The 144,179-nt window shown below is 44.0% G+C and overlaps 3 protein-coding genes, 1 long non-coding RNA gene and 4 other non-coding genes across 15 annotated transcripts in view; 2 read left to right on the forward strand and 6 right to left on the reverse strand.

Annotated features, from left to right (window-relative positions):
- Positions 1-14,717: 14,717 nt before the first annotated feature.
- Positions 14,718-21,896, reverse strand: ADIG (adipogenin). Its single transcript, XM_044262315.1, has 3 exons — positions 21,734-21,896; positions 17,932-18,067; positions 14,718-16,300 (listed from the first exon to the last, which is right to left on the reverse strand). Exons 1-2 carry the CDS (start codon positions 21,858-21,860, stop codon positions 17,973-17,975), a joined length of 222 nt encoding a protein of 73 aa, XP_044118250.1. The 5' UTR covers positions 21,861-21,896; the 3' UTR covers positions 14,718-16,300; positions 17,932-17,972.
- A 2,443-nt stretch (positions 21,897-24,339) lies between these two features.
- On the reverse strand, positions 24,340-105,326 carry RALGAPB (Ral GTPase activating protein non-catalytic subunit beta). 7 transcript variants are annotated; one of them, XM_044263044.1, is made up of 32 exons: positions 105,128-105,326; positions 90,782-90,997; positions 87,640-87,842; positions 82,363-82,526; positions 80,555-80,741; positions 77,509-77,640; positions 76,659-76,837; positions 75,009-75,157; positions 74,665-74,881; positions 72,370-72,405; positions 70,957-71,158; positions 68,027-68,194; positions 67,395-67,509; positions 66,874-67,021; positions 64,265-64,329; positions 62,943-63,072; positions 61,818-61,826; positions 61,033-61,154; positions 59,169-59,351; positions 57,955-58,106; positions 51,281-51,468; positions 49,016-49,122; positions 47,303-47,455; positions 45,045-45,254; positions 42,632-42,790; positions 39,081-39,246; positions 36,346-36,468; positions 34,416-34,552; positions 31,305-31,413; positions 30,435-30,513; positions 29,120-29,268; positions 24,340-28,422 (listed from the first exon to the last, which is right to left on the reverse strand). In XM_044263044.1, exons 2-32 carry the CDS (start codon positions 90,965-90,967, stop codon positions 28,229-28,231), a joined length of 4,521 nt encoding a protein of 1,506 aa, XP_044118979.1. In that variant the 5' UTR covers positions 90,968-90,997; positions 105,128-105,326; the 3' UTR covers positions 24,340-28,228. The 7 variants fall into 7 exon arrangements, with proteins under 7 accessions (XP_044118979.1, XP_044118977.1, XP_044118980.1 ...); XM_044263042.1 differs by having other exon boundaries at positions 61,033-61,166; XM_044263045.1 differs by lacking the exon at positions 61,818-61,826.
- A 13,466-nt stretch (positions 105,327-118,792) lies between these two features.
- On the reverse strand, positions 118,793-122,812 carry LOC122916084. 2 transcript variants are annotated; one of them, XR_006386136.1, is made up of 5 exons: positions 122,685-122,812; positions 122,012-122,166; positions 120,709-120,778; positions 119,256-119,440; positions 118,793-119,169 (listed from the first exon to the last, which is right to left on the reverse strand). It is a non-coding gene; the product is annotated as an uncharacterized LOC122916084 (long non-coding RNA). The 2 variants fall into 2 exon arrangements; XR_006386135.1 differs by having other exon boundaries at positions 119,256-119,443.
- LOC122916661 lies at positions 119,921-120,054 on the reverse strand. Its single transcript, XR_006386282.1, has one exon. It is a non-coding gene; the product is annotated as a small nucleolar RNA SNORA71 (small nucleolar RNA).
- LOC122916662 lies at positions 121,380-121,522 on the reverse strand. Its single transcript, XR_006386283.1, has one exon. It is a non-coding gene; the product is annotated as a small nucleolar RNA SNORA71 (small nucleolar RNA).
- Positions 122,813-131,878: 9,066 nt separating the features above from the next.
- LOC122916659 lies at positions 131,879-132,012 on the forward strand. Its single transcript, XR_006386280.1, has one exon. It is a non-coding gene; the product is annotated as a small nucleolar RNA SNORA71 (small nucleolar RNA).
- Positions 132,013-133,107: 1,095 nt separating this feature from the next.
- LOC122916660 lies at positions 133,108-133,240 on the forward strand. Its single transcript, XR_006386281.1, has one exon. It is a non-coding gene; the product is annotated as a small nucleolar RNA SNORA71 (small nucleolar RNA).
- An 8,757-nt stretch (positions 133,241-141,997) lies between these two features.
- LOC122915567 (lipopolysaccharide-binding protein-like) overlaps positions 141,998-144,179 on the reverse strand; it is a 22,408-nt gene continuing 20,226 nt past the window's right edge. Inside the window, exons 14-15 of the mRNA XM_044262316.1 lie at positions 143,260-143,336; positions 141,998-142,392 (exon numbers count right to left, since the gene is read on the reverse strand). Of these exons, the coding sequence (XP_044118251.1) occupies positions 142,360-142,392; positions 143,260-143,336 (110 nt within the window). The 3' untranslated portion in view covers positions 141,998-142,359. The remainder of the gene's footprint in view (positions 142,393-143,259; positions 143,337-144,179) is intronic.

Genomic DNA, 144,179 nt, shown 5'->3' on the forward strand with positions numbered 1-144,179 from the left:
CCAGTAGACGCAAGGGGCATCCACATATCCAACCATGGGTCCCCCCAACACCAACCACACCTTTCAATGGGGAGATCTAGTAACACATCTGAGAATTTGGGGGATACTGATGGGATTACCCACTAGCTAGATGTCAACCCTTAACACTGCCACCCATGGGAAACAGAGCAGGCTGAGGAGGCCCCCTGTTTGTACTGATTCTGAAATGTAGCAATGAACTCACTCCCTCTCCTAGATCCGGCGGAGACCACCACAGAATCACATGGACCCTGCTTTTGTAGAGTGTGGGCAAGCCGTTGGTGTCCCCTTGGAAAGTCCCTTTCTACTCAAGACCTTATTTACGATAGAAGACACCCTCCACTGTGTTTCCCCCTATGCTTCCCACTGCAAAACTGTTCATCCAGATCAGTCCTGAGACCCACCTGCAGAGACCACCCAGGAGCTCAGGCCCCAGGCCCAGGAAACTGCACTTGGAACATCCTCCCCAGGTTCCTGGAGCATCTGGGAAACACTGGCCTGCTGTGTTCCTTCCTTCTTTTGGCGAACAGATGAGCGCTCAAGAAGGAAGTTACACACACATGTGAGCCGACTGGGGGCACAATATAGGATTGTGCCCAGTGTGACCAACTTAGTGGACCAGATGCCAGTGGTTTAAAAACCCCAAATTGCCTTTTCGGCAGCCTGGATTGCACACATAAGACAGACACCATAGTTTTTGAACATTTCCCCTGTACTTGGGTGCCAAGGAAATGCTTCCAGAGCAGACACAGCTCTGTGGGTCCTCCCCTCTGGCAGGTGGAGGTACCGATGTCACTGTAATGCTGGGAGACTTTTCCCTCCTGCTAACCACAGGTCATTTGTACAGATCTTTTCAATGAATCAGTGTTTCATGAAATTGAGACATTTACCTACCACCTTTATCATTTTTATCTGTATCTAATTAGTCCCGTACAATTGTTTCCTTACTATTTTTCCCTAATCAAGGGCCACATTTTAACTTACATCTGTTCTTGGAAAAGAAACCCAATATCCTAACCACTAAAGGGAGTATCTATCACCGCAGGTAGTAAGTAGAAGTTAATGAGATACAGTGACTATATTAACGTTCTTGGCCCCGTGCCACCCAGAGGATCCCGCTGTCCTGTGAGTCTAAAAAATCTCCTGTGTCTATTTAGTCATCCACATGGGTTTCTCCTTTACCCACCCTGGCCCCAGTCCCTTTGATTGTGTGAAATTAGTTTGCTGTCCAGGGCACAATGGCCGGTATCTCCCCAAACCACTTCTTCCGTGCCCAGAGATGTGCATTCTGCACTGGAGCCGTGGTGACAGAACATCAGGCCCTTGGGGGAGTCCCGTTGCCCATACAACCACATGTTTTGGAAACCATGAGCTAGTGTAGCTGAACTGTATTCTAAACCAAGGAGGTTTCCGTGTGGATGCTCTCTCCATTCCCTCCTTCACTGAACCAATAAGGATGGAGTATGAGAATGTGCTTGGCTTGGGTCTAGGCACTGAGGAGGCAGTGGTAAAGAAGATGGGCAATGTCCCCAGCCTTGTGGAGCGTCCCTTCAAGTCCCTGAGTGAGAAGATCCCGGCCGAGCCCTGTCAAGCCCCGGATGATGCCGTCACCATCGTCCTTGTCGTCTTCGTCATCATTATCATCACAGTGAATGCTGCTTTACACTACTGAGTTTTGGGTACCCGTGCAGTCATCGGTAACAGGGACACAGGGTTGTCTGTCTCTCAGAGAGATGGGAGACATCTATCTTGTGAGCAGAGCACTTTGAATTCCACTAGAATGTTAGCTCCACGAGGGGACAGATTTTGCTTTGAACAGTGAACAGTGTTCACTGTTGTATCCCCAGTGTCCAAAACAGTACTTGGCATGTGATAGGCCCTCATCAATATTTGCTAAATGAATTAATCTAAGGAGGGCACGATCTAATTTACATTATAAAAAGATCATATGACTGTTGCATGGAAAAGGGAGAGACCGGATGGCTGGGCGCAAGGGGAGGGCAGGGAAACCAGTGAAGAGGATACTGCATCAGTCCACATGCGAGGGAAAGCCCCTTCCTGCTCTGGTTCCCGTCTGGCTCCTGTCATGTTTTTCTTCCCCTTGCCCCAGCACCCAACAGGCCCCAGCCAGGGCTCCTCACCCTCTGGAAGCTGGCTTTCACCCCCACTGCACCCTCTTCCTTCAAGTCACCCCTCTGTTGGATCCACTCAACCTCCATCAGAAAGCCATCCATGGACGAGCTCTCTGCCAAGCTATTATTTAAAAAACAAACAATAAACCAGAAAAGAAAAGAAACATTAGGTGCATTCCTCCAGCCACAATAGTTGATTCAAGGAAGGGAACATGCAGGACTTTGGCTGGGAGTTCTAGGCTGGAGACAATCAGCTCTAGCCCAGGACGCAGAGCGGGTAGCCCCACGGAGGTGGCGAGCACACAGTGGTGATCCAGGCTCACAAAGGGGATCCCACACTCAACACGAATAGAAAACTGAAAAACTTGGTCCTAGATGATGTCACTGAGTAGCTGAGTCACAAGAGGGTCACCTACATGGCGCATATTCAGGAAAGATCCTCGTGGGGAGGCAGTAACCCTCCCCTTTGACAGGGGTTGGATTATTTCTGTCAGTCACAAGTAACAGGACAATAAGCGTCCTCATGTTCATTATCACATTTCCTTGTGTAGAGGTAATAGTAGAAAAGAGTGTGAGAGGCGGATTTGTAAACACAAAGGATTTGTGTGATTGTGACACTTCTTGCCCAAATTGCCTTCCAGAAAGGATTGTTCTATTGGATTTGTTTGTTGAGGTCCATGTTGAGGTCCATGTTGCAGCCTGGGGCGGGGTGCTGATTTCGTTCCCGCTGCCTCCCTGGCTTCCCTCTTGTGGGTCCTGTGCCCTGGAGTCTCTGAGGCTGTATTTTGCCCATAACCTGAGATCCCACGTCCTGAAGTCCCCCCAGCTTCTGGAGGTGTGATCCAGTACTCAGGAACAGGGTCATGGATGTGGGATCTGAGCAGTCACACGGTCCCTCGGTTAGAAGGGCCTCCCACTAGGTTTAATCATTATCAGGGAATTCTTGATAACAGTTGAACAAGAGCCTCCGTGTTCATTTGACGCATGGCTTGTGCCTTTCTCCCAAGTGTCCTGCCCACACACTGAGCTCGACTCCAAGCCATAAACACTCACATCCCGAAACACACTCAAACGGGGTAAAGCTGAGAACTCTCAGGTCCTCCGGGGCCCAAGGGAAGAGGCAGGGCACCAGCTCTCCCCCCCGGGGGAACGGCTTGGCCATTCTCACCGAGCAGAAGCTTAACCGGGGACCAATTCCCAGTTAATTATAAAATTGGCTGTTCCGCTCTATTTATGCTTTTCGAGAAAGCTGCTAGCCGGCGCCCCTCCTGCGAATCCGTTTGGTCCCGCATGCTGGCGCTCAGTTTGGTTTCTTTAGCTGTTTTGCGATTTTGCTTGAAAATTGCCAGCATCTGTGTGTTTTCCTGACAATTTGAAAACCTCAGTGACTAAACCCAAACAGGAGACCGTAACGGTGTCTCGATTTGACAGTTCAGCGTGAGACAGGAGCCATCGCCGTTTCTCTGGGCGAGCTTTCTAAGGAGGTCAGACAGGGGCCCAGGAGAAAACAGACACAAAATAAAACCCCAGTAGTTCTAAAAGGATTGTTGGGCTGAGATCACGGCGTGCGGTGCGGTGACAGAGCTTCAGTTTAGCACAACTGGGGCACTCGGCGCGTCCGCAAAATTCATTTCGAGCTTCACAAACACAACCCATTTTTTGCTTTTGTTGTCCACATTTTTTTTGAGGTATCGTGTACGCAGAAAAGCGCACAGATCCTAAGCGTACAGCACGGTGGTCTCTCGTTGTAACTTTGTTTTTAGGCATTTACTGAGCACTTACCACACGCCCACTAAGCGATAGATAACGGGATCCGTAAGTTTAGAAGGTTAAGAACTTCGGCTCAAGTGTCAGGTGTGACTTTGAATCCTAGAGCTGTTATATTAGTGAAGTAACCTTGGGGAGCCTATGAACCTGGAAAGCCTCCGCTTCCTCCTCGTGCCACAGAAACCCCTAGTGTGGTTTAAGAGCTGCTTGGGGCAGTCAGCAAATGTGGATTGAGCTCCCGCATAGTTTCTAGAGAGCTGGGGCACATACAGTGCTGGACTGAGAGGTCCTCCACAAATGTCAGTTCAATAAATACTTGTTGCTTCGGGACACTTTCCACCTGACATTCAGATGAGACGAGGCTGCCCAGCCGATGAGTGGGTTCTAGCTCTTGCTCTGCAGCAAGGGGCCAGAGGCTGACAAGCCCAGCCTGGGGACGAAACACACCATCAGGTCAGATGGTCCGGGTGGCAATCCCGTTGCTCGGGTCTCTCCCCAGTACAAAGTCTCTCCCCATGCGCCAGCTGGTTGTCTCTCCAGGTGACCCGTGGGAGGATGCAGATCTTGCAAATTCTCAGCTGCAGTCTGTGCCCCCTAATACTTCCTCTCTGTTTGACCGTGGATGTTTCCCTTTCTCCCTCCAGGCCTTAGTTTCCATAACCGTGCAGTGGGAAAAAGGTGGTAGGGACAGGAACCTTGCAAGACAGACTTGGGAAGACTCTTGCCCGTGGGGTCACGGCAGGCGCCCAAGGTTCAGGTGATGGGGGGAGGCAGTGGCTGGAGAATGGGCTGAGGAGCCCGCACAGACAGGATGACCAAGGGACGAGGATGCCTCACTAGGGGAGTGCCAGGGGAGGGGTGGCCAGGCTTCCTCTCCAGCTCGGCAGGCCAGCTGGTGGCAGTCAGGCTCTTGGGCCCCCCTTCATTCTCTTCAAAGAGCCTGCCATTGCTGTCACCTCTCTGACTCCGACGAAGTAGTGACAGGTGGCAGGACCAGGCATCCAGGTTAGACAGAGGCTGAGCTCCACACGCTCACCTTGCATCTCAGCAGAGACGTTTCACTTCCCTGAGCCTCCGTGTCCTCTGCAGGGGGTGCTAATCCGAGCTACTGTCGCAGTGAGCATCACAAGAGGGGTCACCAAGGAGCCAGGCAAAGTAGCTGACCTGCCCTGAGTGCTCGGGAAATAGGAACCGTTGCCACAGTTGTCATTAGTGTGACAGCATCACTGCTCCCCTCATCGGGAACGATAGAGGCAACCATAAGTTTGAGAGAAAGATCTGGAGACCAGCACAGGCGATGTGGCCACAGTGACATGTTGTCTCATGTCTCCTGGGGGGCAAAATTACGCACGTTAAAAACCAATGTCATTCATGTAATCTTCACAACAGTTTCTTATTCTTATAATCCCATTTTACAGAGGAGAAAACAGAGGCACGCAGAAATGAACCTGTCCAAGTTTACCTGTCTAGTAAATGGGCAGGACTCCGACCTCAGGCATCAGGCTCCATAGCTCACGTTCTTCAACCACTATGCAATAAGGCCTTTGTGCTACTTTTTTTCTTAATTGTGACTTTTCCTTCCCTCTCTCTTTTTTTCTAGCCCATTGGCCAGATGCAGCAGGAGGCTGGGGAGGGAATACCGCCAGCCTAGACTCAGTCCAAGCTCTGCTTCTTACCAGCTGCTCTGACACTTTTGAAGATTCCCTCCGGCTCATCATTAGGAATAGACAGAGGGGCCTGGAGACTCAGCTGGTTAAGCAGCTGCCTTCGGCTCAGGTCATGAGCCCAGAGTCCTGGGATTGAGACCTACATCAGGCTCCCTGATCAGTGGGGAGTCTGCTCTCCCTCTAACCCTCCCCCTGCTTGTGCTTTTTCTCTCCTAATAAATACATAAAATCTTTTTTAAAAATTAGCAGTGGGTAGTGATATGTCATAGCAAAATGGACTGAGATAAATCCCCATGGGGCAGGCTGGAGGAGCAACTGGAGGTCACTGTCAGGGAAATGCCAAAGTCTCCTTGGCCAAGTAGATGACCCAGGGGCTGGTAAGAAGAAGGGGTGAGGATGAAGGAGGGACAGAGGATGAGTGGATCGCCAAGAACGGCCACCATGGGAGGAATGGCCATAGGGCATGTGATGGGACCCTATCTTTTATATCCTCTACAAACATTCAGGAAATCAAACAGACCAGCCAGTGCTTTCGGAATTGGGTTGTTTCAGAGCTAGTTGCTAAAATGCTGACATCAGCCTCTGGTTCAGGATAGAATGAGGACACATGCTGGATACTCAGAGGTGTTAGTTACATATACCCAGTCATAACGACCCCAATTCCCAAGAGGGCACAAGCAAAAGTACAAGAAGGGAAAAGCCACAGATATTTGGCATTTGCACAGTTTGATCCCTGGCTACCAGAGGAGGTTTTTGGTCGGAACTTAGTTTTTTGATCCCAGCACTGTAGTTCACAGTGTTTGAAAATGTCTTCCTGACAAAGAGTTCTAAGTATGCAGCTTCTGTTGTCCCTATGTCATTTGAGTTTGCCCCTCACGCATCTATTGACGTGGGCTTTGGGCACATGCCATGCTCTGGCCTATGGAATGTTTGCAGACGTGAAATGTGCCTGTGTGATGGGGCTGGTCCTCCAGCGGCTCCCATCACCGTGGGAGGAGCTGTCCAAGGATGGCTGCAGCCTGAGTCCCTGAATGAACACGTATGGGACAGACCAGAGCCCAGCCAGCAGGAGCAGCAAGTTCAGCCAGACCCACAGCTTGAAATGGGGCCACCCAGCAGAGCCTGGGTCAGATCAGTGAACTCTCCGCCAGCCAGCAGACACTTGGCTTGAGTAATGAGCATTGTTGAGTGCATGATTGCCATTGAGTTCGAGATCATTTGTTACACAGTGATAGCTGACAGAGGCAGTGTATTATTGAACAACCTAAACCACTTGGCCAGAGGACTAGTGGGCCCACCGGAGGAAGCTGGGTGATGGCCACCCCTTCCAGCGAGCTTTCCAGCCAGCAGTGCATCCCTTCCCTGCTTGCCAGAGAGGGTCTGAAAGTTCCCATGGGGTTGAGGCTTGCCTCTGTCCTTCCTTTAAGGAAAGTCATGGATACTACCTTGTCCCCACCTTAACAACTTAATCAGATTATTTTATATGTTGGGCAACATATGGAATTGTGTTGGTCACCTGTGCCTACCCGAACACTTGAAATGTGATTAGTCTAACTCCAGGCCCTGGAGTCAGACTATCTGGGTCTGGGTCTGTCCTCTTGATGTGTGACCGTGGGAAATATCTTAGTCTCTCAACTCCCCCTGCAAAATGGGCATGATGAGGATGATACTAGTAGACACAGGTTGTGAGGAGGAAGTAAAGCCATGCATACAAATCATTTGGCCCCTAGTAAGTGCTCCACCAAATGTCTAAAAGCAAAACTGTGTTTCAACACAGCCTACAAACTGCCTAAGATGAGGCAAACAGCCCCGAGGGACAGAACAGGAACAAGAGTGGGAGGGGGCTGAAGAGAGAAGGCTCCCTGGAGGAGGCAATCTTGGGACTCAGTTTTTAAAGGGTCAGTGAAGACCAGGGAGGGAATGAGATATGCAGAGCTCGCGGGAAGGGGAGCAGGTTTTCATGCTGGATGGGAGTCTACATTAGGGTTTGATGAGAATGAAGTCGGAAAGAAATAAAGGGTTATGGAGATCTCCCCATGCAAAATAAAATCTAGAAGCCATTAACCAGCAATATGAAAGGTTTGATCACACCAAAATTCAAAATTCCTGTATAACAAAGACACCATACACAAATTTAGCGATCAGCGGACAGGACGTTTGCAACAAATATAAAGGTTACTACCTAATCTATATAAAGAGTTCCTGGAAATCGATAAAGAAAAAATACCTTTAAAAAACATCTCATAGAAAAGTACACAACAGATATGAATTAACAGCCACTGGGGATAAAATGTAAATGCTTCATGTGAAAAGATGTGATTAGAGAAACACAAATTAGAACAATGAAACATTTTCACCCGCCAGATTAGCAAACACCAAAAAGATCGCTAATACCCAGGGGTGGCAAGTGTCAAGAAGACATTTTCACAACCTATGAGCATCAGCTGGCCAAACTGGGCAGAGTTGGTAATGCTTGACAGGAGGGGAGTTAGGGGTGGGGAATCCCAGAGCTGTGAAGGGCCCTAACCTAACCCCTCAGCATAATGGGAAGCTTCTCTCTTTGGTTCATTGTAGGGTAAGAGAGGAAATATGGAGCCCATCAGAAGGGACTTGCCTTTCACTGGTTTGTAAGCAAGTTGGCCCAGGTGAGCCCCGGAAAGAAGCTGCCTGCCAGCCCATCTGTTGCAAAAGTGGTTGGAATGCAGGCCCCGATGGCCAATCCGTGGTGGACATCCAGGAAGGCGTGTGTGAGCAACAACTAGCAGAACAATATTTGTTGCAAATGAAGGCGCAGGCTCAGAAGGGTGACGTAAGCGGAGGACTTAGGGCTCAAATGCAGATCTTTCTTCCACTGCAAGGAGTCAGGAGGCCTGACTTTACTTGTTGTATGAAAACAAGTCTGTGCTATTTGTGTCCTTCTCAGAGCACTAATGTCTGGGGCATCCAGTGTGCTCCCCACGTCCCCGCTCTGTGCCAGACCCTGCCCGTGCATTCATCTCCTTGGGTCCTCATAGCAGAGAAGGCAGAGAAGGCTGCCCCCATCTTACAGAAAAGGAATCTGAGGCTCAGAGAGCTTAAGTGACTTCCCTAGAGCCCCACACAGCTGGGAAGGGTGGAAGCTGGACTTTGAGCTTCAGGCTGACCTTCAACCACTGATGCATTTAAATTGCAGGCAGTGTTCTCTTGGTGCTTGGGTTTGCATACAGGGGTGTGTGCCTGAGGGGTTAAAGCAGCAGGATATCTGGAAAGACTGGTGACATTACCCGTGGCAGAGACCTCAGAGCTACACATGAACAGAGCATGAGGTTGGCAGGCTTTGTAAAAATGACTTACGCCATGAGTTATCTGTGTGCAGCTGGGCAAGTCGCTTATCAGAACCTAGACCGTCGCACTAGACTCAAAATGGTCTTCCTGCTTTTGTGATCTACCAGACACTCAGCATGTGAAAAGTTGCTCAATGGCACTTATATAAGAATTAGGGTGCCTGGATGGCTCTGTGGGTTAAAGCCTCTGCCTTGGACTCAGGTCACGATCTCAGGGTCCTGGGATCAATCCCCGCATCAGACTCTCTTCTCAGCAGGGAGCCTGCTTCCCCACCTCTCTCTGCCTGCCTCTCTGCCTACTTGTGATCTCTATCAAATAAATAAATAAACTCTTTAGGAAAAAAAAAAAAAAGAAAGAAAGCAGAGTTAAGAACAAGATACAATTAGCATAGGCTAAAAAGAGCAGTATTGTCCAGTCAAGAATGTCAACATAAAAAACCAAACCAGCACCCACACTGTGAATCTGTAATTGGACACAGACTTCTGGGAAACCACTGGGCGATATGATTCAATTTTAAAGGTACAGACCTTTGGATTCAGTGATTCCTGTTCTGGGAATTTATCATAAGGTAAGTGCACAAAGATATGTATGCCTAAGACAATGCATATAGTAAAAACAGCAACAAGAAAAGAAGGAGGGAAGGCAGAAGGAAAGAAAGAAAGGAAGGAGGGAGGGAGGAGAAAAAGAAAGGAAACAGCCTAAATTTTCATCATAGGGTGTTTGTCAACAAAAGTAGAGTTTGGTCATAAAAGAGCTACATGGACCCAGCTGAGACCCCATTAGCTTAAGGTCCTGAATCCTGACCCCAAATAAACTCTTGCGTCTCTAATACAGCACACGTGGTGGGGGGATCCCTCATATCCCTTAGAATCTGAAAATCAGTGACCCCTGAGGAAGACATGAGTCAGAGTCCAGAGCGATGTGTGTCCCAGAAGGGTTTCATTTGGAGTTCACCAACCAAGGTTTGAAATACACTCTCAACACTTGGCAGCTTGTAACCTTGGGTCATTTACTTGACCTCTCTGAGTTTCTGTCTCCTCATCTGTAGGATAGGAGGAGAATTCTTCCCTCATGGGGGTGTAGCAGGGACTGACAGAACATATACCCCTCTAAGGTCCTCATCTTATTCCTTTTACCCCTCAGGCCTGGCCCTGAGACACCAGTGGTCCAAACCTCCCCGCTTTCTTTCCTTGACGACTGTACCTTCAGCCCAGGTCTGCACAGTGCCCGGGCTGCCCGGCGGTGTGGGCTCAGAGGATCCAGGGACATGGTGAGGCAAGGGACACCGGGTCCAGCCTCTCCATCAGGAGTGCAGGGAAAAGGGCTGACACCCCCATGGCTCCTAGTTCAGTGGCTGGGCTCCCATCACCATGGGGCTGACTCAACCAACCATGCACGCAGGAGGAAGGCTGCAGGGTTCTGTGACACACTCAATTCCCAGACGCCCCCAAATGTCCAACCTCCTCTCCTGTGAGCTTGTCTCAGCTGGGGCCACCTACAGGCAGACACACACAGACAGACCGCCCCCCCACCCGCCCACCAGCACACAGTGAAGTAAAAAATGTCACCTTTTAAAAAGTCATGAAATATTATTTGCATTGCATTATTACCTGGAGCCAACTTTAAATTAAACTGAATTGACAAAGTACCCGACTAACATAGCCAGAAAAGGTAGCGATGACTCAGGGATCTTCACCCCAGCCTGGCTACTCTTTGAGCAGGTCGTCCACCTGCTCTATGTCTTGATTTCCTCCTCCTTGAAATGGGGCTGGTAACATTTGCCAGGAAGCAGGAAAGCAAGCCAGCAGGATTGTGTTGAAGTGGTGAGAAGGGCAGGGTCTGGGTAGGAGAGGAGGCTAAGGGGCAGGGAAGGAGAGTGGCTGAATGTGGGGATCCTGGGAATTGACATTTTGCCTGGAGTGTGAAAGAGCAGGAACTCGGCACATGCAAAGGCATGGAAGTGAGGGACTTCCCTGCCAGTTTCCGTGGCTTGTGTCCCCATATCTGTAGGGACCAGGAGGGCCTCCTCTTGCACTCTGGCCAGGACAGAACACTGTGGTCTTCCCAGGTTGCTCTGGGCTCCCACCCTGTCCTCCTCAAAGTCTCTGAGTGTTAATGACCCTCCCAGGGGGGGCATAGTTGACTTTATACTAAGAGTGGCCCCAGGGAGCAGCTCAAGGATGGGGCCCAAGTCCACAGGTCACCATAGCCTGCTCTGTCCAGGGAGAAGGAAGAAATAGAGCCCAATAACTGGAAGTAATACCCCAGGGGAGCTGCAGTGCCCAGGACTATGCATGACTCTCACATCCAAAAATGGTAAGGGCCTCACAGGACAAAGGCTCTGTTGGGAGCTTCAAGTCTCAGGTAAATGGCACTGGCTCTCACATGGAGACTAAGACTATGCAGATGACTAACTGTCCAGTCTTCCCAAGGTCCTTCTGAGGACAAGACTCTGGAACCATGCCACCAGAAGGTCAAGTATTTGGAGGTCCCATTGGTGCAGAGGCCCTCCTTCCCAACAGGTATGTTGAAATAGCCATGAAAATGGGTGAAAAGTACTTTGGGAGCCATAAGTAGTTTTGTGTGTAAAACATACAGATGCTTAGTAAGTGTTAGATGGGTGGATGAATGGATGGATGGTGGGATAATGGATGGATGGATGGATCATGGATGGACGGATAATGGATGGATCATGGATGGATGGATGGATGGATGGATGATAGATGGATGAAGGGATGGATGGATGGATGATGGGTGGATATATGGGTGGCTGGATCATGGATGGATGAATGGATGGATGGATGGATGTGTGGGTGGATGGATGAATGGATGGATGATGGATGGATGGATAGATGATGGATGGATGGATGATGGGTGGATGGATGGATGGATGGATGATGGGTGGATAGATGGATGGATCATGGATGGATGGATGGATAGATGGATAATGGATGGGTAGATGGATGGATGATGGATGTATGGAGGGATGGATGGATAGATGACGGGTGGATAGATGGATGGATGGACAGATAGATAATGCTTGGATGGATGGATGGATGGATAATGGATGGATGGATGGATAGATGGATAATGGATGGATGAATAGATGGATAGATGGATGGATGATGGGTGGATAGATAGATGAATGGATGGATCATGGATAGATGGATGAATGGATGGATAATGGATGGATGAATGGATGGATGGATGGATGGATGGATGATGGGTGGATGGAGGGATGGATGGATGGATGATGGATGGATGGATGGATGATGGGTGGATGGAGGGATGGATGGATGGATGGATGATGGATGGATGGATGGATGGATGGATGGATAATGGATGGACGGATGATGGATGGATGGATGGATGATGGCTGTTTATATAAATGTGTTAGAACATGAATGAGTGCATGAAGAATTCAGTGAGCCATTAGGCAAATGAATAGAAAAGCTAATGAGTGAAGGAATAAATAAATGCTTGTATGAGTAAACAAGTTAGTACCCGAGTAAATGAACTTATGGTCCAGAACAGAAAACCTAACTTGTTATCACCTTGCTTAGGTGTAGGGAACCCCTGGAAAGCAAGGAGGAAGAGAGAGTATCCTGAGTCTTGAGTAAGCTTCTTTAAGGAAGCACTACTTCCCAGCTTCCTGGAGAACCACACTTAACTCAGAAGAGGATGAAGTGTGCCCACACTCTGGGCAACATCCCTCTGCCCCTGTTGGGCCTGGTCCCAGCCCTGGAGTATCAGTCAAGTGGATCAGGTCACAGTGGAATGACTCAGATCCTGGCAACTTGCCAGCACCTCCCCAGGGAGCCTGTGATCCAGCCCACCTCCTGACTATTGTAGAGCCGTGTTCCGTGCCCCTCAGACCCAGAAAGCTTCCCAGGGTTGTGTGCTCCGTGCACAGCATTTCCACCCTGCCTTTCTCCCCATCTGAGCATCTCCTGCTCCCCAGGATACATCCCCACGGATGGAGCCACACAGCCCTGTGGTTGAGCCTCAGCTCTGCCACTTGGGCTGTTTGGCTTCAGGCAAGTGCCTTAACTTCTCGGAGTCACAGCTTCTGTGTCATTTCGACGAAAATCTTGCCTATCTCAAGGGGTGGCCATGAGGATTCAGTGGGATAACACATGTCAAGGGTCCAAACTGTGCCTGGCACAGGATGTACACCCAGCACCTTATTTCCGGGTGCTCAACTTTGCTCTCTTGGTGGCAGTTTACAGAGCATTTACAAAGCGTGAGCCCAGCCTGTGCTCAGAGCTTTCCATGCACGACCACACGGAGTCCTCAAAGAAGAGGAAGGTAGGGATTATTGTGTCCTGCTAAAAATACACGTGCAAGTCCTAATAACCTCCAGGACCTCAGAATAGGACCTTCTTCTGGAAATAGGGTCTCAAAACAGAGGTAATCAAGTTAAAATGCAGTCGTTAGGGTGGGCCCTCACCAATGAGGTGTCCCTATAGAAAGGGGCAATTTGGACATAGAGACAGACACACACAGAGGGAGACAGGGCAAAGGCCCACAGGGAGAAGGCCGTGTAAAGAGGGAGTCAGGGGCTGGAGGGATACAGCCAGAGGCCAAGCAACATCTGGAGCTTTTAGAAGCTGGATCCTTCCCACAGGTTCAGAGGGAGCACGTCCTGCCAGCGCCTTCTGGACTCCTGGCCTCCAGCCTGTGGAACAATCCACTTCTGTTGTTCTAGGCCACCCAGTTTGTGCTGCTCTGTGGTGGTCACCTCATGAAGGCAGTACAGAGAGGATTGGCCTCAAGTTGCCAAGGACAACACTGAGGGTCCTGGAGAGGGGGAGAGGGAGAGTCCCAGAGCTTCTGGTTGGAGGTGTAAAATATGGGCATGCCTGGGAAATGTGTCATGACAAGAGGTCCAAAGAGAGAGCCACGTCCACTTACTGTCCTGAGTTTACTCGTGTGTCTTACAAACATCAATGGCACAACCTTCAGTTGCATCGTCCGGGCTAGGAAGAGCCAAGGATATCCCTGGGGATCTTCAGATATACCTCTCAGTTACAGACAGGAAAGCAGGCCGTTTCCAGGCTGTGCGACTTAGGGGGAGTCACTTAACCTCTCTGGCCCTCAGTTTCCTCATTGGAAAATGAAATTAAGACCCACCTCATAGGATTGTTGGGAGGGTCAAAGAAGACAACTCACGGGGAGTGGATAGCCCTGGGGTCGGCACAGAGCACCAGGCACTCAGCCACGGCTGCTGTAATGGGGATGATGTCTCTTGGAGAGCCTATCACTAGAGGCTCACAGGCTGTGTTTCTCTCTCTCTCTCTCTCTCTCTCTCTCTCTCACACACACACACACACACACACACATCTGCCTTATAGAACAAAATGTTGAAAAGGAAACCTCAATCCATACCCCTCAGAGACCCGGGATCTCAGCCTTCCACCCAGAGCTGGGAGGGCATCTTCCCACAGCCCTCACCAACTACCGTCCAGAGCTGTTTACCTGCCAGGAGTCCCAAGGAGCTGTGTCCCCTGCCTTCTGCCGCAGGTGCTCCCAGAGGTCCTCCCTGCAGAGCCAGGCAGTGCCCACTCTCCCTTAAGGTCTGAGCCCCCACCCCAGGAGGCTTCTCTGGCTCCTCCAGAGTGACAGGGGACAGGAGGGTGGGGCTTGATGGCTCATCTGGCTTTTCTAGGTCAGCACAGAAGCTGACCTGCAGCACGTTCCCTTGCAGCAAAGGGGACAGAGGCGACCAAGCAGTGCATGGGACTCTATGGAGCAAGGGAGCTGGAGAAAATGCCAGACAAAGCCTGAGAAAAACTCCAGCCACAGGGGATGTATGTTACCAAAAGTGTTTATTTCAGTGCCAGGAAAGCTCCCAGGAAAACACATGTTGCCAAAATCTCATCAGCTAGAACAAGGCATGTGTGGAGGGAGAGGTGGGGTGGGGTGAGAGGATGGGGGAGAATATGTGTGTGTTAGGAGTACCTGTACAGTAGGGCAAAGGCCGGGGGGAAAGGTACGTAATGTACACCCTCGGAGTTACCATATAGTGGGGCAATTTAGCAACATCTGCAAAATGTAAACACATAGGTCTCAAACTCAACAACTTCTCCCAGAATTTATCCTCTCGATAGAAGCGCACTTGTATACCAAGATAAAAGTTCAAGGATGTTCCCATTGTCGTTAGGAACAGAAACCTTGTCCTACAAATTTAGTGGGGCTCAGCTCCCAAAGGGCAGCCCTCTGTACCACACAAGGAACTCAAGACTTTAGCCCTAGGACAATAGGGAGCTATAGAGGGCTTGAAGCAGGAAAGATATGTTCTACTTTGTGCCTTGGATGGACCGTCTGACAGGGCAGAAAAAGCAGAGCTGGGGAGACCAAACTCCAGACGAGCTAATAATTCATACTCCTGACTGGTAGGATCTGAGGTGGCAGAGGAGGGGACACCAGGAGGGCCTGTCCCCTTCTCCTGCCATCAACACTGCTGCCCCTGGGAAGCTAGTGAGGACGTAAGGACAGGGGATTTCTGCAAAGGAGAGAGCACTTCCTTGCCTGCACCCTGCCCCCATCCCACACTGGGTGAGATGTGGCACAAGGGAGTCAGGGTCTTGGCTCAAAGCCCAACTCCACTGGCGTGGCTCCAAGCCAGACACTTGGTCATTCTGTGCCTCATTCTCCCCTCCTATGAAACAGGGATAACCAAAGACCCTACCTCATAGAATTCTTGTGAGGGTTAAAACCCCTGTATAAAGCCCATGGAAAAGTGCCTGGTACACAGTGGGTGCTCATGAAAGGTGAGTTAATTTTATACTAGCATATGGTAGCTGCTCTGTTGTTACAAAATGAGTATTTGTTATTAAAGTCAACCTAAAGGCGAATCCAGGAGTGTGAAATTACAGAACGGGAGCTGGGAGCAAGAATCCCCCAACCCTTTGAAAGGATGGGAGAAAGTCAAACATTCCCAAAGAAGGTCAAGGACATGGGGAGTCAGTGCCAGAGGTTGGGCCCAGACCCCACAGCTTATTAAATGAATGGCTCTGGCCAGGCCCAGTGGACTTGTCAGGGGTCTCCTGAGCACAGGAAACTCCTCGTTTCTTTAATATGGACCCACACCTTTTGGCCCAGCTGTATCCTAGGACCTCCTCTGAGTTCACATGGTCAAATTTTCCCCACATGCCTGTTTATCTATCCCATCCTCACAGGCTCAGGCTCCTCCCCAGGGACCCTGGGAAGTCCTCTGTAGTGGGAAAGAGCTGGGTCCTCTGGAGGCTTTCCTGAGTCCGTCGGTGGAGGAGCGGAGTCGGGGGGCCCCCGGGAAGCACCACATTCGCCAGAGTCTTCTTCCCTCATCGGCAAGTCTTTCCCATCCAGCTCGGTTACTGCCACCACTCCGCTGACTCCAGGAAAGCCAGGCTGGAAAAGCATGGAAGGTTGAGGCTAGAGATGATGATGGAATGAAAGAGCGAGAGAGGAACAGATACATGATGGGGCGGTAAGGGCTCTATATGAATGGGACAAGGCTCTGGAGCAGAGTCCAAAAGTCTCCTTTCCTTACCCCACTAACTGTACACAAACGGGGCAGGTTATGTAATTTGTGGGCCCATTGATAAAATGAATGGACAGGGCCCCTCATTCAAAAATTAAAAATTTTGAGACGAGAGACAGCAGATCATTAAGGCAAGTACGGGGCTCTTCGGAACATGGGACCTCATGGGACCGCACAGGTTACCCCCGGGAAGCCGGGCCTGAGCACAGGACTCTGAGTGCAAGCACTCGCGTGTGTTTTTCCAGGGAAAGCACCCTCGGCTGTCAAAGTCATGGCCCAGAAAGGTTAAGAATCAGTGTACCTGAGGTTAAGTGAGGGCCCTTGCTTCTCACCCCACACAGGCAGGGGCTCCACACTGTGACCCACAGGGAGCAGAGGGGGTTGGGAACAGGTTGCATCGGCGGACTTGGAATAGATCAGGCTGGGGTGGTCGTGGGGACAGAGGGAAGTGGGCACATGAGGGATAGAGTTGAGGCATTGCTGATGGACTGGATGTGGGCTGGGAGGGAAAAAAGGCATGAAGACTGACTCTTGCGTTTATGGCTCAAGCAATGAGACCGATCAATGCAGGAGCTATTCAGGAGAATATTCTCCGTCAGGAGACGGAGAAAGCTGGCAGAAGTTCAGGCGCGGTGTTTTGCTTTGTTGGGTACCCAAGGGAATCAAGACTCCCCTTCCAGCAATGAAAAGGTGTCAAGGAGTTAACAGAGCTGAGAAGGACAATTAGAGCATTGGGGTCATTGGCACAGGGCTGACATTCCACTCCTCTGGAGTGGCCGAGGCCTTTCCAGGTGTTCAGTGGGTGCCAGGGCCCCGTTACTCCGGGCAAATTACTTACTGCTCTGCCACTCGGGTTCTCATTTGCAAAGTGGAGGTAACAATGATACCCTCTTCCTAAGATCTCATAGACGAGCTTGTGAAAGGGAAGTGCTTGGCACAGGCCCTGGTGCCTTGTAAGTGTCCAGTAACTATCAGCGAGCTGCATCCCTGGATCGTGTCATTCCTCCTCCAAAGGGCTGTGTGTCAGGAGTGCTGGGAGGGCTTTGGATTTGGAGCATCAGTTATCGGGCACGTTAGGAGGGGCTAATGCTATGGCAGAAGACAATCTAGAGCAGAGTAAAGGGGACATTTGAGCTCAACCTCAGAGGTGAGGGAGTGCACCGAGCAGATGTGGGGGAGAAGAATTCCAGGCAGAGGGAGCAGCAAGGGCAAAGACTCTCCGTAAGGAGAGCAGTGGGAGGTGGGGTCACGGAGGTAAAAGGTAGGGAAACTTTGTGAAGGCATTCTTCATGGCAGAGAAGGCTGGTCCTCCAACATGGTGAAAACATGTCTCCGAAAGAATGAAGCAGAGGGTTCCCCAACATGGCGGAGACAAGCAGCTCTTGTCCCATGGTGGAGGGAGTGGATATCCAACATGGCAGCTGCCCAGGCCTTGGGTAGGACCTGAGACTTCCCCTTCCTGCCCCCGCCTCCGCCCCAACTCCCAGAAAGGTCTCACCTGGCTGAACAGAAGGCTCACAGGCAGGACCTCTACTCCTTTTAGCTATGGAGTGTCCCCTCCCAGCAAAACTGGGCTGGGGCTTTGCTCCAGGGCTCCCAGTCAAAGCATACATCTGAATCATTGTCCTCTGAATCTGTGGAGGTACAAGATAAGGCATCTTGGGTGTTCACATCCTGTCTCCTACCCCTGACCTCAAGGGAGCCCCTGGCCAAGTCTGGGCATCCCTGGTAGCCTTATCTGACACCAAGGGGCCAAGGCAGAATCATGACATATGGGACAGCCCTGAGATCTCAGGAAGACCTGAGGACCTTGAAGGTGATGGGGACCAACAAAGGTTGTCCTAGGACTCAGAAAGTGGCCACACCCACCTACTAAATAGGGACAGGCCCTCGAGGCAAACAAACAACCTATTTGTATTCGGAATGGTCCAAGAGCGGGCACAGGGGAGAAACACATCCAGCGACTGGCCCATCCATCCATTCGTCCCTGGGTCCACTTATTAACAAGTGTCTGAGCATGTATGTGCAACATTTCCCTGAAGCACTGCTTTGTGGTGAAGTACACACAAGCAATAAAATATGCGAGAAACTCCACGGCGTGCGTGCATGCGTGCATGCGTGTGTGTGTGTGTGTGTGTGTCTGTGTCAATCATGAGGGGTCTGGGTGATGGAGGGTGGCACAGTCGCACCGCACAGAGCCACCCCTCCATCCAGTGCCATGTTAGAAACTGTTAAAACAACCGTGAGACCTGTAGCCTTTGACTTGCGGGATGTCCGTGATGCATCACAAGCAAGTTTCAGAGAAATGTATAGGTAAAGATCTCTTCCCCTTTTTACTGAAAAACAAGTAACAATCTGCCCATGCTTTTTTGGAAAACCTGCATGTGTTGTTAGATAGTGTGTGAGCTTGCCACCGTGACTTATCCGGGGAAGGCAAGGTGGAGGAGGAGGGAGAAGGGAGAGGGGAATCCTCCTCCTTACTATACTCCTAAGGCGTCTCACTGATGGCAGAGAAGTCATGAAGACCGAAGAGAGCCCTCCGCTTGCAGACCAAGAGTAGGAGACAGGAGAGGCGGGCTTCATTTTCCTCGTCTGTAGAATGGGCACACTACAGCCCTATGAGGAGGGAGTGATGAGGATTTACAAACCAGTGTGAGGGCTTGAAGGGTCCGCTCTTCACTACAGGTCGTGATTGTTTCTTGAACACATACTAAGTGCTAAGTATGGCACGTGCATTTTCCTAATTTAAACCTGTCGACAACGTCTTGAAGGAATTACTAGTGTTCGTTGCAATTTGCTGGTGAGGAAGGCTCGGGAAGGCGGAACGTCCAGGCTCCCAGCCAGGAAGCGGTGGGGCTGGACTCCTATGGGCCTCCCCGCACCAGGGCCCTGTGGTTCCATGTTCCATGGGCTGCACCAGTTTGAAGTCAGGGGATTCAAAGGGAGCTTTGCATTTAACCCCCCGCTCCCAGGATCACCCCGAGGTGGGTGGGACAGGCATGTTTCAGCCCTAAATCCATCTCTTCAGAGGTTTCTCTTCTTGCAGCAAATTCCTTTCCGATCACAAAGGAAATGTCCTCAGGGGAGCACCTTCCCCTTGAAGGGCACACGGGGCTGCACACTCTTTCCTGTCATGGCCCGGAATTAGTTGTCCCCACTGGCCAGCTTCTCCAGGGTTCAGCTGCCCACGATCTTTTCTTGCCTCGGTGCCAAGCTTGCCGGGCAGCTCCCTTCTCCTCCCCTTGCTCCCTCATCTGCTTGAGAAAGCGTGTCCTCCTGGGCCCCATGGCAATCCCTGCCCAAACTGGCTGCCTTCTGGGCCCTGGAATGGCCCTGCTGAGCAGGGGGGTCAGAGCTAGTCCTGCCTGCTTTTCACACCCGATTCCAGGCCAAACTGATTCCAGTGAGATCAACAGCAGAAGAGAAAACTGCCAGCCCAGGTGTCCCCGAGAAGCAGGTCCCCCAAACCCCGGCAGGCCCAGACCCTGGCACAAGGACATGACCAGGGCAACAATACTAAGAGTTCTGAGCAGACGGGCCCCTAAGAGGAGACTGCTTATCTCACTTTAAGGACAGTTTCTGCTCATTGCAAATTTCCAAATGCCTTGTTGCAAAGGGCCATGTGAGATGTGGGAGCAAGTTTGAGACAAGGTCAGGACAGGGCAGGCTGCAGACGGTTTTAGAGGAGGGCATTCAAGGAGCATGAACTGCTGGAGTTTAGTGCCTTAGACCTTGGGGGAGGTGCTCCTGGCTTCTAGAAAAGCCATCTGAAAACACGCCTATGCTTCCTCCCACCTCGTCTACACCGTGACTGAAATGGATTATTTCTCAGCCTATAAGCACCTACTATGTGCCACACGTGTACATGTCCTCGACACCCTGCCCTTCACATGCATCTCTCCACAGCCCCAAAGGGTAGGGACCGATATTCTCTCTATCCTATAGATGAGAAACCCGAGGCTCAGAGAGGACTTGCCCAAAGTCACAGAGCTGCTGGGAGGTAGAGCCAGGAGGGGACACCAGATAACCGGCGCTCTCAAGTACTTCATGGGTGTGTGACCTGGGCACGTGGCTCCTCTCCCCGAGCCTCGGTTTCCTCAGTTGTGCGATAAGGATTACTTCGCAGGTTATTCTGAGGATTAAATGAGATGATGCACATCAGTGTTTCGCACACCCTTTAGTACGGTGTGGAAAAAAGGTTAGCAGTTATTCCGAACGATGAAGGGCCAAGGCTCAAATGTGGGCCCCGTCCTAGACTCCAGAGAGACGGCTTTGGCAGCCACTGCACGGACACGTGGCTCTGTCCACCACCAGCCACCAGCCCTGAGCCCGAGTTGCACCCCTCAGGGAAGGCAGCAGCGCACCCCGGGAATATGAGAATGTGCTTTAAACATTTTCCAGAAGCTCTCGCCAGAAGTCCCAGTAAGGACACACCATCAGCAGCCTCACACTGGAGGACGTGGGGCAGCTCTGGGGATGAACCGCGTACCGTCTTAGTGCCATCAGAGCAGAGCTGGCGGCGCGTCAGCTCCCTCCCTGCCTCGCTGACCAAAGGTCTTGGAACTGCGGAGCAGGAGGTGGAAGGTCAGACGGTCCCCTGGAAGAGGCTCCGTGGTGAGGGGAGCGCCCAGGGGAATAGGACACCAGCGGAGCCGAAGGCCATCCCTGCCACTAGCCCCAAGCTTCCCTTCGGACCAGCTTCATCCTGCCTCCTGTTGCTCTGGGGGGCATGCCGAGTTCAGGACAAGCGGCCGTCAGCCTCCATGATCTTGCGACCCCAAGAACCCAGCTGCCTCCCTGATGCATAGTCCAGGCAGAAAGCAGCATGAGGGGTCTCTTGGCACCCGATAAATGCCCGGTGCTGCCATATCCCATCGCGTACGTTATTTACTGCACAGAAGCACAGGGAGGGGCTGAAGTCCAGCGCATGCCTTGTCCCCCCACCGCTTGTGCCCTGGCTAGTCACAGCAAAGGGCCCCTTTTACTAATTCATCTGGGGGCAGGGGCCACCTCTTTCTGATCTGTGCCAAAGACCTTCTGTGCTAGCAGTGGCTGTGAGGGGACACAGGTGCGCGCGCGCGCACACACACACACACACCCGCTTCCCAAACTTGGGGGCTCACTCTTGGCCTCTACACTACTCAATGAATCCTTTGCTCCTACGGGCGACTGCTTGTCTCAGCCAGCGGCTGAAGAGCATGAAGGAAACTCTTCTCTCTGCCATTGCTTCGGGACCTGCCTGCCCAGCTTCGGGATCCCCTGCTCAGCTCCAGGATTAGGGCCCGGCCCAGGCAGCTCACCTTGGCTCAGTAAGAAGCGGAGCCAGACGATCAGCAGGACCAACAGCAAGCTCACGGGCAGCCAGAGCCAGAACACCAGGAAAGAAAATGTGAGGTCGTTCACCAGCGGCACCAGAGGGTACTTCATGGCTAAGTACCCTGAGTGTGGCTAAGCCAGGCCTGCCTGGGCTGGGCTGGCAGGGCTGCCCTGGGGACCCAGTGGGCCGGCCCACACTCTGCTCTCAGCTCAACTGTGACTGAGCGGATGACCTAACAAGGAAGTCAGTGTCTTTCAGGCAAAAGGAGAGCTGTTTTGGACAAGCGAGTGGGAACTACTGGCAGTGAGACAGTTTGGCCAAGAATAAAAAGCCCAGGCTTCCAGGCAGGCAGGTCTGGGTTGGAATCCCTGCTAAAATGCTATGGGTTCATGGGACACCTCCTTGGATCCTCTTGTAAGATGGAAGAAATTCTTACTTCAGCAAGCTGCTAGAAGAATAAATGATGGGATAAACATCGACCCCAGGTGGCTATTCAAGAATTTGAGGTCACAGGTTCTTCCAGGAGCCCGCCAGATCCCAGGGCCTGTCCTTCTGGCTACAGGTGCCCACATGTGCACTTGGTGGCACTGGGAGGGGGGGATGCGGCGACCCAAACTGAGTTTGGTGCATCGAAGCAGGCAGCTGTCGCAGCATCAGGCAGTAACTGCTGTGTGTGAAAGGCAGGCGTGGTACTGGCACATCTCCTTTCCTATGAGAGCCCCACAAATCTGCATTTTTGTGCAAAATCTTCCAATTTAAAAATGTTGCATCAAGCACTAAAACACTGTTAGCTCAAGAAAACAAATCTGCTGGGCCAGCCTGTCACTGGGCTGCCATTTACAAACCTTCTAACACGCAGGAGGCCCTCAATAAATGACTATCTACCCTGGAAACTTTGGCATCTCGCCTTAGGACAGTTTTCAGTGAGGGGCTTCTAAGTAGTTAGCTTTGTTCCTTTGTCCCCCAGGTAGGGAGAATACTCTCAAATGCCACCTTCTCTTCCCACCTCACCTGTCACTCGTTCATTCACGTAGTAGCACACCTCCATGTGCCAGGCCCTGTGTCGGGAAGGGGGACCTCCAGGGCCCGGCCATCCCAGAGCTGGAGGGAGACGCTGGCCAGACGGGGAGCCTGACAGGTGCGGGGAGTTCACAGGTGGAACGGCTGCTGCTTGTGGAAGGGAGTGAGGCAGAAGCACTCAGTCCCCACAAGGGTCCTGGGCCAGCTACCTCAGTCACTACCGGCAAGTGTCTGTGAAACACACCAATTCCTACAATTCGCCCTGCTCGACTCAGAAACCCTAGGTGAGGCTCGGTGAGCAACCGGTCTACTCCAGCCCTGTTTCCGGCGCCACAGCAGCTCACGGCGGAGTATGAGACGGAAAGTCAGGCAGGTCCAGTTCCAGGCTGGGAGAGCAGCTACAAGAATCGGGTGGTAGACCTGGGGGAGGCTTGGGGTTTGGGAAGGACCCCCTTATAGGGCTCAGGAGAAAGGACCCCCTTATAGGAGCTCAGGGAGAAAGGCAAAAGGCCAGCCACAGGGAAAGTAGGGAAAGGGTGTAAGGAGGAGGGGGAGGGGAGAGCCGGAGCTTGGAAGCCAGTGCTTAGAGTCTTAGCCCGGAGACTTAGAGACTGGAATTCCCAGAAGGGGTGGCCCGGGCAAGACGGCATTACAGTGTGTGCCACTCCGAGCCTAGAGGCCAAGACCAGGAGAGGTTTGGGCTGGAAGAGGCTGAGCAGCACTGGTGGGAAAGGCTTAAACGAACATTTTCTCACCAGAGCCCGAAACCGGACCACTGTGCAATCAGCCTGATGCGTCCCTGGCCACCAAGGACCGGTTAGAGGTCCTGTGGGCAGAGCAGGCGTGGACGCACAATTACAGGGAAGGCAGCTCAGAGAGTCACCTGTTAATGTCCCGTCAAGTCAGTGATAGGCTGGAGGGACAGCTCTTGGCAGAGGCACGCACCCTAACCATTCTCATTGCTGTTTCCTTGGTTCCCCACATGTGTGGTCTTGGTAGGAAGGTGCTAATCAGGCTGTGTGGAATCCTCTCAAGCCGACCTTACTCACGGGGCAGTAGGTCGGGGGAGGATGACTGCCTCTGCGTCTCCCCTTTCCTGACTGCTAGCCCTGGCAGAGCCCGGATTTGGGGCAGGCAGAAGGTAAAGCTGCTTTTCTGTGTCCCTAAGATACAGGCAGCCGGCCCCTCGGTGATCACAAGCCTCTGTACGGCGGGTTTCTGCTGGTTTCTGTGTAATGTGTTTTCATTACACAAGCCCTGTGATGACTTGTACAGTGACAGAGAGTAACTTATACCTATGGAAGTAATCAATTAATCGTGTATAAAAACAGCAAATCACTATGTTGTAGCCTGGAACTAATACAATATAATGCTGCATGTCAGTTATAATTCTGTTAAAAAAGTAATCTTTCAGTATTCCATGAAACTCTACAAAACCAGTGTGAAAACCCACAGATCTAAATTAGGAAGGTCAGGCAAAGCAGAGCACACAGCCCTGGAAAGAGTAAATTAGAAACACCAGTGCAAGAGTCAAAACCCAGCCTATCACCAAAAGCACACACAACGTTATTAGATAAGAATCTCCTTAAAATTTAATTGACTAAATGTATTACATTCAATATTCCATGGGTTTCTTCTGGACAAAGGATCGGCATAAATACAAACAAGCCTCTGGGCCTTTTTCCCTAACTGATGAAGAGAAAACACAGGAGGCGAGGGGACACAGGTTCACCTTCGTATTTACATTTCGCCTTTACTTTACAGTTCAGTGCCAGAAATATTTACAGAAAATACAGTAAGAAAAAGATCATGTCTTGGCAACATACCGAAATTCATACAAATTGTATATATGATTTCAAGCAAATAATGATACTGTTTAATTTTTAGCCACAACTGCCAAGCCCTTCAGAGGAGAAAGATGTTCTTGGTCACTGCAAGAGGCAAGGACTTAGGAAACTTGGTTTGCTTCAACAAATGTTTATTGGGCGCCTACTATATGCAAGGCACTGTGGAATCCCAAATTACACCTTTTCCCTCACCATTAAAAAAAGAAAAGCATCTGAGGAACGTGAGCTGATGCTCTGAGAAGAACACTGTACAGTACATGGCTTCTTCAGCTACCGAGAACCCATAGTTTGATTCCACGCTGAGTGGGTGGATTACCTCCAATCTCTGCATCTCAGGAAAAGAGGCTGTCACAGAAATCCTTAGAACAGACCATCTCATTCAAATTATTGTTTCGTGTAAACACATAAATCAAATCTTTTCAGGAAGATATAACATGAATGGGTTTTTAAAATGCTGAATGGAGAACCACTGCCAGCAGGAGTGTCAAATTACCCCCAATACATCTTTACTATCTACCTCAAAGCGGGTCTTTGAGCAAGGCTGATTTCCACCTTGGGTAAAGTCTTACCTTCCAGCGGAAATAAATGCTCCCGAAGATGGTCTCTCTGAAAATCACTCCGTAGAGCCTCACAAATGCTTCCCCACAGTAGGCAGAAAGTAACCGTTCATAAAGGCCTCATATACACAGCCCGCAAGCAACCGACATTACTGGCCAAAGACGTAGGTCTTTTCTATTTGTAAGGGAGTCCGGAGGAGAATGGGCCACCCTGAAATCGAGGACCAGGAAATGGAGGACAGCACGCACGCACGTGGCTGTGTATGGCCAGCGCAGGAGGGGGTGAACCCACCCCGTAACTATTCCTTTCGGAGGGCCAATGCCAGGTAGGAGGAGGTCTTACAAGGAAGCACAGGACAAAAGTGGGAGCTGGCTGACCAAGAAAAGGCAAAAGCCTCCTCACTGTCGTCAGTGCTCCCAACCAGAAAGGAGGAGGAAAGCTCTGATCTCCCGAATGGGAAAAAGGACTACAAGGGGCTACCTGCCTCTGTCCCTTGGGTAATGCTTTCCTTGTCACCGAATGCCACACTCATCCACCCCCTGAGAATACCTGTCACATGCAGCAACTATATTGTTTAAGCCACAGACCAAAGTGGTCCAGGCTTCCCTTTGAAGGTTAGGAACACATGCTAGCAAATTTATCGAGTGGACTACTAAAGGTTATCACTAGGGACTAAATATGCTCCTCTGGCATTATCCTACTCGAAGTGATTCTAACAAAGGCAATAGGGTGAACTTAGTGACCATGAACTCAAACCCATACTAGTGAAAGGTTCCCAGTGTTCTTACCGTACTCCCTTTTTAGGTAAATGTTAATTTGAGCAGAAGGAAGGGGCACCTCATGAGGTAGATGTACCCCTATGTTCTATTTGTGCTGTACACACTGGGGTCTCATGCCTTCGGGGGCCGCACAGCTCTGCATCTATCCCTCCTTCCCTGGGAGATCATAGGCTTCCAGATTACAAACTGCATTCAACACCGTTATTCACTTCTCAGTCAGGAGAATTACAAAGCGTTGCCAGAAATGAGAGCAAACGGAAGGATCAGGAAGCCTACCCTCAACACGCACATCACAGTTTATTTTGCTGACAGTAAATCTGTGCTAAAGGTTTTATCTGAAGAATCACACTGAGGAAGCACACCTACATCAGTTATTTTTAACCTCTGGAATGTTATGAGTTGCCTATTGACTTAAGCCTTCTTTGTTCAAGTCCACCAGAAAAAAAGGCCCATTTTCCCTTGAAATGTCAATCTGGAATTTCCATGAAAGTTGTTAAACTTCACCTTACACCTGCTGAGTTAATAAAATATTTTTAGAGTAGAATTTGCTCATCTTTATCCTACACCCCTACCCCCATGCTACTATCTGGAAACATCAATTTATTGCCCAGATTAAAAAGAAAATCGGTTATTCAAAAATACCATACCCTGAATGGAAACAGGAGTCACAGAAGGAGGAGGTAATCTTTACCTGAGCTTAAAACAAATATGAAGGAACGGGTACAGCAAACTTAAAACCAAAAGTTGCTATGATACCCAAATTTCTTGCTCATAGATGACAAAACACATACTTTTGGAATAGAAATATCTGCACAGGGAACTAGGCCCTACATTATCCCCTCAATGAACTCCCCAAACATCAAACCAAACACACCATTGCAGCCCTGACCTACAGTCTATTGACTCCAGAGTTCACGTGGAAAACCACCCCTAAAACAGCTGTGAGCACTCCTCTTTGGACTTCAAATGTCACTTATTTTCTTAACATAAAATAATCTTAATAAAGAAGAAAGCATGGAAGAACAGGAGAAATGAGCAGTGTATACTCTAGCACTGTAACAGGAATCCTCGGAAGGTTGCTCTGGGTCTGGCCACTTCAAAATATTTATCCCTGGCAGAAAAGTAGCAGTGAGGTAACAAATATTTCCAAAACCCGGGCAGGGATTTGTTGTGCCTTTGGCTGGCAAAAGTCCAGAAAACATGACAACAACAACCATTTCTAATAGCAGTCACCCTAGGGGGTGGTCACTAATGTTTGCCAATTACAATGAAATCCAGGAGTGCCCTCGGAGAGATCTGAATTAGTAGCGTTGAGAGGCTGTTTCCTGAACCCCAAATTAGAATCCTTCATAAACTACTGCAGTTTCCTGCTTGGTCCTGAAATAAGAGTCAATGGATGAAACCAAGTAATTTTCAACCCTTGTTGCAAACTTCCATTTCTTAAAATTTAACCAAGGAATTACGAATGCTTAGCCTGTCATCATGTCCCAAGCCACACAGCAATGGAGAGAGTGGAGGCATCACTGCTGTCTCACTTTCTAACCCCAACGCCACTTGTGTCCCCTTTAAAGGACAGAGCCATGCCTCCAATGCAGATCTGCTCCTGGGCTGCCCAGAAACTGAGGCCTTCAGATAGATCTGTGCAGTAATGAGGACGATAACTTTGTGAAATGTGGAGAGGAAACATGAAATATTTTAATGTCAGGCTTCTTACCTAAACAAAACACATTTATGCTCATTTCTGTCAGGTGGACAGCTGGACAACAAATGAACTTACAAGTGAGCAGAAAGCTGAGATTTCTTTCCTTCTCCTCCATGCTATCATCAGCATGAGTCTTTGAATGTCCTGGAAGATTCTGAGACAGATTTTAATTCTGAATATAACCTCCTAAAAAGTGGAGTATAAAACTATCTTCAACTTCTAATTTGCAAATTTGATACTACCAATGCACGTGTTTAACTGAGATGCAGGAAGCCTTTCTCCTCAAAAGGCTTATATTTAACTAAAATTGTCACTTTTAAAAGAAAGTTTATGGCTAAAATGTATATCATCATTACCAGCAGGAATATGATTGTGTCTGGGAGCCCATTTCACTAGAAAGCCAAAAGTCTTCTATCAAATGGGTTTATAATGTGTTTCTTCTATTCTGGTGATTAAACAGTAAGCTCTTGGGGAGTGATTGGTTTTTCTTTTTACAGTGATCACCTATCCAATTGTTTTGCTCTGATATCATAGCCCCAAACTGGAGTTCGAGAGTCCTAGACAGACAGTGTCTAAGAAGTGCAGTTCTTGAGTCCAACCTCCTGGAAAAGTGAAGTATAAAACTCTGGCTCCAGCTGCTTATTCCGGTACTTGTTGACAATGTCTGTGATTTTCTGTTTCCGGCGGACATGTGGTGGACTGTAGGAGTCACTCTCCAGTCTCTTTCTTCTACAAATATTAATTACAGTCTGCCTTACCAGAAAACCTTGAAAAAACAGAGGGTATTCAATTCAACGTGAGTAACGAGCTGTCCAGGTGAACTATCAGTATTCAAAGTGAACTACTCTCTACAAAGTCAAACCTAGTTCATTCCATGTGCAAAACTTCCCGTCCCTGGAGAAATGGACAACACTCTACTGAGACAAAACTGCTAGAAGAAATAAACCAGGGAAAGCAGAAGTAAATCTGGTCTGACAAACCATTTTCCTGCCCTGGATTATAAACAGCTCTCTTGATTTTCTAGGCCTGGAAGTTTGTGAATTATAGTTCTACATGTACTTAAGTAGATGAAGCACAGTTTAAAAAGAACAAAACATGCTTCTTAGTTAACAAGAACGTTGGAAATTTCTTTTTTTTTTCTTTTTAGATTTGATTTGAGAGACAGCAACTGCAAGAGAGAGAATGAGCAGGGAGAAGGAGAGGGAGAAGCAGACTTCCCACTGAGCAGGGAGCCCGATGTGGGACTTGATCCCAGGGCCCTGAGCTCATGACCTGAGCCAAAGGCAGACACCTGACCAACTGAGCCATCCAGGTGCCCCAAACCACAGCATTTTCTACATGTAGGATCTATTAAGTAATATCACCATTTCTTTATTTCTACTTCTTGGTTCATAAAAATATTAAAGCAAATAAATTTTTAAAAAGAGAGAAACCTTAACTCTGGCCACATATGAAGGCCTTACCAAGTGCTCGCCTGCTGACAATCATCCCATCCACAAGCGGGATGACCATGTTAAATTTTCCAGTGGCTCCTTGAATTTTTATCCGGAATAATCCAGTGTTTAAAGGGTGGATAAAGATGACAGGAACTTCTTTTTCAAGAGTGGTAGATCTTAAGAAAAGAAAAGAAAACTCTTTTCACCCCAACCACATAAAAGCTGAAGTTCTCCATGTGTAATTTAAGAAAATTAAGGACACTTGATGCCAACTTGATGTAGTCTGATAGGACTCAACATGTCACTCTGCTCAGAATCCTCCTTCTGGGAGCCCACGTTGCTGTACCCTACCCCAAACCCCCATTAACACCTGGCCCTAATGCCCATCACTGCAGTTGGGCTTTTCAAACTAATAAAAAAAGGGCTTAAAAATGTGTTTTAAAACCACTAGGGACACAGGATAGAAGCAATGGGAGAGGAATCTCTGGGGGGTAGATCCAGCAACCAGCTGTGGGACTTTCACTTAGTTCCTCCTTCTTGTGGGGAACAATTCATCTTACATGCAATACAAATCAGGTTATGCAACTTGATATCAAGGGCAGATCTCTGATGTATGAAATAAGGTTGGCATCTGGGGTCAGAAGCCTGAGTTCAGATCACCTTCTCTTTCATTTACTGAATGTGTGATACTGAAGAATAATTTCTATCAGCCTATTTTATCCCATTTGTAAAACAGAGATGATAATGGCACTTCTTGTGAATTGTTTTAAAATACCTATTTAAACCAAAAGCAAGCAAGCGAGCGAGCAGAAAGTCTTGAGACTATAAAGCCTATAGAGATACATTGTTACTAATTTTAGAATCTAATTATACCCTTTTTTCCTTTTTGTATATGGGCAGCTAAAATAGGAATCTTACTACTATAATAAGGTTAACATTACATTTTACTTAGAAATATTTCCCCATTAAATAGCTCATTTAGTTAGGACATTTTAACTATCCAGAATGTTTTGACCAATTTAACTCTATTACTTCTATCTAATACTGGCGTCTGTGTTACAGTCTTCATTAATGCTTAACTGCTCCCACCTATTCATTTTTCTCTTTGCTGCAGATGAATATAAAATAGCAATTAATTATGCCATTTTAAAATGCCTGTTAATTTATCACCTTGTGCAAGTCTACCAACTTCTTTGATTTTTTTTTCCTTATGTTTATTTCCTATTGCCTCCATCCCTTTTGTTTTCTTATCTTTATGAAATCACAACTGATATACTGTAACGAATAGATTTTTCTATGCTTCAAGACATGCTGGTGAGCCTGACACAAATAAAGAGTGTACCTCAGAGAAGTGCTACTGTTTGCAGTAGTTTCCACACCAGTACTGATCTCTGTCAGCAGGTCTGAGAGGGGAAAGTTTTCTGGAAGAAAGTAACAGCATTACAATTAATATCTCCCTCATATTTCTAAAATAAATAGTATGAAATCTAATTTCCTAATCTCTTTATACAAGTGTGCAATGAATATATGGATTGTGATATCCTAAAATACATAATCCTGACCATTCCTACCAAAAAGTAATCTCCCTCAAGACAAATTTTAGCTGAGTGCATCTAAAGCTGAGTATTTATAGAACATGATCTGTGGTCTTTGAGAGCTTGGTTGGAAAGCAATGATCACACTTTTCCACAAACCCTGAGCTGGATGAGATACTAGGCTAAGTATGCATTTCTAATGCTCTTATGTTGCTTACATAAAGTCCTGAGAAACTTACCCACAGCAGAATTCCTAAGGACAAATTAATCTTTACACCAGAACTAGACAATAGGGTTCATCCAGAGGTGAGGGAACTGTTCCCTCTTCCCCTTTCCAGAGGTCCTGGGATGACCGGGAGCTACATGAAGTGGGACCAACTCACAACAAGCCATTCACTGTGATAACGAGACTAGCTGAAAGTTTTAGATCCACTAGTCTCATCAAATCATCACAACTAGGAGATGCCACGAGTACTCTAAGGCTTAAAGAAAGTACTTTTAACAGATGAGTACTCTAAGGCTTAAAGAAATTGAGTGGGATGCCAACCCAGGCTTGCTGAACTCCAGCGCCAGCTTTTGGCCACCACACCACATCTGTGCTTCCTCTCTTCAGACATTCAGCAAGTCACTGTCATTCTACAATAATTTTACTTATGGACAAAGTCCTTATACAGTACCTATATCATCATAGCGCTCCACCCAGACTACAGAAACTCTGGTCTCAGGTCCAAGGGGAGGCACAGGGCGACCCTGAGGAAGCTTCTTCATTCTGGAACTGGGACTAAGCTATATGAGGTAGAGAAAAGCAGAATAGGAAAAGGGGGAGGGAAAAAAAAGAAGCATCTTAATAAAATGACCCAACCACATATTCATCAAGCTGCCCAGTGAAATCACTTCAGAAAAAAAGTAAAATATATTTGCAAAAAAGCTCTTTTTTGACTCCTGTTTATCAAGTCTCAGCCTAGAATAAAGAAACGAGGGTCTTAGATTCCCAAAGAAGATAAGGAATACTGACCAATTACAATTTACATTAATAAAAATAAAACTTGGTGGGGGAGTTGCCAGGGCGGCTCAGTCGGTTGGGCGTCTGACTCGGCTCAGGTCCTAATCTCGGGGTTGTGGGATCGAGCCCCATGTCTGCTAGAGATTTTTTCCCTCTTCCTCTGTCCGCCCTTCCACCTGCTAGCGTGCACTCTCTCTCTCTAAAATAAATGGATAAATAAAATCTTTTAAAAATTTGCAGGCAATGTCTTAATGAGGGCTTCAGAGGATTTGAGTCTGTCGATTATCTTCAGCCAGTAAGCAGAATGCTTTCCTCACCTCAGCAACGTCACTGGTTTGCCAGAGGATCCTAATCTCTAAAATGTCCCATCAGCAAGTTACTTCTAGTTCTCATTTCTAGGCCAGAGGTTTCCTACTGCAATCTAGGCCAAAAAAGTCCTTTTCCTTGTCAACAGAATGAAAAAAAGAGTTGCTTGTGTCTTTGTTATCATGCAATCTGCTTCTGGTTTCCCTGCCTACCTGATCGGCATGAAGTTTCTCTGAAAGGCTAGCAGGCCTCTGCAACTCCCCTTTAGCAAACTGGCATTGAGAAACACCACTGTGAGGGCATATAGTAGGGATGAGTTTGTGCTAAAGCCCTAAACAAAGCTACGTGGACAAAAGAGAGAATCTCATATCTAAGTTGAATTTTAAAAATAAAACTGCTTATTAGCACAGAAATATACCTGTGTTCGGATGACAGAGCCCATGGCAATTCCCCTAGATTCTTATTTCCATTTTTGTTTGTGTTCTGGCAGTCACAGAAAATGGCTGTGACTAAGAGATCTTCCCCAAAGCGGTGGCAGACACCAGCCACACTCAGAGACCATTTTCTTACCATGGCTCCTAGTCATTTCTGAATCTGATTTTAGCCCTAGATTTAATGGGCTCCTATGGGGTGCCTGGGTGGCTTAGTTGGTTAAGCATCTGCCTTCAGCTCAGATCATGATCCTGTAGTCCTGGGATTGAGCCCTCTATCAGGCTCCTGGCTCAGTGGAGAGTCTGCTTCCCCCTCTGCCCTTCTCCCTACCATGCCCTCTCACACTCTCTTTCTCAAATAAAATCTTAAAAAAGGTGGGGGGCTTCTGTGATTAGGTCAGACCTACCTGGGTAATCTCTTTTGATTAACTCAAAGTAACCTTAATAATTATACCCACAAAATCTTTTTGCTGTATTACAGAACATAATCACAGGATAGCTCATCATATTCACAGGTTCTACACACACACAGGGGGAGGACATCATACGGGGGCAGGAGTCCCTGGGGGTTATCTTAGAATTCAGCCTAACACGGTGGCCTTTTTTCCTATAACCTTAATAAACTCACTCAGCAGATCTAATAGATTTTTTTTAAAAGATTCCTCAGGGTTTCTACATCTATGATCATGTCATCTGCACATATAAACAGTATTACTTCTCCTTTCCAATACTTATGCACTTTATTTCTTTTTCTTGTCATATTTCCCTGTATAGGACTCCATGTTGAATGAAAGTGGTAAGAGCAAATATTCTTGCTTTGTCCTCCATTCAGGGGGAAAGCAGTTAACAATACTGTATAGTATAACCTTAGGCTTCCAGTAGAGCTCTGTCTCAGGTTCAGAAAGTTCTCTTCTATTCAGTTGAATTTAAAGTCAACTGCTTTTTCTGCATCTACTGAGATAACATTTTTATTTTAGATAGTAGTGTAGAAATTAACAAAGGGAAACCTCACTAAAGCTGGAGGCTAGAAAAAGGAGCCATGCCACGCAAATGCAATTACGTGAATAACTGTCCATTATAAATGCCAACAGAAGAATCATCAACAGGAAAGAATAATCAATTACAGACCCCACCAGGAAAAGAAGTACATGAAATCTCCTGCCAAGAAAACCTCTGCTTTAATCAAGTTTACATTTCTTTTGTCTTTCTATTATTTGTTACAAATCAATCTTCTCACATTAATGAAAGGATCCCATACCTTCCTATCACTCACTTGTCCACTTTCCAGTAAGGATGAAGAGGTAATATGAGAAAACAAAAATAAAGACATAACATCTACTCATATGGCAAGAAAAATCATATAAAAGTAAAATGCTCCCTTCTTGCAGTAGCTGCTGTGTGTCTCACTCATTACATCTAGTCATACACTGGGCTAGTCTCCAAAGTGCTACCATTTGTACAGAGTAGACTTAAGTTGAATGTTGCATGATTAAAGATGTGGAACGTACAGCTGCTGTTGTACTTTTCTTTATTAAGGTTTATTTATTTATTTGAGAGAGCAAGAACTAGCGTGTGCACGAGTGGGGAGAGGCGGGGGGGTGCAGAGGAAGAGGGAGTAGCAGACTCCCTGCTGAGCATGGAGCCCAATGCAGGGCTTGATCCCAGGACCCCAAGATTATCACCGGAGTCAAAGGGCAGATGTTTAACCAACTGAGCCACTGAGGCACCCCACTACTATTGTACCTTTAATGGATATTTCAGGGACCAGATAAAAACTTAAGCCTGAGAAGGAATGGGTGAGAGACCCAAGCATGGTACCAAAATGGCCAAATCAAGGAAAACAACAGAGGCTGTCTCATTTGTCTATTTGCTGCAAGCTGAAAAAAAGAAAACTGTGAGAATTTGATTTTAAAAAATTAAGATACTAATGAATCAGTACTGCTATCATTACTCTCTACGTTACAGTTAAAAGGTGACTAAAGGCATGATTCTATAATTACTCCCACTGCATGACAAATTTTCAGAGCTCTATCAACAAAGTTACTTACCCGCTGTGAGGAATTAAGATTGTCTGTGTGATTAGGGAAAAGCTCAAGTGTCAGGGATGGCTGTTTTAGAATTCCAGGCATAAGATCCATATTTGAATCACTATCTTGGTCCGAGATGTTACTTTCCAAAGAATCAGCTATAGAGTAAAGAAAAAAATCAATTATATTTACTATCTCTTTAGAGAAGTGTTTAATTATGCTAATGGTCTAACCTAAGTCACTTAAGAGAAGTAATACCTCTAGACAAAAAAATTGGTAACTTTTTCTGTAAGGGGTTAGTAAATATTTTAGGCTGGTTATGTAGGTCTCTATGGCATATTCTCCTCTGCATTTTATTTACAACGCTAAAAATGGGACAACTGTTCTTAGTGGTCTGATTTGGCCTGTGAGCCATAGTTTGTCAGCTCCTGTGCTACAGGATAACTGAGGTAGGACCAGAAAATATTTTGACTTTTCAGATGCAGAATATAAGCCATCTGTTACTCTCTGAATTATTTTGATTACATATTCAATCATGTAGCATGGTACCAAGTGGCACAGGGGCATTCCGAAGCCACGGAGTACCTAGTCTCTGTAATTAAGAAGTGATCTGATTGGAGACAAGCACACAGAGTCAGAAAAAACAAACAAAAACAAATCTCAAGAAACCAGAGGAGGAGGGGCACAGTCAGCACACCGGGCGTTTCCTGACAAGAGGTGAAGACCCAACTGTGGCAAATGAAGTACAAGGACAAGGCTCTAGCTCCGCTATGAAAACAGGCTGGGCTAGAGATGAAGCAGGGACTCAACTCAGAGAGGACAAATGGGGCCTGGCTTCTGGAATTAGAGTAGATCACAGTCTTGACATGAAGGCAAACAGCTGCTAGGGATACTGACCTAGACCATGAAAGGTCTCTCTTGCCAGGTACACAACTGGCTGGAGAATATAAGACAGGGGTTGGGGCGGGGGGCGCTGGTGTAGGAAATCAAAGGCCCAAGTACAAAGGTCAGGAGGCCACCAGCATAAGGGCATGAGAGAAGTCACTAGCCTAGAGATCAGACCATAACAGTGTGATGTATATAGCAGCCCATCCTACAGATGGTCTCAGTGAAGGTGAAAATTTTCTACCTGCTGCCTGGTCAGGCACAAAGAAATGGGCTTAATTTGGGAGGTGCAAAGGCTCTTGGCAAGATAAGACTATGGGTTCAGACTGGGAAGTAATAATCACTCCTGATCCTTTGACGAACAGGCTTAATTTGCCACCTTTTCTAGGCTGTGCAGTTTCTCCTACTTGGTGTCAGAAGATCAGCCAGATGTATCTTCCAATTGTAGAGAATCTTCCAATTGTAGGATTCTCTGAGGTTCCACATAAGACTCTCAGATGGAAAGAGGCAAGTAGGTGGGGAGCTCATTCATAAATAGAGAAAAAAATGAATAAACTGGAAAATAAGCCTTCCACATATTAATTAAAGAAAGACAAAAAACAGGCTGAAGTGGGTCCCCTTCTCTACTTAAAGATTATTATGAGAGGTTCAGTCTACCCTGTCTTTAACTAGTGTTCTTAAGAAAGTTAAGAAGAGGGACGCCTGGGTGGCTCAGTGGTTTAAGCCTCTGCCTTCAGGTCAGGTCATGATCTCAGGGTCCTGGGATCAAGCCCCACATCGGGCTCTCTGCTCAGCGGGGAGCCTGCTTCCCCCTCTCTCTCTGCCTGCCTCTCTGCCAACTTGTGATCTCTCTCTATCAAATAAATAAATAAAAATCCTTAAAAAAAAAAAAAAAGTTAAGAAGAGCTAACATCCTATACCTCTGCATAATCTAAATGCTATCATGACTTAGAAGTTAAACAATGACTTAGATGACTTCAGAATATCTCCCAATGCAAAAATACTGCACAAACCAGTGAATACAAAAATAGATTTTAAAACAGCACCATACAAAAAATGCTCTTACTTAAGGACTCCACAGGAGAAGGAACTACAAAAGCTATTTCCGTAAGGGCATCGGCATAATACAGCACCTTCTTCTGTCCATTGAAAATGCTAGCCCCAACGTCTTCAGAAGAAATAACTTCATCTAGGAATGAGAAATACTACATTATTGCTCCAAAAAGTGGGAAAAATCAGTTTCATCCTGCTTCATGAAATTTTAACTGGTTAATAAAATGGAAATCAACAGAAGGCACATTTCCAGCAAGAACCAATGAGTTTTTAAGAAGAATAAACTTTAAGTGTTCATTATATGTCTTTACACTAAAATGATAAAATCTTAAATTCACAGTTTCTGAAACTACTCTATATTAGGCTACTTCTGATTAGCAAAGCCTTGAACTCATCTGTATGAGGCAGATTATGAAAACAGTTTTTCGGGAAGAGGTAATAATCCAAAGGAAGACAACTACCACAAACCTCTGAACAGAGTTAGGGCAGGTGTCTGTGTGTTTCATACTCTTGCTTTCAAGGCATTCCTGTCTCTGGTCTCTCTCTACTGCTCCTCAGCTCTGCTTCTGCTCCACCTTCCCCAATGGTCAGTGACAGAACATAAAACATACAGGCATTCTGAGTAATAGTATCTGCTCTATGCCAGCAAGAATGAATGAACAAAAGTAACATTCCTGAGAGCTAGTATAGTTCTCAATTAAAATGAACATAATGCCCTACCAGTAATACATAAAAGACCAACAACAACCTGAAAAAAACTGGGAAGAGGAAATGAACAAGTAGTTCTCCAGAGAGAAATAAAAATATGAAAAAATGCTGAAACTCAATCTTAATTAAAAACAGAAAACTGGGAGGGCCTGGGTGGCTCAGTGGGTTAAAGCCTCTGCCTTCGGCTCAGGTCATGACCTCAGGGTCCTGGGATCGAGCCCTAGATCGGGCTCTCTGCTCGGTGGGGAGCCTGCTTCCTCCTCTCTCTCTGCCTGCCCCTCCATCTACTTGTAATCTCTGTCAAATAAATAAATAAAATCTTAAAAAAAAAAAACAAAAACAGAAAATTTCTCAGCTAACAGACTGGTAGATATCTAATGTTGGTGAGGATGTGGCACACAGAAGTTTAGACCAGAGGTTAACAAACTTTCTCTGTGAGGGACCAGAGAGTAAATAAGGCTTTGTAGGCCAAATGGTCTCTGCCATAATGACTCAAGTATGAGAGCACCATAGCACGAAAGCAGTCGTAAACAATACATTAACAAGTGTAGCTGAGTTCCAATAAAATTTCATCTGCAAAAATAGGATGGGCTGTAGTTTGCCAGATCCTGGTTTCGACACTGGGAAGGCACATTGCATCTACTATAGTAGACACTTTGGTTATTGCCCCAACACCCACCCCGTCCTCCTGCATTCTGTAGCAGGTGTGAACTGTAAGTGAAACTGACTCTTCATACCGGTTGTACCTTGCCTACAGCTCTCTACCAGTGTCGGTCCATCTTTCCTGCCATAGCAACAGGTCTGGAGTGGCCAAATCACTGCGTATCTCAGGACCTGGGTGTAGGGAGGTACTGAGACCCAGCTAATCTCTCCTCTTCGGGCTAGGGTTGGTATGTGAATGTAAAGCCTGGAATGGCCATTCCAAACTATGAGAGAAGCCAGGCTAGGGACAAAATCGATATACGAACAGTAGAGCTAAAGGAAAATTGCAGAGAAAGGGAACAGGGTGCGGATTAAATGATAACAAAAATGTACACTAACCTCTGGAATTTTAATTTACATCAGATAATAAATGACCTTTAAAATATAAGCCAGTTTGGGTCAAGTTTTCTATTACTGCAACCATAAGCATCCAAAGATACATTTATCAAATTGAAAAATATGCATATTCTTTATCAGTTTACTTATAGGACTTAAATATACTCAAGCATATTATTAAAGGATATGTGGAAATTAAGATTAGAGTATATCCCCAAATAGTTCCATTCAACCTTGACTGAAATCAGAAAAAATGACAGGTCACAAGTCACCATGGTATTCAGTGGGAAACCTTGAGAGAATACATCTGGTTAACAGAGCAACTCTGATAATTTAAAGCACTGGACACAGGTATCACCCACTTCAGAGATAATATTAACTCTCCAGTGACTTCAGGAGCCCTCAGAACAAAGAGCCAGAAGGGGCAAAGGTCTTAAATTTAAATTTATACTTGCCCTGGTATTTATTATTCTGATTATAGTTCCCCAAGAAGATTTGTAGATATGGGCATGAATCTCTCCAAGATAGTCAGGTGTTTACTACAAAGGCTTTTATATAATGTCCCAAGAATGTAACCTTTAATGATAGCCACGATATCTATAAAACACACCTGTTAACAGAAAACTGTATTGGGCAAAATATACATTAGCAAACTTGTTAGCAAATAAATCTTAATTTATTACAATACTGTTATACAAAACAATTTGTTTACTCACAATATAAAAGGGAACTTATTAGCCTTGTGATATTTAAGTCATGAATTTTGTATTAACTACCTTTATGTGTCTATAATTTTTTCCCCATTTGCACAAAAGACATCTGAAAGAATATACAAACTAGTATTAAGTGGCCTCTTGTGAGGAGTTGAATTAGGGGAAGAAAAGTTTTCTTTAATATACCTCTGGTTTGTTTCTTTGTAAAATAAGACTACAAACTTATAGTAAAGAGGGAGAAACCAAAAGTAACAAAACAAGGAAAAACAATGACCATTATGAGTTTTACCTTGTTCAGGTCCTTCGCCATCATCACAACTGTTAATAGACCAACTGGTGGAAACATGCCCAGTCCAACCTGGGTGTCTGCCCACATCTACTGACCAGCCAAGGGAAAGCAAAAATTCTAGGAAATGTGGCTGAACATTTCTGGAAGATTCCACATTCTTTAAAATCTGAAATACATACCAATCATCAGCCATAGTGAAGGAAACAAAAGAGCATATCAAAATAAATCTTGAAAATAAATAAATAAATCTCCATAAAATCCGTTAGCTTTAAAGTATCTGACAAATTAAGTCTAAGCTCAGAATAAACTTGGGAATACATCCCTTTGGTTAAAAATGATGCTTCTAGTTAAGACAGATTTGGGTTCAAATCCTAGCTGGGCCTTGGGAAAGTTTCTTAACCTCACTGTTACAATGTCTTCAACTTTAAAGTAGGGATAATAATGATGTTTGCGAAGAGTAGCTGCGATAATTCAAGTAAAGACTTTAGCTTCCCCTCTTGCAAAACAATACGAACCAGACAAGTTTACTTAAAGTAAATTAAAACTGCAATGTCCCTGTTTTTACAGACTTTACTGTCTGGTTAGTGAGATACATTACACAGGTATGTGATTATTTTATTACACATCATAAGAAAGGATATAAAAAGTACAAATCTATTAAAAATTCAATAAAGATTAGGTATAATTAACAAACAAGCGAGAAAACATCCTTCTCCAAGTCTCCATCCTTCTCATAAAAGAGAATGCAGCCATTCCAGCAAAAACAGAATGACCAGAAGGTTCTCCCTTCTTCACTAAATACAAGATTTAATACCTGGGCTTTTTACTTGTCTCAAAAAGAAAAGTCCCTAAAATCATAGTTTTATGATTCCCCCTCCAGGGGGCAACTGGAATCTCTGAAGACAGTTCTGTCGTCGCAGCTTGTGGGGTGCTACTGCATCTAGTGACCTATTTGTAGGACAGCTTCCATAACAAAGAATTATCTAGCCAAAAACAGCAATAGTACTGTTGTTGAAAACCCTACACTAACGGAAGAAAAATGAGAAATCCTCTACAAATTATAAATGAAAAAAGGGGAATGTATCAAAACCAGCAAGGGAATATTTTTTTCTTGAATGTTTCACTAAACTTTTAATTTAGTAATTATAAAAACATTTAACTTTTATTTCATTTTGTATTCAATGTTATCTCCCTTGAGAATAAATGACTAAAATTATTAAGTGATTTATCTGAACTACAGTTCTTAATCTAAGATCATTTAACCCATAATCTGATATCGGTAATATTAAAAAAGTCTGCAGTATGAACTGCATCTATAAAACACATAAGCAAATCACACAACATGAAAGCAAAGAACAAAAGGATCGCCTGACACTGAACACAGCAACACTGTGTTCAGGTAACACTGTTGATATAACACTCAAAATCAGCATACAGAGATTTGAGGCATTCTTGAATTCAGAGAGGGGTGAGCGGACACTGATTCTATAGGACCAGGGAAACATAAATCTGCCACCTGAGCAACATCTTAAACATGAGATTCTCTTAGACCACTGCAGACTTTCTACCATCAGCCAAATGACAGTGATGGAGTCTGTCTATAAGTCACAGATGTGGCTCATCAGAGCTAATCTATTCAAGACCAAACAGAGGCCTGAGAAAATCAACATATGGGGTGTTCCCTCTGTTACTTGTCAACCCACTGGGTGAAACTTGCCAGGCCATCACATCTTAAACACTTGTTAGAAGTACCTTATGTAGTTCACCCACAGCCCTTCACAGTCCTGTAAGCGTAAGGAAACTGATTTGACAGCCACTTCCAGTTTTCTTTCAATTAAAATTGTTATTCAGAAGTGGAAGTTTTAAATAAACAATTTCTGAAAAATTAGTCAAGATACAATAGATGAGCAGATTCTAGCTGCCCTGGCTGGCGACTAGAAATTACCCTAAAGCTATCCTGCGGCTAGAAAAGGTGGGGCTCAGACATTCTATAGGAGGCTGCAGACTGGGCGATGCTCTCATCCCTCTCAGTGCCTAGAAAGCTAAGGAAATGGAATTAGTTTAAGAGCTATCTCAACGGTCTGTGTCTTCTTTTACAGGAAGGAGAAAAATGACCCTACTATTGTCATACGAACCATGCATGAGACTTCTTCCAAACAAATCCCCCACCTCTGCAGTCAACCCCCTTCTCAGGTTCTTTCAAATACCTGGAGCCCACTCGTCTCACCTCCAGCCATCATAAGCCCACATGAGCCCAAGCTGCAAGTATACGGGACTCCACAGTGAATTTGGTGAAGACGGAATTCTCTCTTAACCTCCAGGGCCATTACACATGCTACGACTTTGTTAGTAAAAACCTGCTTTTCCCTTTTTCCCACTCTCAATATAACCACAGATAACAGCTAAAATATTTTCCTCCTAACCTTCTCAAAAGGAGGTTAGGTTTTCCTGTTCATGGCTCCTATAAAATGCTTCTAATTAGCACACTTTACTATGACTGTTTCTTTAGTCATCTGTCTTCCCCTTTAGATGGCACTTCTGGAATGTCAGATACCTTGCAGATCTGTTTACCACTACAACCCTGGCACCTAACTGACCGTGGACACTTAATATTTAGTGAGTGAATAGCATGAGGTGAGAAATCTCATATTTTCTAATAGTTCACCATTTATAATAAATCTCATAAACCAATCTCATTTTCTAATAGTTTACCAGTTATCTAAAATAGTGCTTCTAATAGAAATAAACATTTTGTGACTTTGATAAATTTCTTATGATGTGTTCAATTTGGTTAGCTACCACTGTTATAAGTATTACCGTAAAATTCTGAGACCATGTAGTCATAGTGCCCTGTATATCTAATACTGTATTTGGTAACTCTTCCTTTGGCCCTTTCCTAGTCAAAAGTTCATAGCTGCCTGCCAATTCCATGTTTCAACTATTCATTTCCAACAGATGCTTTAACTCTCTTGTCATTTATTCTCCATTTTCCCATTATCCTTTATCTTATATTTTTCTTCATACTTCTCCTACTCTCTTTGATACATGCACCAACTTAAGTCTTCTTTAACTTAAGTTTTACTTAAGTACTCCGCTTCTGTCCTTTATTTCAGGTGTTCTTCTCCCCACTGTACGCTATGCATGCCTCAACTGAAATTATTTGCTTGTGAAATTACCTGCAAGGTAAGCTCCTTGAGAGGAAAGACTGTTACTCATTTCTATACCAGGCACTGAAGATGCTCAGTAAATATCTGCTGCTGTTTTTCACCTTAAGCTTTTTGTGGTTAACCTTCTGTATTTCAGTTTCTTTTGAATCCGAATTCTTTAAGGGGAAGAAAGACACATTATGGCTCCTCTCTACATCACGTTCTTTTGAGAGTCAAAAGGCTTAGGACTCTGAGCATCACGATTTTCATTAACTCCATTCTGAACTGGTTCACAGTCTTTAAGCATCACATATAACCTACCTACCACTATGGATAAACACAGCCAAGTAAAACTTTTTAACATTTATAGCATAAAAAATTATCCCCAAAATGCAGAAATCTTACCTCCTGGTTGGTTTTCTGACCTGGTTTCATATAGAAAATAAAAACTGTGTCAAAGGGACGACATGGCAAGAGATCCAGATACCCAATGTCATCAAAAAATCCAGGTATCGTGGAATCAAGTGCAATAAGGTGAGGAGGTAGGCGACTATTTGCAGGTTCCTACCACCAAAGGAAGAAAGGAGAAATTATTATCTCTTTTCATGAATCTAATTATAAAAGCAATACTTGCTCATAGTTTAAAATATATAAGTAAAAAAATTATAAAGTGGCAGGAAAAAACACAACCATTATCCTAAACTAGAAAAACTATTTCACATTCTTGTATATTTCCTTTCAACTATTTTTTTGTCAGACAATTGAGATCATACTATGTAGACAATTTTTTCTTTTCTTTTCTTTCTTTTTTTTTTTTTTTTAAAGATTTTATTTATTTGACAGACAGAGATCACAAATAGGCAGAGAGGCAGGCAGAGAGAGAGGAAGGGAAGCACGCTCCCCACTGAGCAGAGAGCTTGATGCGGGACTCAATCCCAGGACCCCGGGATCATGACCTGAGCCGAAGGCAGAGGCTTTAACCCATTGAGCAACCCAGGCGCCTGTATATAATTTTTTCAAAGACAACTGAGATCATACTCTGTATATAATTTTGAATCCTATTTTCTCTGTAATCTATCACACTTTCTAGTAAAAAATAAATTTCACAGGAGTGCCTGGGTGGCCCAGTCGGTTAAACAGCTGACTTATTTTTAGCTCAGGTCATAATCTCAGGATTGTGAGACTGAGCCCCACCATTGGGCTCTGTGCTGGAGCCTGCTTGAGATTCCTTCTCTCCCTCTCCCTGTGCCCCTCCCCTGACTCGTGTGAGCTCAGAGTAATGCTCATACTCTCCACCACCAACTCACTTTTCTACAACTCAGAACATTTTCCATCAACGTGCTGAAACCCAAAACCAGAAATGTTACCCTTGCTTTCCTAAAACATTGACCCTGGTAGCTGCTAGGGAGTAAAAGCAGAGACAACTTCTGCCATGAGCAACTTCTTCCCTGGTACACTTCAATTGTGCTTTTCAAAACAAAGCAGCCTTAGTACAAACTCTAAATCCACCTTAGGCAAGCTATTTCATATTTTTGAGCCTGTTTTCACATCTGTAAAACAGGGGTAGTATCACTTTCCTTGTAAAACTGTTTTAAGGAGGGACGCCTGGGTGGCGCAGTTGGTTGGACGACTGCCTTCGGCTCAGGGCGTGATCCTGGAGTCCCGGGATCGAGTCCCACATCAGGCTCCCAGCTCCATGGGGAGTCTGCTTCGCTCTCTGACCTTCTCCTCGCTCATGCTCTCTCTCACTGTCTCTCTCAAATAAATAAATAAAATCTTTAAAAAAAAAAAAAACTGTTTTAAGGATAATGGAATTAAGAATAATGGCAAGAGGGGTGCCTGGGTAGCTCAGTAGGCTAAGCGTCTGCCTTCAACTCAGGTCATGATCTCAGGATCCTGGGATCTAGTTCCACATTTGGGTCCCTGCTCAGTAAGGAGTCTGCTTCTACCTCTCGCCCTTCACCTCCCCACCTCCTGCTTGTGCTCTCTCTTTTTCAAATAGATAAAATCTTTTAAAAAGGAGGAAGACGAAGAAAAAGAAAAATGGCAATATCTGGGCCCTGACTGGTGCAGTCAGTAGAGTATGTGACACTTGATCTCAGGGTTGGGAGTTCAAGCCCCATGCTGGGTGTGGAGCCTACTTAAAGAAAAAAAGAAGAAGAAGAATGGCAATATTTATCTTCCAGGCTGACTGGCCGTGCTCTAAGCACTGCATGAAATATCTCATGCAGCCTCACACAGCCACAGTGTGGCGGGGACTTTCACTGTCTCCGTTTCAGATGAGGAGCTAAGACTCGGAGACGTCAGGCAATTGCCCAAGACCACAAGGTTGGCAAGCACTGGTGTCAGGACCTAAACCCAGCCAGTCTGACCTTAGAACCTGCACAACATAAGAACTTCTCGGCTCACAAATACTTGTTACTTTTTAGAAGAGGCATGAAAGAGCAGAGCCCACTGTAGACTGTACCTTCAGTCATAAATGTTGATAGAAGATTTTTAACATTCTTGTTCTAATTATCTGTAGATTTCATTTATACACGTGATATGGGCCCTACACTACTCAGCAAATTTCAGTGCTAGGTGTATTACCAAAGCAGCCCCCTCAGACGGGGACTGTCCCCTCAATCCAGAAGGATTCATGGGACAAACGGTCTTGGACTTGCAGAGTAAAAAGTACAGCATCACAGATTTCATTGATTTGCATGCAGGATAAGATTTATTTATTTAATTCCTTCTGTTCTTATAAAAATATTTTAGCTATCATCAAATCCATGTTAACTTATGAATATATTTACTCATAGAGGTTTAGGAAAATTACCTTCAGTGCTTCTAAGGACAAAAATCCAAAGTGAGAAAGGAAGAGGCGTGCTGTTTGGAATTCCTGGGCAGGAGGTGGAGGCTTACAATCCGTAACTGGATCAGGAAAACTTCTCTTCCGCAGCTCTTCCTCACTTTGTTGTTCAAGATGTACTTCATAAGCAATCTGCTGGGTCATGCCATTCCTTAATTTTTCATGTCTTTCTTCCAACTGAAAAAAACCAAATATTTAATTTTTTTGGAACTATCAGAAAAGTAATAGGATTAATCTTAATTTAAGAATAAAAATAAAGCTTTAAGCAACAAAGGAAATGCAGATAATTTTCAGTGATCAACACAGAGTTTCAATTCAGTAGAGAATGCAACCAAGCAAACACGTTTCAAGGTTAAAACAAATACCTAAAACTGTAAATGAAGCCATTCTGTCTCTGCTTCCCCTCAAATGGGCAAGAAAGGGGTAGGGGTTGTTGCTTCCACTCCCTCTCCCTCACCACTGTCCACCCTCACCCTGCAGCCCCTCATGTTCAAAGTCCTCGTCTGAATGGATTACTCCACTAGATTCAGAGAATCTCCCCTACCCCCTGCTTCGCTTCTGCTCACCTAGTCTAACTCGATCCTCTGTGGTGAGCAATGATCCTTCCAATAGCCTGGCTTGTATTTCTATAACCTCCTTAACCCTCACAACTTTGGCCGTCCACAAGAACACTCTGTACCTTGGATAAGCTGTCCTTTCACGAGCTACGATGATGAGATTCCTTGAGATTCCTTTCTCCAACCACAAGCCCCCTCCTGTATCTCTCCCACACCTTCACTCGCTGAGCTGGGCTTTCCCACCATTGTGGGCATTCAACCCCTCCTCATGTTGTCCCAGGCTAGTAGTATCCTGGCTTCATCTATATGCTAACCAACCCACCTAACCCCCACCAAATCTAACATTTTGGTACCCTCTTCTAAACATACAAATGGCCATTATTCTTCCATATTTTTACACCACTCAAATTTTTTTACTTAATGCCTCCAGATCCCAAGGACCAAGCAATTTTATGAGCTATCTTTTATTCCCTATTTCATTGCTAAGAACTAAAATTAAAATTTACATGCGCTCCTTCAGTTTCTCTCCTTTCCACCTTCAAATGTCTCTGAATCTCCACCTGCTCACTCCTTCTCTCCTGTCTTACCAGAAATATGGTTTTGCTATTTTTTTTTTAAGAGTCACTCAGACTCTTATTAGATTACTTAGCGCTTTCCTAGCCCATCTTACAGTGTTAGCAGACACAGGCCCTTCTCCACTGCTTCCTTCCTTTCAGCCTCTAAGCATGTTCATATTCCTCACATCTATGAGTTTAAAAAACAGAAAGAAAAAAGTAAAAACTAGCTTTGCCTTGCCTTAGCTAGGCCATTTCCTCATGCTGTTATCCACTTTGTACCCTTCTCTTAACTGCTAACCGTGTAGTTTACGTGCACTGCCTCTCATTAACCACTCATTCCCCAGCCCCTTACACTAGTGTCACTGACTTTGGACCTGCTCTCAAGGGTCACCTGCACATTCATGCCAAAATCCAGAGGTCTCTACTTAGCGCTCCTCCTCCCTGATCTCTCTAGCTAAAGTAAGCAGCCTCCATTCCAGCCCTATTCTCTCATGCCCTGACATACTTCTGCCCCCTGCTTCTTAAACGTCTCTCCTGATCTAAGATACCTATTAGTTAATCTAATTATCTAAATCTAAAACCAAATACATCTTTCCCATCTTGCCAAACCTGTCCTCTTCCTAAATAATTCATATTTCTATAAATAGCACTGACATCTCCTTTGTCACTCAGCTTCAGAATCTAAGTTCTTCAGTTTTTTTCCTTCTCTAATCAACTGAAGACTGCTTGGGTCTATCTCTATAGTACATTCCATGTGTTTCAACTTCTGCTATTAATCAGGTAGTCCTTCCTTTTCCCTGCCTGGATGGTCATCCAAATCTCTGAATTGGGTTTCCCTTCTCCAAATGCCCTCCAGAGTGCGATCATGTCTCCATCCTGCTGAAACCTACCACAGACTGGCCCAGATGCCTCTCTAAGAGAGGTCCAGGTCCTTTGAATCAGCTGCAAACTACACTTGTCTTACTACTTGGTAACCTGGATGACAGAGATCTAAGTCATCTTATGAACCATCTCCAGTAACATCAAAAAAAAGCAGTGTCTCAACCACGGCAGTTGTTCAAGAATGTTTATCATCACTCCCTTAACAACAGCTGACAATGACTTATCTTACTTCTTCAGTGACAATTTCATGCAAATCTGGAATGCTCAGATCTGCTTTCACAAAAGGAATCTTATCCACCTCTTCAGGAAATGGTCGATGTTTGACAGTATATTTAAATCCAACATCATTTTTAGGAACTGGACGAGGTTCAGGTACAAAAAGCTGTGAAAATAAAACAAATAAATAATGTTATGTGCATTACATTTGGTGTCATCTATAATGACACACACTTTCCTGGTCTCTTAGATGCCTGTTTCCCTAGGATTACATAACACTGGAACTCAGTAAGAATCTGCAAATACCACTGTTAATACTAAAGGTAAACAGCCCATGTACCAGTGTACTCTTTTATTTTTACAAAAATGTTCATCATTTTACAGATTTTGTGACTTATGGGTTGTATATCTCTAACAGTCTCAGGCCAGAATCTCCAATAAGTGGTAAACCAATGGATAAAGCAGTTCAGAACTTAAGGCTCAAATCTCCCTCTCCTCAAAACATCCGATATAAACAAGCAGAAATTTGGGTCCCTTGGGCCTCTAGACAGTGAGTCTAACTGAACACCAAATCTAGATGCTCATGGCTCCACATCCCTGCTTTAATATACATTAACTGTGTGGCTTTTGTTTTTGCATCTGAAAAGTGCAAATATCCATCATCAGGATGTTGTAATGATTAAATAAAAATGTACAAGATACATATTAAAGCACCAACAGATTTTAATTCCTTTCCCAATCTCCTTCCTCCTGTCTTTAATGCTAATTTACTGGCTTACAGTGCCTTCAGAATGTGATCTACATGACGCCACCAAACAAAAACAATGGTGTGCTCCTCACAGGGCAGAAACACAGTTCATCTAAAACAGACACCTAGGATGTTAAACGATTTTAGACACATGCTCCAATTTTGTGGCTGTCTCTCTTAAATGCTGGTGACACATTTAATGAAGTCATGTTTTAAAGACATTTTATAACGTAAGTAAAAGCTTCTAACATTGTAAGTGAAAAGAACAGTATACAAAAAGGACTCAAACTCCATTTAATATTAACGTGTACAGAAAGGAAAAAAAGATTGTAAAGAAATCTACTAAAATACTTAGTGACTACATCTGGAAAGTCAGGGTACAAATGACTTAAAATTTCTTCCTTATTATCTGAATTTTTCAACCTTCTCCCATGAGCAAATTTTATTCACAAAATTGCAAACATTACAAAGAAAATAAACTATGCCATCCCAAATAAGATTTCATTAAATTATACAGCATATTAAAAAATTATAGGGCATATTACCAATTATACAGGAATAAATCATATAAAAACAACATGAAACTAAGTCCTATTGCCAGAGAGATCAAGAGTCTGGCCAAATTTTTTTCCTATATGGCGCATACCTGAGTTTTATTATATTTAATATAGCATAAAAAAATGAGGCTATGGCTCAGAACAGTTCTTAATCATAAGCAGATTCAGAATACCTGGAAAGCTTTTTGAAAATATACCTGTCACGAAGATGTCTTTAAAGATTAATTTAGTGGATGTGGGAATTATGGGCTCCTAAGATGATTCTGATGTGAACCTAATGACTGAACCCTGGCTAGGATCAAAAATATTTACCAATGAACTTTGTTGAGATGTTATCTAACCTTTAAATCATAACACACAAACACTCACACGCACACACTCACTTGCTCCCAGTCACTTCCCTGTAATTTCTAATGGATACCTTCTGATTTGCTTTTGCTCCTCTGGGTAAAAGGCAAAGTTGTTGTGCCCAAGCAAGTCTTCCAGACATTCCCCGGACCAGCACAGTGACAGAGGGGAAAAAATCATCTAAAATAAAATATTGGTGTAAAAGTTTTTATTTCATACAACAACCATTTAAAATACACGTGTTATCAACCACTAATAATCCAAGCCCAGCACAGTGTTTGAAAGCCACAGTGTTCTTGTCTGTGTGCTACCTCTGCCGTTTCTGCCATATCCACATACTGTAAGTATTATTATCTTACTTTGTATCAACCACTTTCTTTTTTAAATTTAAATCTATTCAAAAAGGAAACTGTGTATCTTTAAGTGGAAAACTGTGAGTTTTGGTGTGCTAATAATTTATTTTTTAAACACATATTTAACAATCCATAAAATTATGTTCATCAACATGTTGACTAATACCACTCACATGCCTCCAGTGGTACACACATTTTTGACAGTCCTAGCTAATACTCTTAGTCCAGAAAAACAGACTGGGTGTCTGCAGTGCTGCTGCTGCATTCCCCCTGCCTTAGGTACTGCTATCCACCACAGGCAGTCCCTGTTCCATCCCAGGGGAAGTTCAGGGGCAGAGAATTGGGCAGGGAGAGAGCAATGGGGAGAAACTCAGGATGGACTTCCCGAGTGACCCAGATCCTCCTTCTTATTCCCTCCTTTCGTCCTGGTATGGGAGTTAAACTTTCAAACTTCTCTTTCTCACTTCTTCTATTACTAATTATAATAAACTATCAAAATGTTCTTGTAAATCTATAAAATCCCAACTATTTATATTTTTAATACACTTCCAATGCAGTGAAATTACTAGGAATGGAGTAGGTAAGTTCTAAAAAATCTGGAAGAGGGCTGACACTTACCCCTCAGGACAGGAAACCTAAAGGGAACACTGAGATTTTAGACTCCTTAGGAAGTGGCCTGGGAGTAGAAGGCTGGAGGAGTCATGAATAATAAGCACAAGCCAGGGAAAAAAGTGATGCAAGCCCTAGGTCTGGGACAGGGAAGAAAGAAGTGCATGCAGGGAAGAGTTGGAACTAGAACTTCTGGAGCTGGGAAATGATTGAAGGCCACATCTGTTTTACATTAAAGTCTTCGTACCTTACCACCATACCATACAAGGGAAACCTGTAATGGTATTCATTCATTTCTGAACTGTAGGTCATGCAGGACACTAGGCCTAGTCACACCTCACGCTTCTTGAGTAACCCTGACCAAGTCATATATATCCTCTCTGAGCCTCCATTTCTTCACCTGTAAATGAAGGAACAGTGGGAGACTCCCTGGACTCTCTCTGCCCATAGGTTCTATAACCTTTGCTTTCCCGGAAATAAGGGTATCTCTGAGAACATGCTTCTTTTACATACTGGCTGATTCCAATAGCCATCAGAAAAAAAAAAATGTACTCTGAGTAGCCTAGGTTGCAAGTAGTAGTCATATACCTTGAGATGGCTTACAGTGGGGCAGGGAAGGGGGGTAGTTGAGGAGGGAACAAGTGTATGCTGTGTCAATGGAAAGTCATTTAAGCATTTTCAGGAGGGCATGGCATGGTGAGATCCATACTTGAGGAAGACTATAATGGTGGCAGCAAGTAGGACAGGGGTAAGGATAAGACATTTTAGAACCAGAGGAGGGGGGATCAGACCAGATAGGAAGCAACTATAATAATCTCAGTAAGAAATAATAAGGCCTTGCATTTGGATGTATTGGGAGGGATGCAGAGGAAAAAAAGATGCAAGAGTCACTGGGTAAGCAGAAACTTGGACACCAATTATGGAAGGGAGAAACAGGAAGGAGCAGGCCAAGATGACTCCTCAAATTTCCCACCTGTTTGGGTGGCACAGATAGCTAAAATACAATAACGGGGAGTGAGGGCCACAAGAGGAGAAGGGCAGGATCCAAAGTTCAAGAAGAGTAATACAATTTTTATGCACAGTACAAAAGAGAAAATATCCCACTAAAATAAACTTTTTATAGAACTACAGAGCTCCTTTCTGGTATTCAGATACAGACAAAGAGCGTCTAAGAGATTCTATTTAATATGTGTATTCTGTTTTCTGACCCTCTCATTTTCAGTTACTATTATCACACAGCTCGGAGACATTTTGACAAATGCAGAATTGTGTGCATTTGTGGCCTTTTCCTCCTCTATTTCTGGAAACAGCCCGAGAGTAGCACTGATGAACACGTCAATTTAGCAGTGGAAAAGGCCCAAAGTGCTGAAACTTACTCTGTTCATTTCCAAGAGGTTGCTCCAGCATTGCCAGGATGACACTGTTATCCAAGACAAAGTACCGGAAACTATGCTTGTTTATGGTTGGCAATCTGGAGTATTTAATCAAAGTGGTCTCATTCACCAGACTACAAGGAGAGGCAGGACCACTGGGTGAAGGAAATGCTCCAAGCAACTGCATAATACTATGGAGAATGCAAAAGATAACAGTTAATCCCCAAAGCAAAATCTTAAGTTTACCTCATGCATCAATGTGGCTCTTTGAATTTTAAGTGACCACAGCCATGCTTCCACTTTGCAAGTCAGATTTACTCCCTGTGGCAGATGTCATGGTGTGTGCCCCAGATTCCTGCCTCCAAGACTGAAAGCTCCTATCCCCCAGATGCAAAGAGATGGTGGCCACAGCTTCCAGCTGCGTCCCTCTCTAGGACTTGCTCTCAGCCAAGAAGCAGTACCTCACCCCAATTCACTGCTTTGTCCTGGGACACCTCAGTCAGCGAAAGGGTGATGTGGGGGTATCAAGTCCCATCCCAGCCCTAGAACTCTTTGCTGCACCTGCCCCAGCTTAGTGCTTCCCTCTCTGCTCAGTCCTGCCTCCTTCGCTCCCACAGAGAGGCTGATCCTAAGAGCACCCTCCAGTAAATTTCTTGCAAGGAAATTTCTCTCAGAGTCTGCTATCCAGAGAACCCAACCAATCACACTTTGAAACTGTGGAGCTCCCAAAGATAAACACATTTTTAAAAATATGTTAAGTGTTCCAGGTGTCAGGATTATGCTAGCTAAAGCATTCTAGACCTACAAAAGACCCAAAGACTAGCCAAACCTCAGTATTTCAGATGAGGAAATTTTGACTGAGATGTGATAAGTGATTTTTAAGCAACCAGGAACCAGGGCTTGCTGCCTTCTCACTGTGTGGCCCTGAGGAGACATTATCCTAATTTTACAGATAAGACTGAAGGCATTGGAGCACCTGGGTGGCTCAGTGGGTTAAGCCTCTGCTTTTAGCTCAGGTCATGATCTCAGGGTCCTGGGATCGAGTCCTGAATTAGGCTCTCTGCTCAGCGGGGAGCCTGCTTCCCCTCCCCCCCTGCCTGCCTCTCTGCCTACTTGTGATCCCTCTCTGTCAAAAAAATAAATAAAATCTTAAAAAAAAAAAAAAAGACTGAAGGCACTAATAGTACAATTTACAAAACACCTATAATTACTAAATAAGAATATTTAAGAAAAAAATGTTTTGTAAACCGGAATTCAACCAAATAAAACTTAACATTCAGAAATGTTTATGTCCATAGAGATTTCTGCATACATTCAATTAACAATAATAATAACTGGCACACATTTGCATCAACATGAATGGAACTGGAGGATATTATGCTGAGTGAAATAAGTCAACAGAGAAAGACAATTATCATATGGTTTCACTTATTTGTGGAACATAAGGAATAGCATGGAGGACATAAGAAGAAGGAAGGGAAAAATGAAGGGGGGGGGTGGAGATCAGAGGGGGAGACAAACCATGACAGACTAGGGACTCCAGGAATCAAACTTCAGGTTTTAGAAGGAAGAAGGGTGAGGGGATGGGCTGGCCCGGTGGTGGGTATTAAGGAGGACACAGATCGCATGGAGCATGGAGTGTTATACGCAAACAATGAATCATGGAGCACTACATCAAAAACTAATGATGTACTGTATGGTAACTAACACAACATAATTTCAAAAACTATAAAAAATTAGAAGGGGAGGTGAACCATGAGAGACTATGGACTCTGAAAAACAATCTGAGGGGTCTGAAGTGGCGGGGGGGGGGTGGGAGGTTGGGGTACCAGGTGGTGGGTATTATAGAGGGCACGGCTTGCATGGAGCACTGGGTGTGGTGAAAAAATAGTGAATACTGTTTTTCTGAAAATAAATAAATTAAAAAAAATTAATAATAACTGGCACTTATCATGAGGCACTGGTCTAAGCACTTTACACACATTCTTTTATTTAGCTATCAGAAAAACCCTCTGAGGTGAGTACTATTATTATTCCCATTTTATAATGAAGAAACTGAAGCACAGAAAGTATCTTGTAATGATTTTACCTTGTGGTCCTAGTATCACCTGACCCCTCATATGCATCTCATTTGCAGTCCAACATACTACCAGTGTGCCACGAGGCCTTCCCAATACGCACTTCATTTGGAAAACTAACGCTCCCCAACACATTTTTGTCATCTCAATCCTTAGCTTGAGTGGCTTCTCCCTTTCTCCTTCATTCTAATGCCTGAATGCAAATACCTCTGATAATGGAAGGCAATGCTGCTCAAGAAATTTTCCACCCAAAATTTTCTCTCCTCCTAGGAGGAGGATGGTCTAAAAATTTCAAAGACCAGGAGAATCTGATGGTGAGTTCAAGCCTCTAAGGTTTTGTGGAAAAACAGGTGATATACCAGCAAAGCAGAAATGGGAAAATGTGACTTCAGTTTTCTAATATGGGACAGAGACAGATGTCACAAAGTATACGGACCATGTGAGTTGGCATGTTCCAAGCAAGATTCTAAGACAATATCAAATGGGCTGCTGGCAAGGAAATGGGTTACTGAGATCAAATCATACCAGCCTAACAACATTTACTCTTCTGATAATGACTAGACTGGAAAGGCCAGAGCATGGTCTCTGAAATCAAGACATACAAGTATTTGACAGTGTATTGTGATAACCTTGGAGATGACACTGAAAAATCCCTGTCAACCTGAATGGAAATCTCTGATGGTGTGCTTTGTGGGTCTACCTCTGTTTAGTATTTACACCAGTGTCTTTAATTAGGACACACACATAGCAGGCTCATTAAATCTGCGGTTGACCAAAAGTTGAACTGCAGAGTTAACATGTCAAAGGAAGAGTTGGGATCCAAATAATGAGGTAAATCTTACATAAAGAGATCTCAAGTTTAAATGTAGAGTTCTGTACATCCAAATACCCCAAACAAGTAAGTACACGATGAGAAAAACAGACAAAAGATAAATGTGTGAAAAAGACTCTAATTTTAGTTACTTCATGCAAATTATAAGTTCTCAAAACCCAATGCAACCTCAAAGTACATTTGAATCCAAATATAATATCCTACAGAGCGTAAAGATCATCCAACTCACCTAGAATATTATACTCAACGCCTTTAAGAGGTACCTAAGTAGTGAAACCCACACCTCCGAGAGAAGAATGACCGGGATGATAAAGGTACTTAACAAATAGCTTAACGTACTGACAAAAACAAATCACTATCTTCATGAGCACTATTGTCAGACATTGTTAACGCCTGGAGAGAGGACTCCACTAGCAAGAATTTGAATTAGAACCAACAGTGAGTAGCAGTTAAAGATTTCAGTTCAGTGTAAATATCAAAATTTTAACAATAAAAATGAAGGGGCGTCTGGGTGGCTCAGTGGGTTAAAGCCTCTGCCTTCGGCTCAGGTCATGATCCCAGGGTGCTGGGATCAAGCCCCACATCGGGCTCTCTGCTCAGCAGGGAGCCTGCTTCCTCCTCTCTCTCTGCCTGCCTCTCTACCTATTTATGATCTCTATCTGTCAAATAAATAAACAAAATCTTAAAAAAAAAAAACAATAAAAATGAAATGGGAACCCTGGGGGTTAGAGTATCCCAAAATTAGAGACTAAATAACTCAGTATATGTGTCTTACAGGTGGCTTAGGCAGAGGGGCTGCTGAAAGGTGTTCCAAGAGTCCTAACTCTGAATTTGTATTATTACATGAAGGAGATGATGCTACTATTCTTAGCATTGTGAGAGGTGTTGAAGATGGAAATGTCACCTCTACCCAAGTTAGGGAGACAACACTAGCATGTATCAAATATAACCAGATATGATCGTGACAGTACAGAATTCCATACTATGCTGTTGGGTCTGACTGAATGAGCACAGAGGCACAGAAGAGAGCTATCATTAAGAAGCAGAATAGCCAAGGAACGTCCTCTGGAGGTAGCCAGATGTGATGTGCACACTGAGCAGGGGAGGATGTGAGCACAAGGGAAAGAGGAAAGTCATGAAACTCAGGGAACACACAGAGACAGGTAAAAGCATGCCCACAAATGGCCGGTCAGGTCCCTCTACAGCAAAAGGGATATGCTGGGAAAGATCACACAGTATGAGTGGGGACAGAGTAAGGAGAGCCTTGACAACCAGACAAGGAGTTCAGACAACATGGCAAAAAACAGAGATCTATTCAGTTTTCAATTGCTTAAGCAGCAGGAAACAAAACAAAACAAAACAAAACAGTGCCTAAGGATGAATTAAAAAATGGAATGCAAGATGAACAGGGTGAGATTAAAAACAGGGAAATTAGGCAAGAAGTGAGAAGAGCCTAGACCAGGATGCTGAGGTTAGAGGGGATGGAGGAAATACTTCTAAAAATAAAGTCTACTGGACTTAGTCACTGGTTTCATATCGGGAATGACAGAAAAAGTAGAGATATATCAGACAAAAAAGACAAAGGTTTCTGTTTGCATAACTGGAAAGGACATAAAGCAGTAATTTTGAGAAAGAGATTTGATTTGGGAAGGGTTTCATGACGACGGTACTCTGCAGGGCCCTCTTCAGGACTGGAGATACCATTTGTGGAGTTGGCAGAAGAAGCTGCAGATAAAACAGATGAACCACCTAGATAACCACTAGCTAGGTGGCCTGGAAGCCAGGGCTCTCTACTCATTCTGAGCACATACCCAGTTCTTACAGCGTCATATTCTCACAGGAATGCCCCACCCAGGCTAGGATATAGCCAACTTAACTTTTGTATAATACAGAGTTCCCAGTGAGAAGGGCTCTCCCCCTTTCTCTCCATATCCTTCTTACTCTTCCAGGCACATATTAAAGTTCATTTCTTTTATAAAGCTTTTCAGTCTACCCCACTCCCAAATAGTCCTCTCTCTGAACTTTTTTTAAAGATTTATTTGAAAGAGAGAGAACACATGTTCATGGGCGTGCATGCAGGAGTGCGCATGCGTGCACGCGCACACACGAGTGCCGGGAGGAGCAGAGGAAGTTAATCATTGAGCAGAGTCTCCGCTGGCCACAAAACGCAACTTGGGGCTCCATCTTACATGACCTGAGCCAAAAACCAAGAGCTGGAAGGACGCCTGGGTGGCTCAGTCAGTTAAGTGTCTGCGTTTGGCTCAGGGCGTTGGGATCAAGCGCCGCATCAGGCTCCCTGCTCGGGGGGAGTCTGTTTCTTCCTCTGTCCTTTCCTCCGCTCACGCACACTCTCTCTCTCAGATAAATAAAATCTTCAAAAACAAAACCCAAGAGTTGGACACTGAGCCATCCAGGTACCCCTCTTAACTTTTATTATTTCTAGTACTCATTGCCTGTGTAAGTACATGTTTAAACAACTGCATTCACATTTTTCTGATTTTCTAACTATTAGCCAAACTTCCAGAAGCACACCGAAAGCTTAGCTAGTGCAGTAAGCAAGACTGAACTAATGCATGCATGATTCTAAAAATGTACTGAATGACCAAAGCCCATGAGTAAGAGAAATAAATCCAACTTTACTGTCCATGCCCCAAGTGATAAATAGACACTGAACCCAAAAGCTCCTGGGATCCTGGTAAGGGCTGTTTTAGATACAAATCTGCAAGCAGTCTAGCCCACCACTTTAAGACCAAGATGAGCCAATACTGATTGACCGGACATCCTCCTTCCTGCTTTTATGTTTTCTCTGTCTTCACCCACAATTACCCTTTCATAAGCCCCATCTTTCCATCTGTATTGTGATTCTACCTAATCATCTCCACTCAACCCTTCCCTTCAATCCATAAATGCCTTCCTTCCCTCCTTCCACTCTCCCCACTTGCCAGCCAAATGCACTCTCTCAGGAATCTCTGTTAAGGAATCTCTAACCTTTTCTAAGGTTCCAACCTGTCTCCTTCCCTTCACAACCAAATGATTAGAATAGAAATCTTCTTGCTGCCTTAACTTCTCTGTAACCCAGCTTTTGATGAAACTTCACCCATCCTGTAAAAGTCAGGTCCAAAGTCATCTTCTCCAGAAATCTTTGATTTCCCCTTGTCTAGCAGTATTCATTTCCCCTGTCAAGCATGTTATTATACCTCTCTTCCTGCAGCACTTACTCTCCACCTAACATTATAGCTATTTGTGCTCATCTCTCATCTTCCACATTGGACAAGAAGCTCTTTTAGGGTGGTGACCGAATCTGATGTATCTTTACAATCCTATTAGAAGTTCATAAGAGGGAGCTCATAAATCTTGACTGAATGCACTTCTAATATGTACTATAAATCTAAGAGAATACACACCACTGAGCTAAGAAGCAGGAGACTTAATAGAGGGAGCTCAGGCAGATCCCATCTCTGGACTCAGGTACCAAATTGAAGAGGAAGAGTAAGGCTGTCCAAGATCCTTTCTAACTCTAATGTGATACGACTTCAATTAATGCCAACTAGCACAGAAAAACAAGGACCCAAACTCTCAGCCCCACATTCCTGGTTTCTTTTGGTCCCCAAAATAAGTTTTTCCTTTCCATTTTATTTCTAAAGAAAAAGCATCCTAGTAGGTTACATCACTTCATGCTGAACAACTGGGGAGGAGAGGAAACAACATGGATCATAGCTAACCCCATCTAATTGCCAGGCGCAATCCCTTTGCAGTCACTTTCATACCATGTTAGGGTGGCTTCTGCAGCATCCTTTACCCTCATAGACGCAGGATTTGGCTCCTTATCTCCTTTGTACTTGACCTCTTGCTCACTGTTCTTGGACTTACTTCCTGAAATACCCAGTTCCACAATCTCCAATACCTCCTTAAGACAGTCCTAGAAGCAGGAAAGGCAAATCAGTTTTTGTAATACACCTACTTTATGAGAAGATAAGGAACTACAGCAATATGCAACAGTGGTTGTGTTTTAGTGGTGGGCTGCAGTTTCCTTCTCACTTTAATAGGCGTACATTAATTTCATAAAAATATAATAAACTTTGCCCCCTAATTTTTCTTTAAAGTACTGTATTTGAATGCTCAGAGTTAAATAGTAATGATAAATTGAATTCAATCTTATCAATCATAATTCTTATAAAAATTACTACAGATTACAAAAATCACAAAAGTCCAAGTTTAAGAGAACAGTAATTCAATTAAGCCTGGGGTGGTTTAAGACATTAAGACATGAGATTATCCAAAGAGAAGTTTGGATACTGTACTCTGAAAACTGCACCTAGTTACTATTATTCTTAAGCAATTCTTTGGTACCGTAACTTAAGAAGCCATAATGAAAGTAACTAAGATTTAATCAACAGTATTATTTTAAAATGATATAAAGTTCTCTATAAATACTCAATGGGCCTGATATCTCTTATTTATATTATGAATTCTTGATAACTGTCTGCCTCCCTATAAGGAAGATATTAAATGGAACAATGGCAAGGGAAACCAGCTTAGATATCTGTGCCTACTTGAAAGTGGAAAATATGTGAAACGAAATTTTTATATACAGCCAAACCACTAATGGCAAGTTGTGCTCTAGGTTTTCAGCCTGGCTACCAACTGCCCTTCCAAGTTTGAAATGAGTGACCAAAGTGCCTTTTGGCCATCTTGAAACTACCACATCCTTTCAGGAAAGAATTTTCTTGATAGTTCAGATAAATTAGTGAAGGCTCTATCTTTCAAAAGAAGTTCTCTATTGCGTTAATTTGCAACCAAATTAATTAAGCATGATGACAATTTTTGAGCTGTGCTCAAAAGGACAAGTGTTCTACTGAAATATAACAAGTATATTCAGTTTAAAGTATGTAATATTGTATTTAAATATTCTCTTTTAAGAGGTGTCTTCCCAACATACATTTTTGTTTCTCCTTCCTGATTTAAGATCTAGTAATCTAACCTTTTCATCAAGCATATCAGGGTGCTCTGTCAGCCAGACACAGAGACACTGAAAAGCTGCTACAATCATGGAGTGCAGATCCCGGGAGTGAAGAGGAGCTGGCCGACTACACTGGTACACAATGTAGCTGCACACGGAACTGATGGCTCGCTTCCGGTCTCCAGAGTCAACCATCACCTTCACCTGAGCATATTCATATGGGGAACACAGTTAGCCAGGAACCATTGTACTGATTTCAAACTATCTACACTGTAGCCTGACCTGACACTGGGATACACCACAGGAAGCCTCACTTTTTAAAATATTATTTACACAAATGCACATGGGTGGCTCAATCAATTGAGTGCCCATCTCTTGATTTTGGCTCGGGTCATGATCTCAGGGTTGTGAGATCGAGTCCCATGTCAGGCTCTCTGCTAGGGGGTGGAGTGTCCTTGAGATTCTCTCCCCCTTCTCCCTTTGCCCTTCCTCCCACGCTCTAAAATAAATAAATAAATCTTAAAAATAAATAAATAAAATATTTTTACAAAGGAACAGAGTATTTCAGGTATATCATAATATTCTATAAAATCAGAAAGCATGGTGGCTCAGTGGGTTAAAGCCTCTGCCTTCAGCTCAGGTCATGATCCCAGGGTCCTGGGATCAAGCCCCACATCGGGCTCTCTGCTCAGCAGAGAGCCTGCTTCCTCTCCTTCTGTCTCTGCCTGCCTCTCTGCCTGCTTGTGATCTCTGTCTGTCAAATAAATAAAAATATTTTTAAAAATAAATAAATAAAATAAAACAGTTATTTCATTTTAGCCTATTTTTTCATTGGCTAAAAACCTAAACTCCTGGGGTGTACCTATTCATCATTGCCAACTATCAAAAGAATAGCTGGCGGGCGCCTGGGTGGCTCAGTGGGTTAAGCCGCTGCCTTCGGCTCAGGTCATGATCTCAGGGTCCTGAGATCGAGGCCCGCATCGGGCTCTCTGTTCAGCAGGGAGCCTGCTTCCTCCTCTCTCTCTGCCTGCCTCTCTGCCTGCTTGTGATCTCTCTCTGTCAAATAAATAAATAAAATCTTTAAAAAAAAAAAAAAAAAAAAAAAAAAAGAATAGCTGGCAATGGGATGCATATACATTTCTGAAGCCCCCTAACCCATCTCTGCAGTGATGCTTTATGGGCTATAAAGTTCTGTGTAGCTGCTCAGAGATATAATTAACATACAGGAAACTATTTAAAGTGAACAATTTAATAAATTCTGGCATAAGTATACACTTGTGAACTATCACCAAAATCAAAACAGTAGACATATCCATCACCTCCCAAAATATCCTCATGTACCCTTCTAATCTCCTCTTCCACTTCCTTTATGCCCCTTCCTTAGGTTATTACTGATCTGCGTTCTGTCAATACAGGTTAATCTGCATTTTTTAGAGTTTTATACAAAAAAAATGTATTGTATTCTTTTTTGGGGGCCTGGCTTCTATTCAGCATAAATATTTTGAGATTTATGCATATTTTTGTGTGCATTTATTAAAATCAGATGATCCTACAATGACACAAAATGTCATGTTGAAAATGTAAGGGTATTATAAGCAAATACAAAACCAACAGGTATTCTATTATCATATGCAAATAAATAGCAAGTATTGAAAGGTTTCCTGTAACTTAACAGCAAAAGTATCATTCATAATCTTTGAACCTATTTAAAAAAGTAATGTTCATGTTGTAAAATTTCACTTGGAGGCCCATTTTTGCACACTCTGGATAAAACTGTTTGAGTATGAGCAACACTGTAATACCCACATCAAGGAGTAAAGCAATAAAGGGAAAGGACTCACGGTCCACAGCTATTGGGCTAAAATAAAAGGACTGTTCTCCTCACCTTTGCCAGGCCAGAGAGGAGCTCTAGAGCTGCCAGTGATATGCTCATGTCTTGGCGCCACTGGGAGTTGAGTCTTTGGGTGACAAGATGAATGCTGCGAATCAGGAGCCCAGCAGCTGAATCTGTATTAAGAGCTAGGATATAACCCCAATGCCACATCCCACAGGGAGGGAAAACAACTAAGCATTAGTAACAAGAAGCACAGCATTCCACCAGGCACAGACCACAGCAGCCACAGTGAGCATGACGGGCACCCACACAGTGCTATGCTCCCCACCCCATGGGCCTGAGCATCAAGCCTGACTGAACAACAGTGCATAGGGCACACACACTGGACTGAAGCAGCTTTTAGCTCCCAGCTCAGGTACTTTTACACAGACATCCACTAGGATTTGGCAGTTCGATATATCTTAAAATTTCTTAACTCATAGAGAGTTACATTTTCAAAAAAACAATGAAAACACTATCAATTATATCTGTGGAATTTTACAGAAAAGAGAATTCACATTTTAGAATCTCCTCAGACACTAAGAATACCCTAAAACATCTGCTGAAATTATTTTCAGGGTTTAAACTATCAAAAGTCACATGCAATGCCTTCTCAAACATATTCTGACATTTAATTCTCTAAAGCTACTTTAATACTTCTAAAAGAATTAAATAACCAAGTCGCCATGTTTTTATTTGGCCTCCAGTTCTACATTTAAAAGTAATCACTACTTAGCTAATAAAAAATTAGGACAAATTAAATTGAATTTATAAAGGAAGCTTTAGGGACATTATACCTGTCGATCCTATCAGAAAGAGGGCAGTGACAACAGAAAAAGGAATGATCATTAAAGAGAGACATTCATGCGACACTAACACAAATCTGGATTTCTTAGTAAAAACTACTTTACGACATTACAACCAGAACTCACTAACACCAGTTCAAAAGGCTGAAACAAACAATAATCACTTCAAACATTTATATTAGAACACATACAATAATTCAAAAAGTTCTTTAGAAGTGTTTTAGAAAGCATGAAAAACAAATTTTCACCTATAGTATATTTAAACCCATGAACATAATGAATAACAATTTAAATAACTTCTTTATAAATGCAATTTTTAAATTTGCTGAATAACCACATGATGACCCAATGTATTTGACATGCTCAAGGATACTGAAAACAAACTTAAACATGCCTAGACTCCTAGGTTCATGAATTCTCCAGGTAATTAAAAAACTGAATTCATATCTAAGGATCTAGATTTCATTCCAGTCATGTTGGACTAGCACTCAGAGATTCAACACAATATTAATAATTATGTATTAAAAAAAGGCACCCACAAATTCACAGAACCCATAAAGTAATTGCCAAGGTAAAGGACATCACTGAATAGGATGTTCTGCTAGCAAATGCTTCTTCACTTTTGCTTAAAATTTGTGACTAAAAAATCTAACCAGTTATAGTAGGGTGTAGTTTTTAAACACAAAGACTCCATTCTCTGGGTTCTAATGTATATTTTATCACTCCACTTACCATACTGCAATAATTGATGTGCTGACTCTCATTAGAGCCCAGGCAGAGCACATTCTACTTCTCTGTATAACCAGTAACTGGTAACAGAACCCATAAATTGCCACCCACTGTAATCATTTATAACATCTAAAAAACTACCCAAAATCTAGTTACTAAAAGCTATAGAGGTAATTTTACAAGATTTGTTTACTTTTAAAAAATCTTTTAGAGTAATAAGTATTAAGTTATGAAGTATTATACTTAATTTATGCATTTAAGTATAATACTTAAATACATTAAAATCACGAACATTCAAATTTTGCTTAAAAAGATTTTGTTTTCTGTATCTGGGCATTAAAAGTTACCAATAATCTTTGGATTTCAAAAAAAACAAACATGGCTTACCATAATCCCTTAGGAGAGCTTGAGCAGGTCTTTCACTGTCAGGAGTTGTGGGCTCTGTGCTTCCACCACTTGCTGAACTAATACCACTATTAGTGCGACTATGACTCTTCAGGTTATTCTCTCCACCACCCTAGTTAAATACAAATGGATCAAATATTTGAGGACTACCCCCGAAATTGACAAGTACAGATAGAAGTCAGTCACTAAAAGCCATATTGATAAAACAGAATGGGCCAGAGAAGTAGCACAAACTGATACACAGATAAAAACTGACAAAGGATTAAAACTACTATGGTGTTTTTGCGTAGACACCATCTACTAAAGGGTAGAAGGGTCTGATGATTATGGGTGTCCATTCCGCAGTGTTCTTTGCAAAGGGGCAGCCAAAGTCCTTTTCTATCTTCACTTGACTTCACTAGCTAATGACTCTGGGTCCTTTAAGAATTACACAATACCTCCTAAGCAAAACTTCAGGAGTACAAGCTTATTAAAAATACAAAACAAATAAGCAACAGTAACTTTCAAATGTAGTTACATCATAGAATGCAAACAATAAGATATCATGGTTAGTATAAAGATTAACTCCTATACATGTAGGGGCTATCTGTTAAAGGTTTCTCTCATTTTTTCCCCCCAATAAACAAAATTCATTATATCCAGATCAGCTGATTATTATTAGCCACCTACTAGGATACAAACATAATTTCCTTAATAATAATTTGTTTACCCATCCTGTATCTAGCCAGCTCATTCCAGAATACTCTATTTCTCCACTCTCCTGCCTCTACTCCAGGTGGGAGGTCACCTATTCTGAAGCCAGAATCAAGGGGCAGTGGGAGTCTCCAGGAAGCTTTTTAATTTGGAAATACTGGTGCTTTGGGGGATCTTCAAGCTTTGGTCTAGGGAAGCTCAAAGAGCTGATGAGATGGAAAAGAATAAACTCAATGCTTGTTTCTGGACAGCATTATATCTACTAGGAAGAATTATAGAATAGGGGGCTTCTCTTAGATTATTCAAGCCAGTTCACCGGCACAATAAAGAAGTTAAGAGTTTTAAGTAGAGACTGTCCAGAAATGAAGACTGAATTTGGCTGAAATGTCTCTCGTGCAGAATCTCTCAAGGACCTGATGAATGGCTAAGGAAACACTGAAAAAGGTAAAAAAACCTCAAAATACTTATTTTAAAATATGATCCTTCTGAATCAATGAGCTGAATTTAGAAACAAATGCCTTTAAAAATCACAAGGACAAACATTTTGGAATGCAATTTACATCTAATCAGATGCTGATATTCTGACAGATAACATGTGGTAGGTTTCTTACCATCTCCATTTGGCAACCAATGGCTTCTAAAAGTGCTGAATCTTGAACAATATTTAACATTGCCCCTGTAAGAGAAAAAAAAAAGCATTTTATTTAAATATATGATAAGAATATTAAAATGGCTAACATATCTCAAAAGAGATAAGAATATGATTTTAGCTGACTACTCTTGAAATGTCCATAAAATTACCAATAAATCTATTGACTGGTATGAAAAAAAACACTCTTTAGAAATGCCCTAATTCTGATCTGCCATCGCATCAATCATCAAATGTGTTTTAAAACCACATTTTCTAAAATAAACTTGAAGGTCAAACTGAACTATATAAAAATATGACAACTGGTATTTCAGACCAGATGTAAGCATCTCAATTTCAAGGCTATTATAAACTAAGAAAAAAAATTCACATATTTTAAAGATTTTATTCATTCATTGGACACAGAGGCAGAGAGAGAGAGATCACAAGTATTCAGAGCAGCAGGCAGAGGGAGAGGGAGAAGTAGGCTCCCCACCAACCAGAGACCCCAATGCAGGACTTGATCCCAGGACCCCGGGATCATGACCCGAGATAAAGGCAGATGCCCAACTGACTGAGCCATCCCAGTACCCTCAAACTAAGAAAAATATTATGGAATACTTTAAAAAAATTGATTCTGTTCTTTTAGAAATAAAGGAAAAATAACAAAAATCACAGCTGTATCTTTCTGATCAGACTGCCCTTTTTTTTTTAAAAAGATTTATTTATTTACTTATTTTATTTATTTGAGGGAAAGTAAGCTAGAGGAGAGGGCATGTGTGGGGGGAGGAGCAGAGGGAGAGGGGAGAATCTCAAGCAGACTCCCTGCAGGGCACAGAGCCTGGGGCTTGAGATGTGGGGCTTGATTCCACAACCTATGAAATCATGATCCAAGCGGAAATCATCAGTCGGACACTCAACCAACAAAGCCACCCACATGCCCTGGATCAGACTGCTTTTTAAGAATGATTAAAGTCACACGGTTGAGGGTTACCCCTGGCTACATATTTTGAAGGCAAGCTGCACATATTTACTATCAAGGAACTTACAGCCCTAGAAAGGCTAGAACAGAAATAAGATGGTGAGCTTAGCACACTGCTTCTCATCTCAGTGTGGGATGAGAGCACAGTAAATAAAGAGCGGACAGACACAGCTTTGCCAATCTATGGCAAGAGCTGACAAGTGACTCTTCCTTGAAATGTACATACAGAGCTCTTCAGGGCAAGGGTAAGGCAGAACTAAACAATTCTGTAGAAAATTATCTGATTTCAAGTGATACATTATTTCAATAACCTAAAACACAACTTGGAGGCCCCCCTCATAGCAAGATTTAATCTGTTCTTTCAACTAGTTCAAAATGAAAGGATTTATTCTTCCCTATTTATTCCACCTTCTCACTGCATAACATACTATACATACTTCCAGAACACCAGTCCAACTATTCCTGCCACCACCAATTCTTTGGCAACGACATTTTGTCTCCTGAAATGAAAACCTTACGTCATTTCTGCCTATTCAAATTCTGCCCTACAAGATCAAATTTAACCTCCACTTCCCCCCATGAAGGTCTTCCTTGCTGTTGGTTTCTTCTCTCAACAGTGAAGACACTGAACAAGACATGCAATCAGCTCTTCCCTCTGTTATTACCTGACACTTTGTGAGAATATTCTTTCTACAATAAGATTTGCTCAAGAATGAAAGCCATTCCATTCAGTTCTTTAGTACTGTCCTCAAAGCACCTGTACCTATGGCCATGCTCTTGGCTTTGATGAAAAGTCAGAAGTAGAGAAAGAGACAATTGTAGTAATCAAGCTGAAAAACAATATATATGGCTTAATATATGGCAGTGAGCATAGTGATGAGCCATTTAAAAGAGAGAATCAGGGACACCTTTGTGGCTCAGTCAGTTAAGTGTCTGCCTTTGGCTCAAGTCATGATCCCAGAGTACTAGGATCGAGTCCTACACCGGGCTCCCTGTTCAACGGGGAGTTTGCTTCTCCCTCTGCCTGCTGCTCACCCTGCTTGTGCCCTCTCTCTCTGACAAATAAATAAATAAAATCTTAAAAAAAATTTTTTAAACTAAAAATAAAACAGAGAATCAGTATGATCAGGAGACCAAGAGAGAACATTAAGAAAAAAGGGAGGAAGCACAGCAACAGCTATTTCTCAGTCTCCTCCTGGCAGGGTTCTGACACAGCTTCCAGATTTGTACTGAACTCAAAATTCTTCCCCATGGCCACAATGGACAGGATGCGAGGAAAACGCAGATATTGGTGGGGGGTGGGGAGGAAGAAGGAAAAGGAAGAAGGGAGTAAAGGGAAAGGAGGAGAGAGGAAAGGCAAGAGGGAAAGAGAAAAATAGCACAAATAAAACTAAGCAAAAATGACCCCCTAAGATAACTGTAATGCTTTTCTCTTCCCTCATCTCACCCCTTTAAACTTTTGCACATGCAAAAGCAAACATATTCTGCCTCTGATTCAGAATAAATACAGCTGTATTGGGCTTAGGCTTCATCACTGACCTCTGCCTTCCCAGCATGCCTGGGGTCAACAGCCTATGGGTTCTCTTACAAAAAACTGTGTGAACACAAACCTAGTATCATTTGAGTGTTGTTGGGGTCCGTTTCTGTTTGCAAGGCACCTATTAGTATATTCACAAGTCGCAACTTCAGGGACAAAAAAGTTATTGGTTTATCATATGAAGAGCTGTCATCATTACTAAACTTTCCTTCCAGGACCACCTATGGAAGAAACAAACAATATTCACCATCAACTGCTATGGTGCACTATGCCCGTGTAGCAACTCCTACAGTGGACAGAGACCAGGCTAACAGGCAAGGCTTTCAATCTGACCAGTAGTAGCCCCTGTGCTAAGTCTGGCACTTACTTACACAACACACATTATTATTAGCTCTCACTAGCTGTTGTCACCTGAAACAGTAGACCAAGCCAGGCTGGCTGGCTGACAGAAGAAAAACAAATCAACTTTGTCGATTTGATTGAAATAATCTGAGAAAAGTTTTAAAAAGCTCATGTTCCATTTTTTAAAAATACAATTTGGCTTAAGTTCACAAAATAAAATACAGAATATAAAAAACTTCAATAAAACATTACCTCAGATCTGACTGTGCCAAAATGATGAGGGAGGGGCAACAAAGAAAGGAGGATATTAATGGAAGATCTTCTCAATTCTGTTGGATTTACATAGCTTTTGAATTTTGAGAGCTCTCTGCCAAAAACAAACAAACAAACAAACAAACAAGAAATAGCTATTGGTATTTCCAAACCAAAGCTTGTTTTTAGCTATTGCCAAATATACATTATGTCAGTTTTTCACAATATAAGCACTGGGTTTGGTTTCATAAAGAGTGAAGTAACTACTTTCCACTGTGTTTATATTCTGCCTGTGTGTGTGTGAACTTCTATGTTAAACTGTTACAGAAAACTAAAACCTGACTTACTGATTTCAAACGTTCCATCTACTCTATACAAATAGGACCTCCAGGCTGGTTTGTTCTTAGCTCTCTAGACCAGGCCAAAAAGGATTCAACATGCCCAAGACAAATTAGAACTAAATGAATTCAGGGATGAGGTGTGTCTGGATGTTCTATGCTCACGTAATGTGACCTGAGTCCCTTGAGTTATGAAGACAACTGCATAGGATAAATTAGGAAACTGGGGAGGAAGCATAAAAACAGACCAAGTCAAACCCATAAGTGATATGCTAGTACAGAGTGAGAGCTTACCTGTCAGGCAAAATGGTTTCAAGAGCTGAAATAAAGTAAGGAACCACAACATCAATCCCTTTCAAGTCACAGCAGAACAAAGGAGGGGAGTTTAGAATAACGCTGGCCAAGACAGGATGGCACACATAATCATTTATCTGCAAACCTTGAATTAAAAGCATGTAAAATCTAGGAAAGCAAGAAAAAAATTTTAAATAAACTGCTGGTCAACTGTTTTCATAATTATTAATATTTTCTACATAGTCATCTGAAAGTCTATTTCCACTCTTCACTATTTCTATCCTTTAAAAGGTATTACTAGAGTTAGAACAATTCAAAAGCAAATATACTAAGAACCAAATTATCTTTCCTAATGAAAAGAGAAAAAAGATTCATGTCTATTACACCTTTGTGAAATGTTAAGCCTTGCAACTCAGTTATAGCTGCCTGCATATGAAGTCACCAAAACAAATGACTGCAGTAATTATCACTAAACTAGAGGAATTAGTGAACTGAATTCCATGCCAGTAAAATTTTGCAGTATTTCCTAATTCCTGAAGGAAAAAAGAAAAAAAAGGTGTGTGTTGTCTTTTCCCCGTCCCCATCATTTCTGGGGGGACAATGAAAGAAAGAAATCTGCATTTACCATGACATGGAGGTAAGTCTGAGTAAGGCTCCTTTCAGGAATACACCTGAGCCCACCTCCTTAGCTTCTTCTCCTAACACCCAATCAACTACCTGTTTGATCTTCCATCATTCAAGAGCAACTGTATTGGTCAATTCTTCTACTACTGTGAGGCATTTTTCTCCACAAACCTCTTGGAAACAACTTCCTCACCTCCTGGTCACTACTCAAAACATTGCAATCTAGCTTCTACTCCTAGAATTCAGTTGAAACCATGTCAGCAAATAACCAACAGCCTCTCAATTGCTAAATCCAGAAGACATGTCTAAGTCTTAACTTACTCTGCCTTTTTTAAAGCATTCAACCCTTTACTCGCTTCTCTTCTTTTCCTTCTGTGACCTCTGTAGCTGTTTTCTGTAATAGACACTCTTACTCCGCCTGCCTCCTATACTGGTATCCAACAGGCTGTCGAGCTGCACTCTAGGCTCTTTCTCGCACTAACCTGGTTTTAAGCTCCTGAATATAATCGAATCAGTCTCTAGTCTATGCCTCTCAAGTGAGCTCCAGACCTGTTAACCAGAAGTGTGTTGGATACTTGAAAGCAGGTCATGTCTAATTATTGATTACTGATAATTTGTACTAATTACTCTAGCACTTCCTATGCACAGTGTCTGGCACATAGTAGGAACTTGATAAATATTTGTTGACTAATATTTTATAGGCATCTCAAACTTAACAGTTTCATAACTAGGTTCATCACTTGCCCTGTAGCAAATCTGCTCTTTTGGTTGGTCTTAGGGGCCAGACAGAAAGCTCATGGTCACAGCCTTTTCCCTTATTGCTATTTACACTTCAGGGTATCTCCCCAACCCACAGTCTCCCTTCTGAGACTATGCCCTCTTCACAAGGGATGAGCTCCAGCCATCCATGTGACCCACCCACATAGTTGTAGTTGACTACAGCAGAGGAAGACACCTGATTAATCAGATCCTCCTTCCCAGGTATCTGAAATTGGTCATCTAGACCAAAGCCATGGAATTTGGGAACTCAGAAGCCTACTGAATATAAGAAAAAAATCTGCAGAGAAGAATGAAGCAGTTCTAGGAGACCATGAAGACAGAGAAACAGAAAGGAAGAAAATTGTTTTGTTCCTTGAACACTTTCTTAGTTTCTGATCCCTGCCCTTTGTGAGGCCCTGCTGCAAGTCCTGACCTTAAAATGTATTAAAGAGCAGTTTCTCATAACTTATTACCATTTTGCTTAAATCACACTAAGGGGTTTCCTATTACTTAAAGCCAAGAACCCATTAAGATATCCCTGATTAGCTGCCTGGATGTAACAGTTTGTTTCAGGCCTACAGAATTCTGCACTTGGTCCCCTCTAATTCAGTTTAATCATCATTCCTGAGAACCCAACAGGTATAGACACCTGAATGGTCTTGTTGATCACTTTAGCAGCTATGTGAATGATCAGCTCAGGAACTCAAAACAGAGTCAAGAGAAATAGGAGGCCACTACAAGTTAATTTTGGAAAAAAGTGACAAGATCTAAAGTGTCACGGTGAGGACAGAGTGGAGATTAGAAAGCGGGTTAAGTAACAGAAAGGCAGGAGATGGTTTACCATCTAAAGATGAAGAGGGAGAAGAGTCTAAAATGACTCCTAGTTTCTGGCCTGAGCAACTGAATTGGCTGGCAAAGCAAAGCCATTTACCAAGATAGGTGAAGTCACCCATTTGGGTAAGAGGACCATACCCAACCTGCTAATGTATGCTAAATGCTACCTATCCTTCTTCAGTCCAGCAAAATCACCCCATTCTCTGTAACTCTTTCCTGAACCCCTGGGGTTAAGTGTGTACTGCTGCTTCTTCTGAAGGCCCACAGCACTTGACCTCTGCCTTTCTCCTACCAACTTCCTATTACTAATGGATCATTATTACTTATGTACATGCCTTTGCTCACTTGAGAAAATAAGCTCCTCAGAGGCCGGATTTACAGCTAACATTTCTGGATCATCTGTAGTGCCTAATATTCTGCTAAAAATCTATTTAATTAATGTGATCCTTCCAAATCTCTCCATCATTAAGAAAAGTCATATATGACTAAATAAATAATACTTTTAAAATAAAAAGCATCTTAAGGATCTTTGCCAAATTTGATGAGACAGGTAAAATGCAAGAATTTCAAGCCCAAATTCCAATTACTTACAGACATTTGAAAGTATTTCAGACCAAAATTTACTTATCACTTCAGCCTACCAAGCCATGCTATAATAGAGTTTCACTATCAAAACTATATAAATGGAAAAATAAACAAAAAAATTCTAAGACCTGGATAAATAAGCTGGTAGAATCTCTTCTCCAGTCTTCTTGCTACAAAAAATCCTACACAGTGTCCCACAAGCCTCAGCTCTTCCTGCTTCATAGTTATCAGGAAATTCACTTGCATCAAACATAGGATTGGAAACCATGGTGTCTGTGGACATTTGTGACCCTTTCCGTCGAAACTCCATGCTAGCTTGTGTTGTAATGGCTGAGGAGAGAAAAGGAGCATTTTATTATATTTGTCAATATGCAAATAGGCTCATGGGACCCTGGACACAAAGATCAAGTGTTGGTGTCATTAAATTGTTAAATAGAATTCAATAATGCTTTTGTTTGGCAACTACGTCTTAATTTTTTTCAGAAGGGGCTCTCTGAAATCTTCTTTGAAAATGGTAACAATTTACAGTGGTATTATCAGCTTAATAGATTCTACTAGAAGCATTCTTCAACTGAATTTTTGATCAGCAGAGTACATGTGTATATATCTGTATGTGAATACAGATATATAATAAAAGAATTTGGCTTTTCTCTTATTTATTCTTTTTCCTCCCCCTGCAGAATGATGCTTAAACATTAAGAAAAATAGCTACTGCAATTTACACATTACCCCAGACAGACATCATAATCGAATGGGCAAGCCCATGCCAGTTTGTATACTTTAGGGAGAGGGCAAAGTAAGGATGAGAAATGGGTAAGGAGGAAGAGAGAGCATTCCCACCACCCACCCAACTCCAAAACACACACCAAAGAATCGCCCAACCAAGCAAAATGAGAATGAATTTTAACAACCACAGACAGCAGCTAACTTGAGGTTGATAAATCAGAAAATTGGATTGGTAAGAAAGATTATCATGGTCATTCGTTGTCACTGAAACAGAAGCCCTTTGAAAGTTGCTTTTATTTTTAACAAAAGATTTCACAGTGTATTGAAAATCACTCTGAAATCTTTTATCACTCTACATGAAATGTTTAAATTATTTTTAATAGTTTTAATAGAATGCAGAGTCAAGCATAAATCTTTATGCAACTTCCCATGAGCCATTTTTAGTCCTGAATAAGCTATCCAGCAATAATACATTTGAAAAACACTACATGCAGAATGCATACAAATCAAACACTAAATCTGTATAAAAATAAGCTTAAAGCTTTAAAAAAAAAAAAAAAGAAAAGCCAAAACACAGTTAGTGCAAAGTCCTGGAATTCATGACATGACCAGACTAGTGTACAGAAATAATGGGACTGATTCAGGCAGATTAATTTGCTTTTGCCAACAATCTTCCCCATTCAAAACACAGAAAAGTATTTTTCTTCCCAAGTGCAAAAACTACAAGAGACAATGACAATCAAAATTTTTAATGGAATTATGAAAAAAATAAAAACATGACTGCAATTAAGGAGAAGCTTCTGATTCCTACTTACAAGATTTATAAGAAAGAAGAATTTGGATAAAAGATGCTGCAAGATAATAGAAATAAATGGAAACAAATCAAAGGACAGCAGTAATTATAAAATACTTTAAAGATGGTGAAATTTTACAATAAGTTAAGAAGCTTTTTAGCTTTTTAAAAGTTAGATTAAAAGCTTTATGATACCACAAGCTAATTCAAAAACAGGAAATTGTGCATTCAGATCCAAAATTATGATTTTTGTATCATGCAAAACAATGAACGAAGAAAATTACACAACTACAGAGAATTGAGGTTTTGAACTGCCGATAACGTGCATTAAAATTTTAGTTCATTAACCCTTCCCAGCTCAATGTTACTTTTACAAACTACAGTGTAATGTCACATCAGTCTACAGCTAACCAGTTCATAGAAGCAAACATTTTAAGTTAGAGGTGAACTGCATGGCAGAATTCCTTGATGGCAGCCAGTACTTAGAAAACACACTAGCAATGTTAGTATTTCCAAACCTTCCATCCCACCCCTCCTCTCCCAACCCCACAAGTTCAAGAGCAGTGCCCAGGAGCACTCAAACCCAGTGAAATACCAGGACACTTCCTATCTCCCGGGTAATGTAACAGCCTTTCTCATCTCCAAACACAATAGGAGAAAGAAGAGCTTCTATCTTTTCCATACCAAGGAAAATGTTAAGAGTTAAAAGTAAGAACTGGTGGCCCACATATTATCTGAATTATCCATCTTTTGGCACAAGAGGGTGAGCAAAGCTGTTACAAACTCCCTAGAGAGTGAGAAGATCTGTATATTCTCTTAAGCAAGCCCACTAAGAAGGCAGGAGATAGAGCCATTCTGGATTCAGGGATTGTAGTAAATGTTAATAGTTTGATACCCAAAAGTTACAATTATAAGAATTGTACCTTAATAAAAATAAAAATAAAAATATGACTGATTCATCATAGAAAATACAATACCAATACAAATTAATAAATATAAACATGGTTCAGAAAACTCAAAATATAAGCCACATGAACATAAGAAAATAGAAGCCAAAAATGGTTTTCTAAAAAGTTTTCATTTAGTCATAAGTGAGTACATTTACTTATCCATACATAAGCACTACAGTCAAACTTGTAAATAAAATATAATATGGAAATGGTAGAATATAAAGTATCTGAAATTGAAGAAAATAAACAAAGGAATCCGTAAACTCAAACATGCAATCTCAAATTATATACCCAAAACCATCTTTATATTCACACCTTTTTAAATTATTTAAAAGATTTTTAAAAACATCTAAAATGATTATACATGTATAATACCCACACAGACCTTAGTTCTGAGATGATTCATAATAGCTAAGAATGCATTTCTGAGAGAAAGCAGAGACCTTTATGGTCATCACATTAGTTTTAATCCTTGGAACTAATATTCTCCCTAGAGATGCATAAACTAATGCAATTAGGCAACCTTTTCTCTCAATCTATACCCAACCCCAGTTGGAAAAGTGCTTTCTTACCAAACAACCAATACACGCATTAGTGCATATAACAATGTGCCTGGGCACATAGTCATTGCTGCTCAGTAAATGCAAGCCATGATTACTGTTCTCCAGAAGATGTGTCATAAATATCTAGTACGTTCTGGACTACCCCACGCTCCCATCCTGCACACTATGCCACCATTCCCAAGTACAGTGGTAAGATGACAAAAATAAATCAGATTTCATTTAGACAGTGTCATTTCTGTAATAAAATCTAAATGAAGACATCAGGGTTGAGTTATCATTGCCACCAGTCTTATTTAGTTCCAGAGCAATGGTATTTTTTTAAGTGTGCTCTGAAATAAAGTTCTCTAGACTAAAACCTGAGAAGAGTTTTTCATGAAGCAGAAATTTTCTAATATTTATATGTACTAATAAGTGCATGGCTGCCAGGATCCAAGAAAAACACTTCTTGTGAATAAATTTCTGATCAAAATCTTTAGTTCTTTCTATTAATATTATTATCCTGGCTGACATGAAGGGAACTTCCGGCCACCTACTGAAAGGAATTTGATTCAACAAAAAGTGGCTAACCTGAAGTATGTCTAATAAAACCAGACAAAGCCAAACCTCACAGAACAGACATAAAAAGGACAGGTAGGAAAACTCCCAAAATTCTGTTACTGCAGCTGGAAGGGGTTAAACACAAGACACTGCTTGGTCAGAGACAGAAAGCTTTTTAAGATACATATTAATCTTGCAGGTAGGAAAGATTAAAAAGAAAAAAAAGAAAAGAAAAAAGTGATAACATATTTCTTGAGCAATATTTACCAGTCATGCTGCTGTCTCTGTTTATCCCATTATGAAGTTTACAGTGAACAAATGCTGCATCAAATAACCATGATCCAAAGAGATTCAAGATGCTGTTAACCTTTGGTCTCCGAGGGGCAGGCAGTGGCCGGGGTTCAGAACTAGTCTGATTGGGACTTGAGAGAGGAGAGGTGGATGATGTCTGGTGCTGAACTTTCGAGGCATGAGCAGTACTAACCTGTTAGAGGAGTACAAGAATATATCCACACTCAAGAAAAGTTTGAGAAAACAGCAGGACTTTTTTAAAAGGTTGGCAGATTAGAAAGTCAACTCTATACAGCGTAATAATGGCGATGAAAACTCACTGTGCTTGTCTTCATGGTGGCCTTATTCACAGTAACAGCCCGGTGCCTCCGGTTATGTGGTGGGGTGGTACTCACAGCAGTACTTTGAGGCATACTTAATCTATTCACGGGTGTTGGAGGAGCACTGTCTGATCGGGGTCTAGAAATGCCTTTAAGAAAAAGACAAATGGAGTTATTCTTCATAGTTTCAAACACGTGGTCAAAAAATCTTCCTCAAATAATACCAATGAAGGCAGACTAGAGCAGACATGGCTAGCTGCCTCCCAATATCCATTCACTCTTTCTTCCTGAGTTACAAAACACAAATTTTAGCTGGACACGGCTACCCGAAACACACAACTACATTTTCTAGCCTCCCTTACAGCTACATGTGGCTATGTTCTGACCATAGAGAAGTGGGTGATTGCTGGCTGGGTCTTCCAAGAATCTCCTTAAAAAGACCAATCAAGTACAGACTCTCCTCCCTTCCTAACTGCTGAACAGGATGGCTGGAACTCATTTAACCATCATGGTCCCTGAGATGTAGCTAGTAGAGAGAAAAGTAAGAAGCAATAATACTGAATTGAACAGAATTACTATAAAGAGAGAGCAGGTCCTGAGAGAGTACACAAAAAGCCACAAGATAGAAGGGCCTTGGGTCCCTTACAATGATGGAACAGCTATAGCAGCCCTATACTAGCTAGCCCTGGCCTTACCATATGTGAAAATAAACTATCTTTTTTAAACCACTGATATTTTCGGTTGTTATGTGGCAGCCAAACTTAATTTAAACTAATATATTACCTATGTAATATATTAACAAGTGTACATAATAAATGTTTTAGAAAAAAATAGATACTAAATATCATTACCTTTCAATAGGTTAAAAATACTGACTTTTCATATTCCTAAAATGTGAAAAATGGGGCTTTTTTAAAAAAAAGATTTTACTTATTTATTTAACAGAGAGAGCGCCCGTGAGCTAGCACTCACAAGCAGGGGGAGCAACAGGTCCATTGCAGGACTCGATCCCAGGACGCCAGGATCATGACCTGAGCCGAAGGCAGACGTTTACCCAACTGAGCCATTCAATCACCCCAAAATGTTTAAAATAATGATTCACAAAAGGTGTAATCTGCTTCCCAGTGACGCACATAAGAATGATACCTAATGTATTTTATTTTATTTTTTAAAGATTTTCTTTATTTATTTGACAGAGAGAGATCACAGGTAGGCAGAGAGAGAGAAAGGGAAGCAGGCTCCCCGCGGAGCAGAGAGCCCGATGCGGGGCTCAATCCCAGAACCCTGGGATCATGACCTGAGCTGAAGGCAGAGGCTTAACCCACTGAGCCACCCAGGTACCCCCTAATGTATTTTAATCTGTATTTTCTTGAGAATAAACTTTTCCTTTCGCAAATCATTTATTCATATCCTTTGTCCATTTATCTACCAAGTCTTATTCTTTTTCTTAGCATACTTTGATTTATATAAAGACAACGAAAGCTTTCCAGCTATTACATTTGTTGCAAATAATTTTTTCCTACTTTTGTCCTATGTAATCAAATCTGTTCCATCTTTTTCTTTGGGCTTTCCATAATAGTTTTTAAATCTATACTCTAGACTTATCTACATGTAGGTCTCCAAACATTTAGCAACATACACAAAATTCACCTAAGAATGCATCCACCAGACAGCTGATTCCACGCATGGCACGAAAAAATATTTGAGGCAGATGTTTAAGGCAGGGATACTGATTCAATTCTTGTGGCATTCCACTAACATTTAAGAACTGTTCCTGAAATTTGGGAGTAGAGCTTATAATGGCCGGGTTACTCAAATCCACGGGATTACTACCAAAAAAGAGAAAAAGAATTAATTACACAGGAAGTCTTTCTAATTTTAAAGGAAACAGAAAATGATCATAGAAAAAGACATTTTTAAAAAGCTGAAATCACTGAAAGATGAAAAACATGAACTACAAACGAGAAGAAAGATAGAGAATGGTTAACACACTAATTTATAAAAAGGGTAATTTAGAATCACTAATACACAAAACAGAAAAATGAGGCCAGTCAAACTAGAATGAGAGGATATGGAGAGGAAATGATTTAAGAATTAGGGCAGCATGCAACAGAAAAAAAGTTCCATAGGACATAAGGATGTAGCTAGTAGAGAGAAAAGTAAGAAGCAATAATACTGAATTGAACAGAATTACTATAAAAAGAGAGCAAGTCCTGGGTGAGATAATATCCAGGCTGCAGCAGTAGGCATGAAAACAAATGTTACATGTACCATAGGGACAAGCTTCAAGAGTACAGACCAAGCACAGCTGAGGGTAGCCTGACTCTGCTGGGACAGGGAGCACAGGAGGCACATGATGTAGATGTGCCTATTGTCTAATGTGGCTCCATCTGAGGGCTGTATTTAGCCATCATACACTGAGCACCAACACAGAAGTTACAGCATGGTTCCTGCTCTAAGAGACCAGGGAGAGAGAACACACAATACTAAATAACAGTACCTTAACATATGTAAGAAGCGAAACCAGGTCTGTGCTACACACTCGTTATCCATTTCAGGAGGGATCAGACTGGCATCTTCATCAGGAACTTTAAATGGAGGAAATGAAGGACCATACGTAAAGCGTAGCAATCTGGAATACAAAAAAAATGCATACCACCAAGTTCATTTCTTTACAGTATGAAAAATACACTGAAGTATTAAAATATGATAAGAGAAATATAAGAGAAAATAGATGACATGTGTATTACACCTCACAGAAGTGAGTAAGATCAATGAAGACCCTCGTTGATAAGAGTCAAATTATAAAGGAAAATACAGTTTTGTAAGATTAAAAAAAAGTCTAAACATTTGAATACTGCATTTATTTTAAAAACTGTCGTTTAGTTACATACCTATTCATATTTTAGGTTATATAATTTTATTATAAATGTATCTATAATTTATAAAACTACATAATGATATACATTACATATATTATGATCTTACAGTAATGTAATAGCTTTTTAACATAAATATGTAATATATAAACCGTATATGAATGATATAATTTCATAATAAATAAAATTACAAATATCAAATTATAAAATTATGGATTGTTTTTACATTTTATTTATAAATAAATATTATAAATATTTATTATATTATATTATATTAATTATATTATATTACTATAATATAAATAATAGAAAATAAATTAGTAAATTGTAAAATTATAGATGAAACTGATGTTTATAGTTATGTAATTATAAATAAATTGTTACTTCATTTTTAAAAAGATTCATCTCACTACAAACTCCTTCAACACAAGCAGGCTGTAATTTATCCATAATAACTGCTATATAACTTGCATGAAGTTCAGAATTTATAGTGTACCTTAAATTTATAGTGTACCTTAAATACTTAAAAGTAATTCAACAATTCAATTACTTAATTTACTAGTCCTATTCTAAATGTATTTAAACTGTTCAAAGCCCTTTGACTCAATTACCTTATGTCTAGAAATTATATCTTAATGAAATAACCAGTATACGAACTTTATAGAAAGTATTCATATAAACAGTATTTCTTAAGAACATAAACATCTGAACAATGAAATTATTGTATAAATTATAACTTCATTTATATAACAAAAAACTACAAAGGCATTCAAAGTATCTCAAGATTTAATAATAGAAAAGGTACAAATAATTAATGGGATAAGAATCAAATTAAAAAAGCAAGTAATACTACATAGAACAATCTCAAACTTTTTTTTATAAAGAGAAATGGAAAAAATACATTAAAATGTTAACACTAAAAAAAAAAAAAAAAGTTAACACTGAGGGCAGTTGTGTGGCTCAGTGGGTTAAAGCCTCTGCCTTCAGCTCAGGTCATGATCCCAGGGTCCTGGGATCGAGCCCCATATCGGGCTCCTAGTTCGGCGGGAAGCCTACTTCTCCCTCTCTCAATCCCGTTTGCGTTCTAGCTCGTACTGTGTCTCTCTGTCAAATATATAAATAAAATCTTTTTTAAAAATTAAAAAATTATGTATTGGTTTTATAATCAAGATAAAAAGTATTTGTTTTTTTGGAGCAGAAATTAGTTGATTTATTTAACATGATACAGGTACTATTTAGATGACTTTTTTTTCTAAAAATTTTTGTTTTCTCATTTATTTACTTTTTCCATTTAAATTCAATTAAGTGTTATTTGAAACTAGATTTATAATGTTGACATTCACTAAGATATAAAAGAATCAAAAGAACATTGTAAAACCTCCATTTCTTACTTTAAATAATGATGAAAATAGAAACATAAACATTTCACTAACTCAGAAAAAGACCAGTCTACCATCTGATACATAATGCTACCTATAAGTTATTTGTTCCTGCCTTCACACTGCCTCTCCCCACATGGAATCTAAATCAGATCAAGTCTCTAGATCTAATTGCCAGTTGACAGGAAACACTGAGGAGAGAGAATCATATTAATGCAACTAGGACATCATAAGAAAAATTCAGAATGTGGAAACACTCTAAGACAAACAACCCAGTTTCTTCAACAAAAACCACAAAGAAATAAAAACGAGAGAGAAGGAACCTATAGCTTAAGAAAGGCTTAAGAAACATGTCAATTAAATGCAGTATGTGGGGGCGCCTGGGTGGCTCAGTGGATTAAAGCCTCTGCCTTCAGCTCAGGTCTTGATTCCCGAGTCCCTGCTCAGCGGGTTGTCTGCTTCTCCGCTGCCCCACCCTGCTCTTGTGCTCTCTCACTCTTGCTCAAATAAATAAATAAATAAATAAATAGAATCCTTAGGGAAAAATTCATAGAACTGAAATGAAGAAACAAGTCCGAAAAAAAATAAAGCCTAAAGTTTACTCACATTACATATAAATGGTAAAAAAGATAAAATTAATATAACAAACTACCTACTTTGGTTATAATAGAGCACATTATAGTATGGTCTCATTTCTGTAAAATTATGTATAAATATATATAATAGCATTTCTAAAGAACTTAATTTTTTTATATCTTTCTATGGTTTTTTAAAAAATAATAATCATGGTATTTTAGTAAACAGATTAAGAATGGGATTTTGGCAAGGGAGGCAGGGTACAAAATTTATCTGCTTCTCCATATTTGCTTAATCTGAAAGGTTTTAAATTTGCCAGGCAGTAGCCAAATTGTATATCCATTTTTAAAAAGTGGCTTGAAAGTGCCTGGGTGGCTCAGTCGGTTAGGCATCTGCCTTCAGCTCAGGTCATGATCCCACTGGGATCGAGTCCCACATCAGGCTTTCTGCCCAGTGAGGAGTCTATTTCTCCCTCTACCCTCCCCTACTGCTTGTGATCTCTTTCTCTCACTCTCTCAAATAAATAAAAAGCCTTAAAAATAAAAAAGAAATAAAAAGTGGCTTGATTCTGTACTTAAAATGCAAGTAATAACAGACACAGGAAACGGACTTTTCAGAACATATTCCATGAATCCCAGGAAGACATGGAACTAGGAGAAAGCTGCCTTAGACCAGGTGGATGAAGGAAGGCAAGTCAATGATGGTAACCTACCTTGAAGTGAGTGCACAGGTGACTTTGCTCCACTGCTCCACCACTGCGGGGTGGTGCCTCCAATTCGCCACCATCTCCTTGGCTGTTTTCCAATAAGGTGGTGTTGGAAAGCACCGAGTACAAGCTAGTAACCAAACCTCAAAGAGAACACCAATCAACTTCTCTGCTAGATTCTCAGCAATGCCACCTTACCAACAGAAAGAAAACATCTTTGGCATACTTATTAAAACAAACAAACAAACAAACAAACAAACTTTAATTCACTGATTTGGGGTAAGTGGTCAAAAAATCAAAATAATTGCAATGTGAAGTTCTGACTTTCAAATAGCCACGTAATAAGTAAGAATGAGAAACTATTCTTAGGAGGGCCTATGAAGAAAATCATGATGACATCAACCAATTATCATTTATAAAGTTTTCAAGTTGCCCTGCTCAGTTCTTATCAAAGATCTTTATCTTCCAGCAACTGTGACAGACACAGAGGAGAAGGGGAAGGACAAATGTCTATGATGTGTGACTACTGGGTCAGTTTCCGTGCTGACTGGCTATGCACATGACCTCATATATTTTGCACACTAATTCTGCAAGACAGAGACATATCTTTTACAAATTATCAATTAAACACATTTTGAAGAAGAGAAAACTTAAACGAGAAAATTTAAGTAACCTCTCCAAGTTTACACAGTCAGTAAGTAAAGGAATCAGAGCAAATACCCAGGTCTTTCTATCCCCAAACTTTGTTGTAAAACTTTCAGGTGTTTGAAAGCTACCCTTTGGGGAGAGGGAGACAAAGAAGGGAGCAAAAGGACCGGAGCTGTGCAGGACAGAGCCTCAACCATGAAAACAGACCTGTTCCTCCACTCTGAGCCCTGGAACTAGGGAGAAAATTAGTGGTCTATACTCTGCATAGCTCCACAAGGCAAACTTGGGAGTAGTAGGAAAAGTTATAAGGATGCATATTTCAAATGAGCACAAATCAAGTTTCAACAATAATGAGCCCCAGAAGGGGAGAAACTGCCTGTGCTGAGTTGCTGAGATTCCTGGCATGGAGACTATGTACCAAAGAGCTAATGAATCAATGACTGCCTAGCTATCATCATAACAGACAAGGTATTCCTACTATGGACTCATTTTCAACAGTGGAATTCTGTGGTTTCTTTTAGATACTTTCCTGGACACTGCATTTGTGCGAGTTCCCAAGTGCACACTGCATGTCTGTTAGTAAGAGACTACACAGATAATGGGCAACAAGGGAACCTAGAACTAGAGTATCAACTTACAGTTTGTATATGCTATGCTGTAACATACACAGTAGGGCCTCTAAAATACAACCTGAAGGCATAAAACTGGAGGCTTCTTAATGACAAGGTATGAGTGGCATATTGTCATACCTCCAAATAGAACCATTAAGATTTTGCAGGATTCATTTACTGAATAAAATATCTTCTGCCACTGTCAAGTTTTTAATGTCTACTTTGATAACTGCTTTGCAATCGGGTACTGTATTTACAGGTTCTACTTCAGTTAGCTGTTTCTTATATAGCCTCTATCCTAATAGACTGAACGACCTACTTCCCATCATTATCAAATATGCATTCATGTACCGAATCTCTCCTACATTAGCAAAATCATCCCTGAAAGTAAAATAACTTTATGTTGTGCCTATGAGGGCTTCCATTCTAAGACCTGTTAACCTTGGTTTGTCCAATGTCATCCCAAATTGTAAATCCCTACAGTCTACTACTCAGTGAGTTTAAAGTGAACTGTATCCAGAGCTTGGAAATAAATTAGAAAAAACACAAACAGACCTTGAACAGTTGGCGGGGCTAGAAGTATGTCATTAATCTGCAGAAGAAACAACAGTAAGACTTCCCACGTTTCTCGTGCCATGATGGATGACTCACGGGCCAGTTTCTGAATGGCTCTCAGGACCTGTAAGCATAGTCGGATCTGACTGGAGCCCTGTTCCTGTCTGAAGAAGACAGATACATCACTGACAAGCCTTGAGGAGAGAAAGCAAAGGCTTGAGGACAGGCGACTTATGGACACAGGAAGCAATGGTCCAATGACACTCCCTAAGAGCATCAGAAGGCAGGACAAGGCGCAGCCTCTTCAATTCAAAGCTATTTTGCCACCAGAGTTTGGCTCTCTGGGATCTCAGCCCACCATTCCTATGAGAGCTTGAAAAGCTCCCGGACAGGGGGGAATAGTAGAATGTAAGTTTCACCTCTGGATTTTCTAAGTTTAAAATGTACCTGACAACATAACAGGCACACCATTTTCTCCTGAATGAGTAAATACCCACAGCCCCTTCTGCTGCTCACACTGAAGCACAATGCCCTTTGTAGTCTTTAAAAAAATTTTTTTAAACACACATTCACGAGAATTTAGAATGTGAATTCTTGGTGTTCACAGTCCCTTTGAGGCTAATGTCTGCTAGAGAAAAGCCTACAGACCCAAGGGAATATCCTCACAGGTCCCTGAAACTGAAGAGGTCTGGAGGCAACTGCCTCAAAAGTGAGCACCCAGTTACTGCTGTTCTAATAAAAAAAAGGCACCTTAACCTAAGATGGGGGTTCCAATGGTTCCCAAGATACTCTAGAAAAAAGTTTTAAAACTCTCTTTGGTCTATAGGACCATTTTTTTCCTCAAAAGAATAAAACAGATCAAAGTACTCGGGCTAGAGTAGAAGACAGAGATCCAAGCCCCAGCCCCTTATCCCTACTTTGCAAAGCAGACCACCTGAGAATTTTAAGAATAGTGGGAAATTCAATGCATAAATGAGTGGTGAGTTGGCCTCCTGACTAACTGTGTGAAACCTAGTAACTATAAGTATTGAAATAAATCTTGACAAGTTTCTATATTATGACTTATATCACACAGAGCTGATAAAACAGAACTTCCTCAAAAAATCCGGAAAATGAAACGAGTGGACTTACCACTCCTGCCCCGACCTGAGGATAGAAGATTCTCAGATTCTGGGCTATGGCCCAGAAAACCAGACACTTACCGTAAAGTTACAAATGACATCACTAAGTTTTTCCTAAAGTAGTCCTATCTCTCACCTAGGAAAGACCAAAATCTCCAAAGAGCAGGGAGATGTCCCACATTCAGCTAGAGGTGAATCCAGTACATGCAAAGCCATGAGGCTCAAGTTTGTGCCTGTGGCACTGGCTACTTGAAGAACAATATAAAACTGTGTAATAGCCCCAAATCTCATCTAGTCATACAAGAAGTCCAGAATAAGAAATAAGAATAGCTCTGGGGTTGACACTCTTCCAAGCTAGTGATAAGACTCCAAGCTAGTAATCTAGGCCTACCCACTATTTCCAGGTACCTGTCCACTGGTACAAAAGGAAACATCCGCTCTGTAGGTAACTGTAGCCTCACAAAGAAGACCTAAATTCAGGAGCAGTGTTCAAATTTCTAAAGCTAAGAGAAACAAGATCATCTTTACTTCATTTACTTCATTTTACATTATTTTTGCTTAAAAATAAGCAGATAGGCCTAAACACAAGAGATTTTCCTCCCCCCCCCCAACAGTTTCTTCTTCTTCTTTTTTTTTTTTAAAATTTTTTTTTTTTTTTTAATTTACTTGACAGACAGAGATCACGAGTAGGCAGAGAGGAAGGCAGAGAGAGAGGAGGAAGCAGGCTCCCCGAGGAGCAGAAAGCCCGATGCGGGGCTTCATCCCAGGACCCTGGGATCATGACCTGAGCCGAAGGCAGAGGCTTTAACCCACTGAGCCACCCAGGCGCACCTCCCCCCAACATTTTCAAAAAGAACTTGTGATCTTCAGAAAAACTGTTCTCAGAACAAGAGCCGGTGAACTATAGCCCATGGGTCAAATCTGGCCTACCATCTGGTTTTGTTGAAGTTGTCCTGGAATACTGCCATGTTCATTCATTTACACATTGTCTGTGACTACTTCCTCTACATCAGCAGAGTTGAGTAATTAGAACAGACACAACATAGCCCACAAAGCCTAAAATATTTACTATCTGGCTTTATCAAAAAAGTTTATCAACCACTGCTTTAGAAGAGTATTACATTTTTTAAACTACAACATATTTGAGTAATGAAAACCCTAATCAATTTTAAAAGATGATACACTCTTGGGGAACCTGGGTGGCTCAGTGGGTTAAAGCCTCTGCCTTCAGCTCAGGTCATGATCCCAGAGTCCTGGGATGAAGCCCCATATCTGGCTCTCTGCTCAGCAGGAAGACTGCTTCCCCATCTCTCTCTGCCTGCCTCTTGGCCTACTTGTGATCTCTGTCAAATAAATAAATAAAATCTTTTTAAAAATAAATAAAAGATGACTCACTCTTCACTCTAGTATGCAAATAAACAAAAGAGATCAAACTAAACTGATAGGCAAAAAGAGAAAGGTTACCCCCACTGACTTATCTCTAGCAAAGTGGGAGAAAGTTTCTTCTATTTTGAGTGTTACTTTTTATAAAAACAACTAAGTAAGCTTGAGGACAATTTTGTGATCTGAATTTAAAACAAAACAAAACAAAACAAAACAAAAACTCTGATACTTCCCAAAAAGGGAGAGAAGATCATAACTCCCAATATTTAGCACTGAAAATACTCAGCTCCCTAAGACACTGTTGGCCAGGAGAACTCTAGGACTCCGTCCAATATCCTCTCTGAAGAATGCACACACACTTGAGAAAAAAAGTTAATGAACAAGGTACTCATGTTCTCAAAAGGGAAAAAAAAGCAAAAGCCCAATTAACTCAAATGACATTGCTATTTTTCATCAATACAAATGAATTGAGCACAGACAGGTGGTAAGAGAGCAAACAGGAAAGCAGCCCAGGGACAAGACTACTCATCAGACTGTCCCATGCCCAAGGAAAAAGGCCAGTAAATTAGTCTTCTACACGGAACGACAAAAGCATTAAAACTGTTACACCGTTTTAGAAAAGTCTGCTTAAGCACAAATAATATTCTAATCATTGTCAACTACTTCTTGTTACTACTCCTATTTGAGATCAATAAATACAAGCAACAAATATTTAATTCACACCTCTAATAATGTAAGTACTGCACCAGGTACTGTGGAAGCCCCAAATATGTAAAACCCTAGTTCTTGCCTTCAAGCTGGTTAGCTGGGGAAATGAGACACACATGTTTTAAAAGATAAACAATAAAATAGTGAAGACATAAAAGAATGACACAGGAAGTACCACACTGGTTCAGAAAAGGTATGATCACTGTGGGGCTGGATGGTCAAGCAAGGCTTCTGTTTATAAGGCAGGACTTAAGATAAACCAACAAGAATGAGATGCAGACAACTAGGAGAGGGAGAAGAGGAAGAAGATGACAAAAGGGTAGGAGAAGATGAGGAGATCATTAAGGAGTCTTAAGGGAATGTTTAATTTATGAGTCTGACCAATGAGCAGGGCTCACGCAGAATGAGCAGCAAATAATCTGCTTAGATTATAGCCAGCATTTCACAAAAGGCAAGGAGTTTATACTTGATCCTACACATCACAGTTCTCAATGAGGTGTTTTTTTTTTTTAATTCAAATTTTACAAAGTAAACTTCTTTCTAAACCTCCTTAAAAAATTCTCAGTCAGGGCGCCTGGGTGGCTCAGTGGGTTAAGCCGCTGCCTTCGGCTCAGGTCATGATCTCAGGGTCCTGGGATCGAGGCCCGCATCGGGCTCTCTGCTCAGCAGGGAGCCTGCTTCCTCCTCTCTCTCTGCCTGCCTCTGCCTACTTGTGATCTCTGTCAAATAAATAAATAAAATCTTAAAAAAAAAAAAAAAAATTCTCAGTCAGTTAAACATCTGCCTTCAGATCAGGTCATGATCCTGGGGTCCTGGAATCCAGCCCTGAGTTGGGCTTCCTGTTCAGTGGGGAATCTGCCTGTCCCTCTTCTTCCAGCCCTCCCTCGACTCGTGCTCTCTCTCACTCTCTCACTCACTAATAAATAAATAAAGCTTAAAAAAAATAATAATTTTTAAAGTAAACTCTACACCACTTGTAGGGCTCAAACTCACAACCCTGAAATGAAGAGTTGCATGCTCTATCAACTGAGCCAGCCAGGGGCCTCCAAAGTAATCTTCCTTCTAAATTTAAAAGGTTAAAAATTTATAGAGTGGTTTTGGATGATTCAGAGTCTCTCACCATCTGATAAAGAAAAAGCTGTAATAAGAACTTTTCCAAAAGGAAGCAAGCCCCTTTGCCTCTTTCAAAGACATTAAAAAACAGCTAAAGACAGGTTTTTCTTAAAGGAAATCCTCATGAATGGGTAAGAAACTAATTAATGCTTTCTTCTCCATTATTTTCTATATTTCCCAAACTCTTTACGATGACATATGATCTTTTCGAATTGGAAAAAAAAAAAATTTAAGATTATTTATTGAGACAGAGGGAGAGTGCAAGAGGGGGAGAGCACAAGCAGGGGAAAGGGAGAAACAGACTCCATAGTGGGCAGCCCGACATGGGGCTTGATCCCAGGACCCTGAGACCATGATCTGAGCTGAAGGCTGTCACTTAACTGACTGAGGCACCAAAGGACCCCTGGAAAAAAATTTGAAGCCCAAATAAGGTACATATCCCATATTACGATATTTAAGGTCATCGTCTCAGAAGACAGGAGAAAAAAAATCAGTAACAAACTGCTAACAAAATCTTTTGGTCTTCCACAAATTTGCCCATAATAATTTCAAGTCTGCTTCTTTCAATGTCTTCATTCTCTCATAAGAAAGATTCATTTTAAGGTAGAAGGTTTAGTTGCCTTTAGCTTAAGTGGAGAAAAAAAATTATGATAGGCAAAAGTATGTTTTTTGAATGGAGGGGAAAGGGGTCATAACATTTTAATATCTAAAGCTATCAGATCTTAGAAAGGAAAACAAAAGCCTTTAATGAACATAGACTTGTTAAAAACACTTAGTAAACATGCTATAAGCCCATCTCTCTTATCATTCATATTAATACATTCTTTGAACAGTAATGATACTTTTCAAAAGACTAACAATGAAATCAGCTCCTATTTATATAAAATAGTTAACATTTATGAATATTTTATTATGCTCCTGATAATAGGCCAGACAGACAGATATAGCTTACCTTGGTACAAAAAGATTTTGCAGGTGTTTTAGTATACTTTGAACATATAGATTAGGCTCTTTAATAACTGGCAACGGAATAGAATCTTTCGGCAATACTAAAGCCATAATCCAATCTGTATATACATCAACACAATATTTTACAGTCTCTCCATCCAGTGGAAGGGTCAGTCCATAGCAAATTACTTCCATGGTCCATTTCACCTAAACAAAAGAAAATATACATACAGCACTATCACACATCCCTACTATATTTCAGTAGACTGATTTAATATTGACCTTTTTTATTACCAAAAACCTCTCAAGTGACAGTATATCCATCTCAGCTTTGCATCATCAGATTTATTCTCAAGAATGCACTTTCCATGGAAAAAATATACTCAGACAACATTTCCTAAGCAAAATATTTAAGAAAAAAATAAATTATTTATTTCTAAATATTAAACCCATGTTGGCTATTACCCATTAGATATTATTATTGTTTGTTATGTGAAATAAAAAGCAATTATGGGCTGTCTTGATTTTCTCTAGAGACTGGGGGCACAGAAACACAGAAAATTTTAGCCTTATTTCTCCTTTTAATTTGTATATAGGTATGTGTATCATTTAGGAAATCATATACATAAATTCAATCATATTCCATTTCTAGATTATGCAACATTAACAAGCAACAGGAAAGAATACGACCTGCTCAACTCTTATACTGTGACTCTTTCTGCCAAAGAAAATAATTAACATGGGAAGGTAAGAACACACACAAGTGAGACGGGACTTAAGCTGGTAAGATTGTAACAAGGCACTTAGCTGCACTAAATGAGTGCCAGGCCCTTGACCCATGTGCTTCACATCACAGAGGCTGACAGAACTTGTCTAAGTGACTACCAACCAGTGCCCACAGTCATGAAGAATGAATATGATATAAGCAGAAAGTGAAAATAGCATAATTTGCAAGAGAGGATGAAACAATATTCCAGATTCTATAGACTGGAAAGTTTCAGTGAATTCCAGAAGAAACTACTAAGCAGATGATCAGTGAGCACTTATAAAACAGAAGCAGGCTCACTGGGAACCAGCCTACTCAAAAAGAACAAGTCATGCCAGTCAAGTTTCATTCCTTTACTAACAAGGTTACTATGAAGGCAGTGGACAATTGCATAACCCTGGCAATTTACGAAGCAATTTTCATAAATATCATCTAACCATCAAAATAACCCTGTATGAGAGGTTAAATTATCCTCACTTCATAGATTAGAAAACTGATGCTTAGGAAGATTAAGCAGTTTGGCCCAAGTCACTGGTTTGGAAATGGTAAAACTGAAAACTTGGACCCCAATCTTCCGGCTAGACATCTGAAGCTACTCCCACCATCTTCCACCAATAGCCTTGTCTGGCGAAGGGGGATCACGAAATGTGGTCAGATGCAGGATATTCTTTTGACAAGATGGAGACCTATGGCCCAGAGGAAGGTAAAATGGCTGGATTTTAAGTTGTTGAAATACAAGATGAGAGAACACAGTGGGTTAATGCACCAAGACCATTTTGAAGAAGGTGCCCAATGGCATGCCAAAGGCTGTGCCGAGATTTTTACTTAGGAAAAGAGAGAAAAACAGTCTACAGGCTAACCATCTGTAGCTATCACAAAGCTAAAATGCATAGCTAACCTGTTATATAGAAATTCAGGATTCAAAAAGACTTCAACAGTTTAAAACAAAAGTTGAATCTAACAAGATAAATACAGGTAGAGAAAATTTTAAGCTCAAAAACAACTAAGAGTAAAATCATGTTAATAGCGATATAACATAGACAATAAATACAGTATTATCTACAACAGTGATAAACTTTAAGGCTCTAACACCACAGTGAAGCTGTGACAAATATAGGAGGGTAGGAGGAACTGAACCACGCATAAGAAGGGATTTTAAAAGGGACTGCAAGTCTGTAATTGTCAGATGAAACGACAAAGGAGAAAATATCTCTGGTGATACCTTCATAATAGTTCAGTTGTACACTTCCAGAGGACAGTGGATTCAAGGACTATTCTCTCGTATCTTTTTAAGGGTGAGGAAGGACAACAAACAAGGGCTGCACCAGAGCACCTCTATCCACTCATGTGCCATCTCTTACCAGGAGAAGATTATAGACCCACCAAGAGGAGAGTGCACCAGGGCAAGCGCTGGTCCTTAGGGTAAGTCTCTGCTAAGGTACTCTAAAGAGAGAAAAATGCTCCTCAGACTGAGGGGCTTCATCCTCCAGAAACCCATGACCCGCAGAGGGTAAATAAACTGCCTTTAGAGCTATAAGCTTTGGTCTTGTATCCAGTCTTCTATCTAGATCTAATCTCTCCTTCATCAGAAAGAAATAAAAAAGTAAGGGGGAGAAAAAGTGGGTCTGGAAAATAAGCTAACCCAAAGTCTGAAGGTTGTATAAACTTCCTCAAGCACAAAGACAAAGTTCTAATCCCATATCTTAGCCAGACATCACACTAGCATGTTCCTGTATCCCTCCATTTTCAGGGTCCCTTCACGACCTGACCCTTAAAACTTCACTTCAGCCCAGTCACTTGAACGCAAGAATAGAGGACCACCTCCAGGCCGAGCCACTCTAAGAGCTCTTATCTTTAGAGACAGCAAACACAACCCCCACTCCAACCACTTGGGCTCACAGCCATACGGGCTTAGCTGCTCTGCAACATCCTTAAACCCGAGAGACAGGTAAGGGTAAGCAGACATGGAGACACAGGAAGGCCTCAAGTTCAGTGTGTATGTGAAAACTGAAAACTTGACACAAGATAGGCCTTCAGTTAGAGGCCATATGGGAGGAGCAGTGAAGACCTTCCAAACACACCTCTGAATAAAAAGAGACTGGGCCCAGAGCTTACGGGAAAGAGCCTGACACTTAAGCCTTGTCTTGGATACACAGCTCAAGTAGAGAATTGGGCCTGGCTAGTAAGGGGCTAGCAACACAACAGTACAACCTATTCCTTGACCCCCACGAACTCTCAGCCCCAACCCTCAGCCCAAAGGTCAGAATTAAGTAAGTTGTACTACATTGGACAGAAACCCAGTAAAAGGACAATGTCAAATAAATGCTTCAGTAACAAAATTCTGTTTTCACACAGTAGAATGAAAAGAAGAAACACTTACTTCTTTGTCAGTTTTTAACAAACTCTCACTACCAGCCACTGAAGGGGTACCTAAGGCCTGCCCAAGGGGATGGACCACTGCATTTGCCACCTCTCGCCCAACGCTCTCTGGATAGCTGTGCAGCACACTCGTGTGGCCCTGATCATTCTGAATCACCAAATGCAGTGACCTCCACTCAGAGTACATCGTGCCGCTAAAGGACTATCCAAATGGCACCTGAAAAGACAAAAAAAATTTCTGTTAAATTACACTGCTGTAAATTAATAGAAATCAATAAAACACAGATTTGCCCTACATGGTAAGATAAAGCAGCTACAAAAAGCAGCTTCTGTCTACCAAGCAGACAGAAAAAAAAACACATCTAAATGTTTTGAAAATATCCTGAAACAGCCTCACAGCAAGATCAGGTAGGAAGGCAGACCCTGGGAAGCAAATGTCTGAGCACCTCCCCATAAGAGCCTCAGAAACCCTGGAGCAGAACTGGGACAGATACCACTGTGCAGGGGGATAAAATGATCTGATCTGGTTCTCAGAACAAGAGGGAGACCTCCTCATTCTATGTTCCAGGAGAGAAAACGATACAGAATGAAGTGCCCTAACTAGAAAGGAAGACAAAGGAAAGAGTTTACTCCAAGATCTAGATTTTTCAGTCAATAATATCCAAGTACCTATTACATGCTAGAAACATACCCCTGCAATTTCCCACTGATGTCCTCAAATCAAACATAAAATTCTTCGTGAATATTTCATTCCCTGCAGGAGTGACACACAAATTTCTAGTAATGAAACACCCGGAAGTCATAGTGTTCTTTAGAAAATATATTAAGAGCTCGACTCACTGAGCATTTACTACATGCCACTCATGCAATCACCAAAATGAACAGGGGTGCCTAGGTGGCTCAGTCACCTGAGCATCCCCTAGCTCTTAGTTTCAGCTCGGGTGGTGGGATCCAGCCCCACATGAGGCTCCACACTCAGCAGGAGTCCGCCTATGATTCTCTCTCTCCTTTTCCTTCTGCCCCTCCCCACACTTGTGTGTGTGGGTGGGTGTGGGGGGGGAGTTGCGGGTGTGTGGGTACATATGCGCATGCTCTCTCTCTCCCTAAAGATAAAATATATGTTGGAAAAAAACCAACTCAATGAATATTAATGAATGTTATCTCTATTTCACAGTTGAAAAAGCTGAGACAGGGAGAGGTCTGCTGCTTACCTGAGGCTTCAGAGCAATAACATGGTGGAGCTGGGTTTTAATCCCTATCTGTTGGGTTTAGCATGTACTACCTTGACCATAGCATGTACTACCTTCTCCCTATCCTATACATTCTATGTGCATGTACTGCTTGCCATAGCATGTGCTACCTTCTCCCTATCCTATACATTCTCTGTGCATGTACTGCTTCTCCCTGTGCTGTATAGTCTCATGAAATGGTCTCTGTCTATCATGAACATGAAAAACTTTCAGCCACAGAAAACAGCTGTATGAATACAATGTAAATGTTACAATCATAAATATGAAGAGAATCAAGGATGGTTAAGCTCTTTCCAATTAATCTCTGCTAACTTCCAACTTCTACTTGTTCTGAAATCTGTATGCCCAGCCAGCAGAGTTTAAGCAAAATACATGGGTATACTTAATCTTTAAAAAGTTCTATCCTTTAAGCTAATTTTCCTTCATACTGGGCAAGACTAGCATTGTTCAATTTTATTTTCAATTGAAAATACTGAAATTATTTTCAATTGAAAATTCAATTTTCAATTCAATTTTAAACTTCATTCCAGCTCAATAAGTATCAGTATTTTTCATGAGGATATGGCATTTGAGAATTACAGGTCTGAAGAATGAAGGTGAAACTCCTTAGCATGAAAGTCAAAGTCATTCACAGACTGGTCCCAAACTACCTTTCTTTCTCATTTCCACACAGAGGAACCCACCATGTTCCCTTACCCTCTTTCATACTTCCTACCCCCAACCCTCCTCAATCTTCTCAGCTTCTCTGGGAATCTTATGGACTCTGGGCCCTGTACCTTTCCATACCCTCTGAGATCTGATGTCCTCCTCTGGACGAAAAGGCCCTGAAAATGGGAAGGCAAGAGAGCTGGACCGGCATCTAACAAGATACCTATCATCTGAAGGAAGGGTGGATTAGACTACTAAGATTAGCTCAGTTTCCTTGGGTTTATAAGGAATTCCCCCAAGGATATTCTGGTGCCCTTCCCCACCCCTCCCAAAATAATGGAAGGGGGAAAAGGGAAAGTTCTGATAGGGAGCCGTCCCTATCAGATGACAACTTATATTCCTATGCCATACATTTTTTTCTCACCTCTTCTAGTCAACATATATACGAGTACATATACATGTAGTGCATACACAGTATAATATACATATAAACGCTAGACATAGTCTCTTACGTAAATGCACAAGAATATCACACAAGGACTTTTGTTTCAGTGTAGTTTTTTTACATTGTTCATTTTATTTGGCTTCATGTCCTATCCAAATAGTTCACTTCCCTAGACAGATAATCCATGTTGACAACCTAATGTTTCCTCTTGTGTTTGCTCTACCCTAACTCAATCATATTAAAATAATTTTACATACTTGCATAGATAGGCATTGTACACTTTTCTGTATCTCTTTTCCCCCCATTCAACAATGCCTCAACTAATAATACATTCTTTTTAATGACTGTGTAACATTCCACGACATGGGTGTGGTATAACTTATTCAACCAGTCTCCCAACATGTGTATTTACTTCTCATTTCCCACTTTTTTATCACCAGGAAATGATGCAATAAACATACTTATTCATGTAAACACTGGCCTTTTAATTTCTATGGGGTAAGTTCCTAAGAATGTAACTATTGGATCAAAGGGCATTTGTTTTTAATGTTAATGGGTCTTGCCAGATTGCTTCCCCAAAAAAAGCTGTAACAACTTCCGTTTGGAATGGAAGAGATTTGGAATGGATGAGAGCCCTTCCCTCCTCTCACTCTCCATCTCCTGCCAGGAACTGCTTGCTTTTGCTTTTTTTCTTTCTTTCTTAGCCAATTGGATAGGTATGAGGTGAAATTTCACTGTTCTAGTCACATATTTTTTTTAATTTTTTTTAAGATTTTATTTATTTGACAGACAAAGATCATAAGTAGGCAGAGAGGCAGGCAGAGAGAGAGGGGGAAGCAGAGAGCCCTGACGTGTGGCTTCCCAGGACCCTGGGATCATGACTTAAGCCGAAGGCAACGGCTTTAACCCACTGAGCCACCCAAGGCACCTTCTGGTCACATATTTAAATTTTATAGCTTAAGTCTTGCTTAGGTGGTTTCTGCCTCCCATCTCCTCTGTCAGTGTTTTTCAAACTGTGAGTCATGAAATAAATATAATGGGTAACACTTTTGTTTTTAATTACCTGGAATAAGATATACAATAAAGACACCAGACATAGTAAAGCCAATATTCTGTGAAACTTGTTTCACTTTTCATAAATGCATATTTCTGGGTCACAGTATAAAATATATATATTAATATATTATAGGACTAGGTCCAAAAGTGTGAAAACGTAACCCTAAAGTATATATGTAGTCTCCTAGACTTCCTGCAAAACAATTGCTTATTTCTTCACACTTAAGTTTTATATTCATCTGGAATTTACTTCTGTAAATAGTATAGGAAAGGTCCAATTTATTTTCTTATAAATGTACAGTCAGTTGTGCCATCATCATCTATTAAAAATACATCCTTTCCCACCAAACTGAAACACCAATTTGTCATATACTAAATCCTCATTTATATAGGAATCTACTTATGAATCTGTTCTATTCGACTGTTTATCTATTCCTATGCCATAATGATTTAAATTCGGTGGCTTTATAGAATGTCTTAAGATCTGAAAAGGAGGGCGCCTGGGAGGCTCAGTGGGTTAGGCCGCTGCCTTCGGCTCAGGTCATGATCTCAGGTCCTAGGATCGAGTCCTGCATCAGGCTTTCTGCTCAGCAGGGAGCCTGCTTCCTCCTCTCTCTGTCTGCCTGCCTCTCTGCCTACTTGTGATCTCTCTCTGTCAAATAAATAAATAAAATCTTAAAAAAAAAAAAAAGATCTGAAAAGGAAGCCCCCCAACCTCCCCTATTCTTTTTCAAAACTTTATTGACTGTTCTCAGACCAAATTATTATGTATGTATTCTTCTATATAAAATTTAAGATGATTTTATACAATTAAAAAAATAAACAAAACCTTGCTAGGAATCTATTTGAAATTGCTTATTCTACCTTCCCAGCATCATCTTCTACTGACACTTTCCCACACGTACCCTTCCCCCCCAACTGTGGCCACTAAGGATCTCTAATCCTTTACTGATGGATCCTTAGTGATCCATAGTGATACTGAACGATCCTTACTAATGGATCACTCAAACTCAACAAGGTTTTTCATACCCTGTATTACTGCTCAAGCTATTCCTACTGACTACACTGCCACGCCCCACCCTGATTCACTTTATGAAATAATACTCCTTCGAGTAACAGCACAAATGTCCTCCCTTTGGTAAGGCTTTTCTACATTCCTCGAATCACCCCTCCTCCATGTGCCTATTACATGCTGGTTTTATCAAGCTTCATATTAACTTATTTGTTAACCATGTAAAGATATCTTCACCACAATAGTGTCAACCTTTTCTGAGTGAAAACCTCACTTCCTAAATCTTTGAGTAGTTCCTAAATCTTTGAGTAGTTCCTAGCATGCAATAGATAATAAATAAATGTTTCAGAATGTTAAGGTTTACCAGTGGGAAACCGGAAGACATTAGAAAGTTCCCTTTATTCCACTGAGGTATGTCCAAAATTTTGCATGTTATACACAAATAAAATTGGGAAATGTCCATTTGTTTCATGTTATTAGTTTTGTGTTTTGTTTTTTTTTTTTAAGATTTTATTTCTTTGAGAGAGAGAGTGAGAGCACAAGAGAGAGGAGGGTCAGAGGGAGAAGCAGACTCCCCACTGAGCAGGGAGTAGGGGTTGGATCCCAGGACTCCAGGATCATGGCCTGAGCCAAAGGCAGATGCTCAACCAACAGAGCCACCTAGGTGCCCCTACACTATTAATTCTTTAAGTGGTAGGTAGATGGTTTCCAAATATCTAAAGAATATTTAATTACTATTTAGCTTGCATTCCAGACAACACACTATTGGCAGAAAAAAAATGTTTTAAGGCAAAAAAAAAAAAAAGACAAGCTAGCTTTCAAACTCCACTGCACATGTAGGAATCATGGAGGGGCAGGGCAGGAGTGGTGGTGCTGCTGCTGCTGCATATCTCCAGGTCCTGTATCACTAGAAACTGAAATTCTGTCGAGGTCTGCATTGGGGCCTGGGAATAAGCATTTTTAAGAAATAGCTGCTATCCCTCCCAATTCTGAAAAAGACAGGAGTATTATTCTTTAACAACAAAACAACAACACTATGAAAGATCAATCAAAACAGGTTTAATAGCTCTTAAATTCTTTTTTTAAAAAATTTTTTTAAAAGATTTTATTTATTTATTTGACAGACAGGGATCACAAGCAGGCAGAGAGAGGCAGGCAGAGAGAGAGGGGAAATAGGCTCCATGCTGAGCAGAGAGCCCGATGTGGGACTCGATCCCAGGATCCTGGGATCACGACCGGAGCTGAAGGCAGAGGCTTTAACCCACTGAGCTACTCAGGCGCCCCTAGCTCTTAAATTCTTTTTTTTTTTTTTTTAAGATTTTATTTATTTATTTGACAGAGATCACAAGTAGGCAGAGAGGCAGACAGAGAGGAGGAAGCAGGCTCCCAGCTGAGCAGAGAGCCCCAATCAGGGCTCGATCCTAGGACCCCGGGAACATGACCTGAGCCAAAGGCAGAGGCTTTAACCTACTGAGCCACCCAGGTGCCCCTAGCTCTTAAATTCTTAAAGACTTTAAGAAACAAACATGTAAAGTAGGAAGGTATAGAAAAGATCCAGTGACAAAGTTGAACTTAACTATTAAAATCTATATAACAGAAAAAACATGCTAAATTTAACAAAATACATATAAGCAAAAAGTATTAAGACAAAAGTGTGATTATAATTACAGGCAAATTAAATAAAACAAGAGAAAATAAACATTGGAAACAAACATGAATTAAAAAAACAAAGCAGGGTGCCTGGGTGGCTCAGTGTGGGTTAAGCCTCTGCCTTCTGCTCAGGTTGTGATCCCAGAGTCCTGGGACCGAGCCCCACATGGGCTCTCTGCTCAGCATGGAGCCTATTTCCCCTCTCTCTCTGTCTGCCTCTCTGCCTACTTGTGATCTCTCTCTGTCAGATAAATAAAATATTTAAAAAAAACAAACAAAGCAAAGCAACAAAGACATTGTTTTGTACCTATTAAACTAGCAAAATAAGTGATAAAACTCAATTCTGAAAAACAAACAAACACCTTAACTCTGATTAGCAGGTAAGGCCACTAAGACACACTGAGGAATTTAAGTCAATGGTTTTCAATACAAAAGAGCTGCCTCCTAGCGGCCATTTTGGAAATATGACGTGCACTTCTGGTTAACACAATGACTGGTGTGTGCTACTGGTATTTATGGGTAGAGGCAGGAAATCTAGACATCCTGCAATCCAGGAGACAGTCCTGCACAATGAACAATTACGCTACTTTTCACATGACCAACAAATGTCCGCCAAAAAATCATTTTGTCCTTAACTATCTAAGCCTAGAAATGTAACTCCATTTTATACAAAAATATAAAATATTTTGTGCTAGTTTAATATACACTGAATTTTCCAGTAGTGCAATTAATCGTGTAAAGTGCGAAAAGACTGGACCTTTTATGTTTAGAACCTTACCATACCAAGAATTGTTTTTAAAAAATTGTTGACCATTTCAGAAAAATCACATCACCAAAGGCTATGTCACTGGTGGTATCTGGGCTGCTGATACCACACTGCTGTAAGAAACACAATCACAAGAACTACATATACACTTCTGTAGTCCTTATTTCAAAATGTCAAATATATGAGAAAAGAAAGTCTCTTCAATAAATGGTACTGGGAAAGTTGGATATTCAGATGTTAAAAAAAAACTAAACAACCCCTACCTTACATCATTTACCAAGATTACCTCAAAATGGATTAAAGACTTAATTGTAAGACATGAAACTCCTAGAAGAAAATATAGGAAAAAAGCTCCTTGAAATGGGTTTTGGTGATGGATTTTTTTGGAAATCATATCTAAAGCACAAGTAACGAAATTAAAAATAAGTGGAACCACATGAAACTGAGAAACTTCTGCACAGCAAAAGAAACCATCAACAAAGCGAAAAGACAACGTATTGAGTGGGGAAAAATACTTGCAAACCACGTATGTGATAAGGAGTTAATATACAAAACACACAAAGAACTCATACAACTCAAGAGCAAAATAACCCCAAATAATCCAATTAAAAATGGACAAAGGATCTGAACAGACATTTTTCCAAAGACTATATATGAATGGACAGCAGTTTCACGAAAAGGTACTCAACATCATTAGTCATTAGGGAAATGCAAATTGAAACCAAAATGGGATATTACGTCATGTTAAAATGTTAAAATGGTCATCATCAAAAAAACATAATAAATGCTGGCATGGATGTGGAGAAAAGGGACCCTTGTACACTGTTGGTGGGACTGTAAGCTGCTACAAGCCACTGCAGAAAAAAGGTATGAAATATCCTCAAAAAACTAAAAAAGGACTAACATATGATCCGGCAACTGTACTTCTAGGAATATATCCAAAGGAAATGAAAATGCTAATTCAAAAAAGATACCGGCACCCCCATGTTCACAGCAATGTTAATACATGGAAACAACCAAAGTGCCCACTGATGGATAAACGGATAAAGAAGTTGTGGGGGCGGGGGTGTGTGTGTAACATAACATTATTTAGCCATAAAGAAACAAGAAAATTCTACCATTTGCAACAACATGGATGGACCCTGAAGGCATTATGCTAGGTAAAGCTAGACAGAGAAAGACACATACTAAATGACCTCACTTAAAAGTGGCATCTTAAAAATAAACAAAAGTACCCCACCAAAATCATAGAAAAAGGGATCAGATTTGTGGTTACCAGTGATGGGCGCTTTGGGGAGGGGAAATTGGAGGAAGGTGGTCAAAATGTACAAACTTCCAGTTACAAGATAAATAAGCACTAAGAATATAATGTACAATGTGTGACTATAGTTAACACTGTTGAATGACATACAGGAAGGCTGTTAAGAGAGCAGATCCTAAGAGTTCTCATTACAAGGAAAATATTTTTTTCTTTTTATTGTATCTACTGGAGATGATGAATATTAACTAAACCTATTGTGGTAAGCTATAGGCAAGACACTGTAGAAGTTCAGAGGACTGATTACTTTTGATTGAAAGAAGGGTTGAGCTGGAAAACAACAGGACAACATCAGGGAAGAATGAATAGGGTATTGAAGGAAGGTCACAATTTTAACAGAGATAAGAAAATTAAGTGAATAAGGGTGAGAGTAAAAAGAGGAGGGTAGAAAAGGAAAATATATGAGGAAGGGTGTTTGCTTCAATCAGCAAAAAAAAGGCACCTAAAAAACCTAAACTAAAAACCTAGAGTGGCAAGAAAGAAAGTTGTATGTAGAAGGGATAAGATTTCAAAGATAAACTGTGACCAATTTTGAAAAGAGTACAAATGCTAGGATTGGAGATTTATAATTAATTTAATAAAAACTCGGGCAGTGGGCGCCTGGGTGGCTCAGTGGGTTAAGCCTCTGCCTTCGGCTCAAGTCATGATCTCAGGGTCCTGGGATCAAGGCCCGCATTGGGCTCTATGCTCAGCGGGGAACCTGCTTCCTCCTCTCTCTCTGCCTGCCTCTCTGCCTACTTGTGATCTCTGTCAAATAAATAAATAAAATCTTCAAAAAAAAAACACCAAAAAACAAAAAACAAACCTGGGGCAGAGAATGAGAGAATATTAACTTTATCATAGAAATGATACAGTAGGAACTAGAATTTGGTGTAAGTATCCAAGACAGGCTGAGGGAGGATAGAAAAGTAAACACTAGTGTAGCTAATATATTGAGGGGGAGGGAGGAAAGGATGGGGACGAGGCAGGGAGGACTGGGCACTGCAGTGAGAAATGAAGACAAAACTGAAGTTAGATAATTAAGGACTCTGACTGCTAAGTTAAGGATCCTGGGTCTCCTCCCCTGATAGGCTCGGTCAGCTATCACCCAGAGCTACTAGCAGAGAAGTCTCCAAAAGTAAAAGAACAGGAGGAAGGAGAAGACTGATGACAACGCACCCCTGCAGTTCACTTAACTTCTTCCTAACTCTACATGTATCCATTTTCTAGGTAATCTCCCTGGAGGTTTCTACTATCAGGTGATTGTGTGCTGGTAACAGCTTAAAATTTGTAGGTTCTACCACAAAGTAACATGAAGGTTTGTTCTGACAGATTACCAAAATGATCAATACAGTGGTAGTGGCAGATGCACTGAGACCACAGTCTGACATTAATTACATCAACCGACTCAACCAGTATTTATTGTATGCTTTCTATACACTATGCACAGGGAAGAATAACAGTGAATAAATAAGATCCCTACTCCCAAGAAACTTCAAGTCTAATTACAGAGAACAATTTTTTAAGACTTCATAAAGTAAATCCAGACATCAGTTATTTCATGAAACATTTATTAAACCCGTTATGTGTCAGGTATTGTCCTAGGATAGGTACGCAGATATAAACAGGACATGATGGCTGCCCAAGGGAAGCTTTCACAGGGAGGAAGTCAAGAGAAAATCCATGACACCACAGTACTGTAGTATTTAACATGATTAACTAACATGATGAGTTCTGAAGTCAGCATTAAACAAGAGAAAAACTACTAGAGATCTTGCTTGATAACAATGTGCCTTTGTAAAAACTGATCATTTTGAAAGAACTCCCACATGTTATTTCATTTTATTCTAATAACAAGCTTAGAAAGTTCAGTAAAACAGACGTACTAGACAGGAGGTGAGGAAACAAAAAAGGCTATAATTTGCTCAGAGCCATATTAAGTGACAGTAAAGCTGGGACAAGAAACTCCATCTTTTGCTCCAAAATCCAATGTTCTTCCCTTTTGTTCTGACTCCATACCTCACCATTATGACCTTGGAAAAGTCACCTGGCATTTCTTTGTCATAGTTTCCTCACCTACAAAACAGGGAAAACACCTGCAGTACCTAAAGGAACTCGCGGGAAGGATCAAATAAAGTGACATAAGTCAACATACTTTAAGACGTACAAAGGCAAAGTACACACTATCAGGCATGCCTTGTTTCTCTTAGGAAAAACAGGGTACAGGGTGCCAAAATACTGAGTAAATAAATGAACCATGCTGGATTTTCAAGCACAAATTGCTTTCAAGGTCACCCATATAACTTTATGACAAAGACAGAAGGGTTATAGTTCACATTTATGTTGTAGTCCCACTGACTCTACAAGGCAAATTATCAATGAAGTTTCATCAGAAAGGAATGTGTTCACCTATATACCAGATTCTGCTGGGGATCCTATCAGACACCTGAATCACAACAAAGAAATACAGGTTGTGCCTGTATTCCTCCCTAAAAGGGTAAATAGGTACTTTTTGCTAGTCTGTTTAAAAAAAAAAAAAAAAAAAGGCATGAATACTATGAACACCCTGCCTGCCCCCAACCAGCACCCCCCACTTTTCATCCTTTATGTCTCAGACCTGCTCTGTCCAATACAGTAGCCATTTCCACATGTAACTACTTACATTTAATTTATAAATTCAGTTCCTCATTTATACTAGTCACATTTCCAGTGCTCAGTACTCACATGTGGCTAGGGGCTACCATACTGGACAGTGCGGAGATAGAATAATTCCATCACTACAGAAAAGTCTACCCAGCAGAGCTGCCCAAGATACTATACTTCTATTTTTATTACAACTCTAACTAGACTATAGACTCCTTGAGGACAGAGCCTGTGTCTTATTTATTCTGGTATTCTCAGGATATAAAGTACATGTCACACAAAAAGCATTCACTATACATCTAATTGAATATCTCAAACATAACCTACTCTGTCATTTCCCCAACCCCAAAACACACACACACACACACACACACACACACACACAATAACAAACAAGACATCCTCACACGTGGGGTACGGAGGTGGAAGGAAATTCTGCATGCAGAGGAAGGAACCTGCTTTCTAGCCCAATGTACTAGAACCTAACCATGTAATCTTGGGCAAACTACCTACTATCTTCATGTCTAAAAAGTTAGAATTAAACTCCATGTACTTTAATTCTAAAACTTTAATCATCTTGTACCAAAAGAAATCATGTATTCTAACCTAAAAAGGTTTTTACACAAGTCAGAAAACACATCTGCTAACACTGGTGAGTATCTCAAATTAAACAGAATCCATTTCTAAGTCTCAGGCTATCTTGATTGCAGCCACTTTTGGTCTTTAATGAACACGTGAAATATTTCACCTTTACTCTGGATATCAATTACAGAGTAAAACCCCAGGCTTAAAGATTGAGTTTCTTCCATGCGCTGAGGCCAGAACTGGATACTCTGTTCATATCTGATCATAAAGAAACAAGGGCAAGTTTCTTGAGTATCTGAATTTAACAAGAATTGTCCCATCAGTTTCTCTATTAGCTTTAGCCTAAAGATTGACATAACAGTCCAAAATGGAACCAAGAGAATCTTTCTATAACAACCCTTATCCGGTAAAGAAAGTCTTTTTTTTTTTTTTTAAGATTTTTTTTATTTATTTGAAAGACAGAGATCACAAGTAGGCAGAGAGGCAGGCAGAGAGAGAGGAGAGAGGAGGAAGCAGGCTCCCTGCTGAGCAGGACCCTGGGATCACGACCTGAGCTGAAGGCAGAGGCTTTAACCCACTGAGCCACCCAGGCGCCCCTAAACAAAGTCTTTATAAAAAACGTACATATTTTTTAGTCCACATACCTCATCATATTTTTTTTTTAAGATTTTCTTTACTTATTTGACAGAGAGAGAGATCACAAGTAGGCAGAGAGGCAGGGAGAAAGCAGGCTCCCGCTGAGCTGAGAGCCCGATGTAGGGCTCCATCCCAGCACCCTGAGATCATGACCTGAGCTGAAGGCAGAGGCTTAATCCACTGAACCACCCAGGCGCCCATACCTCACCATATTTAAGTGCTATAAAAAAATCTTTACTGTCCAAAAACCTCTTCATAATGACCTTCACACACATATTCACTCATTCCCTTTTATAAACTTTAAGTGGTTCGAAGACTAGCCAAGAACAAACACAATCTGAATTACTGGTCTGCCTTTCTTTAAAATCAGTAAATATACTGGGCAATAGCAGTTCAGGCATTCTAAAATAAATATATACTAAGTTTGTCAAATCCTCTGACATCAAGGTTTTCATCTTCATTAAGTACTACCTATATCATCTCTCCTAGTGAACAGGATGAACTACTATCAACAGCCAATTCCATCTACTAGCATTTACCGAGTACCAATGAGATAATAACAACATTTAGTAAATGACAACTACACACTATTTTGGACAATATATGCAAAGGCCTAAGGACAATTAAAGGTCTCCACTGCAGAACTGATCATATCTGATTATGATAAAATCAGATTTAAAAAAAAATTGACCAATGCTAATTATATATCATCCTACATAGTGCCATGCCAGTGTAAGAACTCAATGTGTTTGTCCAACTGCTAGATGGATAAATTAATGACCCTAACTAGAATGTTTCCAATCAAAAAGAACAAAACTCTATAGGCTAAGAACTACCAAACACCTTTTGCAAAAATGGAAATAGAGAAGAATCTGTCTGCAGCGTGAAGTCTATGTCATAGAATAGACTCAAACATGCCAATCACTAAAACCGGTGTAAATCTGTATCAAAACACTGGAAGGAAAAGAGATAATATAGTTCAAGTTGCTCATAATCCAGAAGAGACAGAAATGCAACACAGAAAAAGAATTAATAAATTCCATTATGATGATGCTAAACAGCATATAAGAACGACCCAGGGCGGTTGAGTGTCACAGACACAGGCATCCTGAAGGGCATGTGGGGAGTTAGGCAGCCAGAGACTGGAAGAAAAAGCTCTGTGCACATGTGTAAGAGAGAGCAGAAGTGTGTGCATTTGAGTGGAGTGGGGACAAAGCATGGAGGATAGCCTAGGCAGAAGAACAGCATATGCAAAGATGACCCAGAAGTTAAAGACATTAGACCCATGAGTACTGTACATCCAGGAAAACTGCAAACTAACAGTTTTACATGAGATGTATACACGTAAAGGTACAGCAACTCAGAAATCCTGTAGACAAAGTTACTTTTCATCCAAGTGGTTTTCACAAAGTGGAGTAGTCACTGGGCCTAAAGATACTACCTTTGCAAGTGCAACTTGCGTTTTTAACAAACTCCCAGATGATTCTCCTACACATTTAAACTGGAGGCACACTGAAACGTCGTCTGAGATACAGGACTACCCACTCCAGCAGTTCCCAAAGTTTGCTACACACTGGAATCACATGGGTCTCCTTAAAAAAATACTGGCTTGGCTCCCCTCTCCTTCCCCCCAAACATTCTGATTTAATCAGTCTGCCTAAGGTTCAGGAATCTTTGAAAGTGGCCCCAGGTGACTTCAACGTGCAGCAAAGTTGGGAGAGCCACTGACCTAATTGTTACGAACTTCATTCTGGAGTCAGGCTGCCTGAGACCAAATTACCAGTTATGTGACCTTGGGCAAATAAGTCACCAAACCATTCAGAGCCTCAGTTGCATCGTCAGTAAAATGGGGATAACCATCCTACCTTACAAGCTTGTTGTGAAGTTAGATGCGGTGAACGTAATGGCCTGGCACAATGCCTGGGGTATAGTGAGCGCTTAACAAGGGTTAGCTGTTTATCCTCGATATTAACTCTTCCTCACCCGGCTGTCATTGTGCAATGGGTAGCATCATCCCCACAGGGCGGCAGCAACTCAAGTAACCCTTCTGTTGGACCAAATTCCTCGCCGGAGTTGTCGAGCTTCGCTCCTGACCCGCCCCCTCCCCCAGGTTGCCAGGAGAGCGCATCGCCCGGCCCAGGGAGCTCCCAAGGGCTAGACCGAGTCCGAACAGACCCGATAGAAGCCCCCGACTCCCAGCACCCCCACCCCGAGTCAGGTCCGGGCTCTGCCGGACCCCGCGGGTCCCCGGAGAAAGGCAGAGTCGTGGTTCCGAAGGCAGGGATTTGGTCGTTTCGGGACCGCCCGGAGGGGAGGAAAGGGGAGGGTCCGGCCGCGACGGGGAGGGCCCTCCGGTTACCTGAGGCGACGGGCGGGGCCCGCATCGCTGGGGCGGGCGCCGCCGCCGCCGCCGCCGCCGGCCGCGCTCGGCCTTCCGCCTCACGCTACCCGCGCCATAGTGCCGGCGCTTTTGCTGCCCAGGCCGGCTATTCTCGGGCGGTCGGTCCGTCCACCCGTCAGCGACTCTCCGAGGGCGCCGGGGGACGACGAAGGCCGGTCGGGCCGGCCGGCTGGGCTCCGCTCTGGCAACTTCCGACTGCCAGGGGCGGTAGCGTCAAATAACTCCCCGAACCGAGTGAACCACCGCGCGTGCGCGCCGCGCCTGATCAGAGACTTCTGCGGGGTCCGAAGCCGCGGCGTCAAATAATTCCCGAGACCCGGCGCCGGAAGCTGCGCGTGCGCAGCTATCCCAGATCGCCGCGCGGGGCATAGTCCCTCCTTCCTTTCCGGATCTATTGGAGTGGGAGGAGTGAAGTGACGGAGTCATCTACTTCATCTCAATACCGCCTGGGGGGGTGGGGGGAGGTGCTCCACCTGCGTCCCTGCGAATCCGTCCAGGCTTCGCTAGTTTTCGGTGCGGTTGGAGTAAAGGACTTCTGTGCAAAATTGTGACTCCCACCCAGGTTCTAGGAGTTTCTCACTCCCATCGTTACAGCACCTTTTCTTTGAAATGTTTCCCTTCTCCCGCTGCCCCCTTATTACCTGGGCATAGCGTTAACTCTAAGAAATACTCAATTCCAGGCCCAGAGCGGACTACAAAGATGAATCAGACATCAGAACCTCTGGTTAAGGAGCTGAGTCTGACATAGGCGAGAAGACATAAGTAGTAATAATAATAGCAGGAGATACCGGTTTGAGCACCTACGATGCGCCGTAGATTTTGTAAACATTACCTCTCTCAATAATTTGGTTTCAGCCTCAACGAAGAAGATAATAAATACCCTTAAATAGTACAACTCAAGTGCCTTGGGACTGTAAAGGGGGAAACTCGGGCTGAGATAGAAGAGGTGGGACGCCACAGCCTTGAGACTGTCCTTGATATTTAGAGATACGGGATCAGGGTGTTGAGTAGACTGAAGGCATGGTTGTCTGAGGCTGAAGAGAGCAGAGAAAATGCTGACTCCTCCTTACCTTCAGTTAGAACAGACCACTCATAAAGATATGAGTGTTTCCCCAAGACCTTGCCACCCCTCCAACCTCACCCCAAGAAAGTTGTTAGAGGAAAGAGGAATAAGGAGTAAGAATGTTCCAGGACAGGAGTGGGGCTATATCCAGGACACTTTGTGGATCAAAGCAATGCATTTCAATTAAACACAGTGTGACAAACACTGCCAGAGGCTCACTCAAGAGCTATTCCAACCACCTATCCCTTGCCTTTCAGAACTACAGAGACTGGAAAGCAAAGCATACCATTTCCAACCTCCCTTGCAGCTAGGAGTGGCAACACAACAAAGTTTCTGGCCAATAGGATGTAGACAAAAGTCCGAAGGGAGATCTTCCCTTTCAGAAGAAAAAGGAAGTCTTTGGAGACATTTGTGATCTTCACCTTTTCCTTACTTCATTCATGGAATTCAGGCACAACACCTGGAGGTGCTGCAGTCATCTTGAGACCATGAGGAGGACTATGCTTAAGGAAGGTGGAACAGAAAGACAAAAGAAGCGTGGTTTTAAGACATACTCAAGCAGCTGCACAAACCCTGGACTACCTTCTTGTTTTGTAAGACAGGGAAAATCTTATATAGATCAGAGTTTGTTGAGTTATATATGTTACTTTCAACCATACTCATTTCTAACATACTAAATATTGAATACCTGTAATATATCAGACAGGTAAGGGGCTGTAATGAGGGTGACAGATTGAAAGAGCAACAGATGGTAGGAATTGGAAAATTGAGAGATACAGGACTAGGAAGCTGTCTGAAAACCCTTAGAGAGAGGTTGAAATACATCTAGTTCTCCCTGGTGAGTTTAATTCATTTCTGAAAATTCTGACTCTAAGCGAAAGCTGTTAAATGAGGAATATATGTTTCTATTAGTTTTAATGGGAAAACAAAAAAATGTTCAATTCCAACGCAAGATACCGAAATATTTTAACAGAAAAATATATCAATGGAGTAATGAAGATAAAAATTATATAAACAAATTATTTTAAGTCAATAGTATGGCTCTTACATAAAATGCAAAGTGTAAGAACTATTGTACTGTTCAGAAGATAAGATTCAATATTTGGTGGGGGTTGGTGGAGAAAAGATGCAAGAGAGTCATTCTTTCTTTCTTTTTTTATTTAAGTAGGCTCCACACCCAATGTAGGGCTTTGAACTCACAACCTTGAGATCAAGAGTCAGATGCTCTACTGATTGAGCCAATCATGTGCCACAAGAGTCATTCTTTTCATTTATTTATTTGAGAAAGAGAGCGTGAGAGACAATATGAGTAGGGGAGAGAGGCAGAGGGAGAGGGAGAAGTAAAGTCCCCGCAGGGCAGGGAGCCCAATGCTGGACTTGATCCCAGGACCCTGAGATCATGACCTGAACCAAAGGCAGCTGCTTAACCAACTGAGCCACCCAGGCGCCCCTCCAAGAGTCATTTTTAAAGGTAATACATTTCTGCACATATTTCTTTTCCTTTTTTTTTTTAATTTTTGAGGGCTTCACTTAAACCAACATAAGAATAAAGTTATAACCTGTGTGCGCGCGTGCACACACACACACACACACACACTTGCTGGCGGGGGGCTGGGGGGGGATTAAACATAACACTTTGAAACATGTGAGGAAAGTGTTTCAGACTGCAACAGATTGAGGAAACATGAAACACTACACAGAGGGAAACCTTTTGGTTTCTCCAGACAGTGCCCAATTCAAACGTGTTCCACATCATAATTTCTAACTAGAAGAGTAGAACAAATTGGGAGTGTCTTCTTCTGAAACTGTTATGTCAAAAAAATCACTTTGTATTGTGTACTTATTTACTGTGTATTAAAAGGCATTGCAGGGACGCCTGGGTGGCTCAGTTGGTTAAGCAGCTGCCTTCAGCTCAGGTCATGATCCCAGCGTCCTGGGATTGAGTCCCACATTGGGCTCCTTGCTCAGCAGGGAGCCTGCTTCTCCCTCTGCCTCTGCCTGCCACTCTGTCTGCCTGTGCTCACTCTCTCTGACAAATAAATAAATAAAATCTTTTAAAAAAATAAAAAAATAAAAGGCGTTGCTTTCAGAAAAGGAAAAATGGAGTTATATTACCTTTCTTCTCCAAAGTTGGCTAGATAGGTAGGTTGATAGATAGAAAGAAAGAAAGATATACAAAAGCCATCCCACAGTTCTTACTCTTCTCACTGAGAAATAGGATCCATGTTCCCTCCGCTTGAGTCCAGTTGTAACTGTTCTGGCCAATGTGGTGGAAGGAATACTATGTGGCTTAGGGAACTAGGTCATAAAAAGGATAGAGCTTCCACTTAGTTTACCCCCTTTTGCAATACTCACCCTTGGAACCCAGTCGCCACGTTGGTAGGAAGCCCAGGCCACATGAAGAAACCATGTGGAGGTATTCCTGCTGACAGCCTGAGCTAATGTCTCAGCTGGCAACATTAAATTGCCAGATACATGAATGAGGAAGACTTCAGATCATTCCAGTCCCCAGCTTTTACGCCAACATACGTGACACTGAGCAGAACAGAGACAAGGTAATCCTGTTGAGCTCAGACCAGAGAGCAGATTCATGAGCAAAATAAATATTGTCAGAGTTTAAAATCACTAAGTTTTGGGGTAAATTGTATGCACTCATAGTAATTAAAACACTTTCAAGAGCCATAATTAAGAAAAGTTGTTAACAGATGTATAAGAGGTATGTCATCTGTAGCCAATTTTTTCTTCTTTTTCAAAATACACAGAACTAGTTTGGGGTGGATAATGGTTGGGAAGACCCACTTCTATTTCTCTTGAACTTAAAACAATACCAGCACAGTAGGTACTCAATAAACATTCATTGGATGGATGGATGGATGTGGGGGTGGGGGATGGGTAGTGGATGGAAAATTCATTGGCTCAGCATCTAGCCCACTTTTTTGCTCTACTGTTAAGTCTTAGTGAGTAATATCCAGTGGCTATTGGCAGTACCATCATTAGATCTAGGTAAGAAGTCCCATGTCCCAGACACCGTGCCTCAAGGAGTGCTGCATATCGGATCAGTATTCCTCAGACTTTTCCAAGCGCCCCTCCAAGGCCAACAATGCCACCTTGGAAGGGTGCCCCAATTCAGAAAAGGCCCCACATGGGTCTTGTAAGCTAGAAATTTCCATCCTGAAGTTTTCTAAGCTTCACTCCAGTGGTTGAGACTGGCCAGAGCCAGAACTGCCATCCAGGCAGGGTGATGCACTCCCAGACAAAGTCCATCACCTGTGAGTCTCAATCTTTATTTCCACTCTTTGAAGACCTCTTCAGCCTTCTGTCTTACCATCCCCCGCCCCCAACACTTATGTGTGAGGTTGACCAGATGTCTTGAAGAGCTCCAGGACCTTGAAGAGCTCGTGGCCAGTTCTGGCTCCAGGAGGATAGCCTCGTGAGGAACTCACTCTTGCTAGCAGAATTTCTTTTACCAGTTGTGTGAGATTGGGCTCCCAAAATGGTGTTGGCATGATGATTTTGGTGACTCTCTCTCACATTGAAACCAGGACTCTGAGCATTGAATTTAGGACTCTGAGCTACCAACAGTCCACTGCAGATGCTTGGGCTTGAGTTGCATGATGTGGCCCCAAGTGTTGGTTTGCACCTCTGTGTTCAGGCCATGTTCAGATTGCTCTGACCTATTGCAGCCAGGGCAATGGGGGATGGGAGCAGCAGAGGTCTTTTACTCTGTGTGCTCTGCAGTCCCTTCCTCAGCTGGCCCCCAGGGATGTCACCACACCCCCTTTGGCAGGAGTTGCTATGCCTATCTCCTCCAACGACTTGAAATGTTGCTCTGCAATACTCGTGCTCTTCCCATTGATATACTTTCTTACCTCTGATGGACTTGATGGCATGGTGCTCTCATCATCTTAAGCCATACAGAAGTGGCTTAAGGGTGGACGTATCTTGTATGAATGGGACTGCTCTTCTTGCAGACCCCTTTGCTGTGCTCCCTGCTGGTGGTGGTATGTGGAAGGTGAGTGTGGTCAGCATTGAAAGCAATCACATTTTAGGAACACAGTGGTTACTGCCTGAAGAGTTCAAGACATGATGGGAAGAGGTGTTGTCCATGTTTATGAAACAATATTCCAAAAGGTAAATTTAACATGACCAGAAAATAAATTATCATGCATATTCTTTTTGCATATTCTGGGTGAGATTTGTATTTGTAGTTCTCATCAATGAGTCCCAGGAAAAATCTCTGAGTCCTTGGAAACCAGTGTATCGACACCCCCGCTCATGGATGATGCAGCATCATGAGTAATAATATACAAGCATTAGATAAATGTATTAGAAGGCTACAAAGTTAGGTTATATTGCTTCCGTACTAACAGGTTCCAAATAGCATACTTCCTGCAGTGGGAAATATGAAATTAGGCAATAATGGCAAATTTTATAGTAAAAAACCGAAGCCATGATTCTTAGACTTGAACTGGAAGAGATCGTGTCTGGATACTACCAAGAACCTTCCTGTGCCCTGATAGGATGATAAATACAGCCCCAGGACCTCCTCCTTAGCCATTATTCTAAATCACCACTAATGAACCACTATATTCCACAAGGGCCCATGAATTTTGTGATCTATTTTTAAGCAAATTGCTTATATAGAAAAGAGCCACACCAAAAACATTTGTCAAGGCCTTGCACATACTAGGGCTGCGTTGGCTAGTGTCCTCTTCCCCCAGTAGCCCCCTCGAGTTTCCCTGAGCTCGCTTCCTCCACTCTTGAGAACACCATCTTCCAGGCAGTCTTGTTTGCCAACCTGGGCCTCACTGGAGTAGCTGCTCTTGCCCAGATCATCCCCTCCCATCAAAAGGTCCAATTCATACATATACTCCTTTCCTGCTTAGAGTGAGTGTGCCTGCTCTTTTAAGATCAGAAGATAAATTTTGTGACTAAATAAGGGCAAGCCACTGAGAATGGACTGTTGTCTGAATGCCATGAGCAAGGGCCATCACAACATGTTTATTCTGAGAACTTGACATGCTGCCTGTTTGCCGGAATCTAGCTAGGCAGCCCAGCGTCATACAGGGGAAAGTCAGCCTGGATAAGCGAATTGACCACAGCACCTCATGCAAAGCGTCCATGGAATACCGTAATAACTGGCCATTTGGAGGCAAGTTAAGGAAAAAATAGGCTTTTTGCCAGGATGCACTGGTGACAGAAACCTGACTTACGCTTCCAAAAGAAATAACTTTTGGAAAACTTAGAGAATCAAATGAGGGGGAGGGCAGGAGTCAAACTGGCCCAACACAACACATAACCAGGGACTGGAATGCCGCCAGGCTTCCTGTTCTGCATCTCTGCCTCTCTCTGTATGTGGACTTGCTGACTTCACACTCAATCTGGTTTTTTTGCATACAGTGAGGGACATATGCTGGGTTTATCCCAGGGCACATCCTCACCCATCTTCCACTGAGGGCTTGGCTGAGCCAATGCCACAGAAAATGGAAGGAAATGGATAGGTTTTCCTAGCACATCCTTCTCTGGTGAGGAGTGGCCCTTGATGAGCCCATTCCAAGGGAGTTCAAGGAATCCCATCTTGACCCTTAATGACCACCCCAATAAAGCTACCAGGGAATAAAGCTGGCCTTCTGATTCCCTCATGGTTATGGAGTGCCGAAGACCAGAACAGTAGGGAGTTCTGAACCCTCTGAATTCCTGTCTACAGGTGTCAATACAGGTAAGTCTCCTGTGTGATGGGTCACATGTTCCCTTACTAGTGGGAAATCTCAACAAAAGCATTCGAGGTTATAAACTCCTTGCATAGGCTTTAGCTGCATTCAACAAGTTTTGATATAGAGTATTTTCATTTAATTCAAGTCTGAATATTCTCTAAAGTTTGTTTTGGTTTTATGCCTTTCTATTGAAGTCACATATTGTAGTCTATATCATACTGATGCATTGGTATGTGAGATTTGCTTTGCAACATACAATGTGGCCAATATTTAGAAATGTTCCAAATGTGCTTGAGAAAATATATGCTCTCTCACTGTTGGGCAAAGATTTCTAAACATGTTTTCTAAAATATGTATTAAAATCATGCCTATATTTCAAAGACCAGAATCTTTGGAAAAAAAGAAACAGGAACTTTACAGTGAAGTTTGGCAGCCTCCCCTTAGCCAAGTAATCAAGGCTAATATCACTAGGGATAAGTCATGTTGATATCATGTGCTCCTGATATATGACAAGAGGAACTTCACCTCTGTGACAATTCTTTCCCCAAACCCATAACCCCATTCTAGTCATGAGAAACCAGCAAAGAAAGGCAAATAAGGGACATTCTACAAAATACTGACATTCCCCAAACTGTCAAGCTCTGGAAAAACAAGGAAAGACTTGAGAATCTGTTGCAGATTGGAGGAGATAAGGATACACACTGATGAAATGTAACATGGTGTTCCAGATCGGGTGCTGGCACAGAAAATGGACAATACAGGGGGAGCTGTTGAGATCCAAACTGAGTCTAGAGTTCAGGTAATGGTCATGTGCCAATATTAATTTCTTAATGGTGACAACTATACTGTGGCTACATGATAGCCATGTGCTTGTTAGGAGAAGCTGGGTGAAGGGTATATAGGAAGTCTTTGTACTAGGTTTTTAACTTTTCTGCAAATCTAAAATTATTCCAAAAGAAAAGATTTCTTTTTAAAACTCAAGTCTGTTGCGTGTGTTGTTCAATCAAATCTTCTAGTAAAAATAAAGCAAGGGAAACAATAAGGGGAAGGGTCTGTCTCTACTTCTCTAAAAACTGCTCTGGAGGGGCGCCTGGGTGGCTTAGTGGGTTAGGCCGCTGCCTTCGGCTTGGGTCTGGATCTCAGGGTCCTGGGATCGAGCCCCACATCGGGCTCTCTGCTCAGCAGGGAGCCTGCTTCCTCCTCTCTCTCTGCCTGCCTCTCTGTCTACTTGTGATCTCTGTCTGTCAAACAAATAAATAAATTCTTAAAAAAAAAAAACTGCTCTGGAGCCTTCAACCCCAATGTCCCCAAGACAAGGAAACAAACACAAAATTTGCCCATCTTCATATGGTGCAGAAGAATCTTTAATAAATGATAAAGGAGGTCAATAATTTCACAACGAATCAGGGCATCTGCTATATCAATGTTTTCATATGTCTTTACTGCATTCCTTTAAGGGAGGTAACCAAGGCCCAGAGAGGGTGAAACTTGTCACCCAAGCTATGCAGCTGGCTTGAACTAGGTGTGTGTGGCACAACGAAGCCAGTGCTGTCACACTCACTCCAGGATGCTGCCCCAGTTCTCCGTGCTGCATGCCATCCACATTGGCCCTCTTCCAGCTCCCCCTATGTCCCCCAAGGTGCTTGCGCCCGTGCACCACTCCTCCACTGCCCAGGTAATTCTACTTGCTCAGGGACCTTCTCTGACCCCTTCCCCCCACGATAGATCTCCAGTGTCCCCATTTAGTCCCATGGCAACTTTCATTTGTCCTTCAGAGCATTTATTACATTTCTTCATTTGTTGGTTACTCATTTATCATGACAGGACTGTGAGTTTACAATGGCCTGTATTTACCGGTGTGTGTTCCCATTGCTTACCCCAAAGGCTGACACTTAGTAGGTGCTCAATAAACAAGTAGTGACTGACCGAATGTACAAACTCTGGGCACACTAAGCTTAATTCCAGGAGGTGGCGCTTGCACCAGATAAGCACTACAGAAGCTGATGTCCTGTTTCCAGAAGGCTCTGAACATAATGTGAGGATTCTATCAGGCACAGTGAATGTATACCAGCCCTTCTCTGCCAGGATGTAGGATCCCCAGGTGGGGTACCAGAGAATGGGGGACCTAGGCAAGAGAAGCTTCTTTAAGACTCTACAGAATGCAGCAAGCTTTCTGTAGAGAAGGCATCCTCAGGACACTCTTCTTAGGTGGAATTAGCCTTGAACCTCTCACCACCTGGATCTTTGCTGTCTAATAATGTAGCCACCAGCCGTATGTGGCAACTGAACATTCTAAAGGTGCTTAATCGAAACCCAGATGTGGGTTTAGATGTATAAGCATAAAATACATACCCAATTTCAAAGACTTAGGTTTGGGAAAACATGTAAAATATCTCATTAGTAGTTTCTTATATTAGTTATATACTGAAATGACAATATTTTCTGATATGTTGGGTTAAATAAAAGACAGTATTAAACTGCACTTCATCCTCTTTTTATTTAAGTGACTACTAGGGAAACTTTAAATTACGCTTGTGGGTTTCATTGTGTTTCTGTGGGATATTGCTATTCTAGACTATAAGCTCAATGAGCCCCCCTCCTCTGCTTTTGTCAGAGTTGCACGCCCAGCTTACAGCAAGACTGAGCATACAGTGGCGGTTCATAGAAAGGTGGGATGTGGATTAATAAAACTTACTATCTTAGGTACTTGTGTGTGATCCTCGGGGCAGAAACTTTCCTTTTCATCACTGTATCTCTATTCTTAGCATAGTGCCTAGCAGTATTTTTTTTTTAATGAAGAGTAAACCTTCATTCTTCTGGCTCTCTGTTCTTCTACAGTAGCAGCACAGTGGTGGCAAATGTAAGGTCTCTAATGCAAAAGCAACAACAGTAAAGATCAACAACAGTTGATATTCTGGTTTGGCTGAAACATGCCTATTGTCTCTGTACATGTCAGGTTCACAAGTTCAATGCTAAAAGCTGTTGCTTTAGATGGAGAATATTTTAGAAGACTGGAAAATAGGCAGTGTGAAGCAGATGGGACAGAATAGTAACATACCCTAATTTCTAGTTTTCCAGCACAAACAAGCATCTGACAACCTGATATGCTCATGCTATTTATGAAATCAGCCTGCAACATTTTTCACTACTTAATATGCCAAGCGATAGAAAACCAGCTGAGCCACTCATTAGAAGTAAGACACGTCCCTTCATTTCTCTGAGCCTTGGTTTCCTCATTTATAAAATGGGAGATAATGAAATCTACCTCGCTGGGTTGTTGTGATGATTGAATGAGGTAATAACATCTATAGGCTTCCTTAGTACGGTGTGTGGCATTTAATCAAAGTTTGATCAGTGGTGGCGATGATTAACACCAGTCCTACTGGGGTCTCTGCAAATTAGCAAAGAAGGAAGTATTTGTGGTGTCACATTAACGGATGAGTCTGTCATCATGATATACTTGTTCTCCATGTTAACCATCAACAAGCTAGACATGCTCATCCAATAAAAATGGCTGATGTTTAGCGAGAGCACAGCAGGAGGCGGGCACTGTGTTATGCAGTGAACGTGCATCAACTTATTTCGTCCTTGCTGTGCAGGGGTGGGTGCTGATGGTCAAAGTACGGAGCCAGAAACTGAGGTCCAAGGAGGCAAAAGGACATGCTCCAGCCCCACCGTCTCACAGGGACACTGAGAATTCAATAGGCTCTAAATGATCTCGTTAGGTTGCTTCCCAGGTGTAGTTAGGTATCCTGGTGACATGGCAGTTATAGTCCCGGGGACAGAGAGGCCTCCAGGAGCTATTCCTGGTGCACATGGTCAAGACCACTCTTGGCCTCCTTCCTTACCCTTGAATGCTGACCCAGCTCCTGGCATGTGTCAGTCACTGCACCCGTCAGGCTGTTAGTGGCAGAGGCTCACTTGAATCCTGCTTGTAACAAATGGCACGGTAGTGGTAAATGTAAGGTTTCTGATTAAAAAAAAAAAAAAAAGGAAGACAGGGGACGCCTGGGTGGCTCAGTCAGTTAAACGTCTGCCTTTGGCTCAGGTCATGATCCCAGGGTCCTGGGAATGAGCCCCGCATCAGGCTCTCTGCTCAGTGGGAAGCCTGCTTCTCCCTCTGCCTGCTGCTCCCCCTGCTTGTGTGCTCTCTCTCTCTCTGACAAGTAAATAAATAAAATAATTAAAAAAGAAAAGAAAAGAAAAGAAAGACAGGAGTTTTGGTCACTTGGCCACATCTCACAAAAATTCAGGCAAACTGGACCCTGGGCCTTGCAGAACACAGATGTGGTTTGGAAACTGAAATATCCTCCTCCCCTTAGAAGAGTTCTAGAAATGGTCGCTCACCTGCAGCAGGAGCCCAGTGCTCTGTAAATGAGATCCTGTGGTTAAAGGGACTCAATCCCTCTGACTCTTCCAGTTTCTGTTCCTGTGACCAATCACAACTCCCAGAGAGGAAAACCTGCTCTTAGACCGAGAACAAAGTCATGGGTTAGGGCTGCCCTTGGGTGGCTGGGCTTTCCTATCCACTGAGCTGCGGTGGAGGATGGGAAGGGGCTGCAGGGCTGACACAGGCGGAGCCTACCCTCAAGACACACAGAGCCTAGACTGACCAGCCAGTACCAGCTTGAGTGGGTCTCCACCCTCGCCATGTGACAGCCATTCATAACCAGATGCAGCATGGCGGTATCCTCTTCGGCCTCCTGTGCCCCCAGTTCCCTGGGCCTGGCACCCCAGAGGAAAGCTTCCTACCACCCCATCTACACTGTAATGGAGGCAGAAAGGCTGCCATGAACATCCAGAGGTGAGAGGCCCTCCCTTGACTCCAGTCACACCGGCCAGGTGAGGCCTTCCCTGTCTGCTCAGTTTCAAGCGCCACTCCCCCTCTTGCCCCAGATTTCCTGTCTCCCTTCCCTGTTTTTCCCTTTAGCCCATCTCTAGCATGCTACACGCTTTAGTACTTTATTTATGGTCTGTCTCTGTCCTCTAAAATGTTAAGTACCATGAAGGCAGGGGTTTGTTCCTTTGCCTTCTTTCGTTGACCAGTATCTGGAATGGTACTGCACGTGACTGACGCTGGGTATGAAGGAAAGGAAGGGCAGGGAATCCAGTCTGGCTGTGGTTTAGCCAAGGAGGGTTTTCTGAAAAGAGTGACACAAGCTGAGTCAAGTCCAGCCTCTGACACGGGGGACTCATGCCAAGCAGGGAGGCCAGGAAAAGGAGAGCACGTTCAGGAGCCTCCCATAGTAGCACAGCTGCAGACTTTGGTGATCCCAGGGCGTGGGGTGTGAGGTAAGGATGGATACACAGACCGTGGGCAGTGAGGAGGGCCCCGCAGGTTCCCTGGAGAATGGAATGTCCATGCTACTAGGGCCAAGGCTCAGAGGGGGCCAGGGGGGCAGAGGGCAGGGTAGGGCAGACCAAGAGGCTGGGCCTGGGGTAAGGATTGGTCACAATTTGAAAGCAAACAAGTTGTTCACTGAGGAGAGCTGTGCTCTGAGTGTGGACTGTATGCCAGCTGCTGCCACGAGGACCTTTCTGACCGCCCCAGCCCGCCACTATACTAAGGGGCTGCAGAAACAGGGTAGCAATGGCTGACACTCCACAACCTGACCAGTTCAGCTTACTGGGAAGGACCTTTTGGTGATGCTGGGCCAAGCCACGGTCAGTGATCACGCCTCCGTAGCCCCAAGACGCCCCTCCCTTGGCCATCTCAGCAACCATGGCAAAGTCACCTCCTCCTTTCTTCCCCAGCACTTTGTCGCTGCCCCCTCCTACAGATCATGGACCAACCGGCAGCAGAAATGCCAAAGGACTGAGGTACAGGGCAGGGAGGCAGTTAAGAAAACGTGAGAAAATAAACAGAAGAAAGGGGAAAGGAATGCAGGGCACGGGACTACCCAAAGCTGGCGGGAAGGTGCCTGGCAAGGAGGGGCTGGTCAGTGTGAGAGAAAGGACATCTACAATAGCAAGGCAACATCCAGCTGTGAAACTTCACTGGAAAGGAACTTGGGCCGAGCTGGGGAAAACGCTTCCATTTTTCACGAGGGGACCAAGGCCACGGTGGGAGGACACTGGCCCAGAGTGGAGTAGGTGAGGAACCTACAAAAGAGAGTGGGTGACATCAGGTCCTCGGGTAGGAGTTCGGGAGAGGGGAGAGGGAGAAAGAAGGGCCTCTGGTGGAGCTGTGGGCAGTGTAGATGCTTCAGCCCCAAGAATGCCTCCTGTGGACCGAGGCTGTCAAGGTGCTGAACTCACAAAGGTAGGCCTCACCACCTGGTTTTGACCTCAGCCCCAATCAAGGTGATTTCAATTTCTATGAAGGTTGGCGAGACACACCACTGTCACTGAACATGACTCTCAGAGACCAAATCTACCTCGTGGCGACAGCAATAAAGATCCTGACACCAGGCCTTTGCCTACCCCAGCCACAGAGCTCTCCAAAGGACAGGTGTTGCTCGTCACCCGCCCCTGCTCAGAACCATCTCCCAAAATCCCCCAGGGGAGTCCCAGCGCCAGCACTCAGGGCATTCCTGCCTCCTCACTGTCGTATTCTTTTCCAAAGCCTGGGCCCAGATGTCCTTCAACCAACACTCCTCATGTTTTCCTTTTCTCCCAAACCTGAGCCCCCCAGAAGCAATTGGGATCGTTCAACCCCTAGTCCAAATTCTACATCCCAGCGCCTAGTGCTAGGCGCGCCTCGGGAGTGCACTAAGCGGAACAGCTCAGTGAGTAAAAAATGGAAGGTTTGTTCATGACTCACCTTCTTTATAGCTACCTTACTGGCACATGGAGGGATGGGCTTCAAAAGAGAAGAAAAACAACAAAAACAAGCAGCAGGGCAGTTTCAAAATTTATTGGGTGGGTGAGAGGACAAGGATGCACTGTGCAGGAAACTCTTGGTTCTAAAAAGTTACAGGGGGAGGAGGCGGGGAGACGTGGAGGCTGCTGGACAACATGGCCCAGGTGGAAGGGAACTGGTCTTCCTGGTCAACAGCGCTTGGTGACAGCTGCTGGGGGAGCGGCAGAAACAGCTAAAGTCTCTAGCTCTGGACCTCAAGCTTCCAGAGTGCCAGGGCTTTCCCTCGGGCCTGCATACACAGACGGAAAAGGCCTTCCATGCTGTGCTGAGGCAACCGGGCAAGGAGGTCTGGCAATGCTTCATATGGCAACGTCCTTCTCCACCATGCCACTCCAGCGTCCACGATCAACCCCGACATCATCTAAAGGAGAAAGTCCAATAAGAATAGCAGCCTGGAATTTCCGTATCAGAAACACAGGCTGACTTAGCCCGTTGGCATGAACTCACCATGAGGAGGTCCCCCCAGGGCAGCTGGGACCCAGCTCACCCCGAAAGGGCTGGTGCTTCCATCCCCTCTGGCTTCCTCCAACAATCTCCAGATTCAAGGCAGCACTCTTGGAGTGAGGAGGACGCCACGGAGCAGCAGGTAGTCATAACAGACGTCTGGGTTCCAGTGTGGTCTCATCTTTAAGCTGCTATCGATGAGAATGCCCCAATGAATCAGGCATGGGCTTTTTTCACACCACACACAGCTCAGAAATGAATCTCAATGCTCACAGAGAAGAGTTGAAATAAACACGGTCTTTAAAAATGGGTGTTTTCAGGGCACGAGCAGATAGAGCAACTGGCAAAGAGCTGGCTGGAGAGCTAAAGCTCAGAAGCTCCTCCCACGGAGCCCCCACCCTCCCACCCCCCATGCTGGGAGTGAAGGCCACCACTGCAGCCTCCCTCCACTGTCATTACATCCCGCACATCTGTCTCTCTGATGCTTGTGCTCACCCCAAAGTCAAACTCCTTGTGTTGCCCCACCTCCCCGTACCTTCCTATTTCCCATCACATCACATTTGGGCCATCACATCCATTTGGGCCACCAAATCTGTGTCCCGTCACTGACTCACACAGCAGCCCTCAATGCCTGAGACCAGAGAGCACTAGCTGGAGAGGAGCGGGAGTGTGTGAAGGCATCAGCATTTGGAAGGGACAGGGATGGACCCTCCAAACACGGGAAGCCGCTTTCAACAATTCCTCTCCCTGCATTATCAATGACCAGAGCACAGACAGCCCGTGATCGCTTTTGAATGCAGGTGCATGAAGGGCAGAGAGAGACCTAGGAAGAGCAGCAAATGCTACTGGCCTTTGGAAAAGACTGAATCTGGGGAAACCACCCAGCCGAGCACAGGACCTCAGGAGCAGCCATTCTTAAAAAAGCCCCGTAGAGCCTCCCTGCCAAGTGGAATCAGAGAAGTCACTTTGAGCAAAAACGCTGGGAAAATCTTAAGGGTTGGAAATGACAGGAATCCTGTGGTATTAAGCAGCACGGAAATCACCTCTATTGTAAGTGTGCTTCTTAAATAAAGAAAATAAGGTTCTGAATAGGTTACTGAGAGAGTGGCACAAGGAGATTCAAAGCCAGGGACAAGAGTCTCTGATGTGTGGGTCCCATTTCCCATTAAAACATGCTTCTGCCATTACTCCAAGGATGGAAGGCAGATACCCCAGAGAACTCTCATTACCCAGTGGGACTCTGGAGACCCTTCCTCTGCAGCAGCCACTGAGAACTTAGCAAGGGCCAGATGTGATCTAGGTTGTCTGGGACTGAGGAGCAGATCTGGGGACTCACGGACATTACCTTCTGACCTCTCAGTTCCCCGAGACCCTCACACGAAGTCCCTAGGAACCCACACATGACTGTACCAGATGCAAGGAAACCACACTCTAGAGAAAAGTCAAGAAATCTTACCTCAGGGACACTGGGGTCTAGAATGTTCCTGAGAGAACTCCCATGATGCCTCTGCACATGGTGGGTTCACCTGCAACAGACAAAAATCCAGGAATGGGCACCCAACTTATCCCTGCTCCCAGAAGGGCGAGGGAGGCATCAGGAAAGGACTCAGCACAGTAGCTATCAGAGAGTAAAGTAAGCATTCAACAAACGCTGGCTGTTATTATTTCCCCAATAATCACACTATTTCCTTGTAAAAAGTATAGAGATTACTCTAAAGAGGGAGAGAGTGCATGGCCTATGACAGGTGGCCAATGCTGATGAATGCATCACTGACCAGGCTGAGAAGGATGCCAAGGCCAGATTTATGGGAGTGTGTGTTGGCTGCCCGGCAGCCACCCTGCTGGACATTGAAGAAAACTCAAGTAACATGCACAGACTGGTTCCCAATAGCACGGACAGAAGTCAAGCCTCAACAATAACACTAATGCACCCATGACTGCCCCCCGGGCCCTGGAGGCCCAAGGTGTCTGTGGAGAAGCTGGAACGTGGGCAAACTCCCGGAAGGTGAGGATGTGCACACTCCAAACACAGGACAACCTTCCCTGAATCCTCTGCCTATACCACCCAGGAGCACGACATTGGCACAGGTGACAGAAGACATCTCAAAGGTGGTAGGAAAGAGGAAGTGTGAGAACTCTCCAGGTTTGGAAGGGACAGGAAAGGGCCCTCCAAACACGGGGCAACACTTTCAGGAAATCCCTTCCCTGCACTATCAGTGACCAGGACACAGGCAGCCCATGTCAGCAGCCTGCCATCTTCCCAGGCAGGAGAAAGCTGTGCCGCCAAGCCCACGACCCCGAGCATCATCAGCCCTTTATGTAAAGATTCCATATGCCATCATCAACGGGAAGACCCACTCCTGGGAAAAACGCCTACAGTGTTCATTCACCCCATACATACAGCTTGAGTTCCTACTATGTGCCACCCATCCTGGGCTCAAATACAAAGGACACACAGGAGGCCCTCTGTCCTCCTGGAGCTCTGGCAGTTTCCCCACTAAAAAGAAACTGAAGCTCAGGACAAGGAAGGAGCTGAGCCAAGGTTATGCGGTGCGCCACCAGCTGAATCAGGACCTGAATCCAGACCTCTTTGACCCCAAACCCACCCCACCTACCACACTAGGCCCCCTTCTGCCCAAGAGCTTTGGAAGAAGAAGGGTCTCAGAACCAGTGCTCCAGGATCACCTCCCCCCTCACCGCGCTGTGGCAGGAAGGCAACCCACCCCCTGGTCAAGGAGCTCGGGCCCAGCAGCACTTACCCAGCAGGCCCCAACCCTGCACACAGGGGAGGCCTCAGGCGTGGCGGATCAGGGTTCTGCGGGACAGAAGCAGTTGTTGTCTGCCGCACGGCCCGCAGAGCCGTCCAAGGGACAGTCTCCATCTGCTTCTCAGACAGCCGCAGAGCCCGCACGGCCTGGGCACGCAAGACAACAGGGAAGGGGCTTTAGTGCCAGGCAGGGAGGGAGCAATTACACGCTGCCCCTCTGGGGCCCTGCGAGCGCCCCCAACTGAAAGCTCAGGCAACAGCTCCGCCCAGCCGGCGTTTTCACGCTCTCCGTTAACGACAGGTGCCGGCGAAACGGGCTCACGCTCCTCAGGTCACTTCGGAGACAAATGATGAATGGTTCTGGGGGACTCAGGGTCCGGAGGTGGGTGGGTGTGAGCAAATCGCGGGGGACCGGGCGGGATCCGAGTCCTTCCCGCGAGCGAGCTGACGGCGGGGGATCGGACCCGGGGCCCCTTTCTCGAGGACCCGCCTCCCGAGAGGTCCGCAGCCGGCGGAGGGGCCGGACACGGAGCCAGGAGCAGGGCCCGGAATCCGGGCTGACCTCCGCCGGCTCTCCCAGCCCCTTTGGGCCTCAGTTTCTCCTCCTGTCTGGGAGAGGGGGATGCAGCACGGACGCTGTGCTGCGCCGCCCCGTAGTGACTCACCCGGGGCACCAGGACTGTAGTCGACGGGACCAGAAGGAACGACGAGAGAAAGTGCAGCACGGTTCCGGACGGTTCGGGACCGCTCGGGAAGGCGGCTGCAGCCAAAGGAAACCTCCCCACCAGCTGGTCGCCGGCGGAAATGCCCCTGGGGTGCGGGCTGCGGCCTAGAGCGGCGTCTCCCGAGCTGAACCCGCACGCGCGGTCTCTTCGCGCCCCCTCGTGGATAGGAGGTGAAAACCTGCGCGGCCAAGTACCCAAGCATCCTTTTATCTTCCATCACGCCATCCATTTATCCGGAAACTATTTAGGGAGCACCAGTTTTTTCATCTATCCACCCACCCACTCACCCACACATCTAACCATTCATACATCTATATGTTCATCTAGACTTCCATCTACACCCGAGAAAAATCTACAGAGCAGCAACTTCGTATCAGGGACAGGGTTAAGCATTGGAAATATATTGAAGACAGACAGGGTTTCTGATTTTTTTGTTGTTATATTCTTGTAGGAATGAGACAGCGAATGCAATAATTAAAAATCATAACTAATCAGGACGTTTGGGTGGCTTAGTTGGTTAAACATCTGCCTTAAAAGCTCTTTAAAAAAGAGTTTTAAAAAAATCATGACAAGTGTTACAAAGGAAAGGGACAGGGTGGTATAATAGTGGGGACATATTTAGCCAGGGTGGACATCAAGGACCTGCCTGAGGGAATAGCAGTGTCTTTCTTTCTTTCTTTCTTTCTTTCTTGTTTAAGATATTTATTTATTTTTCAGAGAGAGTGCACGCACAGAGGAGAGAGGCAGGCAGAGGGAGAAGCAGGCTCTCCACTGAACAAGGCTGAGGGGGGACTGGATCCCAGGATCTTGGGGTCACATTTAGGACAGCAGAGGCAAGCACTTTCAGAAATGAGAGAGCGGTCAGAGGACAGTCAGAGCAGAGAGTAAGAAATCAGAGAAAAATAAATTGAAAACGTACATAAAAGGAACACATTCCTGAAAAATATATAGCAAAATTGCCTTAAGGAAAAACAGAAAACCTGAATCATCTTAGAATATTTTAAAATGTTGAATCAGTAGTTAGCTATTTCCACAAAGAAAACATCGTACCCAGCTTTGCAGCCTTACGAATTCTCCCAGATAATAGAAGAGGAGGGAGTTGTTCTCAGTTCAGAGATTAACCATGACTCCCAAATTAAGCAAGGAAGGAAGGAAAAAAAGTTATAGTCCATCTCATGAATGTAGATGTAAACATCTTTAAAAATATATTGGCAACTTCAGGTGGAAACAGCGGTGGCCCCCAGTGCCCTTAAAGGTCAGTAACCGCGCTCCTGTCTTGTGAATATCTTCTGACCATTGATTTCAGACTTCCAGTCTCCAGAATAGTGACAGAATAAATTTCTGCCATTGTCATCCACTCAGTTTGTGGTGCTTTGTTATGGCAGTCTTAGGAAATTAATACAATAGACATACTTAAACCTTTTCTTTACCACATTCTAGCTATATTAACAAGTGACTTCATCTTTCTGAACCTCAGTTTTTAAACTTTAAAATAGATAAAATATGCAAATTCGTGCAGCTGCTATGGAAAATAGTATAGTATAGCAATTGCTCAAAAAATTAAAAATAGTATTACCATATGATCCAGCAATTCCACTTAAGGGTATATTCTTGAAACAGTTAGGAATGTAATCTTAAAGAGATATTTGTCTACCTGTGCTCATAACAGCACTGTTCATGATAGCCAAAGGTTGGAGTAACTCAAGTATCTAACAACAGACGAGTGGATTAAAAAAACATGATACACACACACACAAGCACACCAATGGAATATTATTTGGCCTTAAGAAGGAAGGAAATTCTGACATATCCCACAGCATGGAGGGGCCTTGAGGACTTGCTGCTAAGTGAAATAATCCAGACGCAAAAGGACACATACTGTATGATTCCACTAATATAAGGCACCTGGAGTAGTCAAATTCAGAGACAGAAGGGAGAATGGTGGCTGTCAGGGGCTGGAGAAGCCAGGAATTGGGAATTGTTGTTTCAAGGATCCAGTTTCAGTTTTTTTTTTTTTAAAGATTATTTATTTATTTGACAGACAGAGAGCACAAGTAGGCAGAGAGGCAGACAGAGAGAGAGGGGGAAAGCAGGCTCCCTGCCGAGCAGAGAGCCCGATGCGGGGCTTGATCCCAGGACCCTGAGACCATGACCTGAGCCGAAGGCAGAGGCTTTAACCCACTGAGCCACCCAGGTGCCCCTCCAGTTTCAGTTTTGAAAGATAAAAATTCTGGAAATTGGTTCCACAATGGCGTGAATGTACTGAATCCTACTGAGCTGAATATTCAAAAAATAGTTAAGATGATGACTTTCATGTTATGTGTATTTTGCCACAATTAAAAAATTTAAAGGTATGTAATATAATACGTTGAAACTCAGTACTATGTGTTTTTTAAAAAAAATAGGAAAAAATAATTGTTGGGTTATAGTAAGGCTGTTTAATAAATTTTAGTATCATTGTCATAATCATCATCATCACTTGATAAAAATTAATACCCATTCATAACTTTTAAAAATTCTTACAACTCTAAAAATAGAATATATAACGTAAACCATCTACCAGTATTATACATAATGATGGAATCATAGAAGCATTCTTCTGCCTTCATCCTGGAAGTCTTCAGAGAAATAGCCAGGGATGGGGGTGTGGGGGAAGGGATGTCCGATGCCCTTGACCAGGAAGATCCAAGGTCTTAAGAGTGAAGAATTGATGTGGTCAGTTACCATGGCAAAAGATAATCGGGGCAAAGCCAAATATTATCCCGGAATGCCCAAGTATTCAAGCAAAAATTTAAGCCAGCAAAGTTTAAGTAATAAGCCACATATATCTCAGTGATTTAGTTAACAAGGAAGGTACAGGGTTGTTGTTCAGGGTAATTAGCTGCGACCATCCAGATTTAGTAGTCAAGACAGTTTTTTTCAAGGATCGTCCACGATGGATAGAAGAAAAGTCCAGTGTTCCTGCTAAAACATCAGTCTTCAGCTAGAACTCTAGTTCATCATGGCCCAACTTTGCTAGTTTCTGGAGGGAGTGGGCCACTTCTTCTCATGCCTGTCCCCATGGCAGAGACCTGAGCCATTTATACGTTCACTGAACCCACACTGAGTCCCTCTCCAGAACCAGTGATCCACAGCCCAGGACAAAAATGAACCAGAAGCAAAACTATTACGAGAGAGAATGTGTGGGTTGGAGGACCCAGCTAGGGGACCTAGGGAGAAGGAGGGATGGAGACCTAGGTGGAAGCTGGCCCTGGTGGGAAGGGTCCAGTGAAGGTCCCTGGCTGTTGAAGACCCCAAAACAGGCCAAGACCCAGGCCATTGGCAGCTTAGAAAGAGTCCGTCGTGCTTGAGAGGTCCTGAGAGGCTAGACTGGCCATGGCTTCCATCAAGACTCAGTCCCACCTTGCAGGAGCTATAGCCTAATCCTTCCGAAAGAAGAAGTAACAGATGAGCATCAAGAAGCAGATGAGGATGATGAACAGATACAGGATGGTTTCCAGCATGGTGACCATTCTTGATGCAGGGACAGGGCCTGGAGCTCTTGCAGGCCTCAAAAGGTTGGTTCTGGACTTCCAGCTTGGACCCTGGGCACCACCTCTTTGGAACAGTCTGTCCAGCAAGCCTCAGCTTCATCTCCCCAAGGGATGGGGCTCCACACACAGGGATCTCTTAGCCACTGTGAGGTCACAAACTCCAGGATGGTGGAGTGCTGGCCTCTCAGCTATAGCCCAAATCTTTATTAATGTGACCAGTATGTTGAAAGCAGGACTCCTGGTATGTAATCATACTCTTTTTTTTACCTGCCTCTTTAGACTTCTTAAATGGAAGTATTTATTCCCTATCCTTAGAAAAATATCAGGCACACCTCATAGCTTTTCTGATCATTCTTAGGTTGTAAGTCTTTATCACCAAAATTATGAACACTGTTTCCATTTGATAATGATCAGTCTAGTATATATAAATCACATTTTCCATAATTATAGGTAAGACTTCCCTTGCCATCTGGGGCCAAGCGTAGGGTGTGCTGCTATCTGCTGAGAGGGGACAGGGCACTTGTCCCTCATCCAAATGTATTTCTTTTCACTAGGAGGACTCTGTCCATTCTCTTACCACCTATATCTCCAGGATCAGAACAGAGGGAATAAAGGTTAAGGTGAAGGGGAGACTTCTCTCCAGGCTGGGCATGTATTCTATGTAGGTCTTTCTCTCTTGGCCTCTATTGCAGGGGTTCTTTGGAGGACCCAAGGACCCACCCTTTGTCCTCCTAGGGATATGAACAGGGATATGAACAAGACAGGCCTTCCTGAGGATCCCCTAACCCTAGCAGGTACCCTCTTGGGTAGGAGCTCTTGGGTAGCAGGTGGACATTCTCAGGTCCTGAGCCCTCAACTACCAGCTGGTGCCAGGTTCTTGACTTCCCCAAGATAAAGAATTCAAGGACTAATCAGAGAAAAATACAGCAGAGAAGCTTTATTGCAATGCAAAAGTACACACTCAAAGAGAGGGTTGTGCAGGTGCACTTAGAGAATCTGAGTGGTGCTGGGCCGATGTGGGATTGATTCCTTTTTTTTTTTAAATTAATTTTTAAATTATTAACATATAATGTCTTATTTATTTCAGGGGTACAGGTCTGTGATTCATTAGTCTTACACAATACACAGCGCTTACCACAACATAGACCCGCCGTAGTGTCCGTTACCCAGCGACCCCATCCCTTCCCCCTCCTCCACTCCAGCAGCCCTGTTTGTTCCTGAGGTTAAGAGTCTGGTATAGTTTGTCTCCCTCTCTGGTTTCCTCTTATTTCACTTTTCCCTCTCTTCCCCTATAATCCTCCGCCTTGTTTCTCACATTAGGATTCTGATTCTTACAGGCAGATATAATCATAGGGTGGAATACTCATGTAGGGTTCTGGAAATAGTTCCAAGAACTCCCTAAGTCATTACGCATGCTCTAGGCCAGTCACTATGCGCAGGCGCAGTCTGATTTTTCTCTTGAGGACAAGCGGTAGTCAAGATCGACGAGTTGGAGCCCTCCAGCGCCCCCCAGCGGAGAGGTCATTCTCCCTCAGTTGCTGGCGGGCTGGGGCTTTTGCGCATGCGTGCTGCAGTTGCGCATCGTTAAGGGGTAGCGCTGAGGCTTCTTATGGCCACAAACATTCTGCTTTTGAACAGGTGTGAGTTCAGTTCCCTGGTCCTTGTCTGTCTTCCTCCAGCCACTACCCAACATCACTACCACAGATGCTACACCTGCTGAATAAAATGATGAACCTTGGACTGAGGAGTGGGTCAGGTCGGGCTCCCCTGTGCTCCCTAACTCCAGGTAACATATATCAAGCTCCCACGTGTTTTTGCCAGAATCCCTGATACTCAGGTACTCCTCTTGTTCTCTCTCTTTGGGGCAGGGGTGGAACTATTTTAAGAAATAGAATTCATAGTTCTCCCTCCTTTTAATGTCTAACTGTACTGTTCATACCCTCAACTTAAAGAAGTCAGAGTCACGAGCAGTCGTTGTTCAGTTATTTCCTTCCTAAATTCTGCATCCGGTCCAACACCTTCCTTGGGGGGCAGCTGCCATTTTATCAGATGGAACCTTCACAAATTGCCAGGATTGGGCCACAGCTTGCTTACCACAGCAGCAATCTGTTGTTGCTCAGCAGTTCATTCCTATATTGTGGTGCCTCCTTGGTGCCTTGCTGAAATGTCCATTTTAACATCCGGTTACGCTGACGATGAATGAGCATCATCAGCCACACCTCTTAGATCCCAGCCTCCTCTAGGCACTGGGAATGCACAAATAATCTGCCCTGGATTCCCTCCCTGGCATCACAGGAGCAAGAGGTGCAGGAGAATAATCTCGGATTGAATCGTGGATCTGCCCTTTTATAATCTTCTTAGGGCACCCTTGCCTTAGTCTCCAGCTTGGGACAATAAGGCCTCCAGCCTGAGTCGTGCAGGAGGCCGTTCTCCTCCTAGGATGTCCCAGGCTCATGAGGTGCTGGGCGCTGTGGAAGGGACATGCTCTCAGCCTCCTGCTTGGGCTTCTTTCCTGTAGCTTGCAAGAGCTGATCAAAGTCAGATGGCTTTAGACCTGCACTGATGAACACAGCAGCCAGCAGCCACGGTGGCTGGAAATGTCAAATGTCAGTGTTAAACATTTACCGGATTCTGAAGACTTTGTCAGAGTGAACAGCAAATATTTCATGAGTAATTTAAAGATATTTTAAAAATGCTCAAATGATGGTATTTTTGTTATATTGGGTTAAATAAAATGTACTATTAAAATGAATTTCACCCTTTTTGTGTCCTTTTAATATGGCTCTTAGAACATTTTATTTTTATTTATTTATTTTTAAGGATTTTATTTATTTATTTCAGAGAGAGCACATAAGTTGGGGCAGATGGGCAGAGGGAGAAACAAGACTCTGCTCAGCAGGGAGCCTGAAGCCAGGCGATCCCCAGACTCTGGGATCATGATTCGAGCTGAAGGCACACACTCAACCTACTGAGCCACCCAGGCAGCCCGGAACATTTTAAATTACGTATGTGTCTACCATTATATTTCTACGGACAGCGCTGTCTCAGACTTTTCCAGCACAGCACATTCTCTCAGCCTCATAAATAATCCCACAGTGTCCTCTCAGTGACAGAAGCCCTTGGCTTTCTCAGAAATACTAAGTATAGCAACTACCATGCTTGGCCATTTGCTCTGTGCTTTGCTTTTGATAGAATCATTTCATGTAATTCTCGAAGCAGTGCTCTGAGGGGTAAGCTATGCTTTTGTCCATTTTTCAGAAAAGGAAACCTCAAGCTGGGCTGAGAATTTAGGTCATTCCGTCAAGGTCACACGGAGCATAAGAGCAAGAACAGGAGGCAGGAGAGGGCACCAGGGCCTCAAGTGTGTGCACTTGACCCCATGGCCCAGTGTAGCATCCATGATCCCTACCCATCACAGAGTTCTCCAACATTCCCACAGTCTTGGAATCCCACAGGCTCCTCCCAGGTATGTAATATGGAGTGAGCTCACTGGATTTCTGCTCTGTACTGACCTAATCTGTTCCAGGAATCGGACAGGGGGGACCCCCTCTTTGGGCACAAGGGTGGGCTGTTTATACTTCAGAATGGGTTGAGTTAGTGGCAGGGTTACCTTGGGTTTGAGGGACACACATGACCCAGGGTGCAGGCACTGTTAGTGCCTGAGAGGTTTGGGAACCACGAGCCCCTTCTCAACCCTGTCTGCAGTGTCCTCTCGGGAGCACGGGGGGTTTTGTCTGTTGTCTTTGCCTCTGCAAATCTGATCAATTCCCTTCTGCTTCAAGGACTCATTTTGGGGACAAAGTTGAGCAATGCCCCTGCCCATCTCTCTAGATTTATCTCCTTGTCACTCTCACGTTCTACTTTCAAGTCATCAGAACAATATTTTAACCTGGTGATGTTGAAATATATGGTCAGAATTCATTCACTGGTTCAGTTGAGCCAGTCATTAAACTAGGTACTGAGAATGCGTCGTCCATCAGGCAAGAACCCTATTGTCCAGACTACCTGAAATCAACATGAGCTCTCGCTAATCACAGCTCCTTACGTGGAAGACTATTTCTATAAGTTAATGACAAAGCAATAGCAAAAACAGAATAAAGAGAAAAGCGAGGGAATGTTATTTCCAAAATTCCAGGTTGGTCTTGGAAATGATCCAAAGCCCTACGGAGTCAGAATTTGAGCTCCGCGCCACCAGGGGGCGCGACAGGATCGCTTGCGCGGGATCAGCCCCCCCCACAACCCCGGAGACGCCGCTCTAGGCCGCAGCTCGCCTTCCAGCTGTATTTCCGCCGGCGCCGAGCTGTTGGGGCGTGTCCTGCTGTGCTGCTTCCAGTAGCGGAGTCCCACGCCGCCCGGGTCCATCTCCCGCAATCCCCAGACATCCGCACCTTCCTGCGCTGTCGCCTCTGTCAGCGCTGCTGTTCCGCGTCGTGGGTCGCGGCGCCCGAGGTGAGTCCACTGCGGGGATCGCTGGGCGCCCGAGGTGAGTCCACTGCGGGGATCGCTGGGCGCGTGCTCTGCGCCCCCCCCCCCCCCTGCACTGAGGCCCGAGGAGGTCAGCGTGGATTCTGGGCCTCGCTCCTGGATCCGTGTCCAGTCCCTCCGCTGGGTGCGGTCCTCTCGGGAGGTGGGTCCTCGAGAAAGGGGCCCCGGGTCGGATCTCCCGCCAGGGCCCCCGCGATTTGCTCGCACGCACCCACCTCCGGACCCTGAGTCCCCCAGAACCATTCATCGGTTGCCTCCGAAGTAACTTGAGGAGCGTGAACCCGTTTCGCCGGCACCTGTCGTTAACGGAGAGTGTGAAAATCCCAGTTGGGCAGAGCTGTTTTCTGAGCTTTCAGTTGGGGGGCGCTCGCAGGGCCCCAGAGGGGCAGCGTGTGATTGCTCCCTCCCTGGCACTAAAGCCCCTTCCCTGTTGTCTTGCGTGCCCAGGCCGTGCGGACTCTGCGGCTCTCTGGGAAGCAGATGGAGACTGTCCCTTGGACAGCTTTGCGGGCCGCGCGGCAGGCAGCACCCGCTTCTGTCCCGCAGACCCCTGATCCGCCGCGTCTGAGGCCGCCCCTGTGTGCAGGGGTGAGGCCTGCTGGGTAAGTGCTGCTGGGCCCGAGCCCCTTGACCAGGGGCTGGTTACCTTCCTGCCTTATCGCGGTGAGTGGGGAGGTGATCGTGGAGCGCAAGTTCTGAGACCCTTCTTGCAAAGCGCTTGCGCAGAAGGGGGCCTGGTGTGCTAGGTGTGGGTTTGGGGTCAGAGAGGTCTGGGTTCAGATGCTAGTTCAGCCGGTGGCCCTGCCGGATAACCTTGGCTCAGGTCCTTCCTTGTCCTGAGCTTCAGTTTCTTTTTAGAGCTTTGGGAGGACAGAGCGTCTCCTGTGTGTCCTTTGTATTTGATCCCAGGATGGGTGGCACATAGTAGGAACTCAAGCAGTATGTGTGGGGTGAATGAACACCATAGGCGTTCATTCAGGAGTTGGTCTTCCCGTTAATCATGGGAAATGGAGTCTTTACATGAAGGAAGGATGATGCCCAGGGTCCTGAGCTTGGCAGAGCAGCTGGGGGGCTAATAGGGACTTCTCTTTCTGGCTCACCTTCTGCCTGTTCAGTACCTGCATTCGAAAGTGATCATGGTCTGTCTGTGTCCTGGTCATTGATAGTGCAGGGAGAGGAGTTGCTGAAAGCGCTTCCCCGTGTTTGGAGGGTCCCTTCCTGTCCCTTACAAACTCTGGAGCTTTCCCACACTTCCTCCTCCTCCTCCCCACCTTTTAGGTGCCTCTAGACACCTGCTGTCTTATGGCGTGCCCTCTGTGCCTGGCTCAGGATGGTTTCTGTTTCTGTGAGGTTTTATAAAGGGGGCATGAGCGTGGGTCCTGCCTCAGTGCATGTCTTGAGTTGGTTGTGGGAACCACGGCTGTGGTCTTCTGATTCTGAGCTCGAACGTCCGCAGCCATGTGTTGCTTTCCGCCTATGTTTGAAGGGATTCCAGGCTGCCCGTGTCCTGGTAACTAGTAATGCAGGCAAAGGAAAAGTTGCAAGGCTTTCTTTATGTTCGGGGGTTCCAGATTAGGACAGCCCTACGTGACAGAGCACGAGGCAGATGCCGGGAGGGAGATTTTCAGTGCATTTACCTCCTAAGACCCAGACTCCCTCAGTGATTTCTTGTTCGTGAGCATAGAGGTTTCCCAGACAGGTAAAGCAGTGCCAAGTGCTTCTTGTCCCCTGCAGGAATGTCTCGTGACTGCGGTTCCATGTATGTGAGAGGCGACCTCAGGGAGAACCTGGATTGGGAGGTCCCAGGTAAGTGGTGTCCTACCTGGTTCTCTAGAGTTCAAGTCTGTGTGGGCTGTGAAGCCTGAGGTGTTCGGGTGAGGCGGGGGGGCGGGGATGAATGCAGGAAAGGCTACTTCCCAGTGTTTCCAGCTGTCTGTGTCCCCAGGATCTGGTGGGCACAGGTCTGGGCCCTCTTCTGTTCCTGAGAGCCCCTGATGAAGGCTCCTGTGACGTGGAAAGTGGCGCATTGGGATGGTCAGAGGGCTGCATTTTAGAGGCAAACCGAGATTCCTCTTTGCTGTAGAGCTGAGCACACGTTATATGACCACTCAGATTCAGTCTTCCAGAACCACGAATCCTCAGTATCTCTACATCGTCAATCACCACTTTATCTCTGGGTGGGCCTGGTAAATCACCTGTGCAAGGGAGAGGAAGCTTCTGGGATATCAGGCTGTCAGTCTGGTCATGGGTCTGTGTGCCAGGCTCCGAGTTCAGGCCAGTTCCCAGTTCTCAGGCTGCTGCCCAGCCAAGGCTTCCCTTCTCGGCTCACTCATGCCCTTTTCTGCTCCTGCATTCGAAAGTGATCGTGGGCTGCCTGTGCCCTGGTCATTGATAGTGCAGGGAGAGGAGTTGCTGAAAGCATTTCCCCGTGTTAGAAGGGGTCATCCCGTCCCTTCCAAACTCTGGAGCTTTCATATATGTCTTTTTTACCCACTGATTTGTGTTACTTCCTTGTACCTGGCACCGTGTGGCCCACCCAATGCCCTCTTGGCCAAGAAGGTCCCTTCCTTGGGGTGTTTCTGTTCATGGGCCAGTGGTAGAATCATGGTGGGGTCCCTCTTCTCCCAGGCCTCCCCCAAGGAAGCTTTCTCTGTCTCCTCATTGCACTTTTTTCCCACACCCTCAGCCCTGGTCCCATTGGACATTGGTGATTTGCTTCTCACACCCCCTTTGCTGTAATCTTCAGGGCAGTGGCTCCGTCTTGGTGCCTGACACATAGCACTTGGACAAAACAAGATGGAGGAGGGGCGCCTGGGTGGCTCAGTCGTTAAGCGTCTGCCTTTGGCTCAGGTCATGATCTCAGGTCCTGGGATGGAGCCCCGTATCGGGCTCCCTGCTCAGTAGGAAGCCTGCTTCTCCCTCTCCCACTTCTCCTGCTTGTACTTCCCCCCTCCCCCCAGTGTCAGATAGATAAATAAATAAATAAAATCTTTTAAAAAAAACCAAAAAAGTACAAGACAGAGGCGATCAAAGTACCACATTGGTGAGGCAGAGGGCTTATCCCATTGTGATGTGTCCGTGTGGAGGCAGGGCTCTTGAGCCAGCCTGCCTGGTCGAGGCTGAGGAATCCTTCTCTCCCTGGGGTTGTTCTCTGTCTCTCATCCTGGTCCTGGGCTGGGCCCATGGTCCGCAGGGGGCGGTGTTCCCCAGCCCTTAGATTGAGGGACAGGGAATGGAGTGGTGATCCGGCTGGGCAGCATGCATCAAGGTTCATATATATGAAAGCTGCCCTTACGCACTAGATGGAGGACATGCCTGTTACCCCTCCTGCTCCATGCTTATCGCTTCCGGTCAGTGTGGCGTGCTCCCCAAAACCTGGCCTCCACAACCTTTTGACATAGACTGTTGTTCTATGTGACAGGTTGTTCTCAGGCGCACAGGTTAACACTGACCTTAATCCTGTCACAGGTGTTCCACAGACCCCTTTCTGGAGTAAAGTTGTTCTTGTCCCTGAAGCGGTAGTGTGTGGCCTTTCAGATACTAGTAGCAGCAGGCCACATTTGTGACTGCCGTGGTCTGCAGGCCATTGTGCCCGCCTGGGCCTGCTGTGAGCGTTCACATGTGCCTTGTGTCTTGCACGTGGGTCTGCGTGGGCAGAAGCTCCGTGAGCGGTGCCGTCTTCCCAGCCGGAACTAGGCTGTGGGGCCTGAGGTAAGGCATCCAGAGCCTTCTCTGGAAGTTTGTTTTGTGCATCTGTGAAGTCACATACTTGGGCCCTGGGGTTTGAATGAGGAAGTGCGCTCGCAGTTAGGTCCTGCTGTGGGCAGTCCCTCACATGCTGAGAGAGGATGGACCTCAGGTGAGGGGCTCCCTGGGGCAGCCCCCTTTCTGGTGTGCCCTGATGGAAAGCATGTAGCTTTAGGCACCAGAGATTCCTGGGCCGACCTCTGAACCCATGTAGCTTTGTGACCTATTTTCAATCTCTACTTCCTGTGCAAAACAGCTGGAATAGCCGTGAAGGACTTTTCATGGTGGTGGCGTGACCATGTGATCCTGATCTTTTCTAGCCCAAAGCATTTTTCCTTTTTTTAAAAAATTTTTAAAATTTTTTATTGAAGATTTATTTATTTAAGAGAGAGAGGGAGCAAGGGAGAGAAGCGGGGGGGAGAGGGAGAGCAGATCTTTGGCAGACTCCACACCCAGCTTAGAGCCCAACACAGGGCGCGCTCCTGCCATCCATGAGGTCATGACCTGAGCTGAAACCCAAGACACTTAACCAGAAGCCACCCAGGCATAGCACCCACTGAGCCACCCAGGCGTGCCCCACATTAGCTTTCTTTCTGCCATTCCCTTCTGAGCTTGGGCCTTTTCTGGCTCCCATGGGATGCGTGACTGGACTAGTCCCCTGACCTCTGGGGGCACATTCTGCCATTTCATATTACAGATCTCCGTGTCAGAAATCAGTCTATATGTTTCTATGTGGACCTCACCCTGGACTAAGTTCATAATAGTGCTTGAGGGCACACGGGAGAATCCCAAATCATGGGATCTGCTTTATGAATTTGTGGGAGCAGAGGCTGGCCCATGAGAACACAGGACAGTGTGTGAATTCGTTGCTTTTGTGTGTGTGTGTTGTCTTTGCTCCCTTACTTTCTGGAGCACAGTGGATTGCTTCTCCAGGAGCTGTCAGTGATGTCAGATAAATGGAGAAAGAGAAATCCAGGTGGGGCCTGCTGTAGGGCCGTGGGGGAGTTCTCTCACTTCTGAGTGAATAGAAGAAGTTCTCATTTGTCATGGTCTGCCAGAGCCGGGGGAGTTTTCTTGTCAGTCAGTGATGGGAGGAGAGCGTGCTGACTGATAGCCCTGTCTGTAGCTTTCCTTTCGCTGACTTCATCTGTGCTTTGTGGGTTCTTTTGGAAAGGGCGACCCAAGGGGTTGACTGAAGAAGAATTTCTCAGGCCTGTGGATCTTTGAAGTCTGTATTGATAGACTACAGACTTCCTAGCCTGCTTTCTGGCTCATGGCCTGGGAGGGTGGTGTTGCTGACAGGGCACTCGGTGTGGGCATCCATCCGCAGCAGGCTGACTGGCTGCCTTGCGCGTGATGCGCTGCCGATGTGTTCCGGGACCAGAGACCCGCCGCGGTGCCTTCACTTCGTAGACAGTTACAGCCTGGTGTCCCTGAGAGAGACAGCCTGGGTGGGGCCCCTGAGAGACAGAGGTAGAGCCTCATGCCCGTGGGAGAGATAGCCTGGGGCCCCTGAGAGAAACAGCCTCATGCGGGTGGGAGAGATAGCCTTGTGCCCCTGAGAGAGACAGCCAGGTGTCCCTGAGAGAGACAGCCAGCCTGGGGCCCCTGAGAGATAACGTAGCTTGAGAGGCATCTCTTGGCTCTCAGGTAACAAGGGCGTGAGGTTGGAGGTGAGGTCAAAGTGTCCTTCCCTTTGACCCCACCCCCACTTTTGGTTGGGGCTCCTTGTCTAGGTTGTGAGATCTCTTTCCTTTACATTTGGGTCTTGTGTAGCAGATGGGAGCCTGTCGTGCCAGGTGGTTTTGTTCCCATCTCGCCCCGAGGTGGGGGTAGTGAGAATGACGTACCACCTGGTGCCCAGGAGGCAGGTTGAAGAACCCAAGAGAGTGCCCTTGGCTTTCACACCTGCTCTCCACCACTTTGCCTCAGGGGCTTGTCCTATCCCACAGCCTACTAGTTCCTGGGCCCAGGCTCCTCAGCCAGCCTGGAGGATTTAAGGGACAGTGGTGACCATTCTGAAAAAAATTGCCCAATGCCCCACTCCAGACCTGGTAATTCAAACTTCTGGGTGTAGAGTCCTAGGGATTGAGTGGGGGGGGCGTTTCCTCTGCACAGTGTCCTGAAGCATTTTTGATGTTTTCTTGTTCTCCTTCAAGTGGGTCTGGCAGTGTTGACATTTGAAGATGTTCTTCCTTTATTATCCTTTCTATTCTGGTGATGATTTAGAATGGCATGCATAAACTGGACGCTTAGGCCTAGCTGACGGGGACCCTCTCATTGAAGTCCCCTGGGGGAAGGAGGCAACAGAGACTGAATGTGTGTATGCTGCTTCTGCCTCGTAGGTCAGCCTTAGATCTGGAGCTGATGAAGTAAGTCCCAAGGCCATGAGTCAGGGGCCCTCGGGATGACTTCGGATCTGGGTTTGCTGATACGTCTTTCCAAGGTGAGTTACTGCCAAGTGCTGGGGACCCACAGGCCAGGGGTAGCCTGGTTTGCTTCTCCATGGGTGGGAACTCGAAACCACTGGTCTCACTTGTTTCTGTTTTTTTGTTTTTGTTTGTTTGTTTTTCAGATTCTCTTGGTGTTAGCAGACACGAGAGGAGCAGAGGAGGGCAAGGGAGACCCCGCAGGACGCATCCCCAGAGCACCTCCTCTTGCTCTCCCTCGGAGCATCATGGATCAGCTCCGCACTCCATACGGGAGCTCAGAGGGCAGGGGCTGGGGCTGGGGTCCACGTCAGCGGGCTCCGAGTCTTGACATCAGGGCCCTGAGAAGCATGGACAGGGAAGGCCAGCCCCCTGTCCCTCAGCTTGCAGCTGCCCATCACTTTCCTTTCTGCCACCCATTCAATAAACCTTACGGACTCACTCTTCTGCCTTTTAAAGTCTGTAACAAGTTGTGTGCACTGAGGTTGGACATGGAGAAGTGGATCATAGGCCAGCCTTGTTTTCAGCCCCTGAGCCTTTCTTGCCGTGCTCCTGGGGCTTGGCACACAGGCCATAGTCTGAGGTGTTGCCTTGGGACTGGGAGGTAACCAGGTGTCTGTAGCTGGCTCAGAATCAGGCCCATGAAGGAGTGGAAGGTTTGAGGAACGGTCAAGCCAGGGCTTCAGAAGGGGACTGGTGACAGTGGGCTGGAGTGAGGTAGGCACTGATGTCATTGAGGAAGCGAGCTGGCCAGAGTTCTGGGGCCTGGCTCATGAGTAAATGCCTGCTTTTGTGGCCAACTGCACTAGTTTGCTTGGGATTGAGGGGTTTTCTAGGACATGGGACTGACTTGTTAAATCTAGAAGGGTCCTGGGTAAACTGGGATGAGTTGGTCAGCTTACTTGGGGAGTAAATTACATGATGTCAGGTGGAGCGGACAGGTTACTGAATAAAGGTTAGAGGGAGAAGGGTGGACATGGAGCACTGCCATTGGTGGACCTTGTGGGTATCCTTGGCCAGGGTTTTGGAGATAATTGGGGTAAATCAGTAATTGCGATCATGTGAGGCTGGTCTAAGGATGTGCATGTGTGAACTTTTTAATTCCCACGTTATAGATGGACGGGTCTCCATGAGGAAACCGGTCCCAAAGGCCGTGATGAAAGTCTGGAGTTAATTGTCCAATTTCTGTATTTGAAATTGAACTTGACATGATGAGTTGACACCTGGATGGGCCCCTCTGCCGGGGTAGGTGTTCTTCATGGCTGAAGTGTTCACTCTGCCAGCCAGTTCCTGATAAAGACATCCAGAAGTCAAGTCTTTTTTTTTTTTTCTGCCTTCGCTGTGGACTGTCCTGACTTTTGTTTGTTTGTTTGTTTGTTTGTTTGCCACCTTTAGTCAGCTGGTTGTAGTTGAAAAGATGCCAAGGGAAGGATCTGGGTCCACTTGAGAAAGCTGTGACTGGTTGGTAATGTTTGCGGCTGTGGAGGGGCAGCAGCGGAACGTGGGCCAGTACTTAAAAAGCGTGTGTGGAGACACTTGGCGTGTCCCACTGGGCACAGGTCATGCCCACCTCACACTGCGGCATGGGAAGCACAAGCCATGCTAAGTCTTGAGAGCCTGAGGAAATTTGAGTTGACCACCGTGACTCAGGAGCAGGGCTTAACATCAGGGAGCTGTGATCATTGCTGGGAAATGTGCAAGCTTCCTGGAGAGGCCGGTGGACCCGGGAGTGGGAGATTTCCATAGCAGAATTAAGAGCTGGGACTATGGAGAGCTGATCTGAGTGGAGGTCCATTCATTAAAAGGAAGAGCATGTATTTATGAGACAGACACATTGCTAGAAGTAGGGGTATAATGGAAAATAGGATAATTTGTGCCCTTAAGGTATGCCTGGAAGGTCTGTAGATAACCTGTCCCATGCTGACTGTGGAACATGCACTTGTGTTGGCTACTGCTGGAGGTGTTGGGGATACAGCTCTGAACAACACACACGGGAGGCCTCAGCTTATTCAGAACTGTAGTCCATTACAGTAAACCAGAGATCCAGGTGACATGCCAAGCTCTTAAAATACAAGTGAATGTCAATTTTTGGTCACAGATTTCAGCTGAAAATTACCCCAGCGTTGTGATAGCCAGTTAAGGAAATCCTGAATGGGCTGTTAACACAATGCGTGACGAGGGAGCCCAGAGACTGGCCAAGCTTCAGAAAGGTCCCACGGGAATGAAGGTGGAGAAGGAAGATGGGTCACCCACGGACATTCAGGAGGACTCTTGCTGAATTGTCCCAGAAGGATTGGGGGTTGAAAGTCAGAGTCAAGGGCAGCAGGAGTGGTCAGGTCAGAAAAGTCAAACCATCATCTTGGAAGGGGGTGGCTTCTTCGCATGGCAATGACCAGAACCCTCGCAAAGCTGCCTTGGTGACTGGGGAAGGATGGTGACAGACTTCTGATGGAGGAGCCAGAGGAAATGATCTTGGGCACAAAACCTTTTGCCCAATCCTGGCTTGGAAAGATAGGGCTTCCTGCCTTCAGGGGACAGTGCTGGCTCACTGGACAGGGAACTTAGCAGCACACAAGACTAGGCCTGACACCAGTGGGGCTCCCCAATGTTTGGGACTAGGGAATACCCCAGGACCTTTACATGTCTGAGGGAATAAGGATATCCAGCAACAATGCGGAAAGAATTTCCTAATAGTTCAATAAATGGCACAGAGGAAATTATACTTAATTTAGCCAACGTAACAAAATGAGACCTTTTCCCACCCTAGTTTTGTGGCGTAAGATGCATACCTGATACTCAGAGGTGGTATTGAAGGAACCAGACTTTACATCTAGTTGCTGTCTTTGCTTTAATGTCAGTATCCCAACAACTGTTGTGGCATCTCTGTAACAGGAAGTGTTCTCCCCAGGCAAGGCTGACAGCTCCTCCCGACCCCCGCCCACCCACCAAATGAAAAGCTCAGTTTTATGAATAAAGCTTTGACAAAAAATCTCCAGATGTCTTTGGACTTTTTATGCTTCAGCGGCACAAACATTGTGGCCCAGGGCTGTGCTTTCTGGAGAGCTCCCACACTAATAAAAGTAGATTTCTGTTTAGCCTGGCACACATTTGGCCCTCAGCAAGTTTAGCTATCTTCTACTTAGGATACCTCTTGGGGCTAGAAAAATCCACAAGGGTTTTGCCCTTCAGATGCTCTCCAGTGGCTTTATTAGTGAGACCAGCCACTTGGGGCGAGGTTGGAACTTTCTGTCTTCCGCTAGGATAGACTAACATGGGCTTTCACCAGAGTTGGATATGTTGGGAGAACATCCTTTCCTTTGTGGTCCTCAACATGGCGCTATTTTATCAACCGCAGGGGGCTTTTGGCCATGTCTGGACACGTTTGTGCCGGGCACCATTGTGTGTATGTGGGGTGTGTGCTCCTATCTAGTGGGTAGAACCCTGGGAGCTGCTAAACATCCTACAATGTAAAAGGATGGTCCCTCGCAACAAAGAATGATCTGGCCTAAAATGTTCATGCTGAGGTTGAAAAACCTTGGTTTAAATCAAGCCATTTCTGTAGCCTGTCTCACCATCTCGGCTACAGACAGAGACAATGCTCTGTATCGATGTAAATGACACTCCCAAGAGCTATACAGTGCCTAGCCTGAGTGTCCATACGTGGCAACCCTGCACACCCACAGGGGAAGATGGGCGCAGGCATGCCTCGGGGGCAAGCCTAGCACTGTGCTTCCCAGAATGAAGGAGAATGGGTGTGGGGTTGCAGAAGCAGAGAAGGAAGGAGCAGAGCGGGAGGGTGGACAGTTTGTATAGTCACTCTCAAATAGCCAATGATTAGGGCAGCAGAGGAGCCAGGATAATCTACAGGGAAATTCACAACTGCTAATTAACTGAACATTCCAGAATAAAATTTCATTTCCATTCATTATCTTTCACCGTCTTGGCCAACTATAACATCTTCACTTTTAGACACCTTGGGGTTTCCTGGACAAGGTCATCAGGTGATCCTGAGTCATTTCCTGGGCCTTCCAAGATAAAAACACAACACCTCTGTGATCTCGTCATAGGTATGATTTTGGTTGATGGTGCAAGACAGATTTTTTTTTAAAATTTGAAAATCTGTCATCGTACTCGTAGTATATGAAGGAGTATATACTGAGGAGGGGAGATGGTGATGACAGCTCTAGCTTATTGATCTGGTGCATTACAGGCCAACAATCATCCTGAGCACTTTGCACAGGATTTATTTCAGGCTCTCATCTTCCTCACGTCATGACGTTAAATGACACGTACAACTTAGTCATTCGACATGTTTAAGGGTGAGTAGGGGGCTTCAGGTGGCACGGTCATTGGCCACTGCTCCTGCTGTCTTACAGGATTCTGGGGGTTAAGAGAGATTTCGTAAATTGCTGAGAGCCGAGGAGGGGGAGCCACGATTTGAAAGCAGGATGGCCTGCGCTCCAGCCTGTGCTCTTGCGACCAGTAGGATATGATAGCACATCTCCTAATTGAAACCCAGACTTGTGTTCATGGTATAAATCCTATCTGTTGGATGGTGGATTATTCTTTTAGACCACAGGTGGGCGCACCATGGCCCGCTGCTCAGATCTGGCCTGTTGCCTGTTTTATAAATAAAGTTTTATTGGAACATAGCTACACCTACTCGCTTGCTGTCTGGCTGTTTTCTGCTGCAGTGACCATGATGAGTAGTCGCGACAGAGACTTAATGTATGGTCAAAGCCTAAAAGGTTTGCTCTCTGGCCCTTCATAGAAAAAGTCTTCCAACCCCTGTTTTTGGCTATAAGCTTGGCGAAGACAGAAACCGCATGTTTTCCTCTCTTGGAAAACACAGCACCAAGCCCAGACACAGAAGTCAGTTCAGGACACTCATTAGAAAATTGAAATCAAGGTTTGTTGAATAAATATAGAGCTCATACAGTGGCTGGGTAGTCTCTGCTCCCATCTCAATAAATATTATACGCCAAGGAAGTGGCGACACAAGGCTTTACGCCCACATTGTCTCACTTCTGCTCCTGTAACCACAGCATCAAAGGACACGTACAACTTAGTTCATGTTTAATGCTGAGCAGGGTGCTTTGAGCTTTGTGGTGACTGGACACCGCTCACTGAAGTTTTTTCTAGCGGCTGCCCAGAGTAAGGCTAAGGACAACTGTAAAGCTGTAAAGGGGACAGGAAGAGGCACAGGGAGGAGGAGGAGAAAGTTGAGGGATGTGTCCTATGGTCAGGTGTGTCTTCAGGTGTCCCAGGCTCCCCAGTGACGAGTGTCCATTTGGAGGAGGTCCTCATGGGGAGTAGAGGCAGAGAGGCTGCAGCCTCCAGACCCCTACAGGGGCAGGACTAAGCCCTGCCCTGGTTCCGTCCACTCCTCCAGCCACGGCTGCTCCTTCCTCAGTGCTCAGCCTAATCAAGGTTGGCCCCCAAGAGCAAGAAGTTCTGGAGAGAAGGCAAAAAGTACAGACAAGAAAGCTCATTTTCTGCATGCCGGAGGTTAGGAGCTTCCTGAAAAGAACCCTTCAGTGGGAGAGGCAAGTTCTCACTTGACCTGAAAACCAGATCAGTGCAAAACCCAGGCCTTTTGTCATGGGAGGACTTTAGAAAACACTGTCCCTCCTAGCTGCCTGATCCTGGGAATGTATTTGCATTTCCCAGTATCGTGATTTCTGGAAGGCACACATGAATGTCACTGTCCTCCAAAAACTTTTTTCTCCCAGGAGAACAATGCACTTCTGGGTTCTGCCTGAATTCAATCCCCACACATAATTAGTTTAAGAGGATGTTGTTCAGGATTACGTGAGAACAAACTATGAACAGTGAAGACGTTGGTACCTCTGGAGTTACAGAGTAAACTGTCATTGTCCCTGTCCCTGGTCCTGATGTGTTTCTTGGCCTAAAAGTCCTGGTTGATGTTGCTCCAGGATCATCCCTGGCTGCCGCGGCCGGAGGTGAAGGCTGGCCCGTGGCCCCGTGGCCCCGTGGAGACTCTCATTAACCCCAAAGTGGAGCATCTAATCTGACCCCTTCCTGCCATACTTGGCTAATGGGCCCTGCCCATTGCTGATGTTCAGCTGACACATTGGGACTGAATTACAGGAAACTGAGCTCATGTGGAAGTCAGGATTCTACACAATCACTGTACTTGCCCTCTGTACTCCAAAATTCGAAACAAAAATATTTTCTCCTATAAACACTAGGTTTAGGATCTGAGTAGGAGTCAAGGGCTCCCCCTAATTCTACCAGCCCCGAAGCAGCCCTCCCAGGAGGTCTTAGAGCTCCCCCACTCAAACCCCACTTCTCACTGACCTCGTGGACTTGGAGCTCCAAACCGTTGAGGTGGGTGTCCCTCGGCAGAGGGAGAGGGAAGCCCTTCTCAAGCTTTGCTGGAAGATAAAGAGCAGAGAGACACAGGCTGGGTGGGGAAGGCTGGGGAGGCATGGACACACACGGCATTTGCCACTGGCCAGTGAGAGGGCAGGCTACTTCAAAATGTGGTCAGCTATTGGATTCAGGGATGGTTTTCTGTTTGGGGGAGCACGGAGATGTGAATGCCTGGTAAATACAGGAGGGGACAGATGTGGACAGCCCTTCCCAGCCAGTGGGTCCTGGGATGGAGCATGCCATGCTTCTGACCAGGGACTCATCCTTGAGGACCAGCGTCTCCTCCCCTTTCTCTTTTCCAGGACAGCTGCCCTGCTCTTCTCTAATGGTGGTAAAAGGCAGATGGTGAGGTTGGGCAGAGAGGGTCCTGGCATGGGAGGAGGCTGGCTGGGTTCTTAGGCAGCCACTGTGCCAAGCCCTATTTCCATCGAGCTCACCGGCCAGTCAGTGATCTAACCTGGACCAAAACCCAGAGGTGCTAACTCTAGGTGCAGCTTGGAATGCCCCTCCTCTCTTGGCCTAACTCCCTGTGCTTTGGGACTCAACTTGACCGTTGCCTCCTGGAACTCACATTCAGTGCCCCCTCCCAGCTAGCTCCCGCAGCCCTCTGTGCTTCCGGTCACAGCATATAAATTGTCAGCACTGGTTGTCACTGCCTGTTACACGTCTCCCTTCCCAACAGAGTGTAAGCTCCATGAGGGCAGGCTCATGGATAGCCAGGACCCCAGCCAGCACAGAAGAGGGGCTCAGCTTGTTGAATGACTGACTTAATCGTGAATCCTACAGAAAGGGTAGCATTTAACATTTGCACGGGGCAGTCAGTGGCAGCTGTTCTTTTTTTTTTT

This window comes from Neovison vison, chromosome 8 (assembly GCF_020171115.1).
Source record: "Neovison vison isolate M4711 chromosome 8, ASM_NN_V1, whole genome shotgun sequence".
NCBI classification, from domain to species: Eukaryota; Metazoa; Chordata; class Mammalia; order Carnivora; family Mustelidae; genus Neogale; species Neogale vison.

Coding starts and splice junctions, on each gene's coding strand:
- ADIG (XM_044262315.1), bottom strand. CDS start 21,860: ATGAAGTACCCTCTGGTGCCGCTGGTGAACGACCTCACATTTTCTTTC. Junction 18,068..21,733: donor CCGCTTCTTACTGAGCCAAG/GTGAGCTGCCTG, acceptor GTACCTCCACAG/ATTCAGAGGACAATGATTCA.
- RALGAPB (XM_044263042.1), bottom strand. CDS start 90,967: ATGTACTCTGAGTGGAGGTCACTGCATTTGGTGATTCAGAATGATCAG. Junction 77,641..80,554: donor ACCTGTGCACTCACTTCAAG/GTAGGTTACCAT, acceptor TTTGTATTCCAG/ATTGCTACGCTTTACGTATG. Junction 59,352..61,032: donor TCCTCTCTGGCCTGGCAAAG/GTGAGGAGAACA, acceptor GAATATGCTCAG/GTGAAGGTGATGGTTGACTC.